The 144,179-nt window shown below is 44.0% G+C and overlaps 2 protein-coding genes across 5 annotated transcripts; both read right to left on the bottom strand.

Annotated features, from left to right (window-relative positions):
- Positions 1–47,639: 47,639 nt before the first annotated feature.
- Positions 47,640–57,618, bottom strand: Cavin4 (caveolae associated 4). Its single transcript, NM_026509.3, has 2 exons — positions 57,103–57,618; positions 47,640–49,167 (listed from the first exon to the last, which is right to left on the bottom strand). The coding sequence occupies exons 1-2, from the start codon at positions 57,508–57,510 to the stop codon at positions 48,487–48,489; spliced, it is 1,089 nt and encodes a 362-aa protein (NP_080785.2). The 5' UTR covers positions 57,511–57,618; the 3' UTR covers positions 47,640–48,486.
- A 381-nt stretch (positions 57,619–57,999) lies between these two features.
- Tmeff1 (transmembrane protein with EGF-like and two follistatin-like domains 1) lies at positions 58,000–136,061 on the bottom strand. Of its 4 annotated transcripts, none has more exons than XM_006537837.2 (10): positions 135,491–136,061; positions 116,442–116,551; positions 110,590–110,719; positions 106,149–106,175; positions 103,801–103,900; positions 84,144–84,292; positions 82,087–82,152; positions 70,714–70,831; positions 62,200–62,358; positions 58,000–59,131 (listed from the first exon to the last, which is right to left on the bottom strand). In XM_006537837.2, the coding sequence occupies exons 1-10, from the start codon at positions 135,660–135,662 to the stop codon at positions 59,047–59,049; spliced, it is 1,116 nt and encodes a 371-aa protein (XP_006537900.1). In that variant the 5' UTR covers positions 135,663–136,061; the 3' UTR covers positions 58,000–59,046. The 4 variants fall into 4 exon arrangements, with proteins under 4 accessions (XP_006537900.1, XP_006537901.1, NP_001343201.1 ...); XM_006537838.1 differs by having other exon boundaries at positions 58,001–59,131; positions 103,801–103,897; positions 135,491–136,018; NM_001356272.1 differs by having other exon boundaries at positions 58,001–59,131; positions 70,714–70,837; positions 135,491–135,958.
- Positions 136,062–144,179: the final 8,118 nt, after the last annotated feature.

Genomic DNA, 144,179 nt, shown 5'->3' with positions numbered 1-144,179 from the left:
CTCTCGACATCAGCACAAGAGATTTTCACTATCATTATCCACAACAAGTAGTTGTATTTAATTTCTTTGCTCACTTTTTATGTGTCTACTACTTAACAAAAAGTCCTTGGAAGTGGCTGTTATGAGATGGATACAGTGAATGACTAGAATGTTCTAGAAAGTCGTTTGTCACGATTGAATGAATAAAGCAAACAATTAATAAATCAATGGATGAAGTCGTAGACAGTAAGAAGACTGTTTCGCTCTGTTACCACATCTTCACTGTTTATACAGTCAAAAATGCAAACTGAATCACCTGTTAGCAAAACCTATCAGAAGAGGCTTGGGGAAGCCTACAACATATTGGGAGCTGCTTCTGTAATTCTCCCTTTTCACCTTGACTGGTCCAATAGTCAGGTAGAGTCCACCCGCACCAAGAAGCAATGCAGACTAATACCCAAAGAAGTGTATATTTAGAATACCAGAATAAAGATAAAAAGGACTTGGGAGTGGGGGGTCTCTCATTTTATAATGAAAATGAAACACCTACTAGATATTCTAATATATTAAAAAGGCATTAAATTATAGCATAGTTTCTGATAAGAGTCTAATTTACTGTGGAACCAATAATAAAATAATTACACTAGCATTTGTACAGCTAACATTGTGAAGAATTTGCTTGGCTCCAGAAACTCTGCTGAGCGTTTTACATAAGACATGTTATCATTACTCCTATTTTACAGATAATGTGAGTCTAAGAAACACAAGCATATATGGTTATATTATTACTGTTTGACAGCTTAGCATGTGTATATACTGAATTTGGGTCTTTTTCTCACATTACCCTTTAACCCCCTTCCCTCTCCACTGAAGCCTTTCTTCCTATCTACCTGTGTGTGTGTGTGTGTGTGTGTGTGTGTGTGACCCACCAAATTTAGCTATGGTTGCTAGCAGAGCATGAGTTGGGAGTTACTTACTGGAACATGGACAACTTATCCTGTGGCCACAGTACTGAAGAAGAACACCCCCCCCCCCTCAGGAGAGGTTGGGGAGCTCATAAGACCCTCCCCCATGCATGATGAAATGATGATTGTCTCAGTCTTCTGTAGGTCTTACGCAGGTGACCATAGCTGTTGTGGGGTCATGGGTACAATGCATGTCCAGAAGACACCGTTTCTTAGTATTCCTCCTTAGCTTCTGGCTCTTACATTCTCTCTGCCTCCTTTTCCTAATCCCTGAGCCTTGGAAGAGCTAAGCAGAGCAGCATTTAGTGACTGAACTCTGACCAGCTGTGAGTTTCTACATTAACCACTGTCCATCACAGAGGGAAGCTTCTCTGATGAAAGTTGACAACAGTAACAGTCCATGACTATAAACATAAACTTAGAAGACAGTTTTATACCACCTCCATTTAGCAAACCAAATGTCCAATACTTCTAGGAGGGTCTTCCCCGGGGCCTGTGAACTTCCCAGCACAGGCTTTGGCTAGGTTACAAAACCAGGTCGAAGTTACCTCCTGTAAAGCAGGCCACAGATCCTATCAGAAAACTATTGTCTGCCCCCAAAACTAGCTCCTGTGCCACTGTTACTTCAGTGAGCATGGCCAGGCAGGCCATTACTGTGACAGTGGTATCCACAGCTGGGTGTGACCAATAATGATTTTTCTATCCCAGCAGTGTGCAAAGCTATGAAAACTAGAACTGTGAAAGGAAGAAAACTTCGAACTGACGATCCAAATTTCTTTATGTCCCAAAGCTCAAATATATGGTGTCTTCAGCAATAGAGTCTAACAATCTACTTCTTAGGGGCAATCAAGAGCAATGTTAATATCTTATAATGTCGGGGCCTCCAGAGCCTCCTTGATGAACAATTCACAAAGAGGTACCACACATATGGTACGGGAATTTTCACTTAATAACCTTTGGCTTCTTAAGGTTGCATTATCTACCTATAAAGGGTGTTATCACTCAATTTTTCTTTAATTTTTTAATAGCTATACCAAATAGTAGTTTTCATGGTCATTTTCAAACACTTAGCTTTTGCCAACCCTTCCTTCCACATTCTCCCCTGCTCTCCAGTTCCTGCTTAAAGTTTTCTAACTCCAGCACTTCTCTTTTTAATAATGGTTTTATTTGTTCTTTGAGAATTCCATACAACATATTTTAATCCTATTCATACCCCTACCCAAATTCCTCTCTGATCCTCTCCTACCTCCATACCCACCCAACTTTCTCTATTAAATATACGCGCGCACGCACACACACACACACACACACATACACTACTCCTAGGCATGGGGCCCGCCTGGAGTGTAATCAACATGTCAGGTGTTACTCCACTGAATGAAGTGACTTTCCCTCATCCAGCAGCAATCAAATGCCAGTATCCCTTTGACTAAGGATGGGACTCTATGAACATCTAACCTCCTCTATGCTGGAACTGTGCCCAGCTTGAGCATCTCCAGGCCTTGTGCATGCTCTCAACAGTCTCTTTTGAGTTCATATAACCCCAGTATTTCCCATGTCTACATTCCTATCCCATATGTTGTATTATCACTTTGCCTCTTTAAGGCCTCTTTCTTTCGAGCCCTTTCTAGTTTCCTGCCCTCTACAAGTCACTTTGAATGAAACACATAAACATAAAAATTCAAAGCTAACATCCAACCATGAGTGCAATTACTAAACACAAGGTTATATGGTTATTAGATGGAAGTTGCAAAATACAAACATACTAATCAGATTTCTGAACTCATTTGTTCACCCTCCTCTGTGAATTGACACATTCAACATAACAATGCCATGTTTTCTACTAGGATACTTAAATAATTTATGGTTTTATCTGGGACTTTTGCTACCAAGATGAGTCTCTGCCTAAATACTTAGTCAAAGGGCTTGTTTTATTATGTCCTGTGGTGGTTTCTATATCAAATGCCCTTATTGGAGGAAATGGTTCACTTCAGGCGTGATCTGAGGCTATATAGACTGGCCGTACCACCTCATACTCTCCACTTCCTGCCTGAGGAGGCAGCTGGGTGAGGAGCTCCTTCCCACTTCATGTCACCATGGTTTCTCCACCATGATGGGCTGTACTCCTCTTAAACCATGAGCCAAAAGAAAACTTTCCTCCCTTAAGTTTCTTCTTGTCAGGCATTTGGTCACAGCAAAAAGAGAGATGACTAACAGATATGCTGAGTCCTTGGGCAAATTTGGAAACACATAGTTGAAGCTAGGGCTCTCTGTCCCTCTAAGGTAGGTGGTCTATAGCTGAGATTCCCAGTGTGGTTTCTCTGATGTGTTCCCTTCTCTGTAACAGAGAGCTGGCAACAAGATTATTATATTCCAAAGTTCTTTGGATAAGAAGAGTATATACCTGCTTGAGGCAAAAGGTTAAAATGATTCCCTCAATGGACAGTAACAAGAAAAAATCGCATTCTCTTTGGTACACTCACTTACCCTGTAATAATTACTCTATTCCCAATCTTTTATATGTTATTTCAGAATACTTTAGTGAGAACATATTTCTTAAATCGCATCTTTTAGATTCTAATAGCTTGCTCACAATGTGCAAAGCCCTGGTTTAGGACTCTAATACTTTTAGTGTGTGTGTGCACACATGTATGTAGCACCATAAATCTTTACTTTGAGACCAAGTTGCTGAGGCATCTAAAAGAACCTGGGAGAATTGGATAGGGAAAGTCACCGAGGTTAAGTCATAGTTACCAATTGTGTTTCCAAGCATATATCAGGTTTGTTTTTAACATCAAAGAAAAAAAGCGTGTGAGTAAGGAGTACAGCAAAAAGCTACAAACAATGCTTCTGACACCAACGCCACTGAAATCTTCACCAACAGCAGCAGCAGACTTCTGAATGAAGACGATGACTTTAAGAAAACAAAGATCCTGACATCGTAGAAACATAGCTAATCACAATTGTCAAAATAATTCATGGCTCATTGGCTTAGTGTGCAGTGCTTGTGTGCAAAAAGAAATATCAGGGCTCTGTGGTTCACAGCTTCTCACTGCTGTCAGAGACCAATTTCCTTATCAGTCCAGCAGGAAAGTGTAATTAAAGACAATAGCCTGAGCAGCTGTATTGGCAAAACAAGTCATTTGTCTCCCCTTCTCCCATGCCGTCTGCTCACAGAGCATCAGCTCCATCCTCAAGGCTCCAGCAAAAGGTAGCGCAAGAGGAAACACAGATCCACTACCCATTGTAGATTGCAAAGATCAAAGGAACGATGCGAGTGAGTTAAAGCTAGACAATCAGAAGTTCCTGAGACAGGGAAGTTTGAGGTGGTAGTAAAAAGAGTCCTGAGACAGTGAGGACAAAGCCCAGCTGAGAATATTTTCCAACTTGTGTAGTGTGTATCAACCATGGAGCTGATTCCTAGCTATGAATGTATCACTGAACACAGAATCTAGAAAGAGTTGGGAAGAGGCATAGCAGGATGCTATGGCATAGAATTTCTGCTACATGCATACAAGCCAGAATAATCTCAGGAGCGCAGGTAATAGCAAAGAATATTAAACCTGGAAGCTGTGGTTTTGAATATTTATTGCCTCTGTAATACAATGTAATTTATTAAAATTTTATATCATTTAATTTTCAGTAATAGCTAGGTTTAATTACCACTTTGCAGAATTCCTGAAAGCAACCATCTCTCATACTGGCTCCAGGCCACCACCGTCTGCGCTGCACGCTGGCTGCCACGTCACTACAAGTAACAAATGGTATCCTGGTCATTAACAATGAGAGGGAATGCACAGCAACATTCGTCTTCAGGAGCAGAACTTGTTCAATTCTTTAGTAACCCTCCTCAGAACTACCTTTGCAGCATGATGTCACTGAAGCCAGTAAAAGACTCATTTAGAAAACCCTCGTGTATTTCTACAAAAAACAATGAAAACCCAGTTTCTTTTCATAGTTAATGTTGAAAATATATTTTACAACCCTCTCTTCACATATGTGTAACCAGATGCTAATAGGGAATTTGGTCCAAAGCACTGAGACAATAAATTCAGAGTAGAGTAAAGGGGATACTGGGAATTTAAAAAAAAAAAATGTGATCTAAAAATAAACCATCACATATGCACATGCTGAAAACAACCATTATCCGGGCTCTGATTTCTAGAAGGATGGAGACGATGTCATGCTTATCTCTGTCATCCTTAAAACAACTGAGAATTCTGGCAACTATCTTGAAAGAAACTAAGCTGAAAAGTGTAGAGAGATAGAGAGAAGCTAGAGAATGGGAGCTGGCTGGGTGCTTTTTCACCCCATAGATCTCAGGCTGAGAAGTGAAGAAGCGGCTAACAGCCACAAACCCAATGAACAAGACAAACCATGCCCTGCTCCACTGTGCACTGTCTCAGAGGAAGGCCTGGTGATGGTGAGTCTGCCCAGCCTCTTAACTGCATGCATGTCAACATTCTAGTCACGCTCTGATCTAGCCTGTTGTTTGTCTATTCAGATTCGGTTCATAGTAGAGGTGTGTGTGTGTGTGTGTGTGTGTGTGTGTGTGTGTGTGTGTCTGTGTGTGTCTGTGTGTGTCTGTGTGTGTCTGTGTGTGTCTGTGTGTGTGTGTGCACGTGCACTCACACATGTATATAAAGATATACGTAGTTCAGAGTCTGATATTGGAATGTTTTCCTCAATTGTTTCTCTGTTGTATTATTTAAGACAGGAGGGTCCCTCACTGAACCTCAATGTCTTAGCTAGACTGGTTGACCAGTAAGACCCCAGCATGGCGATGACAGACACAAGCAGCCATGCTGTTTTTATGAACACTGAGGATCCAAACTCATGATCTTATGCTTATAAAGCAAATACTTCCCCCAATTGAGCCATGTAGTAGAAACTCTTCTTGACCTTTTAAAAATTAAAATAGTTTAACTGTCCCTTAAAAACACAAAAGTTGTACATTTTAATGGAGCAATGTTTTGGAATCTGTGGTGGGGATGGACATAAGATAAAAGCTACCAGCTCCTCTGAAGCATCCTCAGAACACTGAGGCCTGCTTGGCAGCACATGCTTTTTATAACAATGAAGCCTTCCGGGTCTAACAGCACACTGAGGTACTAGAAAAGGCTACCACATTGGTCTGGAGAACAGCTCTGCAAAATTTGTATTTCCTGGATTCAGAAGTTCACAGACTGACTGTGTGGAAAGTCTGAGAAGCTAGAGCCTGGGGTGCCCGCTCCTTAGTAGATCTTCTAAGATGCTGAGTGGACAGATGATAAGACAAACTCTGTGCCTAGTGGGGAGGTCACTGTCGAGAAGGATGAAGGCCAGGCCAGGGAGACAGGGTCCTATATGCTACAGTACTAAAGAAACTCCTGAGAAAATGTCCAGTTACAGTATCTCGGATGCAGGCTTCTGAGCTCGGGCAATCCTGGAGGCAGAAGACAGATGTCAGCAGAGTTAAGGAAAGTACAGGCTGGTAAGGGTGGGGTCTGTGTGGTCCCCTGATCACCCAACTGCTAGCAGGTCACCTCTTTCCAAATAAAACCCAGCACATAAACTCAGACTAGTTGGGATTGGCTAAACGTTCAGTCTGAGCTGAGTGTGCTGTGCAGCCTTGAAAAAAAAATCTCTAAAAATTGCTCTGCCTAGAACAATTGAGAGGAAAAAATGGACACATACCTTAATCATAATTTATGCTCTCCGATATTATAGAAATAGGCAAAATGTAATTATTAACCTGTCCAGTGGTTGCCTGAGGCTGATTAACCTCAGGAAAACACCAGACAAGGTCTTAATGAGGCCATGGCCAGGGGTTGACTTTGTGAAGGCTCTTTCCAGTGTTTCAAGCCTTTACCCTATCCCTCGGTGCAGTAAGGCAAGAAGACAAAGGGAGGGCAAGTCGCCCCAGAAAGGAGCAGCACCTCCTTCATATTAGGGCATTTTATAAGGACAGATTATTAGGGCAAGGCTGACGTTTCATAAGTAACTCAGCCACGTGCTGTCTGTTTCATCCTGTGTGATTTGCTGTACTTCTCCTTTGACTGGCACACTGAACAGATGTACACTTCCTGTTCGCATCTATGATGCTCCTGCAGGGTGAGGAATGAGCAGGTGCATCAGAGAACCACACAGACAGACCCCGCCCTTACCTGCTGGTTCTCCACTCACTCTGCTGACATCTGCCTCCTCTGCCCACAGGAGGTCAATTGTCCCAGGTCAGGAGACACCTGATTTTTTTTTCTATGTTCAAATACATCTTGTTTTATTTTCAGGTGTTTTGTTTGTTTGTTTGTTTTTTTAGCCTGATAAATACATGTATATTTTTTCTTTTACATCTAAATTTTTTTAATTAGGTATTTTCTTCATTTACATTTCCAACGCTATCCCAAAAGTCCCCTATACCCCCCCCCACTCCCAAACCCACCCACTCCCACTTCTTGGCTCTGGCGTTCCCCTGTACTGAGGCATATAAAGTTTGCAAGACCAAGGGGCCTCTCTTCCCAATGATGGCCGACTAGGCCATCTTCTGATACATATGCAGCTAGAGACACAAGCTCCGGGGGGTACTGGTTAGTTCATAATGTTGTTCCACCTATAGGATTCAGATCCCTTTAGCTCCTTGGATACTTTCTCTAGCTCCTCCATTGGGGGCATTGTGATCCATCCAATAGCTGAGCATCCACTTCTGTGTTTGCTAGGCCCCAGCATAGCCTCATAAGAGACAGCTATATCTGGGTCCTTTCAGCGAAATCTTGCTAGTGTATGCAATGTTGTCAGCGTTTGGAGGCTGATTTTGGGATGGATGCTCGGGTATGGCAGTCTCTAGATAGTCCATCCTTTCATCTCAGCTCCAAACTTTGTCTCTGTAACTCCTTCCATGGGTGTTTTGTTCCCAATTCTAAGAAGGGGCAAAGTGTCCACATTTTGGTCTTCGTTCTTCTTGAGTTTCATGTGTTTTGCAGATTGTATCTTATATCTTGGGTATACTAAGTTTTGGGCTAATATCCACTTATCAGTGAGTACATATTGTGCGAGTTCTTTTGTGATTGGGTTACCTCATTCAGGATGATGCCCTCCAGGTCCATCCATTTGCCTAGGAATTTCATAAATTCATTCTTTTTAATAGCTGAGTAGTACTTCATTATGTAAATGTACCACATTTTCTGCATCCATTCCTCTGTTGAGGGGCATCTGGGTTCTTTCCAGCTTCTGGCTATTATAAATAAGGCTGCTGTGACTGATTTTCTTTCCATCTCGGACCTTTTCCCAGGGAGCTCCTTCTGTGCTTCGGTGTAAGACTCTGTCTCCCTGGCCTCCACTCTTCCCTGTTATGGGGTCCCCAGAGAGGCGTGGTTATTTCTTACAAGATTTTCTGTTATCACTTGAGAAAATGAGCAAGGTGAACCGGCACCACACATGTCTGTTGCACACCAGAGCGGTATGGCTCCTCTGAGCTTGTCTAGGTGGACACAGATCCGGAGATGGAGAAGACAACACAATTCCACAAACACTTGGGCAGCCTTTAAGGAGGAGATGAAAGCGTGTGGAAGGGCTAGGCATAGGCACAGAGGTCAAACAGAAGCACAAGGAACTGCAAGACAGGAAGGTAAGGGTAGGATCTACGCGGTTTCCTGAGTGTCTCGTTCCTTGTCCCACTGAAGAACAATACCAATGGGAAGACAGATTGCAGCTTGCTGAGTTGAATGCAAATATCTCTTTGACGTGCTATTAAAGAGAAAGTCACATTGAATTACTAAGTGAGGTCACTCAGGTAAAACTCATCTAGAGGTGAAATATAGCTTGTGAAAGGTATGCTTACATAGTACTTTAAAATGCCCAAAGTACTCAGGCTATGCTATAAGCAAGAGGCATAGGAATACTCCCACAAAGGGTAAAACACAGAGACCCTCCTAAAAAGATTTCATAGGTGTTCTAGGTAGACATATTTGTGTCTCTTGACCCCCAAAAGACTGAACTTTTTGGCAAACCACACAATAAAGATATCAATACTGTGAGATCCTTCAAGACTATGAACTTACTGTTTGCTCAACTTGTTTGTATAACCTGCTATTAAGAAATCAGTGTAACCAACCTTACTCTGCCTTGAAGTTGTCATGAAATCAATTTTTACAACGAAGCTAATGCGTAGTGTTAATCCTATGTTACTTCACAGCTGATCTAGAGTACTGTGTGTGAATGTCTGTGTGTGCCTGTCTCTGTGTCTGTCCTTCAATCCCTTTCCTCTTCTTAAAACAAATTTTGTGAGGCAACAAACTAGCAATATGGCAAAGACAGGTAAAAGAGCTTGTCACCAAGCTTGATGACATGTGTTCAATTCCCGGTACCTACACGGTGGAAGAAAAACAACTCACTTCTGCAAGCTATCCTCTGACCTCTGCCTACTTGCAATACCATGAACATGCTGCACACACACACACACACACACACACACACACACACACACACATGCACACGCACACACACACACACACACACGCTCGCGCGCATACACACACACACACACACGCACGCGTGCACACACACACACACAGACACACACGCGCGCGCATACACACACACACACACACACACACACACACACGCGCGCGCGCATACACACACACACACACCAATCCATCAGTCAGTTAAAATAAATAAATTTGAAGAAAGTTCCCAAGGGATGGTTAATACTTGTTCATTATTAAATTGGACTTTGAAATATATTAAGAAGACTTGGGAGCCGGTGTGGTGGCGCACACCTTTAATCCCAGCACTCGGGAGGCAGAGGCAGGCAGATTTTTGAGTTCAAGGCCAGCCTGGTCTACAAAATGAGTTCCAGGACAGCCAGGGCTACACAGAGAAACCCGGTCTCAAAAAACCAAAAAAAAAGACTTCGTAGAAACATCTTATCTCCATAGCTATTCGTCTTTGTGTACCTCTGATCTTAAAGTCTGTAATGAGGGTGGCAATAGGAAATGGAGTTTGGGGAGATTATTAGGCCCTAAGAATGAAACCCTCATGAATAGAATTAGTGCCCTTGAGTATGAGAGAGATTATTTCATTACTACAATTGAAGGACACAGTGAACAGATACCTACCAATAGACCAGAACTCAGAGATAAAGGTCACCATTTTGAACTTCACAACTATAAGAAATAAGTAAGCTTGCACTAATTATAAATCACTCAGTTTGTGGCATTTTGCTATAGCAGCCCAAATGTTAATTATTATGTCTTATTACTAAGACATATAAGTAATATTTAACCACCTAAAATTTAAATTTTACTACCTAAAATTTACATTTCCCCTAGTGAGTAAATTGAAGACTTACTAATCTTACTCAAGAGAGCAAAAACTAGTGTTATGCATATAACATCCCCCTCCATCAAGCATTTCCCAGAGGAAAATAAGCATCCTTGAGTTTAGGAAGAACAATGTGGTCCAAGAATCAACCACGCAGTCTCAACTCTGTTGCCACTTTGAAAACCTGCTTCCTGGGTAACCAAAAATAACCAAAAGTAACTGACAATGCTAAGCCCAAACAAAACTGAAAGAACTCAGTGACATCCAATACCTTCTACTTCTGCAGAGCTGGAATTGACATTAAAATAGGTGTCATTTGTGTTGCAGCTCGTAATGCCACCAACTATTTATCACCTTCCCTGCAAAAGACTTGGTCCTCATGATTTTCCCATCTCCTTGCAGGCACAGCTTATCTGCCTGACCATTGTCAGGGTTGGCCTTGGACTTAACTTACCAATTCCTGACACACAAAACAGAAGCTTATTTACAAAGAGCGCTATGTTCTTGGTAGGATACGTCTCCATCTTGGATTCCAAAATGAAGATCTGTGGAAAATAGCCTAGTGGAACAGAGCCTCAAGCAACCTCAAGCAACCCAACAGCAACAGAAGAGGAGGCTGATCCTGTGCAAGGTCCGTGGGGCTGCTGTAGGCCACATAGCATTCTACGAATTTTTATGAAACGTGATGCCTGAAATAAGGTCTTGAGATGCATCCTGGAAGTAAAAACCCAGAGTCTGTGACACCGCCCCCCCAGAGCTGACGTCACACAGTTCTTTGCTAGATCCTTTCCCAAAGATAAAGTACACAGTATCACAGTACCACTTACCTGCGTTATCAGAGGAGACTGCATCGAGCCTGGGGTTTCCACAGGACTGAGACTTGTTAAAACCATTTCAAAGCTGATTGCCTTCCAGTTCTCCAGTGCCCAAAACTTATTTTACAAAATGAACCCATTTTTATTTCCTACCTTCTTCACCTTAACATTCTCTAGATATCAAGAATCTTGGAATTCTTCCATTTTTGCGGGCAATCTTCAATTAAAGCGTGATTTCTTTATATACTGTCATAAATGTGATGGAGATGCCTGTGAGCGCAGCAATATTAATTTGGATCTGATCATTTGTCTTTTCCAGGATCTTATCAATGTGAGGAGATATTATCAAAGGCCCCCAGGCCTTCAGAACCTAGCGTTATTAAAAATCAATACTGCCGCTATGAGTGGCACTTGGGAATGCTTCCGAGAAGAAAACCACATCTGTAGTTTCATAAATGGATTTCAAATAAAGAGCAAACTAATTTGTTCAGTGTAACAGGAAGCTTTTCAGGGCAGGACAGTAAAATGCAGACTCCCCTTACATCCTTTCTCACTTAAAAGAAAAACACTGGTCAAGTGTCTCCCACCCTCCAATAATGTTAGTGTTTTTTAACTATCTTAGATAACATTTCATCTAGATTGTTTTTGGAAAGAACAGGAAACCTATAAGCCTGCAAGTCATTTAAATTCTATATGAAGCAGGAGCAGAATTTATAAATGTGGTGATAGAATAAATAAATGAGTGCAGGTTGTTATTTTCTAAAGTACATCAAGAGTCAATGCTATGAGCAGTCACTGGGTGTGTGTGCCATTCCATCTGTATATGGAGCAGACACACATACTGGAAAATTTCCCAAGGTAGGTTTAGATAAGATGGTCAGATGGTCAATGTTTTATTATTGTTATAATAATACTTTGTTGTTCTTTTGTTTGCTTGTTTCTCTGAGACAGGGTTTCTCAGTATTGCCCTGGCTGTCTTGGAACTCACTCTGTAGACTAGGTTAGCCTCAAACTCAGAGGTCCTCCTGCCTCTGCCTCCAGAGTGCTGGTATTAAAAGCATGCACCTCCACTGTCCAGCAGAAAAATATCTTTAAACGATCAATAAATGTTGATATTAGTGTCTTCATTTATAAGTTAATTTTGATAGCATATTACTAACTTCAAAGACCTACAAAGCTAGAAATAAGTAATAAGACCATATCTAGGCAGAAAGAGAGCATGACAGATGTAATTCTAGAATTTATCATCCTGAGAACAACTTGATGACCCTGGGAAGTGAAGAGGACAAATGACAGGCCAAGAAAGTGAGCACCAAGGTCTCAGGGGCTTAAGGGATAAATATTTGAGTCCAAGACTGACCAAGGGTCCCTGGTAAATTCTCAATATTTTCAGCAAAATGCTACATGAAGAATATGGATGAGCTAAAAGCATACTGGCCTTCACAGGGGGTAAAGCCAGACTTGAATCATCTCAGTGTCTGAGAGGATTAAGCTAATCTGTCCAGGTGAGTTGTGTGGACACTAAAGGGAATCTTGCCCAGAGAAAGAAAGCAATGTCCAAATCCTCAGATTATCTTCAAAATTCTTCACGAACAACACCTGACACCCGATGAAGAAGAAAGAAGAGGGGGAGGAGGGGAAGGTAGAAGAGGAGAAATATCTGCCTGAAATCAACAGAAACAAATCTAAAAGAGATTTGAATACTGAGGTCTCAACGGCAGGTAAGGAAACTATTATTACCTCTCAGTCGGCTAAATAGAAGGTAGAGAAATGATTTGGAAATCGGGAGATAAGTTAAATAGAAAGTCTAAATCCAAAAGAAAACTGATGGCAAGGTGAAACATGAAAGATGAGTAATAAAAGGATTAGATGAGATATAACCTAACAACAGATCATTGCTGAAGGAAAACATCGGAAGAAAACATGGGGAGGGAAGAATACAGGGTCAGAAAAGGTGAAAGCACGCATATAGACCATGATAAAGTAGCTCAAGGAAATAAAAAGGAGAGGAGGATAAAGCAGGAACAATATGTGAAGAAATAATACCATAAGGTTTTCCCAAAAAAAAAAAGTACAACAAACTCTTAAAAGTACAAACAAAAGCAATCAATACTTAAGCATGTCACAGTCAAGCTACTGAGTAACGGTGACAAAGGAAATGATAAAAATCAGTCAGAAGATATTTCAGGGTTCCCTATTCAAATGTTTCAGGGTGCCCAGGTGTGACTACTCTGCTCTGACTAAGCACAAGATACATTGTAACAATACACTACATGTCGCTGACATTGTATTCGGCAGTATTAGGAACTCAAGATATGACTGATGCTTACGGGCAGATGTATAGAGGTTATATGCAGTTGCTACGGAAATAAAACATTGACTTGAACAACTGCAGGTCCTGGTATCTGTAGGGATCCTGGAACCAATCTCTCCACACACTACAAGGGACAGTTACATTAACTTTAGAAGAATGGCAATAAAACACCAGCTGACTTCTCAATGGGAGCAAAGCAGTAAATCAAAGAAATATCTTCAAAGGGCTAAGAGAAAGTAATTCCCGACAATGAATCCTGTGCCCAAGAACCTCCTTCAAATTTTAAGGTAAAATACTTTTAATATCAAAATAATAAGAGCATTTCTGATCAGCAGAAATAATGCTGGTGTAAGTACAGCTATAAAAGAGAATCCCTCAAGGAGGAAAATAATTTCAGAAAGAAACACTGAGACGCTGTGTAGACTGACTACAGAGGAGTGAGAAGGAGACAGCAGGATGTCAGACAGCCCAGGTCTGAGATCTCAGGTACTCTGGGGATGGAAGCAAAAGGGTCTTAAATTCAAGGTCACCTTGAACAACCTAGTGAGACTTTGGTCTTAAAATAAAGATGACTGGGGACTTAACTCGTTTAGTACACTGCTTGCCTACTACACACAGTACCACTTACCTGTGTTCACACAAAGCTCTGGGTTCGGTCCCCAGTACTACATAAGCAGGGCATGACAGTGTGTGACTAAAATTCCCACCATTTAGAGGTTGGTAGCAGGAGAACCAGCAATATAGTGAGTTTAAGTCTGAGTAGCAAGTGATCCTGAGATCCCGTCTCAAAATGGAAGGTGATTATAAAGACAGAAATATCCCAATCTCACAGAATATATATGTACTTTAAACAAATGAGGCAAAGGTAAATAGATGGGAAAATTAATATTTACCACATCAACGCTAACCAAGAAAAGATGATCAATCTTCACTATAAGACAATGCAATTGTTAAGTCTGGAAGTATTGCTAGAAACAAAGATAGAAATTGTATCAGACAGAAACAGAAATACTTGAAAAGAAAATGCAATGTAGAGTTTATGTCACTCTGAGGACACTATCTCAAAATATGTAAAGAGGAAAAATGCTGGAAATGAGAGAATAAATGAAGAAACCCGCATCATGGTTGGAAATTGTTGACATATCCTTCTGAATAACAGAGAATGCAAAGATAATATGCAGAAGGGTTTGAACAAGTTTGGTAAATGTCTTAATGAACATGTAGAGAACAGAGCACCCAAGTAACATTAAATATCCTCTCCCTTTTCTCCCCACTCTCCTCTCTGTCCTTTGTCTCCTTCCTTTTTCTCTCTCCTCTCTCTTCCCCTCCCCTTTACATCACTATAGATACTTCTTTAGTTGTGATATTAGCAAGAATAGGATTTGCATGTGCTTAACTGTGTAACCTTTAGCCAATCACACATCAGTCCAATATTTATGGTGCTTTAGAAACCAGAAACCTTGAACCAGACCAAGGACCAGTTGCAATGAATATATGCTTGGGAGAGAGAGAGAGAGAGAGAGAGAGAGAGAGAGAGAGAGAGAGAGAGAGAGAGGAGGGGGCAGTGCAGTTTCCAATGCCGCAGATATGTGATGGAGAGGTGGGAAAGGTAGAGGGATGAGCAGTGAATATACAGTGAGGAGAAAGGCTGTGGTGGGCCAGGGAACATGAGACCATGATGGTGTGCTGGGGCAGAGAGCCATGTTAATGTCCACAGTCTATACTGCCCCTGGAGACTATGGATATGTCTGTAGCACATGCTGATACCAGAGACCATGTGGAAATCCATGATTCATGTTCCTGCTAACTGTAAGGAGCAAGGATGCTACTTTTGTAGTGGTGTCAATGACTGCAGACTCACAGTTGAGAGAGACATAGAAGGCTTTAGTGACACCCCCTAAGCCCACCCTGCTTCAACCCCTAGCAAAAAAAAAAAAAAAAAAAAAGTAACAGCCTAGGCTGAAAGCTATTGAAGAGAACTCTTAAAATTTGTAAATAAAATTTGAAGTGTAGCTCTCCATCATTGAAGGCTTCTGGTGGGGGTGCAGGTGGGAAAGGACTGGGTTTTCTCTGAAGGGCTGGCCACTGGGAGTTTGACCATGCTCCAGTGAATAGATCAGCAACACAAATTGACTTGGACTTTTTCTCCTGTCGTCTCCTCCTCCTCCTCCTTCACCTTTCTTTTAGGGGGGGGGGGGGGGGAGTCAGAAGGATGGAGGTGGACCTTGGAAGACTGTGAAATAAGTTCAATAGAGATAATCAAAAAATATATATTATGTTGAAAAAAAACAACTGCACATCCCTTCTGTGCAACTTTTGAGTGTTGATTTTCTTTCTTTTTTGGGATCTATTCTTAGTATGTACCCTTGCCTGGCCTGGAACTCCATAGGTAGCAGTGGGCTAGCATCAAACTTAGAGATCTGCCCCTGCCTCTGCTGCGATTAGATCACGCTCAGCCTCGATTCTTGATCTGACAGATACTGCAACCGCTCAGTACGGTGCCTGCATTGAGCGAACGCTTCAAAGGGAGAGCAGTGAGTTCACTAAATGACAGCCTGGAAGCCAGCTTCCTAGCTTAAAACTGCCACAAGCAAATCCTTATCTCCCCACGCACATTTTCCTAACTTCTGCTCCATAAAATCCTGCAAGGAAAATTGGTCGATGGAAAGGGATCTGTGATTGACCATGCCGAAGTTTCCCTCGGAATAAGAGAATCCACTTCCGCTTCCGCAGGCAGCCTGAAACGGGGCGTTTTCCTAAACACTTCTCACATAGGCATCCTTCTTCGCTGCTTTTTTCCCAGTCAGGTTACAGATCAGTATACCTACCTCTGAGTTTGCTAATTCAGCACAAAATCTTGTCAGAGCCAGTGGCATCTGCACTTGTTCTTTCAAATTGCATTTGCATGTATTTTACCAAGCAGAAGACAGGGAGAATAGGATAGGTGATTAAGAAGCCCCAAGATAGGTACAGAGTTGTGTGTGTGTGTGTGTGTGTGTGTGTGTTTATGCAGAAATTAAAGGAAAAATGTGGGAGCAGGGAGAATATTAGTTGCAAAGAGCAAAAATGATATACATTTCCTTTGACAGTCTCTTGCAAGTTGAAATTATATTGCATCTATTATCAGGATTTTTTAATCAAATAATGTTTTGAATACCAGATTTGTGATTTGTGTTTAGCCATGATATCAAAAATGAGACAAATGCAAAGCCAGCCAGTGTACAGGTACCTGCTGTAGTTGGGTCTTTGGAGGTTTCAACTAAGAAACAAGTCAACTCCCCGGGGTCTCTTTTACTGGGACTAGAAATCGTTCAGTGCTTAAAATGCATGCGGCATTTCTTATGCTGTAGCCCTGACAAGATGCTGTCAATGATTCCAAAAGAGTGTCTCACTGAAATCACTTAAATTGAGGACAGCCGGTAGCTTTGGTCAAGCTAGGATCCTGTTAAGTGCCTATAGACAGGATGCGGTGGGGCAGAATCCAGGCTACAGGCGCTGATGGGGAGCCTTGAACAGAACAGGGGCCTCCAGAAGGAACATCGCCAGAGCCAGGCGTCATGACACACACCTTTAATCTCAGCACTCAGGAGGCAGAGGCAGGCAGACCTCTATGAATTTGAGGCCAGCCTAGTCTACATAGTGAGTTCCAGGCCAACAAGACTATATACAGAAACTCTGTCTCCAGAGAAGGAGGAGGAGGAGGGAAATAACCTTCAAAGATGGAGGCTATTTTTGCCAATCTGGTGGGGCAACCCTAATTATGCTTACTTGTGTTAAAAAATCAATAATCCTCTCTTGTGAATAAGCCTACAAACATGTCAAGAGGATAAAATTGTACTCAATTCAATGAGACAGGATAAAATCAAATACAAGAGCTTGAAAAAGCAGAGTAACAAAAGACAGGCAAATAACTCAGCTGCAAAATGGGTACAGAATTTAGTCTCTGTTTTAACGTAATGACCCTGCCTCTGCCAAGTGCAGCTGCTAGAATCCAGGCCCGAGCTGACTTCAGATGCCACAGGCATAGAGACAACTTGATAGCAGCGTTTCTCAAAATTATTTTGCAGAGAATCCCGATGATCTAGAACATGCATACTTAAGACTGGCCTGGGAAACATCACCTGAAATGAATTCTGTAGTATTCGTTGACGGGCATGCCACAGTTCTATATAAGATATTAACAAGAAGCTGGAGCGATGGGTCCAGGGTTCAGAGCATGTCCTGCTCTTACAGGAGACCTGTCAGTTCTCAGCACCCATGCACAGAGGCTTGGAATAACCTGTAACTTCAGCCACAGGAGAACCAAAGCCTCCGCAAGCAACAGTACTCATGTGGAAGTGTCCACCCACAGACACACACAAATGAACACAACCAAAAATTAAAACGAGTCTTTTGAAAAGACAGTAACAATTGTGTATGTCCTGTATACAGTACATATTTTTGTTATCACATCTACACACGTGATCTTCATTGTTCATGACTTCCACATTTGCAAATTCACCTAGGTGTGATGATCCAGGCCATGACTTTCTACAGTCATGCTCAAAACATGAGAGCAACAAAATGATCTCAGTTTGAGTTTTGTGTTTGAGACAGGATCCCACACTGTAGCCCAGGCTGGTCTAGAATCCACTATATAACCTACATAGGCGGGAAAACCTTCCTCAGTCTTCTAGGTGCTGCTGTTATAGGCAAGAGACACTACATCCAACTCCTCAGTGGCAAGAACTGTGAGCCCTTCCACATCCACAGTTCCTGCTTTTATGGCATCTGTCTTCTTGATTCAGGTGTGTGTGTGTGCGTCTTACACGCGTTCGCTACCGGCCAGGAAAGATGCAACAAACCGGAATCTTCTGCGGCAAAAGCTTTATTGCTTACATCTTCAGGAGCCAGAGCGCCAGAGCGCAAGAGCCAGAGCAAGAGTGCAAAAGGGCAAGAGCAAAAGCAAGAGAGAGCAAGAGAGAGAAAGAAAGCAAGAGAAAGAACAAGAACAAGAAAGCAAGAGAGAGAAAAAGAATGGCAAAACCCCGTCCCTTTTAAGGAGAATTATCCTCCGCCTAGGACGTATTACTCCCTGATTGGCTGCAGCCCATCGGCTCAGTTGTCATCACGAGAAAGGCAGAACACATGGCGGGAAAACTGCCCCTGCACGTGTGCAGATTATGTTTACCACTTAGAACACAGCTGTCAGCGCCATCTTATAATGGCAAATGTGAGGGCGGCTTCCCGTGTGTGTGTGTGTGTGTGTGTGTGTGTGTGTGTGTGTGTGTGTTCTGAATGAGCATACTTCCATAGGCTCATAGGTTTTAATAGTCTCCAGTTAGAAGAGCTATTTGGGAAGGACTGGGAGGTGGGCCCTTGATGGAGGAGGTATGTCACCAAAGGCAGGGTTTGGGGTGTCAAAAGACTCTCACCATTCCTAGTGTCTCTCACTCTCTGCTCTATGGTTGTCCTCAGCTACTGCTCCAGCACCATGCCTACCTGCCTGCCTGCTTCAATGCTCCACAGCAGATAGTCACGGACTCTAACCCTCTGAAACTATAAGCCTCAAATAAAATTCTTTTATCTATAAGTTGCCTTGGTCATGGCATCTTATCACAGAAAAATAGTAGCAAGTAAAACTGCGTATATCTGTGTTTATCTGTGTTTATCTGTGTGTATGCATGAGTATGCATGTGATTAGTCCCCATTAGGCTTAAGCTATAATGTTGCTGCCATGAGTTTGATCAATGTTAACAAATCATCAACAATATTAAATGTGTCTTGGAACAGAAGCACATAAAAATTAATAATATGGCCGGGCGTGGTGGCTCATGCCTTTAATCCCAGCATTTGGGAGGCAGAGGCAGGCAGATTTCTGAGTTCGAGGCCAGCCTGGTCTACAAAGTGAGTTCCAGGACAACCAGAGCTATACAGAGAAACCCTGTCTTGAAAAACCAAAAAAAAAAAAAAAAATTAGTAATATGACTTGCAAAAACTTAAAAAGAGTTACTAAAGGCCAGCAAGCCTAATCCTGTATTTCCTCTGAGAACAATGGCTCCATATTGACTAATTCAGTGTTTACATAACTATATAAACTACAGCTAGTAAAAAGAATAAGGTTAAAATATATATGCAAATGAGTCATAGATGTTTATGATATTTACTTTTTAAGCTATTAATTTTTATTTTATGTAGATGACTGTTTTGCCTGCATGTCCACATGTGAGCCATGTGGTGCCCATGGAGACCAGAAGAGGACATTAAATTTCGTGGAACTAGAGTTATAGTTATGAACTACCATTTAATATTGATTAAATATTTATTGAAATACATATGCTGGAACTGTGGCCCAGAGGCAATATATTTGCCTAGCATGTGCAAAGCCCTGAGTTTACTTAATAGTACCACACATAAAAACATCTGTATCTTGAGTTCTTACTGTGTGCTGGGTATAAGGTTGTGACTCAAAAAATAATATGACATATGGTACTGAATCTTGGGTGCCTTGAACTGAAACAAATCTAAGAATACACAGAGGCACAGCTTTTCTCTCACCTTCTCCTGCCCTCAGTCTCCTATCCCATAGAGCAAAGTAGTTATAGAAACCAGAACTCCCCTTCTGCCAAGGATCTTTGAAACTAAACCCCCTTTCCCATATCAAGCCATAAAGACTAAAGCTATTACTTTAACTATCCCCACTTGTGTGTCTTAGAACTGGCCATTAAAGAAATTCTCTATCCTATCTTTGTCTGACAGTAGAGATAAGACTCATTCTAGAAGGAGCCCTGCCTATACCTGGGAGAAAGGAATTCTCTGCAGTGAGGGTAAAAGAAATCTGAAGGCCTTGTTGAGTTCCCCATCTTGGTCTGCTACGTTAAGTCATGGCCCTTTTTTGTCCAATCATATTTCTGCATGACTGTTCATTCCTCATCACATAAGCATAAAAATCTCCAATCTTTCCTAAGTCCTTGGTCCTTCAACCTAACAATTGCAATGTCATATAGGACTGCTTGTTTGTTTGTTTGTTTGTTTGTTTGTTTGTTTTTGAGGCAGGGTACATAAAGCCAAGGCTGGTCTTGAATTCTGTTCCTTTCTTTCGACATCGCCTCTCTGAGTTCTGGGATCACAGTGATCTGCCACCATGGACAACAGGCATACAATTTAACCTGTTGTGGGGTGCTCACACACACACACCCTTATTAATCTCTCTCTTGTTATGGGCATTCAGACAGAGATCCTCATAAGGCTGATCAGGAACAAGAAGAGATGTCATGGAGACCCCTACATAATATGCAACTACAGGCATTGCTCTGACTTCCCCACTGTACTGACTGATTTTGTGTGTGTATTTGTCATAAGCTAGAGACATTAGAGAGAAAGGAACTTCAGTTGATGAAATGCCTCCATAAGATTCAGCTGTGAGGCGTTTTCTCAATTAGTCATCAATGGGGAAGAGCCCAGTCCATTGTGGTAGTACCGTCTGGGCTGGTAGTCCTGGGTTCTATAATAAGGCAAGTGAGGAGGCCAGGGGAAGCAAGCCAGTGAGCAGCAACCCTCCATGGCCTCTGCATCAGCTCCTGCCTCCAGGTTCCAGCCCTGCTTGAATTCCTCCAATGATGGATTATGATCTGGAAGCGTAAAGCTTGTTCTCCAACTTGATCTTTGGTCATGGTGGTTTTGTCTCAGTAATAGAAATGTTGACTAAGACACCAACCATGGCCTAGTCTGAAGGGCCCATGATTTGCCTATTCTACACTCTCTGGTTTGAGTGGGAAATACAATCTTCACCGATAACCACATGAATGAATGAATGAATGAATGATCAAAATCTGGATGAACAGCTGAAAGGAAAAGAACACGTTCACTAACAAAGATGCTCCCCAACTTAGATGAAGGCAGGCCACAGACTATTCAACCCAAAAGTAGGAACAATGGCGGAAGTTACATTCTGTGGAAACAGAGGCAGCACTATTGTAGCCAAAGCAACAGATAGAAAAAAACAAAATTGCCCCAAGCATCCAGAGAGCCAAGCAAGGAATAAATTACCCCTTTATATTTATAAGTCAAGCCAAGAAATGCTGGGCTAATCCTGACAACCACTGATGAATGGTGATTCGATGATATTGTCTGAAAAGAAGAATCTGGCTACATTTAGCTAGGGGGTGGTCAAGAGGTGTGCAGAGAGAGGAAACCGCCACAAAGTCTTGCAGTGTCTTCAGTATAATGTCAGGCCAACACCCTCACAGATGTGAACTGGAAATCTTGACCTTGATGATGAGATGATTAAGCTGGCCACAACAACGAGTTTTATGTCCCCCTTTCTAAAAGTTAAATACTATAGCCACGTTGTGTGCCTTTTCAGTCATATGCATTCTTAATCTTTTCCCATTGATTTCCCTTGTTCTTAAAGGCTGGAATTAAGTCTCCCTTTGAACTCATGATTCATCATTCTCCATTCCAGAGAATGGACTCCATCATTCTCTACATCACTTTTTGAAAGTATATTGCACACATTCATGATTTCAAGGACACCCTCTTCTGCAGACCCAAAAATAATTTCTAGGAAGGATAGATGTACTGAGAAACTTTTATAATTAAACAGAGGGATTGCAAATAATCTACACCATGCCAGCAAAATGTCTTAGGTAAAGGCACCTATGGATGGTCTGAGTTGGGTACCTAGGACCCACAGAGTGGACAGAAATGATTCCTGAAAGTTGTTTCTGACTATCTGCATGCCACAAAATATATGCACTCATTCACAGGCACACAAAACCAATGAGTAAATAAATAGTAATTCAGTAATAATATTTTTAAGAGATCCACCCAATTCAAGATCTGAGGCAGCTGCCTTGGGGCTGAGTATGCTCTCCTTTGATTGCCCATGGGTAGGCTCATAAATACATGGCAACTGTTGTGTTTCAAAGAAGAAGGTGAGAAGAAGAAGTTACAGCTGAAGAGACAGGGAAGGAAGGGAGTCCCTGTGTAATTCTGTGTGGACCCTAATATGGCCAGCAATTGTAAACAGACATTTTCCAAACAAGTGAAAAAAAATCTGTATATAATCTGAATAAGTAAACTGATACTGCAGCATTTTATTAGGTCAGAAATGTTTATGAAAGATATGCATGTGCATATATAAACATCATTAGAAATGTATGTCCAATTTACCCACAAACTGGTAATAATGTATATAATTTGATTGACAGGCAACTAATAGTTGTTGAAGCTGGGTGATGGGGCACAGGGATTCGTTATGGCTTTCTCTTGTTTTCTTGAGTGTGTGGATATGGAGGAGACAAGCTAAATCGGAGTGAGCGGAGGAAAGACAGAACAGCAGTTCTGCTATCTTGGTGGCTCCTGCACATTTTATGAACTGCATTGCCCTAGATCCCTGAAATCCTGGAGATGCAGACAAGGCTGATGGGCAACAACTAAGGTGGTCGGGTCAACTTGTCACAAGTCTTTTGAAGTCCCAAACACAACACAGGGACTTGCAAGTAAATATAAGTGTTCAGTGGAATGAGTGTTCTGACTCTTAAAGGAGAAGGTCATTCCTTGAGGCTGAATTACTAAGGAGCAAGGAAACGGGACATACTCACAAGAAATAGCTGCTGCAAAGCACTCTGGGTACTGTAAATTGCTCTCTACATTACATACGTTGATTTAACTCTCTAATCAAATAACAAGTAAATATTCTGATCCTAAATAAAAAACTAAGGAACAAAGAAATTTTGTCACTTGTACAATCAAGTTAAGGAGTTGAAATGCTAGAATTAAAACCAAATACCGAATTCCAAAGCCCATGTTTTTATCTTCTATTTGTTTATTCCCCACTTTCCTCTCTCTCTCTCTCTCTCTCTCTCTCTCTCTCTCTCTCTCTCCCTCCCCCCTCCGTCCCCCTCCTTCCATCCCTCCCCCTCCTGTCTCCCCCTCCCTCTCTCCCTCCTCTTCCCCTCCCCCTCCCTCTCTCTCTCTTGAGTTGAATATTGAGGCTGCCTCTTAAAACCCCTCAAATTCCTGAGACTTTTTTCCCCTCCATCCTTCTGGAAGTGTGCTCGGTTTAAGCTCAGTAAAGGGCACTGGCAGAAGCCGAAAGGACTTACAAAATGGAAAATGTGACCATTAGCATGGAAGCGTATCAGAAAACTCTAACGTGGTTAAAGAACACAGAATAGACAGATGAACCAACAGAATGTTGCAAACTACAAAGAACGCACTCGGCTGGCTCTAGGCATTGTCAGGAAAAACTGGTTTGGTCAGTTTAGCATCCGAGGGGATCAGGGCCAGACTGCTGCTTGGAGCTAGCCTTAGGGGATGGGCAAAACCACTGTGGCTGGTCCCTAGACAGATTTAGCCTGTTTTTTTTAAACTACACACCCATTACCTGATGTTCCTAAGTTAAATGTGGGTGTGTGTGTGTGTGTGTGTGTGTGTGTGTGTGTGTGCACGCGCGCGTACTCGTGTGCTGTTATCAATAACTGTATTCCACCCCAGGGCAGGGAAAAACTTTCTTTTCTCTTTTTTTTTTTTTTTTTTTTAAAGATTTATTTATTTATTATATGTAAGTACACTGTAGTTGTCTTCAGATACACCAGAAGAGGGCACCAGATCTCATTACGGGTGGTTGTGAGCCACCATGTGGTTGCTGGGATTTGAACTTCAGACCTTCGGAAGAGCAGTCGGGTGCCCTTACCCACTGAGCCATCTCACCAGCCCCTTCTCTTTTTTTCCATAATATTTTTGTGGCTTTATCAATTTCTCATTACTTACCCTATCACATCCACTGCTGGGTTATCCAATGTCAACTTCCTCCTTCCTGTGACCTCCCCCAAAACTAAGAAGGAGGAAGAGGGAAAAAAAAAAAAAAAAAAAAAAAAAACCCTCCCAGTGACCAGCCCTTAAAGACAACTGAGTCTTTCCCCGCCCCACACCATCAATTGTGGAGAGCTGGGCCTCAGCAACATTGCTACAATTTTTAAGAGTTCTCTTCCATAGTTTTCTAAGAGCTACTTTTGGTGGGGTGGGGTGGGGTGGGGTGGGGTGGGGTGGGGTGGGGTGGGGTGGGGTGGGGGGAGCAAAGTGAGTAGGGGATGTCACAGAAGCCTTCTATGTCCCTCTTTCTCAACTGTGAGTGTGCATTTATAGATACCTCTGCAAAAGTAGCTTCCTTGTCTTTATGGTGAGCAAAAACAAAGATCATGGACTTCTACATGGTTTCTGCCACAGCATGGGCCACAGAAGCTATAGTGACAGCACAGGCCACTCACATCAACATGGCCCCTGTATTAGTCAGGGTTCTCTAGAGTCACAGAACTTATGGATAGTCTCTATAAAATAAAGGAATTTATTGATGATTTACAGTCTGCAGCCCAAATCCCAACAATGGCTCAGTAGTAGCTGTGAATGGAAGTCCAAGGATCTAGCAGTTACTCAGTCTCACACAGCAAGCAGGCGAGGGAGCAAGAGCAAGACTCCCTTCTTCCAATGTCCTTATATTGTCTCCAGCAGAAGGTGTAGCCCAGATTAAAGGTGTGTTCCATCACACCTTTAATCCCAGATGAAAGGTGTAGCCCAGATTAAAGGTATGTCCCACCACACCTTTAATCCCGGATGACCTTGAACTCGGAGATTTAATCTTCTGGAATCCATAGCCACTATGCTTCAAGATCTCCATACCAAGATCCAGATCAGAAACTTCTATCTCCAAGCCTCCAGATAAGGGTCACTGGTGAGCCTTCCAATTCTGGATTGTAGTTCATTCCAAATATAGTCAAGTTGACAACCAGGAATAGCCACTACAGCCCCTGTAGGCAGCTCAGCCCATGGACACCAAGACGGCATCAGGTGGCAGCACAGACCCTAAACATCTACATGGCCCTTGGTGGTAACACAGGTCACAGACATCAATTTAACCCTCAGCTACAGTAGGCCCAGGAGCCCAGACATGGCCCTCAGGGGCAGCCCAGCCCAGGGACACTGCTTTCCTTTGAAAAGAATTCCATTTATTATCTCTTGCTAATACATAAAAATACAGGAGAAACCTTTCCCTTCAGTCTCAATCAGGTTTCATCATGATTAAAAATGATCTCAACTGTGTGTTTGTCCACCACTTTGACCAAAAATCTACATAAAATGAGAAAGGCTACTACCTTCCTGCGCTGGAGCGGTGTTCCTTCGGGGAAATCAGCAGTAAGCTAGGGGCAGCCCCCAGGATCACCTGACGGATGGGTTTCTGTGGTCACCACAGAAACAATGGGCTGGTTTTTTGATGGACAACATAGAGCTGGACAATACTTTGATATCATTTCACATGGCACTTAATATAAAATCATGGATTCTCTTGATAGTTCATATCATCCCAAGCTAAACAAGAAGACGAGAAGACCTCAAGAGAAAGGCAACCCCAGTTCAGCAGAACCTAGCACCACTCACTTTAGAAAACCCAGCTTCAAGGCTGCCTGGACCTTCTGCCCACCATGGTAGCTGGGAGAGTTATAGAAGCTGATCACAGCCCACCTCATCAAACAGGTACAAGAAAGCCATCCAAAACGGCACGCCTCTGGTTTTTGTGTTCCCCAGCACCGACCCAGGTAAACAGCATGTTCAGATGGCAAATTGGCTGCAGGAAGTGAAAATTTGAGAAGCCACTCATTATGCAGATAGCAGCAAGGCTCCTGGTGACAGCCAGTGGCCACCCAACTGGATCCCTTTCCTTTCTCATGGCCACTAAGATGTCCTTGCTTTCTAACTACAGCAGTGGACGATTCTCCCATGAGTAAACTGTAGCATCTGACCATACTTAAGGAAAGATCAACAAGGTTTCTCCAGTCAGCTTGCTCTCTGAGTTTGAATGATCACTACTTAAGGCTTTTTCCACTCTGTCCAAATTCCCAGGCTCCTTTAACTCCTTCATTTCAGCCAAATACTCTGGTCTCCTGCCACACAGAAATGGCAGGCTCAGACTGGAAGTCTAGAAAGATTCCACCTTGGTGGATTGGAAGTGGGGCTGTTGTTGTTGTTGTTTTTTGATGGATGTCAGTTTTTTTGAGACAAGGTCTCACCATGTAGCCCTGGCTGCCCATAATTCACTATGTAGACCAGGCTGGCCTTGAACTCATCTGATTTTTTGTTTTGTTTCTGTTTTCTTTTCTTTTAGTTTTGTATTTTAAATTTATACAGATAACTGTAACTAAGATTACAGATACACTAAAAAGACTTTGTAAAGCTACCTTTACATTTTAAAAACGTGTTATTATTGTGTGTGCATGTATGATGTGTGGGTTTGATGAGTACAGGTGTCAAGGTTGACATGAGGAGGTCTGTGCTGGTTTGAATAAGAATAAGCCTTATAAGGCTCATGTATTTGAATGCTTGGTCACCAGGGAATGGCACCATTAGAAAGGATTACAAGGATTACAAGGTATGGCCTGATTGGAGGTAGTGTGTCACTGGGAGTTTTGAGGTTTCAAAAGCCCAAGCCAAGCCCAGACCCCACCCCCACCCCCCACCCCACCCCCACCCCCACCTATGGTTCAGGATATAAAGCTCTCTCACCTAGTGCTTCAGTGTCTGCCTAGATGCTGCCATGCTTCCCTCCATGATGAAAATGAACTAAGCCTCTAGAACTGTAAGCTTGATGCTTTCTTTTATAAAAAGAGTTGTGATAATGATGCCTCTTCATAGTAATAGAACAGTGACTAGGGCAAGGTCATAGGACAACTTTGTGGAACTGGCTCTCTCCCTGCAGACATGGGCTCTGCAGATCAACCCTTCTGACTGCTTCCAGTCTTATGCAGAACTCACATCTCCAGGCTTGTGAGGCAAGAGCTTTTTTACCCACTGTGCTATCTTACTGCCTGTCTTTCGGGTTTTTTTTTTTTTTTTTTTTTTTTTTTAGAAATAGTCTTGGGGATTAGTCAAGGCTAGTCTCGAACTCATGCCCTTCTTGCCTTAGCCTCCTGAGTACTAGATTAGAAGCATAAGCCACCATACCAGGCTATAAAATAGTAGTTTTATTACACATTTAACTACAATAGTTTGAAGGACAATTTAAGAAGATACGGCCAAGAATATGTCTCTTGATACTGCCCCACGCTCTCTTCACTTCTTCATTAAACAGAAATGTGTTAGTCTAAAATTACTTTGAAATAAAATATGCATATCTGGAAGGCCAGCAAGTGTGTGTGTATACATGCACACACTAAGTATATACAATGAAGAATATGTCATATAATAACTTTCCTACAAAAAAATTAAGAGGAAAAGAGACCGCCTACTTGGGTTCTTTGGGATGTTTGTTTGTTTGTTTGTTTGTTTGTTTGTTTTAAACCAATACTCTGAGAGCTGAGAATTCTCTCCCTGGCACAGACCTTCCCACAAGTGTACAACCATCATTTACCTAAAGAAGAGAAATCTAACAGGCCCTAGATACAGTCTGTGTGAGCTCTAAAATTATTAACTTGTTTCTTGTTTTTCTGGTTTCATAAGTGCAAAAACAGTTAGGAAGCTAAGAAATGGCCACTCTCTTTACTCAAAAGGTTTGGCAGGAAGATGACCTGTGCGGACTGTATTTAATCACACAACCCTTGCGAAGCGAGTTAACACAGTCCTGACTGAGCTAAGCCTGAGCACCTCCTCGCTCATAATTAGACTGCACCAGCCATGCCAAGAGTATTCTTGAATGAAAGGTAAATAGCTACTGGGCCTTTGATTTCCATCTTGATAAATGAAGTAATTAGTCTAACGGCCCCAATCTGGGAAAGCGTGCTGAGAAAGTACAAGGAGTTCACATGTATCGCCTTTGTTCTTCCCTTAAAAACTGACAGGAAGCCAGTCTGCCACGCAGCTCACTCCTTTAATCCCAGGAGAGGCAGAAGACCCAGCTCTGAATTTGAGGTCAGAATGGTCTACACAGCGAGCTCCAGGACAACCAGGGCTACACAGAAAAACCCTGACCCTTAAAAGAAAAGGAAGGAAGAAAGGAGGGAGGGAGGCAGGGAGGGAAGGAGGGAGGGAGGGAGGCAGGGAGAGAGGGAGGGAGGGAGGGAGGGAAAGGAAAATATAGAAGGGGAGAGGGAAGGGAGGAGAGTGGAGAGGAGGAAGAAAACACTGAACGTGTACAGCACATAAAGTGCACAATTCCTGAAAATAATTCTGATTTAAATCTCTAGGAGCCCTCAGCAATCTATACTGCCCTCCCCAAGCAAGTATGCTCCTCAGAAAGAAGTCAGATCTTCCCCACAGCTAAGCCAGATATAAGGCTTCTAAGCAGTTTCCACGCATCTAGACCAGATAATCCCAAACATTGTAACACTAAGTAGTACTGGCTTTGAAGATCCTGTGATCTCTGTCCTGGCCCAGTTAAAATTTGTTTACCAAGACAGGCAGAAGCCGGATTTGGGCCTGGGACCCTTACTGCATTTCCTTCCAGAATCTACTCTGGGCAAAGCTAAGGAGCGGCCATGATACAGCCATGTATTCTGGATCCCCTGCAAACCAGAGCTCAAGAGTTCTCACATACTCCCTAACACTCATCTCTAAATAATGCAATGCCCGGTTCCCCAGGGAGTCTTCCCCTTTGTCTTGCTTGTTGGTATTCCTAACTGTTCCTCTGTCAGGGAAGAGGTGGAGGATGTAACCACCGTTTCCAGAGGAATTTCCAGAAATTCCAGAGGACTTTGGATTCATGTACTTCACAAGGGTCCTCTTCTGGCTCAATGTATTTAAACCTAAACCCCTAGGGGTTTTTATCTCTATAAGGAGACCAAGCGACATTGTGTCCTAGCCTGCCATCTTGTGGCAAACTGGAGCATGGGCAGGGAAATCACACGGGACCAGGACAGGAGGAGCAAGGATAGGCTTTGTCACAGGTGTTAGACCCTGCAAACCCCGCAGGGTCAAGAGAGCCACAGTCCCTGCCTTCAGTTTATAATTCATAAAAGCAGGGGTTGGGTATCAATCCAAAAGATTGTCTGAAAGTGAGTAAAGGCCAACCTTCGACCGTCAGAAGGTGGAAACCGACGGTTAAAATGAAGACAGCAGTGTGGTGCCGCACACTGGGAATCTCAGCACTTGGAAATCTGAGGCAGGAGGATTGCCATGAGTTAAAGCAGTTCTGGGCTGTATGATGAAATTCAAGCCATCCTGGCTACAGAATGAGATCTCATCTCAAAAATACATACATACATACATACATACATACACACACACACACACACACACACACACACACACACACACACACATACATACACACATACATACGGTGAAGGGAAAGGATTCCAGAGAGAATGGTGTCTGTAAAACTGCCAGGGAAGAGGAAGGAGAGAGACTGTGATGTGAAAGGAGAGGTCAGGAGACTAAAGGGGGCCAGATATTACAGGGGCTCACAAGGAAACGTCGGGGCTTCTCTTCACACTATGAGTGAGTATAGCAAAACCGTGAACTTGGCCCTAAGGAGGAAAGACAGGCAGGGGTGGGTATCAATCCATTGGATCGCATTTCTAACCAGGTCCCATTGTGCATCAGTTGGGATCTCAGGATCTAATCAAGAGTCTAACTAACACTGCAACAAGTTTATCTGGGAAAGTTTGGGATCCAGTAATTACAGGATTGGAGGATTGGAATAGTGAAGAGTCCAGCCACAACAATAAAGAAAAGCAAACAAAGAAAAAGAAAGATGTAGGCAGATACTCAGGCATCCACCAATCAAGGTGGAACCTCCCGCCCCCAGGCCCAAATCCTGTGCCGGTGGGGAAATCATGGTTTGACTCGCGGGATGGCAGAGAACCAACAGTAAAACATCCGGGGCACCAGGGAAGGCCGCTTAAAAGGAGGTAATGCTCTGGAAGCACTCCGCTATAAAACAGCCTACACGTGGTGCCACAGGGTGTTGTTGGCCACAGTACACAGCAGATGGCTCAGGAGCCCGGTGCCCAAGAATATACCCCAAGAAGGGCACTGCAGGAGCTGGCAAAGAGCCTTGCATCACAACTGGGAAGTCTTTTGTATCTGCTGTCTCTCTAGTGCCCTCTACTGACAGCATTTAGTATAGCAACAAAGGTTCAGAAAAATATTCAGAGGGCCCAGGAAAGTAGTGGCAGAGTAGATTTGAAGATGAGAGACGATAAGTGTATATTAAATACCCAATAAAGCCTTCTCCATTACAAACTAGGGACAGGTCAAATTTGGCATTTAAAATTTTAGCACTGATTTCTGATTGTATTTGTGTGTGTGTGTGTGTGTGTGTACATGCGCGCGCGCACGTGCACGCGGTAGTGTACAGATGTATGTGCATATGGGAACCAGAGACCACCTCAATCTTCATTCCTCAGCTGTCTGAATGGTGAGCAAGCCGCAGGCCTCTGCCTGCCTCTACCACCTCAGTGCTGGGATTGCGAGTATGAACAACCATGCCCAGCTTTTTGACACAAGTGCTGGGTATCAAACACAAGTCTGAGTGCTTGTACAGCCTCACTTTATCCCATGAGCTACCTACAAGCCCTGGACGGATTTTTAAAGTATAATTGTACAAATTAACAGTCTACTGTGGCACTGTCACCTGTGTATATTATGTAACCTGGAGTGTATTTGTTGTGTTTTATAAAAAAAGATAAGGGAGAGAAGGAATATGTTTGGTGGGGGTGTGGTAAGGTGTGGGGGAAGGGAATGCCTCTGCAGGCCCATGCCGAGGCATCCCTCCCTCCTGAGAGACCAGCTACACAATGGCATATAGTATAGAATAGAGTTTATCCAGGACATGGGGAGGGGAGTTGAGGGAGTGGAGACAGAGAAAGACAGAGAGAGGGTAGAGGAGGAGAGGCCGGCCATGAGGGCATGGAAAGAGAGGGGGAGCAGGAACCAGAGGACAGAGCAAGAGCAAGAAGGCAAGAGAGAGAGGAGGGGCGAGCAGCCCCTCTCATAATGAGGCACACCTGGCTGTTGCCAGGTAACTGTGGGGTGAAGCCTAGACTAGATGCTAACAGTATTCATTCCCATTATCCTTCATGTCTTCTTACTAATTCTTCCAGGTCCTCGTTTCCCTACACACACACACACACACACACACACACACACACACACACACACACCATTCATTTTTTTAAAATCTTTATTCTCCGCATGAAAGAATGTGATCTTTGTCTTTATTTTGCTCAGCATGATGACCTTCAGTTCCACCCATTTTCCGGAAACAACATGATTATGTTTTCCTTTACTACGACTGTAGCGTTGCTAAACTACATTTGCCTGATCTATGTGGCTGTGAGACCCTGACTGACTCACTAGCTTAGTACTGTGAACAGTGAGTACCAACCTAAACATATTCAATAATCCTGAATGTCTGCTGCTTTTGATTCCTATGGTGGTTGAAATAAGAATACCCCGCCCCCACACACACAGGTTCATATATTTGAATGCTTGGTCACCAGGGAGTGACATTATTTGAAAGGACTAGAAGGATTAGGAGATGGTGGCTTAATTGGAGGAAGTGTGTCCCTTGGGGTGAGCTTTGATATTCCAAAAGCCCATGGCAAAGCCAGAGTTTCTCCATTTGCAGATCAGGATACAGCTCTCCGCTACTTCTCCAGCACCATGCCTGCCTGCTACCATGCTCCCTACCATGATAACGGACTAAAGAACGTCTGAGGAAGCCCCCAGTTAAGTGTTTCTCTTATGATAGTTACTTTGGTAATAGTAATAGAACAGCGACTAAGGCAATTCCTTTAGGCACAGTCACAGAAGTGACTTATCTGGATAGTTCTCTTTTAACTCTTTGAGAAACCTCCACACTTACCTCCAGAGTAGCATTTACATTGCCATTGGCAGTGTGTGGGAATGTCTCCTGTGTCTGCCCTCCAAGTCCTTTCCAGCATTTGTCATCATCTTTCTTATTGGTGACAGTCATTCCCAGTAGGGGTGAAATGGAATCGCAATGTAGTTTGGATTTGCATTTCCCAGATGGCTAAAGATGCCAAATACTTTATTGAGAGACCATACATTTTTGACCAGCACGCCTTGACCTCTAGGTAGAGAGCTTTCTGGAGAAGGAGGAAGAACTACTGAGATAGACCAATTATGGGTGTTAAAGTAGGCCAGGAGAAGGCAAAGGGAATGATAAGAATCAACAAAAACAAAATTGATAAAACAGTCAACAAAAATGCCCATATACTCCAAGTCTCCGGTGGACTGACAGGACACCAAATAGCAAGGTTCGTGTGCTCATGTCCCTGGGCTCACTGGACTTACAGAGCAGAGCTTCCTCCTAGGAAGGCATGGGTAAACCAGCAAGCTGGGTCAGGTGTCACAACTCCTAAGACAAGTGACTGACAGCAACAGCGGTGCAGAGTCAATTCCTGGTCCAGGAGATGCACAGGAACAGAGCTGCCCTGGGAAGCTTAGCAGGCTTCGTAAGGACATCAGGTGCAGGAAAGCTGCAGCCAGTCCTCACAAACACTGCCCACAGCCCGTTTACAAGGAGGGGGCGGTGCTTACACCTCAAAACTTACTAACCTTAAAATAGCCTGTGACATTTTAATGTGCTTTTAAGTTTCTGGCGTTCTTAAAATCCAGCCTGGCTTTCTGCAGCATCATGGCTGCGGTTCCAAGATGATTTAGGAACAGGGTTCAGTGAGGAGAAAAGTGACACAGAACTGAAAGTATAACAAAGTAAAAGCAGAATTCTAGGCCTTTAGGCCCAGGCTTGGGATTGTGGCCTTTGTAAAGGTATGCTAATCATAAAACAGATAGCGACATTCCTCTACCCACCCGCTTCCTGGGTTCAAAGAGTGCTCATTCAAAGAAAGTCACCCTGACCATTACCAGAACCTGCAATGCAAATGTGCTATTGTTAGGGGCTCTTAAAAGCTGTCTTGAGAGTTAACAATTACCAGGTATTCCTTGTGACTCTTGTAACTTTGCACTTCCTTGTGACTCTTAACTGGTATCTTTGGTATCTTCCAACAACGCCCTCCCCACTTCCTTGAGTTGTGGTTTCTTCCTTTAAATACCCCCTTACCCAGCTACTCGGGGCGCCACGGTCCTCTACCCCTGCGTGGTAGAGGACTGTGTATGACCGTGGGCCCGAGAGCACTCTTGAATAAAAATCCTTTTGCAGTTTGCAACAAGACCGTTTCTTGTGGGTGATTTTGGGGTGTCGCCTCTCCTGAGTCAGAACGTGGGAGAGTCCTCACGTTGTGGGTCTTTCAGAACGTCCCCAGAAGGATCCACGTATCTGCTACCTACACAACTGTAGCATCATCAATGGTAGCACCTCAGGGTTGAAGTAGCTGTCCTGAAGTATACAACTCAGTGCTTAGATACAGAAAAGGACATTCCAGTGCTCTCTTGGGGCAGTAGAACTGTAGGTGGAAAGTAGAACCAGGCAGGTAGGTGACTGCTCTTTGTGTGTGTGTGTGTGTGTGTGTGTGTGTGTGTGTGTGTGTGTGTGTGCAATGCATATGCACATGTGTGTATGTCCATCCACTGTACACATGTAGAGAGATCAAAGAAGGGCACCTGTTCTCTAGCTCTATTTTAGGTCCTTGAGACAGGATCTGCCACTGTACTTAACCAGCAAGCACACAGCAATCCTATCTGAACCCTCTACAGTGTTGGGATTGCAGACACGCATGACCATGCACAGCTCTTCACACGGGCACTGAAAGAGTAGTAAACTCAGTGCTCCAAGGTATGCTAATCATAAAACAGATAGTGACATTCCTCCACCCACCCACTTCCTGAGTTTAAGGAGTATTCATTCAAAGAAAGTCACCCTGACCATTACCAGAACCTGCAATGCAAATGTGCTATTGTTAGGGGCTCTTAGAAACTGTCTTCAGAGTTAACAATTACCAGGTATTCTTTGTGACACCTGTGACTTTGTACTTCCTTGCGACTCTTATCTGGTATTTTTGGTATTTTCCAACAACTCCCTTCCCACCTCCTTGAGTTGTGGTTTTTTCCTTTAAATACCCCCTTACTCAGCTACTCAGGGCGCCACGGTCCTCTACCCCTGTGTGGTGTATGACCATGGGCCCGAGAGCGCTCTTGAATTAAAATCCTCTTGCAATTTGTAGCAAGACCGTTTCTCGTGGGTGATTTTGGGGTGTCGCCTCTCCTGAGTCAGAACGTGGGGGAGTCGTCACGTTGTGGGTCTTTCAGCACCAGGAAGATGAGCTTGGCACTCATGCTTGTACAGCAGGCATTCATACCCACTGAGCCATCCCCACACTCCCGGCTCCTGCCCTTTACATAAACCCTCTGCTTAGGTTTATTTAGGACATTTTTCTGTACAGTTAAGAAACTTCTGACAATGCCAGGCAGTAGTCGCACACCTTTAATCCCAGCACTTGAGAGGTAGAGGCAGATGGGTCTCTGAGTTCAAGGCCAGCCTAGTCTAAGAGTGAGTTATAGGACAGCCAAGGCTATACAGAGAAACCCCCGTCTTAAAAGAAAGAAAGAAAGAAAGAAAGAAAGAAAGAAAGAAAGAAAGAAAGAAAGAAAGAGAAAGAAAGGAAGAAAGAAAGAGAGAAAAGAAAGAAGAGAGAGAGAGAGAAAGAAAGAAAGAAAGAAAGAAAGAAAGAAAGAAAGAAAGAAAGAAAGAAAGAAAGAAAGAAAGAAAGAAAGAAAGAAAGGGAAAGGGAAGGGAAAGGGAAGGGAAAGGGAAAGGGAAAGGGAAAGAGAAGGGAAGGGAAGGGAAGGGAAGGGAAGGGAAGGGAAGGGAAGGGAAGGGAAGGGAAGAAAGAAAGAAAGAAAGAAAGAAAGAAAGAAAGAAAGAAAGAAAATAGCTGGGCAGTGGTGGCGCATGCCTTTGATCCCAGCACTTGGGAGGCAGAGGCAGGAGGATTTCTGAGTTCGAGGCCAGCCTGGTCTACAGAGTGAGTTCCAGGACAGCCAGGGCTATACAGAGAAACCCTGTCTCGAAAAAAAGAAAGAAAGAAAGAAAGAAAGAAAGAAAGAAAGAAAGAAAGAAAGAAAGAAAGAAAGAAAGAAAGAAAGAAAGGAAGGAAGAAAATACCCAGAAGCGTCTGAAAGACTGTGGAGTACATAAACAGTATGAGTAACCACTCCAATGTCTGGCTACGGAAAGGCTTTTACTGTAGATATGAGGGAGAAAACAGCAGAGGCATCTGGAAGTCTAGAACAGAGAAAGAAAGAAGTAGACTGACCAGCAGACTGGACCTGACCAGAGAGAAGCAGTAAAAGGGTGGGGGATGGGGGGAGGCGGAGATGAAGACAAAGAGAGGACCAAGAAAGCACATACACAAAATAGCAGGGTTATAAGGAGAGTGAGTGACTGGGGAGAGGGAAACCCATGAGCTGGAGATGTTTAGAGTGGGAGGTGGGGATAGCTGAGAAGAGCTAAGATGGTAGGAAGCAGGACACTGAGAAGAGCCAGGTTGCCAGCACCGGCTCTCGTGTAACCAGTACTCCTGTGACACTGAAGAGCTGGAGGCCAGCGTGTGCTTTGGTATGCTAATAGCACCACGGGTCTCCGAATGGCTCCTTTGGACTTTTTTGGAACTTTGTGACTTCCTCACAACTTTTTTGGAACTTTGTGACTTCCTCACAAGTTCCCGAGGAATGCTGGCTTTTGTCTGACTGTCAGAATGTGGGGAAATGGAGTTTCCTCTGGACCTGACCCAGAGAGAGACAGTAGACTGGATGTGACCAGAACTGTCTTCCAGAGAAGCAAGAGAGTGCAGAAGTGCTGATAGTGGAGATAGTGAGGTAGCAAGAGATGTGAGGAAGGGAGGACCCCGTGGGGAAAAAAAACAGCAAGTATCTGGGAGGAGATACGCCTAATGAGAAGGGGCGGGAGGCTAGCCTTGGGGCTTTTGAAATATATAACAAGTACTGGGAGCAAGAACTGAGGGGGCCTGAGGCCAGCATGGGCTTTCATGTGCAACCCCAGGTATAAGTCTATTTCTCTTCTGGTAAAGCTTAAGGAAATGGCTCTGTTTGGAGATGAAAAACCAGTTTCACAAGTTCCTGAGGCAAGCGGGGTAACCACCAGAAATCCTTCTATAGTCCAGCCCGAGCTCACTTATAGGCACACGTTTCCTGATGACTTCCTCGAGGTCAGGAGAAGCTTCCCAGTAAATAAAGGAAAGTTATTTTATGACTATAATGCTGAGCTGGCCTATTAATAATTCAAATAAGTTACCCTTCATTCTAAAAGTAGATGGAAGTTATTATATTATCTAGTGCCAAAGAAGTTATTATACAGGCTACGTCTAAAATAGTCAGTGGAGCAAGAAATCTTCCCCCTGCTGGCACCTTCATGAACTCAGATCTCTATATATGACAGTGTAAGACCAGATGAGCCCAATGTCTGGGATGTCCCACTCAAGAGCACAGGAACCATACTAAGCACCAGCAGCTGAGAATTAAGCTCTGCTTGTTTGCTGCCACCAGGTTAAAACAACGCTGATTATAAAGTAGTCCTAGCTTCTGAGCGAGTTGGACATACTCTTTCATCCCAGGAAGCTGCAGCAGCCTTCCTGCTTTTGGGAATGTGAAAAACGGGTAGAAATGAATAGTAACAGAGCAGCCTGGTGGGTTTGCAGATAAAGACTTTTTATTGTAGATAAGGGGTGGGGGTACAGTGAGACAGAGACAGACAGACAGACAGACAGACAGACAGACAGAGAACAGACAGAGGCATCTGGAAGAGTCCAGAGCCAAGAAAGAAAGTAGTAGACAGAACATGGCCAGCAGACTAGACTTGGCCAGGAGACACAGGGAGGTGGGAGCAGGGAGGGGACAGAGAGCAGAATGTTGGGAGCCGCGCCCACATTCGCCGTTACAAGATGGCGCTGACAGCTGTGTTCTAAGTGGTAAACAAATAATCTGCGCATATGCCGAGGGTGGTTCTCTACTCCATGTGCTCTGCCTTCCCCGTGACGTCAACTCGGCCGATGGGCTGCAGCCAATCAGGGAGTGACACGTCCTAGGCGAAATATAACTCTCCTAAAAAAAGGGACGGGGTTTCGTTTTCTCTCTCTCTTGCTTCTTGCACTCCTGCTCCTGAAGATGTAAGCAATAAAGCTTTGCCGCAGAAGATTCTGGTTTGTTGCGTCTTTCCTGGCCGGTCGTGAGAACGCGTTTAATAACAGCAGAAGACAAAGGGGGTGAGCTTAGCGGGAATCTCGGGGTCATAAGGAGAAAGAGTAGCTGGGGGAGTTTAGGGTAGTGGCAGAGGTGGGAAGAATTAAGATGCGACATGGACTTTGAAATGTGTAACAGGTCCTTGTGGTACTGAGGGAGCCTGGAGTACTTTGGTATGCTAATAGGCACCACCAAGGGTAGCCATTTGTCCCTTTGCTAGGGATAAGGAAATGGTTCCTTTTGGTAGATGTTGGGGAATGGTTCTAATTGCTTTGTCTTAATTCAGCTCCCAAAAACCATGCTTCCAGAGGTCAAGGGTCCCTGCACCCAGCTGGCTTTGATTCGTAATAAAGAACTGCCACACAGCCAACGGCTGTGCAGGGAGACAGAGTCGGGACTTTTGGATTGCATGGCAAGGGACAGAGTGGAAGAAGGAGAGAGAGAACCGCCATGTTCGCAGAGAGGTCAGAGTTAAAGGCCCGCCGAAATGTAAGAATCTGGGGAAGCGGTCCCAGGGGCCACTCCCTGGTGGGTGTCTGGGGAACCAAAGATAAAAAATAGATTTAGAAAATGTTAACTCAGGAATACTGGAGGCGAGTGTGTGCTAGCCGTAGGGAGGTTTCGAAGTGTCGGAACCATTGAGCTCGTTAGGCAATAAAGTGTGTGTGTGTGTGTGTCTTTCATTCTCAAATCCAGAAAGCTCTGGCGGTGGCTAAAGGCTCCATCACCTGCTGAGAGGGAGCTCAAAGCAGATGAACTATTCACCACTCCCGGGAGAGGTGAACAGGCTGGCTTCACACGTTCCCGAGTGATGCAGGCTTCTGTCTAGCTGCCAGAATATGGAGTCTCCTTTGGACTAACAGTTCTGAGCACACAATGATGTATCTTTGAATCTCCACCCCCATGAACCAGTTTATTCACTTGGCCTCAAGTTGATAGCATCCATATTCTTTTCTAGAGTTGTTATTTATGAGTAGTGACCAGGCTAAGTCAAAATTCTGTGGTTTCCTTCCCGCCATGTTAAGTTTAGGCACGAGTTCTGATGAGTGAGGTTTTCCTGGGCCAAGTGGGCTAGGGGTAGTATGCTGGAGTGGCAACCATTTGGAAAGGAACTTTTCTTAAGTGGCTGTCTTCCTGGCAGTGAGGCGACTTCATCAGAGGCACTGTGGCAGGGACAGAGCACAGGGACAGAGCAATGGGCCAAGCACAGCCCAACTCTCAAGGTGCTTATAACGGTTGAGCAGGGATTGCCCATATATAAACTTTAAAACAATGAATGTTCCCAAGTCATGTAACAGCAGACTTTCCTGGCCAGAGAGTTGGGAGGGAAGCCAGGAAAATGTCCCTGAATAAATATTGTTTGAACTGAAATCTGAAAGATAAACAGGATTTAAGAAGTACATGGACAGGTACTGGGTGAGACACAAAGGTCCTGAGAGTGGTGGGGTGAAGCCATGGATCTGTTAGGCCAGCAGGCCTGGAGTGCAGAAATAGAGTAATAAGAGACCAATCTGGGTCTGGAGAGATGGCTCAGGGGGTAAAAGCACTGACTGCTCTTCCAGAGGTCCTGAGTTCAATCCCCAGCAACCACATGGTGGTCTGTAATGGGATTCGATGCCCTCTTCTGGTGTGTCTGAAGACAGTGTACTCACATACATAAAATAAATAAATCAGTTGGAGATGCAAGCAGAGGCCAGACAGCTAAAGCCATTGAATGGTTATAGTACTTATGGACCATAACAATATATTGTAGCTAAGCAGACTTTACAATTACGTCCTATCAAAACAAAGAAAATGGATAGTATATCAATAAATATGTAAATTCCTTAAATTCTACTAATAACAAAAACAAAATTTTAACACAGATATTACAACAGGTGGCTCCTCTAGAGGCCACCTGTGTCTCCCCTAAACACTAATGTCCGGCTGTTCCAACTGAATAAGTACTAGTTTACCAAGCAATTTGCATAAATTACCTAACTTAATAAAATACTCTTACAAAATGGTTTCTAGAAAGGAAATATAAAAGATGCAACTTGTCCAAGTTTTCAGAGTTAGTAAATGGCTGAAATGTGAAACTGAGCGTCCAACTGCAAAGCAGATGTTAAAAAAGCAAAAATAACCAAGGAGCTGAAGGGAACTGCAACCCTATAGGTGGAACAACAATATGAACTAACCAGTACCCCAGAGCTCGTGTCTCTACCTGCATAAGTAGCAGAAGATGGCCTAGTCTGCCATCACAGGGAAGAGAGGCCCCTTGGTCTTGCAAACTTTATATGCCTCAGTACAGGGGAATGCCAGGGCCAAGAAGTGGGAGTGAGTGGGTAGGGGAGCGGGGGGGGGGGGGGGGGGGGGAGGGTATAGGGAACTTTTGAGATAGCATTTGAAATGTAAATGAAGAAAATATCTAATTTTTAAAAAGCAAAAAAAAAAAAAAATGCAGTCTCCTTCCTGATTAAGGGCTGGCATGCAACAGATAAACAGCTATCATAATGTCCACTAGGTGTCAGACGTGAGTTGCAATGATGTTTCCCAGGACAGGAAGCTCCAGCTCTCTCATTGGAAACATTTGAAGTCCGGGTGGTTTCCTTGAAAAAAAAAACAAAAACTAAGCCAAGTACAGCCGTTACCTTTCGGTATAAAGTGGTGATTTTTTTTTTTTAACAAGTAAAAAGGCAATTAACGGTGATTTTTTTTTTAACAAGTAAAAAGGCAATAAACTAACAAAACTATGCCACTGCTCTGTTCAGTGTGCTCCTATCTGTGTCCTTCAGTAAGAAACTTCAGTCCATAAGAAAGCCTAGCGCACTCTGCTCCAGGCTCTGCCCCTTGCTCCCCACAATCTAACTCTGAGAACTTGGACCAGCTATAGTCCTTATATTTCGCTTCTAAATCCATTTTGTAAGAGTACGTTATTAAGCCAGGTAATGTATGCAAATTGCTTGACATAACTAGTGCTTATAACGCAGGAACAGGTGGGCGTTAGTGTTTAGGGGAGACACAGACAGTCTCCAGAGGAGACACCTTCCTAATATCCTCGCTCACTTCAGCCTCCTGTCTCTGGAACAGACTTGAAACTCTTCGTAAATCCCTACGTGGTTGAAGCAGTCCTAAAACATTGTAGCCATTGTATCTGAGAAACCTTCCAGACACCAGAAAACAGCGGCAGCCGTAACTGCTCTTTGTTCCCTTATCCTGACTTAGGTCATCTGGGGTCAGGGAGACTTGCTGCACCTGCCTGGTGACCTGAGTTTGATCTCGGCCACCTACACACAAATCTGGGTGTGGTGGTGTCCATCAAGAACACTAGCACTCCTGTTGAAATGTGGGAGACGGAGATAGGAGAATTGCCCAATAGCCAACTAGTCTGCAGTGCACAATTGCAGCAGTAACAAAAACAGAGACCTGCCTCTGTAAGACTCTGGCGAGCCTTAGTTTACCTGGGACTCTTGAGTGAATGACTCGGAGTGGGGAATTGATGCAAAAAGCAATAGGAATTCATTGTTCCAACGTGTTGGGGTCGTCCTACACCAGAAGAAAAAGTGTCGACCACGTGCATCTCCTGCAGCGAGTATTTATACAGTTTTCAGAGGAGCAGCCATTAGGCACAATGTGATTGGCAGAACAGTGTGACTTTTAAACTGATTGGTCTTTAGGGAATGAGGTGGCAAGGACTTCCCTTGTTTCTAGGTGACCAACGTGCCCTGTGTCTATGTGCTCTGGGCCTCCCCCACCAGCAGGTGGCCAATGGTCAGTCCACCACCACCACCACCATGGTCTGAGGAATGTAATTAAGCCACTCCCTTCTGCGGGGGGGGGGGGGGGGGGGGTGCCTACGTGTTTCATGACCTTTTTTTTCCAGGAGGGGAGGGGTCTGGTAGAATTTTCCAAATGCCCTGAGCTGACCTCTTTCACCTCAACAAGGTAGAAGGGGAGAACCAATCCTTTGGCATTGTGGTCTGATCTCCACATGGATGTCATGGCACACATACACACATACACACACACACACACACACACACACACACACACACACACCTGCACTCGCTCATACACACACATGAAAAATCACTGGGGGTGGAAAGATGCCCAGCTTGCTGCTCCTGCAGAGGACCTGAGTTCAGTTTTTAGCACCCATGTGGTGTCGCATAACCACCTATCTGTCCAGTTCCAGGGAACCTAACGCCTTCTGGCATTCTTGGGTGCCAGGAACGCAGTTGTATACATGCATACATGCAGGGAAATATTTTAAAAGGTAATATTAATATTAAAATTAAATTATTAGTGTTAATAGTTATTAGTGTTATTTATTAATATTGCTAATAGTGTTGTGAATACTAAAAAGATAATATTTAAGTAGCAAAAAATCAAAATAAAGCCAAACACTAAATATAAATATATATATATAATATTACAATCTCAAAAACTAAAAAGAACACGCAATGAGAATCTTCTTAGGTTTCCCTTGCCCCTCTAGGCAGGGGGCTTGGAGGGACTGAAAACTGACTGGGTTCCAAAGGAGCCTGAGAGTCACTCCTGTCTCCATGGAAACCCACCCATAATGCATTCAATTCAGGAGGAGGGAATGATTTGGGGAGGGGGAGGCAAAGGTTCCCAGCTGCCCCTCAGGGGTCTTTCCAGGGAAGTTTTAAGAGTCAAACAGTTCTGCCTTTGGAGGCGGGGAAGGTATTCATACAGCTAAGGAAGACTCTTGCGCGCGCTGGACTGGCTAGCAGTAATGACGCTGCAACAGGATCCTTCTGCACACGTTTATTGGGAGAGCTTGATTGCAGAGGCGAAGAGACCCCGAGCCAAGAACTGGTGCTGCTTATATAGGCCTAGAAGAGGCATGTCTCACACCCGGATTGGTTATGCACTACGCCTCATTTGCATGATCCTCATCTGATTGGCTACTCTCTGTACCTCACAGAGCCTCATTATCATACCTCATTTGCATGTCTCACATCTGATTGGTTATACTCTCAAAGCCTCATTATCATGCCCGGGCCAGGCAGTGTCTTTGCAAAAAACTTTACTGCATATGTACACATTGGTTGTTTGTCCAAACTTATGCGTGGTGGCCAGCAGTAGTCAGTGCCACTCTGCAATGGCACATGTGGCTTCCCACAGAAGATACTCATTTCAATGGATTTTATTTTATCCTAAACTGAGGTATTTATTCAGCTATGGTTGTCAGTGGAAAGTATGCTCTGATGGAACATCTAACGAGATCTAATAAATGAAGACATTGGGCCCATGAGATTCTTAGAATCTTGGGTGTTTTACAATGTGACATAGCGGGCAAACCAGCAGGAGTGATACCTTCACGGACCCAGCAAACCCTACTCACTGTGCCCCTTGTGTGCATCAGGCACCTCTTGAAGTAAGTTAACTTTGGGAGAGGGAGCTTACGAAGCCATGACTGAGAAACTTCTGGCCCTTCCTAATTAATGCTGTCAGAGTCACCGGTAAAACTCAATTTGGGATTTTGTCAGTTATGAAAACCCCTCCTTTCAAACTGTCAAGACTGACTGATGAAAACCCACCACTTCACCTATCTACTTTGTCAGAAGTGCCTGAGGCTGGGTGTTTAGCTCAATTGGTAGAGTGCTTGCCTAACATGCAAGGCCCTAGATGGAAGCAGGAAGGTCAGAGGGTCAAGGTCATTCTTGGCTACTTACACAACAAACTTGAGGTAAGTCTGGGATATGAGATATACTACCCACCCCCACCCCCACCCCACCCCCCAAAACGTGTGAATCTCAGCCTCTCCTCTAAGCTGTGATCTATAGCTCTCCCCCATCAGCCCTCACTTAAGACTAGCACTTCAGTTCAGTATGTCCAAAACAGGCCTCAGTACGGGGTAACAACCAAGTTCATTGGGTCACATAAAAAAGACAGATGTATTTATTCTCGAGTGTTCAGTCTACATATATGCTTGTGTAACTGCGCATACTTTGTAGGGTCCGGAAGAGAATGTTGGATCTGGAGTTTGGGTCTGCTTTGAGCCACCTTGTGGGTGCGAACAAAATGCTGCAAAAGCAATTGAGCCATTTCTCCAGCCCGCGGGTGACATTTTGAACTCTGCACATTAGGACTTAAACTAGGCAGTGCCTTCAAACTGAACCCTGCTTTCATATGTAGCGGATTCCATGCTCCCATCCCAACCACCTCCCTCCTGACGCCTTGCCACCTCCTGGTAGGGATGAGGCTCTCTGCAAAGGGTAAGCTTTCATTTCAGCTTCTCCCAATGGCCATGAACTGATGAAATGGGATGCCCTGCTCTAAATCCTGCTTCCTCTCGAAGCAACCCACAACATGCAGTTCCCCAAGGGGACACAAAGGCCTGTCTCCGGTCATGGCTGCATGCTACCTTTACCATCGTAACTTGTCAGACAGGTGCCTTACATTTGGGGGAAATCCTGCATATGCAAAGCCTCTGGTAAAATCGGCACTTTGGTCTGCAATTTTGCTACTAAGCCTTGTATGGCGTTTCCATCAGCTAGAACTTGAAAGGGGAAGAATGTGCCCTACAAATGCATTTTAAATCCCTAACACATTCTGATGTTTTATGCTGTCATTCAGCTCCAAGGTGACAAACACCAAAGGATCACGGTAAAAATTGGTGTTCTTGCTGCAACCAAGGCCATTTTGTTGAGCAGCCACACGTACCCTGGCAACTGGCCTTGGCCAGTGTAGCGGGTGACAGAGGCTTTTATCACAGTCTAAATGGAATAGCGTGCTGCCTTAGTTGGAATTTCAGGTGCCAAACAATACACAAGAAGAAAGCCACCCGTGTTAAGGATCAGGAGCTGTCTTTCTTTGAAACACACAAGAAGCAGGCAGAGCTCTGGCCTTGAGCAATGAATAGATTGAAGAGCTCACAGTGGCCTTCAACCTACAAGGAGGCAGTTTTACTTCTCAAGGGCATGGGTGTGCTGAAGGGAGGGCAGACTAGCAAGAAAAGCAACCCGCGGGAGCGTGGGTTGGTGAGTCCTTCGAGACTCAAGTGAAGCAGCAGCTTTTCTTGATCGCCCAGCACTGCTAGATTCTGATCTGGGAGGGGGCAGCCGAAAATGCCAGGACATCGCCTGCTCAAAGGAGTCATAGGAGTGGCCCAAAAATGAGCAGCAAGCGCCTTCACTACAGACCAGGCACCAGGATGAAAACATGACTAGCCCTCTCCTTATTTGAAGATCAAACCTGAACTTTCAGAAAACCAGAAGCTATAGAAAACCTGCCCCAAAAGAAAAACGAAAGGAGTCCAGTGATTCCATGTCATCAAAACGCAGTTAACGTGGTTCGGAGGGACACTTTGTATAATGTGATCCAAGACCTGTAGCAGATAAGAATACAGTGAAGGGTTGAGAGATGGCTCAACCGTTAGGAGTATTTGCTCTGTAACCCTCAGGATGACAGTTCGAATCCCAGACCCACAAAAGCAGCTCACCTGTAAAAGGCAGGCAGAGGTAGGAGGATTGCTAGCTTCTAGCCTAGAAGAGAAAGTGGGAGAACTACCTTCAGGGAGAGATCCTGCCTCCAGAGAATAGGTGGCCTGCCAGAGGTCACCTGATGGCCTCTTCTGACCTTAACACACAAGTGTACACTCACACACACAGACATGCATAAAAAAGAACCACAAGCACCAGGCCTGTTCCAAACCAACATAATGTACAAAAGGCAAAGAAGACAAAATGGTTGGATTTTTTTACTTTGGCTTCTACTTTTTATTCATGAAAACTTGTTTTGGGGAATACACACAAATCCACTCTCGACAAGCCGAACGCCCGTGTTGACTCCGATACCTGGATCATCACATGCAGGAGACAGGCTTGCCTTTCCCTGTCTCCCCTGGCAGAGCCTCCACCCCAGCTCCTCACCTAGCAACTGCAGCAGCTGCCCTGCTCCATCTCACTCCCAGAAGGGGGTAAGTCCCTCGAAGGGTTTGACTTGAGTAAATTGTTTAAAGCCTGGTGTGTAACACTGCACTACTGATCAGTAAGTAACCGGGTGTTTTAAAATAATGAACACTGCCTAGAATGTCATTTACGTTAAGTGAGTGTGTGAATTTTGCAGCCCATCATCTCCACGCCATGAAAGAAGGTAGAAGATACAAGAATGTTCAAATAAGAGCACAAATCGGAAGTGTTTGAAGTTACCAGTTTTAGCACTTTGATTTTTTGTTTTGTTTTGTTTTGTTTTTTTGACAGGGTTTCTCTGTGTAGCCCTAGCTGTCCTGGAACTCACTCTGTAGACCAGGCTGGCCTCAAACTCAGAAATTCACCTTCCTCTGCCTCCCAAGTGCTGGGGTTAAAGGCATGCGCCACCACGCCCAGCTGAATAATTTAGTTCATGCTCTGAATTCACATAGGGGTTTCACCAGGGGTTGGGGGAACAACCTCAACCTTGGCATAGTGCCAAAATGTGGCCAATCAAGGCTTCGAGTAAGTCACGGTAGCGGCCATCATCGATGGTGCCTTCTTTGCGAAGTTACGGATGAACTTGGCCATGGTCTAAAGTGGAAGGTACATCTCCCCAAACCACCGGCTGAATGTCAGTCACCCCTGGAGGGACTGGTACAAGAGATCCTTAATGTAGAATTTAGGGATGTCCTAGACATGAAAAGATGCTGACACATGATCTTACAACATGGAGGGGGACTCCTGTTAGTGAACACAGAGCACAGGATTACAGTGAGCCGTCAGCAGCACAAAACATCCGGTGGTTCTGGTGCCAAATGCTAGCTATCAAGACAAGGAGCTGGCCAGGACATAGCTCCTTCCCAGTCAGACTCTAACATAGCTGCTGGTGCAACACTTTAAAAGCTGTTAAGGCTGGATATTAATGAGTCAGTAAACAAAAGCCCTAGATATTTGCAGAAAAATATTTTAGACCAAATGAAACAAACGGAAAACAACTACTGTAACTTCTCGATATTCTTCCTACCCTCGACTTACCACAGCTCTGACTTCCCTATATTCCCTCGGAGCCTTGATTTACCATCGGTTAACTCATCCTTCATTTGCATATTGTGGTTACCATTCGTCATTGGTTAAAAGATTTACAACCACAATACTGGCCTCACGTTTTGCAATAACATCATCTCACATTCAAATTTATTCTTGGACACCTAACCTCCTTCTCAGCTGTTATGAAAATGTGTTTGGAATTATTCTTTCAAAGTTTTACTCAATGCTTTAGTTTGCAGTATAAAGAGAACAAGATGCTGTGTAGTGGTGATGCATGCCTTTAACCCCAGCACTCAGGAGGCAGACGCAGGCAGGTGTCTGTGAGTTAGAGGCCAGCCTGGTCTACAGAGAAAGTTCCAGGACATCCAAGGCCACACAAAGAAACCCTGTCTCAAAAAAAACAAAAACAAACAAACAAACCAAAAGAGAGGAGGAGGAGGAGGAGGAAGGAGGAGGAGAAAGGAGGAGGAAGAAGAGGAAGAGTAGGAAGAGGAGAAGGAGGAGGAGGGAGGAGGAGGGAGGAGGAGGAGGAAGAGGAGGCAGCAAGAAGAACATGTATTCAGGCCATGCGAAAAGGAAACTATACTGATCTGTACATATAAAGAGAATCCAGGCTCACTCCATTTGTGACCTGTTTCAGCCTTCTCAGTGCTGGGGTAGCAGACATGCACCGTCATGCCTGCATTTATTTAAGTACTACATGAATATTCCAAATTAAACTAAATGTGAGTAAAATATATATATATAAAATCCTACCATCTTTTCCATATCAAGAAAATGACCTGAAGACTACAGTGTGCTGGAAGTGCGGAATCAGTATGGTTTTCCTTCAGTAGCAATTTCTACTTCTTGACCACCCAGATGTAAATCTAAGAGGTAACAGGAATTGGACGCCCTCCAAGGTGGCTGTGACAGCTTAGGGGTGCTGTTCTTAGCCCTAAAGGGCTCACTCTGGAAAACAGGCATGCCGGAAGTCATTCCCATGTCCAGCACATCAGGGCAGACCCCAGAAAAGCCACTTGACAACTGAGCCCCATACTTCTACCTTGTGCTGTGCAAACAACACCTGCACTCGCCCACACCATGTCCAAATCTAAAGACAATTAGAGGCAGATTTCCAAGGAGTATGTTAGGACGTGGCTAAAAGGCCAAGGTATGGTCTCAGTCTGTAACGAGAAGGCACCCATGCAAGCATTCTTTTTTCACTCTTTATTCCGTGAAGACTTGTGAACCACCCCAGTTTCCGCTCAGCTCTGGCCTTGGAGCCTGTGCCGAGGGCTTCCTCACAGATGTAACTGTTTCCATTCTGTGTTAGGGGAGCCAGTGCGATTTGTGGGCTTCTCCACTTGTCGTGTGTCTTGTTCTCACAAACTCTGTGACACCACCTCAGATCTCAAGTTCTCCAAGAAGTACAGGAAGAGCAAGCCCTTTTTTTCATTTTAGCATTGAGAATATGTGGCAACCAGCCAAGTATCTCACTAGAATAAAGTTATGTTGCCGCAGCTAAAATGTTCAAGTCCCAGACTTCCATTTCCTTTCCCTCACACAAGAACTTTGTAACCTTCATAAGGCTACTGACTCACTAATGAATCTCCAGATGTGAACATCTGGATAACACGATGTACTCATCAGCTACTCCCCTTCTTGACTGGATGTGTCAATCCTGACCCAGATCTAGAGTTTGCTGATGAACAACGGACACAGATCCGTTGTTCCTGTGTTATGAATGGCATATCATCTAACTGACCAGAGCCGTGCAACTATTTTCTCATTGGCCAAGAGCTGCCACGAAAAGGCATGACGTAAGGGGGTAGGCAGACAGGGGTGGGGTGCTGTCAGAGTCATATATTCTCAGGGGAATAGAATTCCCAAGGAAATTGTACAAAAATTGTATATAATATTTCCAGCATCTTTAGGATTTTAGAGGTAAGAAATGAAGCTTTTCTACCATCTGCCTTTCCACTGCGGATGAATATAAATGAATATGAATACCACACCATTCAAACTACAACCACATGATTCCAAGTGATGGATGCTCGTACTTAAATCCTCTATGAGGACTGCTTTAGCTCCAACAGGAGTGACTCGTCATCCTCTACCCTCACCTGGGGTTTAAAAGTCACCTTCAAAGGCTCAGGCGTTGGGGGGTCCCCTCCTTCTTGGGGACTGTACCCTCCTTTGGTCACCTCCTTTTCTGTTTCACTGAACTCATCAGAGTGGAACTCATGGATGGGCCCCAGAGCCAGGCTACCTGAGATGATGTCCACGCCCATCCCTCTGTCTACCTCCTGGCCCTCGGCCTTGGGATCCTTCGCTTTCCTAAGGCTCCGAATCTTAAAAGCTTCCTTTGAGGGAGCGGCACTGGAAATCGATTTCTTAAATCTTTCCCCCGACTGCCTCAGCCTCTCTCCTGACTGCCTCAGCCTCTCTCCCGACTGCCTCAGCCTCTCTCTCCTCTCAGGAGTGACTATCCTAGTTCTAATCCCACTCACTTTCTTGTCAAGAGTCTGCCGTGTCTTCTGCATGTTTTCTCTGGAAAAGGCTTTCTTGATGTGGTCAATGTGCTCTTTGCCTGACTTCCTAAGCCTGGCAGATCTGCTTTCTTCAACATAATACTCCTCATCCGAGGAGAGCTCTATTGGGGGATCGAAGACTTCTTCGGCCTCCTCCTGGTTCTCGGGCAGGCTTCTGTCTTTAACAACAGACAGGGATGCGGGGCAGGGAATGTCCTCCTGGAGGAGAGAAAAACAATGCATGTGAGTACTTCCTTTGGAGCAGGCACCAGCTTTTACCTCTGACCACACCTCACACCTTACCACCCGCCTCTCCCTGCTGTTTGTCCCCAGCCTACATCTTTCAGGGTTTCTCTCTTTCTCTCTCCTTGGCCTTTTTCTCACAATACTGTATCTTCACATCTCCACTCCAAAGCTCACAAACTTCTCCCTCTAACTATAGCACAGGCACCTCTCAGAAGGACAAGCCTCAAGGCCCGTCCATCATCCTCATCCGTTATATTGCCTTTCCTGCCTTTCTCAGCACCGGTGGCCATCTAGGCAACACACAAGGTAAAGATCTCAGGAACACCACCCCAAATACATCCTCACCCTCTTGTCCCACAGTCAACTGGCCATCAAGCTCCACCAATAACACTGCAGCATACTGAGCTCGCTTCTCACTCCTCTACCCATGCCTTAACTCAGCTCCTCATCGCCTCGGGTCTGAACTTGGGCCATCAGTCTCCCCCAGGCCCTCTCGTTCCAGATCATTCATTATCTGAGAGTTTCCTGAGAAATACTTTTACAAGCAGAGTTTGGTTAGAACCCACTGAAGACTTCTCAGAGCCCACCAGTGTTTAAGAATTGAACCTGAACCTTCCAGTATGCTTAGAAAGCTCTTGACCTGACCCCACCTTCCTGCTTCTCTAGTCACAATCCACTCTCAAGTTCCTCAAACACAAATGATTTTGAATCCTTCAGCAAGATGGGTCCACCCTAGAGCAGTCTGAGATGTAAATGCCAGGATAGCTATGGACGTGCCCCAACGTACTTGCAGAAGTTCATGTCACATCTCAGCGCCAAGTAGTTGGACACTAACATTCTACACCTTCGTATACATGGCTGCCTCTCTCTTCAATGCCCCCTTAACCTCTTTTTAACTTTACAAATGATAGCTTTCTTTAAGAATCTATTCAAATGCCCTAATTTTTCCCAGGCAGAGAAGGCCAGGTCAAGAAAGGCTCTAGGTCCAGTAGTGAGGACAGAAGTTACTATTCTGACAGGAAGACTTCTCAAGGTTTTGAGGACAGTAGGGACATGATTTGACCCATGCTGTGCGAGTGTCACTCTGCTAGAGACAGGGCATCTGGGTTAGGACACGCAAGGAGAATGTAGAGTGCAGTGGTGAGTTTAAGCACAGGGAAGACAGGGCATCTGCGGGCAGGGAAAGGGGTGAGAAGTCTTCTGACTGCAGCTCTGCTTGGGAAGTCAGAACCCATAGAACCCATAGAACCCATAGAACCCGTAGCTAGATCTACAGAGGGAGGAATCTGCCATTAACTGAGAAAGCACAGAAGCAAGAGACCCTGTCCTTCGATGCGCAGTGGGTATTCGTGCAGAGAGGCTGAGAAACCGGGATTCAGGAGGGAGGTAAGGGCTAGAAATATGCATTAAGAACTATTATGTAGAGACGACATTAAAGGGAATAGGACTAAAGCCCTAGGGGCCAGCAGAAAAAAATGGAAACAGGGCAACCTCAGGAGGTAGGAGGTGGGGGGGACCCTCTAGAATGTACCAGAGACCAGGGAGGTGAGAGACTCTCAAGACTCAAAGGGAGGGACCTTAGATGAAGTGCTCTACAGTGGGGAGAGGGAACTTGTAGACTCCACCTCCAGTGGAGGGACAGGCCATAAAGTGGAGGGATGTGGCATTCCACAGTCAAAAACTCTGACCCAGAATTGTTCCCGCCTGAAGGAACTGCAGGGACAAAAATGGAGAAGAGCATGAAAGAAAGGAGGTCCAGTGACAGGCCCAAATTGGGATCCATCTCAAGGGGAGGCCTGGGTCCCTGACACTGTTCCTGATGCTGTGGTGTGCTTGCAGACAGGAGTCTAGCATAGCTGCCCTCTGAGAGGCCCAACAAGCAGCTGAAAGAGTCAGATGCAGATACTTACACCTAACCAATGGACAGAAGCCGGGGACCCCGGTGGTTGAATTGAGGAAAAGCTGGAAGAAGCTGAGGAGGAGGGCAACCCCATGGGAAGACCAGCAGTCTTAACTGACTTGAACCCCGAGATCTCTCAGACACTGAACCACCAACCAGGCAGCATACACCAGCTTATATGAGGCCCCCAACACATATACAGCAGAGGACTGCCTGGTCTGGCCTCAGTGAAAGAAGATTCACCTAACCCTCGAGAGACTTGAGGCCCCAGGAAGTAGGGAGGTATGGTGGGGTGGGGGTGGTGAGGACATTGGAGGACATCCTCGTGGAGACAGTGGGGAGGAGGTATGGGGTTGGAAATGGTCATGGGGCAAACCGGGAGGGGGATGAAGTCTGGGCTGCAAAAAAGAATTAGAGAATATATATAAAATTTATTAAAATCATGAAACTCTTGCACAGGGAGACTGCTCAGCTGGTGAAGTGGCACAGCTATATCCACTAAAAATGGCGAGAAGCACAGCTGCTCGGCACAGTTCCAGCAAAGCCGAGTGGATTACTACCATTGCTGTCCTTCTGTCTCTAACTTTTGGAGTTTGAGCTCTGTGTGTTGCATTCTTGGGGACTTGCTACTTTATGAAAATCATAAAATTAACTTTATCTGGCCACTATTTGGAAGTCTTCCTTTTGCCCTGGAGATCATTGAGCACAGATAAGCACAGAGTTAAATGAGGTTATCACTCCAGAAATCTTCTTGGGGTATCTTCCCCTGAGCAAACTCAAACAGCATAATCGGTGCAGGGTAAACAGAGAGACAATTGGCAAACTCTGACTGACCAGGAGAACAGGTTATAGGTTCAAGGTCTCTTTTTATCATAGGCTTAGGTCTCTAAAAATGTAGCTTAAAGATAGGGGACACGCAGGGTACATCCTGGAGAAATGGAATTCAGTAAATAGGACAGATTAACTAAAACATTTCTACTTTACAGTGTAGATGATGAAACATGTAGTAAGAGAAGTTATTATATAATTTCTATTTGCTATTCATAAAAAGACCAGTTCAGATACTCTTGTTTGTCCGGAGTGCTTTCAGACAGCAAATACTGCCAACCTTCAAGCAGGCTGTCGTATAATAAACGTGCTTGCTCCGGAGGAGACTTCTTTGGACTCTTTAACCTGAACTTGTTACCCTGCACATACAAAGAAAGATCAAGCACACACTCTGTGCCACTTGGACAATCACTGGTCTGTCTTTGTTCTGTGAAAACTGTATAAATAAAGAAGCAGCTGATTACTAATCGGTCAGCTGAGAGATTCCCCTGGCCTGGCTCCCTCCCTCCCCTAGATGATCACTCCTCTACAGGCCACCCTGTCATCAAAGACCCTCCAACACTCCTCTCTGTGCCTGCGGAAGGCTCTCTGGGAAGGCCCCAGCAGGGAAGAGTTTGCCACCCAAGAGAACCTAAGTTCAGACCCCGGAACTCACGTTAAAAAGGAGAAGAGTTTGGACTCAGGAGGTAAAAAACACTTGCCAAGCAAACCTGATGGCCTGAATTCAGATCCCACGGCAGGAGGAAAACCAGTTCCCAGCAACTGAATGGTGTTTCATTCAAAACTCCTCAGAGGTAAAAGGTATCTCAAAATTCAGAGTGAAATTGACTTTGGGAAAATTCTATACCATCCCAGGATGGCTTCAGATCAAGCGAAGTCTCCTATCAAATGAGTCATCTTAAAAGCTTTATTTGGCTGCCACAGTGGTCCATGACCATAGCCCCAGTTCTTAGGAGGACTCGGGAGGAGGACCACAAGATCAACACCAGCCTGAATTACACAGTAGGGCGGGGGAGGGGTGAAGGGCAAAGCCACTTAAGAGAAGAACAGACTCTGCCAAGTGTGTCAGAAGAGAACCAGCTAGAGACAGGCCAGCACAGGGCACAGGTGAAAGAAACTGGTGTGCCATTTAGAGGTTATTTCTAAAACACAACAGGCAAAAACTTCAGGAATTACGATTTTTTTTTTTTTTGAGACAGGGTATCTCTGTGTAGCCCTGGCTATCCTGGAACTCACTTTGTAGACCAGGCTGGCCTAGAACTCATAAATCCACCTGCCTCTGCCTAGGATTAAAGGCGTGCAACCACTGCCCGGTGAATTATGACTTTTTTTTTCTTGTTTTTTTTTCTAGACATGGTTTCTCTGTGTAGCCCTGGCTATCCTGGAACTCACTCTGTAGACCAGGCTGGCCTCAAAGAATTATGACATTTTTAAAAACTGGACCATGAGTTAAATTTTCTAAATGAGACGTTTGAAATTCAGGTTGATTCCACTCAACAGATTGAATAAATACACAAGAAGGATGTTTGCACACACTCTAAGACATGACCAGCTTGATAGTCAAGAAGACATCCTTAGAATCTAATTCCTTCACTGAAATGGCCTTGTTGGCTACAGGATCAGAATGCTCATGAGCCCTGCCTCTCCTGGACAAAAGAGGCAGAGGTGGGCGTCTAATGACTCTCTGATGAATCAGTTAGAGGCAGGCAAGTTATTCCTCTCCCTTCCTGACACCTGTTGTGGGGAGCCGCCTCAGCAAAAGTGTGGGCTGGGCGAGCCTAAGAAGGTATAATTAGAAAAGGAAAGAGCCAAAGGGCATCAGGGTATTACTTGGTAGACAGAGATCCCCAGAAGCCTGCAGTGGAGGCGTAAGACACGGGGAAACTGGAGTATCACACATCCTTCTCTTCAAACACAGAGCCGACAGTACAAAATCAAGCAAACAGAGACAAAGGTAGGGAAAGACCTTGCCGGGGAATCTAACACAGCCCCCAGGAGCTGGGACCACTGTGAGTTAAGGGCAAGCACACAGTGCTAACGACAGAAGGTTGATGGGGTAAATTACAGTTGACTTCTGAATACAATCACATGTCTATATCAAAGTCCAGGTAAAACTAGCTTTTTATTGTTTTTGAGACAGGGTCTCACATAGCTCAGGCATGCCTCAAAAATCACAGGATATCTGAATTCCCAATCCTCCTGCCTCAGCCTGGCAACTGACAGGACTGTAGGTTTACACCACCACACCTGGTCTAAAGGACCATTGTTACAGCAGAATGAATGCTAAGGATCCGAGAAAAGTGGAAGCGAATCAGTATCAAAGGAACACAGCCAGCAACACTTTGGATACACAGAAGTGCAGAACTTATCATTAGAGGAGACTGAAAACTTTCTAGCCACAGACTTGTGCTTCCTTAGTAACTGCAATTGAGAAGCTACGCTGTGGCTCATGCCACCCACGCACAGGGAGAGGGATCACCAGTGTTCAAAGAGAAACAACCTGGGTAAGAATGTCAGGCAACCTTTAAATGCCAACATTCAGAATTTGGCCAAAAGCTTAGACGTATACAACTGTAGAAGATAAGACACCAATAAATATTATCAACAAAAGAGATGCCTGGGAAAACTTAAGGAATATCTCAGATAAAAATGAAGATATATGGGGGCTGGTGAGATGGCTCAGTGGGTAAGGGCACCCGACTGCTCTTCCGAAGGTCCGAAGTTCAAATCCCAGCAACCACATGGTGGCTCACAACCACCCGTAATGAGATCTGGTGCCCTCTTCCGGTGTATCTGAAGACAACTACAGTGTACTTACATATAATAAATAAATAAATCTTAAAAAAAAAAAAAAAAAAAAAATGAAGATATATTTAAGCGGCCTAGCTCAGTTTCAAATAAGTTTAGAAGGGACAGTCTTCGATGAGAATTAAGTAAGGTTAATCTTAACTGCTAAAAATAACCATGTAAATATATCTATATACATTCTAACCTATAACAAGTACAGAAATTTCAGTCTTAGGTCAACAATATGAAACTTCCTATTTTCCCTGTAGGCTTCTAAAAGGTAGCAATTTGTTTTGTTTTGACAAACTCCTGCATAATTTATACATCTTAGTTTCACATCATCTTCAAGGTAGTCTGTCTTAAAAGAAAAGAGCTTTATGATTAGCTAGTATCTCTCAGTTTCTTTATGGAACTATAGAATCCAAACACAGGAAGGAAATACCAGCAAGTTACAGAGAATAGAAACAAATAGAAAAACAGCTTTTCTGTAGGGGTCAGGGAGAGAATTTCACCGATAGATGGAGCCAGGTGAAATTTCTGTTTCCTTGCTGCAGCTTCTGTGAATCCTGAGGGAACTGCTTTGCTTATAGGTTCCCCTGATACGTGGGGCCCCCAGTGTTCTTCCTGACATAAGCATGCACATGAGGGTGAGCAGGCAGTGGCTGATGCCCCAGGAGGTGAATGGATCTATTCTTTGGTCCCATGCCCAGCTCATCACTATCTGCACCAGTACTGGAATGGACACCTGAAGTCAGGTGACATTTTTAAGCCTAGAGAAAGGCCTCTCGGAGCTTATAAGAAAAGGGTGATGGGAAAGAACTTTAAAGACACCAGTGTACTCTTCTATCTTCGAAATTCCCCATCTTTTCCCTAAATACCCTGTGAACTGATAAAAACAAATCCAAAAGTACCTCTCGCCCATTCCAGCGTAACTTGAGTCTGGGACACTGCCGAATGCACAGAGAACGTGAAGGTTACAGGCCTGACGTTTCTATCACTGTTTCTGTATTTCATGTTGTCTGCTCTTCTAGGGTTCTGTGCACACTGACTTCCACTTTTAAAAGTATATAGATGTGTGTATGCATGGATGGACATTCCCACACATTCCTGACTTTATGCTTACAACAAATCCTCTGACACACAGGAAATTCGGGGCCAGTAGGTTTGGAAAAATTTAAAGTTCATAATACATACTATCAAAAATGTCTCCCAAAATGTGCCAACTGATTCTCCCAAGAGCAGAACTGGAAAGACGGGCCTTCCCTAACCTTTGTACTTTGGATTTACAGTTCTGTACCAGCCAGTGTTTAAATAGGCAAGCAAAGATCCCTGGTGTCATCTGCTTTGTCTTTTCTTATCATCGTTCATTCTTAATGTGACTAAAGAGTCCAACTTGTCCATTTAATTTACAAGAGCTTAAGAAATATACTGTATTTTTATAATACAATATATGTATTTCCCATAGGGTCTTTTAAAAACATATATTGAGCATTTATAGGATCTTAGCGGGGGGGAAAAAGGCTTCCCAATTGAGTAAGGAATTATTTATGGACTTCTATATCTGTATTATTGTAAGAATAATATTAAGACATAAAACTTAATGGGGAGTTGGGACTCAGTGTCTATAGTACTAGCACTTGGACGGCTGTGGCAGGATCACCACCATAGTTTGAGGCCAGCCTGGATTATTAAATAGTGAGGGTTAGGTCACCATGAACTATGGGCTGGACTGTCTTACAAAACCAGTCAACATTTTTAACACAAATAATGGCCTGATTTGGAAACACTTAGCTTTTCTTATTGTGAATAATACAAAAAAAATTCCAATGGACAAACTATATTCAGAGTTTTTGATTTACTGGTTGAGTTCTTGGTAAGAATAAATCTATGACTGCCTGGGTGCTGGCTCCTAAACTGTTCTCTTTTAGGGGGCTGCTGTAAATCAAACACAAGCCTCGGCCACATGAACAAGTGTTCTACTCCCGAACTGCATCCTTGGAACCTCCCGGTTTCTTCTTTTATGTAGCAAAACCAGTCTTCAAACTTGAGATTTCTTAAGACCCTTTTGGCTCCAACATTCTAAAGTCTACTGGGTCACTGTGTTTACTAAGACTCAAATGCTGAAAGAACCTGACAGTATTGAGTTTCAAAGGCAAGAAATAGCCCGAGCCACAAGCCACAGTTCACATTCCATGACTAATAAGAAGCCTGACCCATGGGCGAGAGACAGCAGCATTGGTTAGGAATGGTTCTCTCTCCCAAGGTGACTATTTGGCGAGCTCAGTATATTCCCATATACCATGGCTGACATGTGACATTGGACACCCCTGTGACTCGGTGGCAAAGGATGAGAGGGAATATGGTCATCGAGCTGGCCCCAAATGCAAGCTTACCTGGAAGATTACCACTCGGAATTTGTTTTTCTTCATTATTTCTTCTTGCTTGGTTTCGACTTTGGTTACACGAACCTGTTGCTTCTCTACCCGGGCCTTGACATCCTTAATGTGAGCGCTGACTTTCCGGGTCTTCTCAAACAGCTTGTTGACAACGTAGCCCGTATTGCTGTGTGACTGTGAGAGCTTCAGCAGGTCTATTTGGACAGACTTTATCGCGTTACCCATTTCTCTGTGTCTCTCCTCAATTCTCTTCTGGCTTGCCTGCACACTGTCCACGACACTGGCCACTCTGTCCAGCACGGTCACAATGGTGAGGGCTGCGTCTTGGTCTTCATCTTCCGTCACACTTGACAACCGATTCTGGTGGATTTTACCAGCATTTGAAGCTGATCCGTTGTGTTCCATTTTACTTTTTTCTCAGCAGAAGGTGTCCTATGGCAATCCGGTTCCTACGCCTGGAGCCAAAAGTCGGCTAGGAAGCAGGCAACGGAGCTGCTTTAAAGGGTTGAAAACCGCACCCTGGAGAGTGGTCAAGTATTTATAACACAAGTGCCCATACGTGACTGCCCTGCAACATGAGCCCTTGCAAAGCACCGGGGCCGGTTCCAAACATGCTTGCCGACTGACTAAGGACCTCAAATAAGTCTGTGTGGGTGGGAGGGGGAAACTGTGAGAAGAAGTTCACTAAAGCCACTATGTTACTCATACTGAGCCTGCAAGCCAAGTTGCTTCAAACACTGAACTAAGTTTTTCTCTTTGGATCATTTCAGGGGGTGGTTTGTAAAAGGAAAGAGAATTCTGAACTGCAATCTTCTTGTCCTATGAATTGTTCCTATTATTAGTACTAACAGACCAATATCAAATAATACAATAAATGAGCACACAAAGCAGACCGTATAGTGAAAACATTATATTATAACATGCTTTTCCAAATCAAATTATTAAAATTAATATTTAAGTTTAAACATAGTCTTTAAACTCTACATGCATACTTTTGACTGGCTAAACTACATGTTAAACGCCTCGATACATTCTACTCACAGTTCAGACTTTGAAACACCAACGATCTATTAATAGAGCTACTACAGGACAGATTTGAATTAGAGGTCTTAGGTCATTTTTAAGCTCACTTTCAGAGCACCAATCATTAACAATTATTTCTGCATTGTATTCACAAACACTGATATAATTTGTACATTTATATTAAAACAAATACAATGTTTAAAAATGAATGTGTATTAAAGTAGTTTAGCTGATACTGTAGGTTTTATTGCAATCTGCTCATTAAACGCCCTATCTTGACAATATCTAAACCTATTTTCAGTGACCTGTTCCACCGTTAATTCCCAGGCCCCTTTTAAAATGATTAGGATTATTTCTTCAAGGAGAGAAATAGTCAACTGCAGTTTGTACAGCTTATAAATATGTGACATCTAACACATACACACAGCTTGGCAGCCCATGCAATAGGGGAAGTGTCTAAAAAAAATCAGATACTAAACCTCAAAAGCATTTAAATATCTATTTAAACACAGTGTCCTCTAGATTTTTTTTGTAAGAAAAGTAATCTGTAAACATCTTTACTTTAGTTCATGCTTTGTCATTTGCTGTGGTCACTGGGGAAGAAGTATGACTTTATGACCACCGTGAAGTGGGTCCATCCGTCTCTGCAAAAATATTACATTCCATGGATAAAGAACAAGTCTTAGTAGTATCACCATGTGTTACAAATTCGTGAAGCCAATTTCTGTATTTAAAAACATAAAACAGAGACTACTAAACAGTCAAAAACTGTTGTAGCTAAATATTCTAAATACGAGCCAACAGTACTACACTAAAAATGTCCAAAAATAAGGCCTCTGAAATAAATATTTCCATTCTTTAAAAAAAGACATAATAAATGTACATCACGTGGTCAGTGCGCATATAAAAGTCCGCGGCTCAGACCATTCTGGATGAAGTGTCTGAAGTAAAATGACCCAGGTTCTGCTTCTGCCTCCGCCCTCTATTGTTCTTGGGGCATTTCCTGTTGCATTGAAAATACAGATATTAAAAAACAAAATCAGTTAAGGATGTTTAAACTATGTCAAAGTAACGCACAGTTCACACACTGCACCCGTTAGAAAAGGAAGTAAGAGACTTAATTCAAGGCACAATGACTGGTTGTTCTTTGCTCTATAGCTGGAGTTGGGAGGGGTCACACACTGCTGATACACATTTCTGAGAGGGACGTCGGCCTCTCTGGCCCGGTAAGTCCTCAGTTCCCGAGACTGATCGCTGTGAAGGTGAAAAGATGCTGACCTCACTACTTTTCCTGAGCATTATCACAGCGCCAAGGCGACAAGGAAGCTTCTCTGACGGAGAGCAATAGCACAACACCGATGATCTCAGACAGGATGCGCGGAAGCCCTCTAAGTCAATCAGAGCTGGAGTACACCTAGTTGCGGCATGCCACAGAACCGCCCAGGAGACTGGGCCCCTCCCTACAGGTGAGGGATTCCTGGTCCCTGATCTTACATTTCAGTAAAGGTGGTCCTAATGTGGAACAAACCTCCAGACAGTGTTAACTATTCCTTTCTCTACCCACCAGACTGCATGATCAGCTCTTGCAAAGGAGTGTGTGAATGCAGAGTAAGGCACTTATGTGGATTCTGGCCACTTTGAGTTTGGATCCTACTGTTAGTATCGGTAGTAGCCATCTGTGCAAATTCGATGCTCCTGTGTGGAAACAGCCTCATTACAAGACCATTTCCACTGTATTTGCCCTAATATTCCATGTTTGCATTCAGTTTCAAAGAGGGCTGCTTTGCCTTAACTTAAAAGCCTTAACGACAATGTTTCTGATGGTTTCAGTGGATTTTCTTTCACTAATCCTTATAAATATAGTCTGATGCAGACAGGGCTGGGATCATATCCATTTCATAACGAGGGAGCTGGCTGACAGGCTAAGCAACTGGTTTCAACTGTCACTAACCCACCATGACCGGGAGGAATTCCAAGTTCCTGGGACCAGGCCTTTTTCTTCTATACAGTAGAGTTTGGCTAAGACATGTTCAAAGTCCCTGCCAATTTGCCATTCTAATAGTCTGAAAAAAAATAAAAGACTCCAAGCATAAAAGAAGAAAATATGACTCACAGATAAGTGGGGTGGTAGGAACATCCATTTAAAGAAAGATTCCTCACAAGAAACAGCCATCAAAGATGTACAGCTGTCCCCTAATGGACTACATGGGAGAGGCGTGCCTTAAAAATTCAATGGTGTGGTCCAAGAACATAGTCACAGGATTCCACATACAAGACAGCAAGCTATTCAGGGGCTGGGGTGGGAAAAGGCTGTGTTTCTTATATAGCAGTAAATGTGGCCATAATGGGGCACAAATGTCAGGATAGTACAACTACTCTTCCTACCACTCGGGGCTTTCCTCTACTAATGCCCTAAATGGTCTCCTCTTATCACACATCGGCCCCATTCCAATCAGTTCTGCACATGACCATTAATAGGGTTCAAACACACTAAACCTTGACAACATCAAGTTTGGTTGCTGTCCCCATGCAATGGTCACACCTGGCTGATCTAATCCTAACACAACTCAACATGGCCCCATCTCTCAATGGTTCAGTAGAAAGAGGAATAACTGAAGGATCAAACAGCACTGAGTCCAAACCCAGGCACTTCCCCTTGCGAGCTGAATGACCACAGGCAAGGTGGTTAGCCTCTGAGCCTGTGTGAAACGACCAAGGCCGTGAGGCTGTTAACTGTTTTTCCCATCTTCTTTTCCTGTTGTCATTGTTTGTTATAGCATTCTGTCCCAGCTTTGATCTACTGCCCAATTTTATGCTCAGTTGTCTTGCCGAAAGGCAGATCATCTGTTCTGTGGAATAAAGCATGCTGACTTTAGTGCCTAAACTTCATGGAGAGTATCAGCTACTCGGGGAACATTTTTCCATCATTTCTAGATTTACCATTTTGCCTCCAGGGTGCTGGGACTCTTGCAGGTCTTTTTCCAGGACTTGGATAGATGGCCTATCAACCCAATCAGCTTGTCAATATCTGCTTGCTATACTATGACTCTCTGCCCCAAGCCCTGGCCCTCAAAAGGCAAGAGAATACAAAAGATAATGTTCATGGAACATGAGAACCAAACCTTAAAGGAAGTAGGAAGAGATGAGGAAAAAACAAGGAGAGAAGGCAGGATATTCTGCTCTGACTTTTCCAGTTCAGTCTCACATGTTTCTACTCCATTTGAAATATCCACTTATTGTCAACTGTGCTGCAAACAAGTCTTTTAACATACAATAGATGCGTTTTTCAAACATTTATTTATTCAGAAGATGTGTGTGTGTACCTGTATACGTGTGTGTGTGTGTGTGTGTGTGTGTGTGTGAGTGTGTGTAGGTCAGAGGACAACTATGGGGAGTTGGTTCTCTCCTTCTATCATGTGGGTTCTCGGGATGAAACTGAGAACATCAGCCTTGGTAGAAGGAGCCTTTACCCACTAGCCATCTTACTGGGCCTGTGCTTTATTTTTAACACAGCATTTTAAAGCCTTCTACTTACCATTTTTCTAGAATAGAAAGCAATGTTAAGTCAATGATGCAGTCAGGAAAGGCCATCTTTTAAGTTGATGGTTGCTTCTTTCTTACTACACTTACTACAGGTAAGGTGCATGTTCAGAACATAAAACACATCGCAGTTGTGCAAGACCTAAAGCAGTGTTGACATTGTCATGCTCTTCTGTGAATGTACAGAAAATTCCAAAAACTCTGCGGCAACCACTTTCCCTGAAGTCAGCAGTCACAGTGCACAGCTCGAAGACCTCTAGCCTCCTTGACTGCATGGTCCGTTCTCACACCTCCTCTGCCTATAACTCAGCTACGTCTCTAACTCTGGAAATGAGTTCCTACACATATTCTAAAGAAGCGAGACAGGGAGGAGTCAGACCCACGTGGAAATTCTGTCTAGTAGACAGTAGAACTGTGCCAATGGACTGGCACCCATAAGGGCTCTAGCTCAGTAATAGCGCTTTAAGGGTTTTCTCTGATTTACAACTATCAATGTCTAGTTTAAAGAGCGAATCCTATGCCATCACCTACCTTGTTATGCACATGACGATTGCTACTATAATGGCGATCTGTACTGCTCCAATAATGGCTGCGATAAGAACATGGGTGAGCTTCTGCCTACTTGGTACTACATAGAGAATACTAAAGTCCGTCTTCTCACAGTGCTGTCCAGTGTAACCAGATTCACATCTGCAATGGGGGGGAGGGGAAGAAAGCAATCCCTGTAAGAATGACATTGTTCATATACTATTCTTATTCTTTGAGACTTCGATACATGCAGACAATGTATTTTGATCATGCTCACCCTCACCAGTTCTTCTCCCTAACTTCTAGATTTATCCCACCCCACCCCCTCCCAACCTCATGTCCTTTTTCCGTTTTTCTTAATAATCCATTTGGTTTAATTTGTGCTGCACACACACAAGTATGAGAGCATCCACTGGAACAGGGTCCACTTACCGGGTACCATATACCCCTAAAGGGAGAGATTCTCCCTCTCCTATAGCCATCAATGTCAACAGTGCTCAGTTAGGGGTGGTGGCTCCTGAGCCCCTCCCCTCTCTATGCTGGATCATTGACTGGACTGGTCTTGTGCATGTCTTTGTGCAGGGAGCCACAGCTGCTGTGAGTTCACAGAGCAGTGAACCTGCTATGTCCACAGGGCACTGTCCACTCCAGTGTTCAGCAACCTCTGGCTCGTACATCTTTCTACCCTCTCTTATACCATGCTCCTTGATCCCTGAGCAAGGGGAGTGATTCAGATGTCTCATTTATGGCTGGACGCATCACAGACACTTGAGTACATAAGGGGTTTTCTTTCTTTCTTTCTTTCTTTTTTTTCGTTTTTTCTTTTTCTTTTTTTTTCTTTTTTTTTTTTTTTTTTTTTTTTTTGGTTTTTCAAGACAGGGTTTCCTGTATAGCCCTGGCTGTCCTGGAACTCACTTTGTAGACCAGGCTGGCCTCGAACTCAGAAATCCACCTGCCTCTGCCTCCCAAGTGCTGGGATTAAAGGCGTGCACCACCACACCCGACTATGAGGGGTTTTCTTGTTTTTCATTTTTGTGTGTTTGTTTTTTGAGGCAAGGTCTCATTATGTACCCCAAGCTGGCCTAGAACCAGCGTCCAGGAGCTGAGATATTAGTATGCACTGCCACACCTGAAAGAAATTTTTTTTTTATTTTGTCAGGTTTTATGAGTTCACTGCCATGGGGGAAATGCATGTTTTTTCACGTCTGTTCTGAGTGGGAACAACCTCATTCATACTCATCAGACCACTTCTGAAGTTACCAGATTGTTTTTATCACCATTGTTTAAACTAGAATCACAGCCTTGTAAGAACTAGCTTATCCGGTCTGAGATGCATCTGTTGTCTCCAGATTTCACACTGAGAAAATGGATAGAGAAAGAACCCCATGAAAGTGCCCTTCTCCAGTTAGACCTATTCTTTAGGATAGATGCCTGGGAATAAGATCACTGAATAAAGAGGAGGAAACATGTACAATTCTATGGACACAGCACCAAACTATACTCAAGACACTCTCCAGTGTGAACAGCATAAACACTTAGTGTGCAGGGGAGATGAAAACAAGTTATTAAACAAACGGCGCAAAGCAGCCGAGTGGATGCTAACCTCACAGACTATCGAATAAAGGTAAATATAAAGACACTCTCATCAGCTGGGCTGATCATCTGATAGGGACACACTTAAGATATTTATCAGAAGAAAGACTCCTATTTTAGGCTGACAGGACTGAAAGCATTGACAGGTGAGGGCACCGTGTGTGCACTTACTGCTGTCCCACCCTTGGTTTGAAAGCTTTTAAATCAGCATTACGGTAAAATGCAAACAAGGGAAAACCTGGGTGCAGGGCAGCAGGGGAGGCCAGGGTGACGTGGGCTTGCACACTCTCTCTGGGGCTCATGGATGCCTGCCAGGAAGATCTGCACTGAGTTCTCGACCTCAGAAAATTCAAAAGAGGCACTACATTGGCCACAGAATTAAACAGAGAAGCCAGAGGTAAAGCATACACCTATGGTTGGTTAACCTGTTTGACAGAGGTGTTAGGGTGAGCCGGTGGAAAAGGAACAGTGTCTTCAAAAACGATCCTGAGAAACTGGGGTACACGTAATGAAGCTGAGCTTCTTCCTTGCAAACCCCAAAGTAACCAGAGGATGTGCTGGTTGGTTTCGTCATCTGGGTGGATGGGACCTCAACTGAGGAAGTGCCTCCATCAGACTGGCCTGTAGGCAAGTTGTGTGGCTTTTGTTTTTTAATGGTTGATCAATGTGGGAGCCTAGCCTACTGTGGGCAGTACCATTCCCCGGCACGTAGACATGCGAGGTACAAGAAAGGTTGCTGCACACAAACCTGAAAGCCAGCCAGTAAGCAAAGTTACCCCATGGCTTCTGCTTCCGTTCCTGCCTCTGGGTTCCTGCCTTGATTTCCCTCGGTGAAGGACTGTGACATTTGCAAGTCTAAGATGACATAAATCCTTCCCTTCCCAAGCTGCTTGTGATCAGGGTGCTTTTATCATAGCAATGGAACGCAAACTAAGACAACGGGTCACACACCCGAGTATAGGAGCTAAAGCTATAAAGAAGCTCTTAGAAACAAACCCGCATACAAAGTTTCACAAGCCCGGGACTGGGCAATAATTTCTTAGACAGGACACCAGAACAAAAAAACTAAAAAGATAAACTGGGATAAATCAAAATTAAGATCCTCGTGGTTACAGGCATTGGTCAAAGGGAAAAGGCAGCCCTAACCAAAGGAAAATGACAAACTGCAAATTACAGACTTGACACGAGACTTGTACTCATAACACATAAAGCACTAGTAAGTGGCTGGGGAGACAGAGCGTCGGCTACAGCTACATAAACCTGATGATCCAAGTTTGATCCCTGGGGGAAAAGGCAGACACAGTGGTTCACATCTGTAATCTGTCATACAAGGAGATGGGGAAAGGAAGGGATGGGGATGGGGGGAGGGGGATGGGAGGTGGAGACTGAACTGTCCAGAAGCTGGCCTGGAATACCCAGCGCAGGAACAGAAGAAACAAGAGAGCCTTACCTCACAAGGTGGAACGTGAGAACTGACTCCCTCCCACAGGTCTGCTGACCTCCACAGGCACACACACACACACACACACACACACGCACACGCACACGCACACGCACACGCACACTCTCTCTCTCACATACACACACACACACGATATTTTAAAAATAACTAAGTAAAACTTAATTTAAAACATGCATCCTAAAAAAAAAAAAAAATCACCCACTAATTAAGAAATGGGCAGAGGCTCTGAACTCCATTTTCCAGAGAAGATATACAAGTGGCCAAAAAGAGACATATATGGTGGCACATACCTGAAATCCCAGCACTCAGGATGCTGAGACAGGGGGATTTCAAGTTCAAAGACTACCTGTGAAACACGAGAACTTGCCCCAAAGCCAGACAAACAAACAAAAACAAGCGCACACACTAGACTAGCATCACATACCCAAAACTAAGCACACACAGTGGGCTAGCACCACACACCCACAGCCCTGCCTGAATCAGAAAGGAAGGTGTCTACAAATGCTAGTGAAGACCTTGAAGAGGACCAGAGATGGGAAGGATGCTTTGAAAGCAGACTGGCAGTCCTTGAAAAGTTAAACAGGGCTAGCGTTGGACCCAGTAATTACACTCCTAAGCATTTACCCAAGTAAATCAAAGCATGTGTCCGCACATAAACATAAGCGCTCAGGGCGGTTGCACTCAAAACTGTAAAAAACGTGTATATAAACCCAGTGTTCATCAGCTGTCAGCTGGAGGTAAACATGGGATCCAAGGCTCAGAGCAGAGCGTTCCTCAGCTCTAAGAAGAAACCAAGTGAAGACAGACAGCTATAATACTGATGACTTAGAAACAGCTTTCCAGGCAGGGAAGACCATACTACACCATTCCATTTATGTGAAATGTGCAGAGTAGGCCTGAACATGAGGCTAGGCTGTCAGAGCACTTGGCTAGCATCCATGAGGCTCTGGGTTTGATTCTCAGTATTATCTATACTAGGCATACCTGTCTTCCCAACACTCAGAAGGTCTCCGGAGGCAGGAAGACCAGGAGTTCAAAGCCATCCTCTGCTATATAGAGACTGTAAGATCAGCCTGGGCTACATAAAACCTTGTCTCAGGACAGAATAAGAAATGTCTAGAACAGATGACTTATAGAGACAGAAAATAAACTGCCTGAGGCTCAGGCCAATGGGAAGATTTGGCAACAATGAGTAAAGAACACAAGATTTCAGAAATGTGCTCAAACTGTTTGTGGTGGTACTGGATTAACACAACTGGATAGGGAAGGAGGGAAAGAGAGGAAGAGGAGGAGGAAGGAGGAGGGAGAGAAAGGAGAGGAGAAGGAGAGAGGGGAGAGGAAGACGAGGAGAGGGACACAGGAGAGGGAAGGAGAACTGACAGCAAAAGCAATCTCCATAAAATAAAATCAAACAAGTCATTTCAAAGGAGCACCTACTTCTGTTATTAAACTCTGGGGAACTTCCCTTCTCTGGTCCTCATTTAAAGAGGGCACCTTCTAATACAGAGACTGTCGTTCTCAACCACACAGAAGCAGTAAATCCAACACCATAATGAAGACCCCTGGGACTTTTAAAATAATGTCCTTCATGGTAGGCTAATGGCTCAAAGTCACAGCTCAGTAAAATCAAAACAGCCCCTCAGAGAGCTATAACAATACCCGAGATGCGTAGCTCCCAGACAGAGCGGCTTAATTCAAAGATTAAAATCAGAATATCAAAAAGGACCTTTAGACCACATATCATTCAAGTCACCCCCCCTGGATATTACTTTCCACAGCTGACTTTAATAGTCTTCAAGCATCTAAGTATAAAGTTCTAAGTTGCCGTTGCTTCTTGTGTTACTAAAGGCAGATCCAGGGGTTCAGCCCACTGGGAATCTCATTCACTCCCCGGGGCTTCACACGTGGAGTCACGCACTCATCCACTCAGTACATTGACTGAGAGCCTGCTGGGTTTCAGGGACAAATGCAGGAAGCATTTAGAGAAACAAGGCAACAAAAGAGTAGAATCCAGGCCATGGAGATGGGTCAAGGGGTAAAGTGCTCGCCACGCAAGCATGAGGACCTGAGTTCAGATCCCCAGTATGCCTGTAAAGCCAGATGCAGTGGCCTGTGTCACTCAGAGAGCCTGTGGAGATAGACAGACACAGGAAAGTCCCGGAAGCTACAGGCCAGCTATCTTGCACAAGCACGCAAGCACGCACTTATATATGCATGTATATGAGAGTATAGTGTCTGGACTGAGAATGGTTGTGAGTGAAATTTTGGTTAAGTTATATCCTGAAATAGAATAATTAAGACAACTTCTCAATTAACTAGGATAGGAGGAACAAGAGAAAGAGAGAGGGGTCAAAGGTGGAGGGTGTGCATGTGGTATTCTGTCTGAACAAGTAAAGAGTCAGAGTTTCAACCACTTTCAATAAGATGGAGAAAGTTGCAGGTAGACCTAGGCCTGTGGGACACAGGGGGGCAGATTCGGTTTAGTCCAGGTGAGACCGCACCAGATATCATTGGAAATGTAATGGAACCACAGACTAGAACTTCAGATTCAAGAGAAAGGACTGGGGTTTATGTAATTAGGAGCCCTCTACAAAAGACCCAGAGACTGGATCTAGTCACTTGGGAAGAGCACAAGATGGAATCGTGGAGTGCTATAACACGGTGAAGTGAGGGAGCAAAGAGGAAGCCAACCAGGAGTGCAATGTCCAGTGAGACCAGAGAAAAAAGAAGTTTCATCTCAGAAGCCAAGAGAAGAAAGAACACACAACACTGAGAAATGGTGCCAACCACTTGAATGTGAATTTAACAGTAAGAATGACCAGTGGCTTTAGCCCCAAAGAACCCACTCTCTAGGATGCTGGAGACAAAAAAGCTTACTGGAGTGGGCTCAAGACAGACCAGAAATGACAAAAGACAGACCAGACAATACAAGTTCTTCTACAAAATAAGTGTGATGGGTTTCTTCATGGAAGCAGTACAGTACTCATAAACATGTACAACACATTTATATCAAAATATATGATGTGGAGGAAGGAAGGCTGACTGGGTTACAGTGGCCGCCTGTGGAAGATCTTGTCGTACGGCTCCGGTTTGTTTGCCTGGAAACAAGTTCATCAGCTACGGGTGAGGAAGACAGGAAGTGCTGACAGTACTCTGAGAAGAGGAATGGCTACAGCCGTGTTAGCTAGGTAGTCCAGCGGGAAAGGAACGAACTAGACTGCAGTTGTGCCAATACAAAGAAGCGAGAGAGGAACAGAGGCGATGCAGGAGATCAATAAAGGAAATGATGGATGCAGGGGGCCTGGACGGATTACTACAGATGTTAGAGGGGATTATTCTCAAGCCTACTTCTCCAACTTGTATTTCCCCATGAGTTTTCAAACCGACTATCCTGAGCGGCTTAGCCCATAGGCACAGTATACCAACACATGAAACGGAATACAGCATTTCCCCAAAACCTCTTTCTCTGAGCTCTCCTGTTCGGTTTTACCACAGCCAGAAGCCTAGGAGACTCTGTACACTCTGGTTTGTTTTAAAGTCTCCAATTGCCTCATGCATTTGTGCAAATGGCAACATTGTTCATATTGTATTTTGGTTACTAAATATTTCCTGAAGACAAGGTCCCTAGATCCCTGATATATGTAAGTTTAACAACCCATTACCACAGAATTTGGCAGAAAGAATAACTAAGTCTATCAATGGTGACATAGCACTAGATTTTAGTCTAATAAAAGGATTGTGGCTGGTGATTATTCATCCCTGCCTAATACTATAGGCACATGATGTTTTAGCCTGATTCTTACAAATGCTGTAAATGCACAATAGAAAATTACAAGCTGCCATTATTCTTAGGAATAATAAATACATAGGAAAGAAATTCTTTACCATTTCCAAAATTCCTCCATTCAGGAAAAGATGGGAGAACTGATAATCACTGCATTACTAGACATTTATTTACTGCAGACTTACTGGGTTAGGTGCTAGAAAGAAAGTCATTTGCAAAATGGAGTCCTTGATAAAACAGGCTTATGTCTAGTACCAGTTGCTATTTATTACAATACTACAAAGCAAACGCAGTGAGTGAGCTATGCATGCTACAGACCCATCACTATTGCACCCATTCTGGATTGGGATTGCAGGATTTTGAGACAGCATCTCACTATATAGACCTGTCTGGTCGGGAGTCTGCTATGTAGCTCAGGTTGGTGTAGAACTCATGATCTTCCCGCCTCACCTTCCCAAGAGTGGACTTACAGACAGTGGCACCACAGCTTGAGGTGGGATGCCCCATCCCCAGCCATCAGGACCTGAACTTCTGTGAAGATTTCTATACCACTGTGTGACAAACTCGAAGAATCCATTGTGTGCTTTGCATTATGCAATCCATTCTCTTTTATATAGTTGTTGCTTTCAAATGTTTGGGGAGGGAGTGGGAAACAGAGATGATAGCTCCTTCAAAGACAAAGAGAACTGTCAATGGGGAAAAGCCAATGATTTTTACAAAGAGCTGTTCAGCCATTAACAGTGAAAGCATTTGCTCTGCTATTCATCTTTATGCAGGAGGAAAGGGAAGAGAGCTAAAGAAGAGGGATCCAGGAGGACCCAGGGCCAAAGCTGAGTCCCTACCCTGTGGGTAGATACAGAAAAAGAAAAATGTAACAACTTCCAACTTCCAAGGTTTTGATGTTTTGCATAAGAGAGGGAAGCAGGCTCCCGCCCAACTCTCAGCAGCAGGAGTGAATGGAAGGACAGCAATGGCCCACCCCCTTGTCTGCAGAAAGCCAGCCTGGCTAACCTGACACAAGACAGCATGCAATTCATGACAGCAACAGCAACACACACACAATCACACATGCGCACACACATACACTCTTGAACGCACAAACATATGCATGCACACACACACACACACACCTGCAAAATGCACTGAAATCCTCAGGTTGTGTGTCAGGGAATCTGAGGTCTACTTTCTTCTCAGCTCTATTTCCAACTTGCTGCTGACCTTGAACGAGTTATGCAATGTCTCTGGAGTACAGGAGCTGAAGACTGACACGATTCCCACTTCCCTCTCACAATTCACACCTGGCTCCTCATTCCCACTCCTTTATTTTTAGAAGTCTATTTTAGTGTATGTTTTATTTGAGTTATCCCTTCTCTATTCGTAATATATTCTTCAGTCGTTCAACCACCTTGTGACAGATTGTCGAAAGATCAAAATAGCGTTGGAATATGGCAAATTAATATTAAAATGCCATCGTAAAGATGGTAAGCTCACAGCCTTCAAACCCTTATGCAGCCTGTTTCTTATCTTTGCATATTTCTTGCCAGAGTTTGGGCGATGTATAGATGATCTGTTGGTTTATTTTAAAGACAACACAATTTATGTGGTACTATTTAGTCTATAAGACAGTAATGACCAATGGAAAAAGTCTCTCAGCCCTGCTCATGAGCCGCCAACTTACCTACAAGAGGCCTTCTGAGTAGAGTAGATGAATTCACATTTCCCATGGATGCAGTACCCATTGAGGTTTTCAGGGCAAGGCATGTGGCTTCCGATATAAACATCTTCCCTTTCATCACCTGCATCTTAAAAGAACACAAACCAGCTCACTGAATACTGAAAACAAAAATGGAAAATACAAACCCTTTCAAAGGCTCAGAAACAAATGAATTCGCTCTGCCATCACCCGCTGGGCAATTTAGAAGGGAGACTTATCAGAGAGGGTAAGCGAGATGTGAGGTCCCTGGCAAGCCACCATGCACAAACACGGCAAGCAGGCAGACAAGTGAGACAGAGAGCACACAAAAACAGCTGCAGAACACGGCCACTGTGAACTACGGCCACAGTAAAAACAATCTGAAAAAGAAAAACATCTTCGCTAAGCTATAAATGCCAGGTCCAGAAGGAAGTTGGCCCTGTGACAGAGATGGTGTACTTAAAACTGTCTTTGGAGGGGTGAAGCTGATCTCTTACCTGGAGCCTATGAGACGGTAGATCAATGGCACTGGCATAGAGCAAGTTAAGGGATTCTGAAACTTTGGGTAAAAGATTTGGTTTGGTGCTGGGCAGTGGTGGCCCACGCCTTTAATCCCAGCACTTGGGAGGCAGAGGCAGGCAGATTTCTGAGTTCGAGGCCAGCCTGATCTACAGAGTGAGTTCCAGGATAGCCAGGACTACACAGAGAAACCCTGTCTCAAAAAACCAAAAAAAAAAAAAAAAAAAATTGGGTTTTTTGTTTTTTTTGTTTTGTTTTGTTTTGAATGAAAACTATTAAGGGCGTGTCTTTTCGAATGGTAACAGCATCAGCCAGGTATGGAAGCACACACCCGCAATCTCAGCTCTCAAAAGAATGAACCAAAGCTTGACATCAGCCCAGGCTAAAAGTTAACACTTCATTGCTGCATTGTGTCTCAGAAGCAAGGTAGGAAAGGAGAGAGAAGGGGACAGGCAGGAAGGGGTCGGGGTGGCAGGATACCTATGCTAGGTTTTTTTCACATAGTATTTTTAAAGTAAATGTTTATTCAAAAATGTCTTACAGACTGCACATGTCAATTTCGTGACCTTTACCATTCTAACCTTAGAATTCATAACTGTAAAAGCAGGATAGCACAGCCTATACGTCATGCAGATCTGGAAGGATTGCATGACATAAATCCTGTACGGAGGCAATAAAATAACCCAGCTATCTATGACACCACATCAGTAAAGGGCTTGTCTCCCCCAAACTCAAAGTGTAATAAAATCTGAAAAATGTCTATAGAAACAGATTAGGGAGATAGAAAAAAACAATGTGGCTACAGAAGCCCTTGTTGTTCTAGTCTCTTTGGTGTGGGAAGGTACTCTGCAGGCTACCAAAGAAGAAACATGGACACCAACCCAGCCACAAAACCTCTGACTTACAATCTGTCCTGCCTGCAAAACATACTAGGGCAATGGTGGCACAGAACTTGTGGGAGTAGCCAGCCAATGTCTGATGTGACTTAAGGCCTAGTCCACAGCAGGAACCCATACCCAATACTGCATGAGTAACCAAGAAACAGACTAGATAGCCCAGAGAGCTATAATAAAACCAACAAAACTCTAAATCTAAAGAGAGAGAGAGAGAGACCGAGAGACTCAATAACATGGTTCCTAATGATATTCTGCTGTCGTCATAGGTCAGTGAGGCTGTCCAGTCTTCATCAGAGAGGCTTCCTCCACTAGCAGATGGGAGCAGATGCAGAGACCCACAGCCAGACATTATGTGGAGAGAGACATTCTAAACGGGAGATCTCTGTAAATTCCTCCCTTGAGCTCAGGGAACCCAGAGCTAGAGGAGGAGGAAAGACCGTAAGAGTGGATGGAGGACACCAGAGGAGGACGCCCTCCGGGTCAGCTCAGCAAGCAATGCATACAAGCTCAGAGACTGAAACAGCAGGCACAGGGCCTACCCGGTCTGCACCAGGTCCTCTGTGTGTGTATCATAGCTTTCAGCTTAGTGTTTTATGGGACTCCTGACTGTGAGAACGACAGGGTCTCTGACTCCTGTGCCTGCTCTTGGGACTCTCTTCCTCCTGTTGGGTTGCCGTGTCTAACTTCCATAGGATGGGTTTTGCTTTATTTTCTTATACTTTGTCATATGGTTTTCATCAACTCCCTCCTATGTATAGAAAACTTAACATGCTATTTCCCGGTACGCTGGATACCAGCTCATTCATTTATCCTGAAGCTTCTGGAATTACCCTTTCACGAAGAAAGCTTAACAGCTGTGATGGAAAAAAAAAAGACAAAGAAAAAGGGGAGTTATACATATATAAACACAGGAAGATGTGGGGAGGAGTGCGGGGGGGTGAGGGGGAAACTAAGCTCTCAGTACAGAGTATTTTGGGAAATTTACATCTACTAATGGGATTTGTGCTAGAAAGAGAACTGAGTTAGGATCCAGGCCACACATCCTCCATCATAAACTCATCTCTGCGGCTTCGTGGCCTCATTCACAACATTTATTCCCCAGTGGACACATAATTAGACAAGGATATAGTCTCCTACTTCCTATTAGCCATATTTTAAAATAAAAAGAAACATATATTTGTTTCCAAGACATCAATTCTGTCACAGGTGGCCAGTAGGTACCACACTGAAAAGCCTAGAATTAATGACTACATTTGTTGATCTTCCATAGGCCTAAGTCTTGAGGACACAAAAACAAGACATATCTGGACCTAGAAAGGGTTCCAGGCCCTCCTGCAGCTCCCAGATACTAGTCCTGGGTAGCAGAAGCAAGCAGCCTCCCTCAGAATGCTATATAGCCCAAGCACCCCTCCCTACTCTATACTCATCACTGTATAGTCTATATACAGTGGAACCGCTGTTTGGACATTAAACTCAGCCAAAAGGTGGAGTTCCTTAGGAATCTAGACACCTCCATGTCCCTGTATAATTTCCAATTCTGAGAAGCAGTCTGTACAGTATACCAGGACATCTCTAGACTTAGAATGTTTGAATCTGAACTCTGGTCTCAGCAACTCCCAAACTGTGTGACTTAAAGGCACAGCCTTCTACTCCCTAGTCTGAGAAATATATAATATAATATAATATAATATAATATAATATGTATAATAACTAAGTCCAGTTTTCACAGAATTGACTTGAAGCCTACACACGAGGTAAGATCTAGCATATTAGTAGTAGAAGGTAAATTGGTTCAGAACTTTACAATTTCTTTCAGAGTTATTTGTGAGAGTTTAGCTGGCATATATTCATTTGCATCATATGTGTGTTCTGGAGCTAGAGAAGAAGTGGGCACTGGATCCCTGGAGATGGAGTTACTTGGATGGTAAGCCATATGGACACTGGGTACAGACCCTAGCAACAAGCATTCTACAAGCATTCTTTTTTTTTTTTTCCCGAGACAGGGTTTCTCTGTGTATCTCTGGCTGTCCTGGAACTCACTTTATAGACCAGGCTGGCCTCGAATTCAGAAATCCGCCTGCCTCTGCCTCCCAAGTGCTGGGATTAAAGGTGTGTGCTACCACGCCCGGCTACAAGAATTCTTAACCATGGAGCCAACTCTCCAGGCCTTATACAGAACTTTAAAAACAGTCCTTTGCAAACAGTAAGTGCTTAATCAATAGTACCAGCTGTTACTCTATGCCTAAGAACATTGCAGGAATGAACCACAACTTTCATTTGTTGACGTCACGCTATAGTGTGAGCTTTCAGGCTGTGTGCCATGGGAGTGTACTTCAGGAAATGGTTTGAAGTACTGAGCTCAACCCCAGCAACAGAAAAGAAAAAGAAATAATAATAAGCTTACCAAAGGAAGGAAGGAAGGAAGGAAGGAAGGAAGGAAGGAAGGAAGGAAGGAAGGAAGGAAGGAAGGAAGGAAGGAAGGAAGGAAGGAAAAGAAAAGAAAGAAGGAAAGAAAGAAAACTACCCCAACAACAAACTAAAAGGCTTCTACTTTGAAATTCCCATTCAGAAAGAGGCTGCTTTTAGCAGTGCTGCCCTGGGTCTCACAACACAGGCTGGAACTTAATTAACAGATTGCTTGTTTACAAACACTTGTGATCACAGCAGAAGGCATGCCTCCAGCAATCGGCAATGATGGCAAGCAGCTGAACAGAGACCAGCTACACTAAAGCAAATGGAACTTTTCCTGCTTCAGTTTTTAGCTAAAAGTGGAGGTCAGCATTCCCACTCGAGTGGCAAGGAAGGCGGTCACTACCCCACATCACTGCGCTTCTCAGCGCACAGAACCTAATAGCGGGACACCATCCACGTGTGTATTTGTGAGACCACACTGAGATTGCGAACTCACCTACCATAGTAAAATATTGTAACACGTATAGGCTCTGTGGAGGTTAGGTAGTGTCATAATAGAGCATAAAAAGGGCCCTATACAGCTGGGCGGTGGTGGCGCATGCCTTTAATCCAGCACTTGGGAGGCAGAGGCAGGTGGATTTCTGAGTTCGAGGCCAGCCTGGTCTACAGAGTGAGTTCCAGGACAGCCAGGGCTACACAGAGAGACCCTGTCTCGAAAAACATAAATAAATAAATAAATAAATAAATAAATAAATACATAGGCCCTATACAGTGCAGGGAATTTCAGACATAATACAGAGATGAAGGATGTCAGAAAGTTCAACTGCATGAAAGCAGTAAGGAAAAGTAGGATACATTAAGAATGGCTTTTGACAAAGTATGATGCTAATGAGCAGTAACTGAGTGAACCCAGGAGAGAAAGTGGACCATGGCTAAACACAAAGAAAAGCCATAGGAAAGAAGGCATATCCAGGAAAGCTGAGGGTCTGGCTGGCAGAGTCCAGTCAATGCCCAAAGTATCCAATACACTCCACTTCCATGCTACTCTGTACATGGGCTCAGCTACCTGGATAGCATGGCAGGGAAGTAAACATGCCAGAGAAACTCATCATAGTGCAGTAAATTCGGACACTGCTGGATATGTTTCATGTTGAATGGAATCTCTAACTTGGTACACAGTCCCTAGGGTCTGCTCGCTCATTCACTCCTGCCTACCTGTGTTGGACTCTGAAGGTCAAACTTCACATTCCTATTTGAACAAGTCCAGGTTACACCTATCTTTAAGAGACGGCTCAGTGATGAAGAGCAGGTTCCATTCCCAGCACTCACATGGTGGCTCCTGCCTGTAACTCCAGTTCCAGGACACTCAATGCCCTCCTCTTCTGGCCTCCACAGACCCCAATGAGGTACACAACATAAACATCCATACTGTGAAATATGAATAAATATTTACAGAAGGAACGGTACCTATCACTAACCCAGCCCATTGAACAGAACAGAACCATCCTCTTTACTAAATATGCTCTTAACACAGCATCGTAAACATCTATAAATCTGAGCCTCATGATGGGAAGCTCAGGAGAGAGACCAGTCAGCCGAATTCAAACTCAGATCTACGGTCATTCCAAAAGAGCTTTTTAGAGATTTGCGGTGGCTTGCTGTGTTCTGAGCACCGTGGTACTTTCCTGGAGTTTGAGACAAAGGCAGAGTGAACAGAGAGTAAGGGCAAAGCCTCACTACACAACTGAGTGTGTGGAAAGAGCTCAGCAAGGTTCTCTGGGTAACAGACAGGAAGAGATTCAGGAGAGAAAGCAGCCAGATAGTGCAGGACTCTCACCAGCTGTGAGATACGGCCACGAGCAACAGGGTTTGGGACACAGGCTGCATGGTAAATGAGCAAACACTCAGTTTCAGCTTTATCACGCACAACAAGGTCAGCATGGCTGTTGTGCGGACTCCTGGATCACTCAAAGGCACAGGAGCACACAGGACCACTTAACTTAAAAACTGCTAAATGGCTACTGATGCCACTCGTGAGCCATAACAGGAATCCACATGAGAGGTGAGCTCAGCTATAGAGAGAATTTGAGAATAATCCAAACCAACTACTCTGCAATAATCGTATATCAAGAATAAAGTCAGGAACCTGGTGTTTGATTTTTCAGAGTGATCCTAGCTAAGAGGCATAACTGTCTCTCCTACGCCATTGTGACCACTGAGGCTCAGAGAAATCTAGCCTCATAGCCTTAAGTGTATGTAGCTCAAGTCTGACTCCACAGCACAAGCTCTTGACTACTAAACTATGACTTTGGCAGCTCCCTGGGAGATGTATAGAAAATGGGCAAAAGCGTCACGTTGAAGCGCCTGCTTCCTAGACTAAATAAGTGAGACTGCTCCAAAAAGGAAAGCTTTAAAGACCCAATAAAGCATGACTTCAGACACCAAAGCAGACACGCAGCCTTGGTACAGGAGAAGTGGGCACAGAAGAATCCTGTCTGAACAATGCCCTTAGGCGAGTGGTGACAGGCTCCAACAACAGCAGCATCCACGCTGGTGTCTGAACAATGCTTGAAGTGTGTACAGTATACACAGGACATCTGACCACTCGGGGACTCGTTCCATCCACAGAAGCCTGGTAAACAACTCTGCCACCAGCAGCCAGGTTTTCACACACAAAGGACAGTGCGTCCATTCTAGTGATGCCATAAAAGAAATGGTACCAAGTGGCCTATCTCCAGAGGACCATTCCACCAATCATCTGGCCTGTTCCACAGGAACTGACCTCAGCAACTGAGACGTGTACCTACAAGGTTAGTGGCTGTGGCTACAACACCATCCGAACTTCACTTTAGGGGTACCTGTCTCTACTGAGTTAATTTTTTTTTAAAATATCATGTATAGCCTTCCAAACTACACCACATCTATCCCAACCATTACACTTACATATCCCTCCCTCAGCAGACTTCCCTACCCAAGTCTCCTGAAATCTCAAATTGAGGAAGTACCTACCCAATCAATAATTTCCTATGTTCTCTCAGTTATAAATTCACTGCACTTTGTCCCAACCCTGACTCTCCCTAGCCCAATTAGGCCAGGGAAGCGACTCTTCTAAAGTATATAAGCTCACCTACCTCCTCAACAATCCCCTTAGGAAAAATCCATCCATCTTCGATCCTCTACCTTCCCCTGACATGCTCCTGACAGCTGCTTCCAGCAAGCCTTCCATTCTTACCCCAGAACGAACTGTCCGCTCTCGGGAGCTCTTGAGCAGCTCCAACAAGACTCTCCACTTGCTCACAACTTGAGCTCCTTTCAGGGAGTCTAGCACCTGTATCATTGACTCGGTGTTTTTAAAAGGGTGCATCAAAAGATGATAGACTGAAATACATGATCAGCCATCAGGCAAATGAGACTCATGGTAATGGCACCTCGGTATCTCCCTGGCCAGTACAATGCAAGAAGACTAATAAGTCTCAAGAACAAGTTCAAAGATGAGGGGAGGGTTGGAATGACAAGTGTGGGTGTCTTTCTAATTAAAGCACTGAAGTTCAATTTAGGCTGTGTGAAAGTACTTTGGGGTTGTAACATCTATATCACGAAGGAACTTTCTGGGTAGCTGGAAATACTGCCAAGCACAGTAGGGTGTGGTGTAGGTGAAGTATACTGATTTCAGGTTGGGAACTAAATCTGAAAAGCTGTAAAATTAGAAATTATGCTGATAATGTGCACTGAAGGTAAAGAGAATAAAATGCTAACAAAAACTGACCGCGGGGCTGGCGTGATGACTCGTGGGTACGAGCACGTGCTGCTCTTGCAGAAGACCCGACTTCAGCTGCCAGCACCCACTCTGGGTGACTCACAACTTAAGTTCAGAAATTCCACATCCCTCTGGCTTCTGTGGGCATTTGCATTCGAGTACACATAGATACACACACACATAGTGAAAGTTAAATCTTAAAAAAACAAAGAGACAAAAAATCCTAAAGGTGGGTACTGAATACATACAAATTTGTTAGATTGTTCTCTTGACATTCTTTGAAATTTTCTATAATAAAGATTATGTCCTTCACACACACACACACACACACACACACACACACCCCTTATACTCAATCATCACACCCTCATGATTTCAAGATCTTCTAATGCTACTGTAAACAACACAATTAAACTTACTGAGTTAGCTTCCTCAAAATCAACAAACAAACAAAACCAACTTTCCCACTGGACATCACCTCTGAGTTCTATATGCTCCTGCTGATAGAACGCTCCTGCTTTCTACGGCAGGCCCTGTGGAAGGACCTCCTACCCACACAGACTGGGCTATGGATGGGCAGACACAAGTATTCACCAAGGGCTCCTACGATGCTGTGAGAACAGAGAACAGAAGGTAACAGAGCTACCTTTTCACATATTCCCTGACTCTTCTGCAGCACTGTGGAGAGACACCACGACCAGTGCATGTACTAAACTCTCACAATCTGGCCTCCATCTCAACCCTACAGAAATTCTGCCCAAAGACATCACTGTTTACAATTCAAGATGGTGGACTCCTCATCCCAGAATGCCTTTCTGTGACATGTTAAAACTACTGGCCATCCTCTCCACTCACCAACTCTGGACCAGAGGTTTGTCTCTAGACTTTTGCTGAATAGTCTCCTGGATGAATTTCACATCACATCAAATTCCAAAATACAATTAGTCACCTTCACCAACTCCTCCTTCACCCCACTCCAAACACCTCTCCCACCCAGCATATCATTTCTGTAAAAAGAACTGATTGTCTAAGTCTTGGGTTTTAATTATTTTTAACTTTTACTATGCCACATCTAAGTAGACATCTGTCCCTTCTGAGCCTCCCTATTTCACCTCTCTGCCTTTGCCCATGTGCACAATAAGCACTGTGTTCCTGCAGGTATCGCTCACGCCAGTGATTAGCATCCGAGCTTTATATTTTTAATTTATAGTAATGAGTTCTGTCTTAGTTTTTGTTCTATCGCTGTGAAGAGACAGCACACTCATGGCAACTCTTACAAAAGAAAGCATTTCACTGGAGATGGCTTATATAGTTTCAAAGGATTTAGTCCATTATCATTGCTACAGAGAACATGGCAGCATGCAGGCAGACAAAATGCTGGAGAAGGAGAGTCCTACATCCAGACTCATCCACAGATAGCAGGAGGGTAGCATTGAGTCTGGCTTAGAGTTTTGAAACCTCAAAGCCCACCTACAGTGATGACACATGTACTCCATCAAGGCCACACCTCCCAATCCTTCTCAAGTGCTGCCACTCCCTGACACCTAAGCATGTAAATATATTAGCCTATGGAGGCCATTCTTACCCAAACTATCACATCTCTAAGGTTCAAAATAAAAGTCTCGATTGTCCAAGGGCAAGATCAGGTCCCAAGCTTTCTTTCCCACCTGCCTTCCTCTTCTTCCTCTGAACCCCAACCCCACCCTCCAACACACCGCCATTAACAACTGAGTCGGCAGTGCTTCTTACTATTTTTAGCCTCCCAAACATCCTGTGTCCCGTTCAAGCTCTTGTAGGTCAAAGCTTCATTCAAATTCCATCTTCTCCATGACTTTTCTCACATCTTCATGGTCCCTCACCAAAAGAGCCACCCATCTTTTCTTAAGACCATTTACACTTACTGTATTCTACTACGATCATGACAGTCTTTGATCTCTGTATTGTAGAAGGTAAAGCGCAGGTCTTGCTATAGGGAACACCCAAAAAATGAATACCATGTACTAAATTACCTTCCCTTCCACAAGCAATGTGGCTAAAAGGACTGGCATAAACGAAACCTATAATAAATAAAATCTTCTAATACAATTTCAAAGTTATATGACAATTCTTTTATGTGTGCAGAAATTTTCAGTGCCTCAAAAGTGGTGCAGATAAGATTATCAATATGTAGTCATATTATGATATAATTTTTATGAACATCACAGAAGTGTTTGGGGTATACGGAATTCCCAAATTGCCTTTAAAATGAGCTGCTAACTACTGAAAAATGGTCTTTGCAATGTAGTCCTATTTATCAGTGGAGAGAATTGAGCTAGAGCTGGCCTGCTAGGGCTCCAGTGGGAGAGAGGTGATTTCCTGTTTAAATACAGCACTTTGTATCAGCAGAGAAAAATGTTTTTCAGAGCCTTGTGGGCTATAAGAAATTCAGGCTTAATACAATTCAAGTAAAGGGAGCAACACATTATTCCATTACAGAAGTTACTATTTACTGAGCACTTAGGACCACATCAGACACTGTTCTAAGCATTGATGAATAATCTTATTTAGCTTTGATGAAATTCTATACAACAGGGACACTTTTTTAGAAAACAGACATATAATGAAGATCATATTATTTTTCCCGCTGTTCTGGTCTATGGATCCAGGCAGGGTCCAAGGTTGCCAGGTAAATGCTCTGTTGCTGAGCTATATCCTCAGCCCTCGGTGTTTTCAGACAAGGTCCCACTACATAGCTCAGGCTAGCCGTGAAATACACAGCCCAGGCTGGCCATAGGTGCACCCTTCCTTGTTCTCCCAGACGTCTTGGCTATCACACATTTTTTACATTCATTTTGTCAATATATTTTTTAAAACTTCATACCTGAGTGCTGTATTTAGTGTTTCTGCCCTTCCTTCTGTCCCCTCTAATTCCTCCCATGCTCTTTCCCCCCACCTAATCTCAATTCTTTCCTTTTTAATTACTTTCCCTTCTTTCATCACAGATTAGTTGAAGGTGTACTTGTCACGATGGATTATCATCACTGCGCCTCGCACTGGCCACCGGTTGAGACTGGTCTTACTGCGACTTACAAGATTCAAATAAAACCGTGCACGCGGAGCACAGATGGGATAGAGCGGTGAAGCGTAAGGTCAAGGCAACGTGGATGCTAGTCCCTGATTCGATCTTTACTCGACACGAGACTTTGTGCAAATAAATAATGCGGCTCCGTTCTCTGGATGGATATGGACTAGCTACCAATTCGCCAGACATCCTGCCAGGGTTAGCAACACAAAGGAAAGATGGCTTATTTTCAATCCACATAGAACACATGATCTGAGATACAGATGGAGAAGGGAATAATTGGAGTGCTAAGTGCTCAGACAGGGGAAGTTGTAGAAGCATCTACTCCACATTTGGGGGCCAAGGAATGATTCTCAAAGAACACAGTACCAGTACCCACACTGAGACTGGAGAGGATGAGCAGGAGTTAGTCAGACAAAGAAGTGGAGCCTGCCAGAGAGACTTGGTAACAGGGAGGAATGCTAACTGCAGGGTCTAGAGAACTTCACGGTGTAAGGAATCATGTTCATCAATTTAAAAAAAAAGCATATACATGAGCACTCTCTAAAAGGAAAGGAACCTTAGCAACGTCAATAAATGCTACTAATCAGTTACATCAAGAGTGTTATCACAGAGAGCCAAACTAAGGGGCTGGTGTAAGAGAGGCAGAAGCACTAGGGGACACCTCAGGGCCACAATGATTGGTCCAAATCTAGAAAACCTTAACTCAGTACCTTTCACATCTGGCCGATACTGCAGCCCGTCGTCCTTCTTTCCCAATAAACTCACATCATCTGTGTCTGGAAGAAAGGGCAGGTGAGGGTTAAACAATGCCTGACGCTGAAGTCACACCAAGGACTCACAATTATCCCAGAGGCTTTGGCTCCTTCCCAACCGTCTTCCTGTCCTGCTCATGGGTGAGTTTGATCGTTCTATTCACTTACCTGACAGACAGAACGACATTTATCATGTGCAAGAGTAACGTGTTGACACGTACATCACGATGGGAAAGTTCCCACCATTCTCATCATCCGCGGTCCCTTTTCAGTCCCAGCCCTCAAGTGACCCCAGGCACATCTACATCTCTGCATGGTAAACAGATTCCATTCGGACTTCAGCTCACAGGTCCGACTTTAAAAGGCTGACATATACCCCTGGAGAACCTCTCTCTCTGTCTCTCTCTGTCTCTCTCTCCAGGGAACCACTGAGCTCAAGAGTTACCTTTTCCTGCCAAGTTTATCTGGAAATATGAGATTGCCATAAATATGGAATCTCTGCTAAATTGTCAAACAACATTTAGATCCTTTCACAGGGACTGCATTGCCTGTGGAACACATGCACGTGCTGAGAAACACTGGCTTTCCACCTCCAACACTGTGAGAGTGTAAGGAGCTCGTGGCCCAGGAGGCAAGGCTGCCCTCGAGCACCGCATACTCCCTGACCCCAAGCCGTGGGCCCATGTAACCATGGAAACCAAGTGTGTGTGAGTGAATGTGATAAGGCAGGAGTAAGGAAGGTACTGTTGAAACACCTTAGTTATGATTGGCTGAAATTAGCTTAAATTAGCGCGCTGGCAGCTCGAGGTGGGCAGCTTTGCCTCCTGGGTCACGCGTTTCTTACAGAGAGCCAATAAGGAGCTACAGTTAGGTGTGCATAGAAAATTACTGAAAGAAAGAGAAGAAAACTTAAGGCTCCAACCCCTGCAAAGCCGCATAAACCTGAATTAAAACTCCCGGGCTTGCCCGTTGCTCTGAACTGGATACTCCAGAGAGGACCATTCAAACATCCCATCTAAGCTCTAAATACTACTGCATGAAGTAAACTAAACTGTATTCCAAGACCAAAGCCAAGAGCACTGTCCACTTATGGGACCACTCTGCCAGAATATGGCCTCCTCCATCATGCCCATGCCTGCCCTCGCTGGAAAGCCTCTAAGGGCCAGCTTGAATCCACTAGTTATGGGACGTGCATCATAAGCAATTCTTCACTACGACACAGGGATATACTCGTCTTCACCATGTTTTTGCCGTGGCTCAGGTAGAGCAAATGCCTCTAGTAAGTCTCCCAAAGAACAAAGGGAAGGGAGTGGAAAGACAAAGCAGGAAAGGTCAATCTATAATCCTAGTACGTGAGGAGGCCTGACCCCCACGTATTACTAGGACTGATCCACTATCCCAGCCCACAGGGGATTACTGAGGACAGAAGCCTGTGTCGGTGGCTGTTGACATTTCTCACAGAAGAAAACAAAGCTTAGTCTTACATAGTCTATGTTCCTTAAATCATAGTAAACAGGAAGAAGGGCAAATGGAATTTTCCTTTACACTGTGTAACTTTACACTAAAAACTGTAACTGCACATAACATGTTTTGGTGGAGGGAACTATGTTGAATAAAGAGAACTCTTGTGCTACGGGGAGGTGGGGGGGGGGTAAGAATACATACAGCAAATGTATAGTTTTGCTATAATTAAAATTATATGATTATATAATTAGTCTAGTTTCTAGCTATAACTGAATTGAAATAACCTTAGAACTATAAATAAACCGCCAACTGATTCAGACGCACTCACATCAGCAAGGATAAGCTTTGTAACCCAACAACCAAGACACAGTTTATGCCTGAAGAGGGTGAAAATAAACAAATGTCTAGATTAGTAGCAGATGAAGTTTTAAAGTACACAGTCATAAAAAGACCAAGCCTGAAGAATTGCTCACTTTATAAGACTGAGACACACACTACTAGGTGATAAGCGATATTCAAGACAGGTTCCTGGTGGCAAGAACGGCGTTTACCTGTGCAGTGGCCGAGATGCCTTATGTCGATCTGTTCTTGCTTTATACACGACGCTTCTCGGACGAAACAGGGATTGTTATAGGAACTCCCGTCGGAAGCGCACACAGGGTTAAAGCTGTACCCACTGCAGTCTATATTACATACACACCTGTTGAGAAAGACAACAGTCACCCCCATCAGACAACAAAAGGACTTAAAATGCAGCATCAGCAAACAGCAGCTCCTCACTGTGTCCCTGCCTTCTGCAGCACAAGACAGAATGATGCTACCCATCACAAACAGATCTTCAGTGAACTAAAGCTAAAACCGTCTCCCGGGTATGAATTTGGAGATATTCTAGACATCATGTTACTCCAGTCAGTGGTCTCGAAAAGTTTCATTTTTAGATCAAATCAGGAGAAATGGTTCAATGTCAACATGAATTTAAAAACAAGATGTCACCACGGGAAGAACACAGAACAGTGTTGGAAAACCAAAGGTCACGGTTTATATCCAGCTAAAGGCTTACTTTACCCACCTGTAACAGATAATAATATACCTAACAACAAAAAGTTGGGATAATTAAAAACCATGATAGATATGAACTGTGTAGAAAGTTCTTTCTAGGGACACATCTACTGGGCAACTGAGTATGTACTGTATCTGGAGCCCCACAGCACACAAGTCAGGAGTACCGGGCTATGGCACTGCTCTCCCAAGAACAATGAAGTCAACACCCACATCAGGTGGCTCTCAACTCTCCAAGGGACCTGATGCCTTCTTCCATACTTCACAGGCAACTGCACCCTCACAGACACACCATGTGCACATAATTAAAGACAGATACGTTAAGAAGTAATGATACAAAAATTGAGGAGAGAGAATAACGGTGAAGGAGATACACTTGGTGAGAGCAGAGTTAGTATCATATACAGAAGACTTTGGGACAAAAAGAATCACATACAGAAGTTAGCAGGTTCCCTTATGAGACTAAAACATTTTATTGTCAGGAAGACTGTCTAACATTCTAATATAGTCTCACAATCTTCAAAGCAAATATTGACAAGACTTCTGTGATGAATACTAAGTAACCCATACAGCAAATATAAAATGCCAGTGAAAATGAACTAGACCACACACACACACACACACACACACACACACACTGAATCTGAGAGCTGCTTAAAATGTTACCCCCAAAAAGTTAAGAAGAGAAGATAAAACAAACTTAGGCTTTTGAAGATGAGGGTTGGATATATGGGAAGGGGCCCACTTTAATAATTTTTTTCCTTTCCTGTGTGTTTGAAGATTCCTTTAATTCCTAATACTCTACAGACCAAATGTGAAAGATAAAACTGAACGCTAAAAGAGTCAGAAGATCAAAGGTAAGAAACTGATAAATCTGACTTTGAAATAAAAAAGAATAATTACAACCCCTATAACAAACAAGAAAATTAGAATCCAGAATACATAAATATAAACCCATTTCCTAAAGGATATAAAATTGATGGGGAACGAAGGGAGCAAAAATAGACCAAGAGTAGAAGAAGCTTGAACAGATGTGTGTAACTTAACAAGGTTTATCTTTTATAATCACGACATTGGAAGCTAAGACCACAAACACGGTACCGACGTCTCGAGGTTGATACGAATTAAAGCAAAGGGAACATCAAGCACAGGGTAGCGTGGGGAGCAGGTGCTGGCACGCGAGCCTATTGGAATGACCGTCCTGAGAATGCTCATTCCTGGGAACACCTAGATGTGCACTTGCCTCCCGAAGTCGCTCTTCTGCGGACTTGAAAGTCCCTTACCTTACCGGTGTGCGCCAGGAGACATGAAGTACACAGTGTTTGTTACGAGAAGACGGTAAATGACCCAAATGACTATCTGCAGCAGAATGGGGCCATCAAAACACGTAGCTCCATCGATCAAATTCCAACAGTGACTCCAGCCATGTACAGTGCCCTAAATGAATCTCAAGAACACTACTATTACACTGAAAAGATAATGCATGTGCTATCTTTTTTGTCAAGTTGATAAAAGTCTCTGGGTTATCTTGAAAAAAAGAACCTCAGTTAAAAAAATATTTCCATCAGACTGGCCTGGAGGCAAGTCTCTGGAGCATCTTTTTTTGTTTGTTTGTTTTATGAGTCAGGGTTTCTCTGTGTAGCCCTGGCTGTCCTGGAACTCACTCTGTAGACCAGGCTGGCCTCAAACTCAGAAATCCGCCTGCCTCTGCCTCCCAAGTGCTGATATTAAAGGCATGTGCCACCACTGCCCGGCTCTGGAGCATCTTCTTGATTCATGATTGACGTGAGAGGGTTCAGAGAAAGCCTAAGTAGGCAGCTGTGGGCAGTGCCACCCATGAGCAGGCCGGCCTGGGGTGTCTGAAAAAGCAGGCCGGGCAAACCCTGGGGAGTAAGCCAATGAGCACATTTCTTCATGGTCTCTGTTTCAGCTCACACCACAACTTCCCTGAATGACGGGCTGTGTTAAGGACATGTAAGCCAAATAAACTTTTTTTCCCCAAGGTGCTTTCGATTGTAGTGTTTATCACAGCCACAGAAGGCAAGCTAGGACAGTGCATACAGCATAGTTCAAATAAATAAAACCAAAGTTTAAAAAAAATAAATAAACCAAACGGTGGGAGAAGTGGCTCACTGGCAAAGAGCATTGTGTGATCTTCCACACAGTTCTGTTCCCAGCACAGGGTGGCTCACAACCATCTACAACTCCAGTCCCCAGGGGAATTTTCTGCCCCCTTCTGGCCTCTATTGGAACTGCATGTGCACGGTACACAGACACACATGCTGGCAAAACACCAACACATATAAAATAAAAATTCAAAGAGGAAAAAAGGGTAAATAAACCAACAGCAAAATAATATATGTTCAAAGATATACCACATAGAATAAAACAATAAAGAAAGCAAGGAAATACTTTACACAAACTGCAGAATGCAAGAGACAATCAAGGGGAGCCCTGAGTTCTAGTAAATGTTATGGCTTGAATATAAGTGACCTCCAAAAGACTTGTGTGTTGAACCTGATTCCTAATATAGTGGAATCCAGAGGTAAGACTTTGGGGAGGTACAGGAGCAGGGGGCTCTGTTTACATCAGTGATTTCGCCCATCCATAGATTCATAATTTGAGCATCACTAGATGACAGTGGAAAGCAGTCTAAATGAAGGAAGCAAGAGAGTCAGCCCTTCTCTCTCTGCATCTCATGCACTGTAAGGTGAGCTGCTCAACTCCATTAAGCTCTCTCTGCCCAGTACTCACGTTTCCATAGCAACGGGGCCCAGGGATCACAACCTTCAACCTCTGAAGCAGTGAGCAAAACTAATCTTTCTAAGGTTACTTCTCTCTGGTGTTTTATGAGCCGCGAGAGCACAACTGTAAAACTCTAGTCCTTGGTTGGGAGGAAGGATTCACAAAAGCTCGCCTTATTTTTTTTGTGCTACTCCAAGTACAAAAGTTGTCTTTAGAGCAAAAGAAAAAAATTACATTCATAAGAACAATATTCACTAACAAGTAAGATAATAACAATCTCATGTCATTGTTTGCTTTCTAGAATTCAGGAGTCAGGAGAATAACCAGGGAGTGTCCTAGAAGGCTAGCTGATCAGAAAAGGGTGAGCTCAGATGAGAATGCAGACAATTCCAGAGAACTGCCAACTATACATGATTATATTTGCACATTTAGTTCTCTTTCTCCTCCCACTCTCTTCTCCCTCTCCTCCCATTCATCCATCCCCTCTGTCTGTCTGTCTATCTATCAACCTATCTACCATCTATCTCAATGGGCATTCAATCTATATCTATCTATCTATCTATCTATCTATCATATACCTCAATGTGCACTGTAGAAAGCCAATGAGGCAAAGGATTTTCGGAAGCCATCTACGTCCAATCTTGCATTCAAGGCAGGGTTTCCCTGAGGAAGATCTGATACACTGTCACAAGCCTGCTAGTACACTTGCAGCGATGGTTAGCTTCATATCTCACCAGGCAATACATTTCATGGTTGACTAGTTTCTACCCTAGAATGGCCCCAAAACCTGCATCCCAGTGTCTTCCACCTATTGACTCATTGATATGGTTTAATCATGAAGTGTCCCCACAAGCTCCTATGTTATGGGCTTGACTCCCAGATGATGGCACTGTTTTGGATTTGGGGAGTTGGGAGGGGGTGGCCTTCATGGAAAAAGTAGGATTCTGGAAGCCTGCATATGATGACTATATATCTCTCTCCCCCACTCTTTCCCCCATCCCCTCTCTCCCCTGTCTCTCCCTGTCTCCACAGCCCCACCCCCACCCTTTCCTGAATGTGATGAAACGAACAAGTCCCTCCTCCACACCCTGCTGACATCATGATTTTCTACCCAAGAACAAGAGGCTAAGCAGCCATGGACTGAAATGTCTGGAACCATAAGCTATACAAACCTTCCTCCTTCAAACTGCTCTCTGGTGTTTAGATCACAGCTACACAAAAACAATGGATAAGATCTGAGTCTACACATGATTGCAAAAATATCTTCCAAGAACTCCTCCTAAATATTCAGAAACAATAATTTTATTACATGTATGTTCTCATTTCTGTAAACTGGATCTCAAGATTATGCTTTTAATTTGCAAAATTTTCATAACAAAGTTTAAATTGTTAAAGATTATTCAGGGATTACTCTTTACTGTAGTATTCATCATCTCATGCTCCCATCCAGCTTACATATCTTACATGAGGCCACAAGAAAAGCATGTGTACAGTATAGAAATGATTACATTAGTTATTCTAGATGCTGTAGATGACATGGGAAAGATTCTAAGAATGTTCCTTATAATTACATTTAACTTTGGCCCCTATCAAGGTTCTTAAAACATACCCATTTCTGCATGTATAGTTCTCAAAGCATTTAACTGTTATCTTTTGGAACCCAGGACTCCAAGGAACTTTAACAAATTTTAGGTTATCTCAGAATGCTAAAATAGTTTGGGCTCTAACCTTATCACTTAATATCTCTTCTAGATTGGCAGTCATAAATTAAACAAGTATATTACATATTTTTACTAAGCTATCAATAAAACACTGATAACGATGGAATCATATACCCTATAATTAGAAAATGACTTTCAGAACTTAAAAAAATTAATCTACCACTGATTACCTCTGAAGAAAAGCAGTGGGCTACAGGTGTGGGTCAGTTGCTTGAGTGCTTGCCTGGCATCCACGGAGCCCTGGGTTTGAGCCAAATTACTGCATCAACAAGAGTGATGGTACACACCTATAATCCCAGCACTGGGAAGACACACAAGAACTAAAGTTCACTGTCCTCCACAGCTATGTATGAAGTCAGAGGCCAGCCTGAGCTACATGAGACCCCATCCCAAAAGGAGAGGAATGGGGAGCTAGGACAACACCTACCACTTGCCTGCCTTTCTGACTCATGTGTACCTCAGGCTTGCTAACATTTTTAGATACTGCCATTGAGGCGCTCCTGATATAGGAAATGTTATTGTTCAGATAGACAGAGAGGAAGGGAGGGAAGGGGAGGGGGAAGGGAGGGGGGAAGGGGGAAGGGGGAAGGAGGAAGGGGGAGGAAAGGAAGGGAAGGGAAGCCTTAACATGACTTACACAGCTCACACAGTTACTAGAAACCTCACTGTGTGCACAGAAACAAAGTTTAAAGAAATCCAGTGCTGAAAGCCGCCCCAGCTCAGAGATCATGACTCGACCAGAACCATACTTTTACCATTAAACAAATGTCCAAAGACCTTTCCCACTACTCAGACAAAACCTCGGTATTAAATTCCTGGTGGAGCTATTTATCAAGCAAAGGGTCCTGCTCCCCTCCCCCGTTTTTCTTGTTTTCTTCTTCTCCTCCAAGCTTAGCATAAAGAAGAGGGTAGTGGGGAAACATCCAATAAAGAAGACGCCTCGCCATTCACACAAAAAGCAAAGCCTGTTCTGTTCCCGTTGCATCTACTGCTGCCCTTACTCCCTTCCATAGAAAACTGTTGGTTTTATATATGAAAATAAGGCAAGGCCAAAAACTCTTGTGTTTACTTTCAAGGCAAAGAGAATGCTTATTCTAGAGGCCATGGACAGTTGCTGCAAACTGACATGTAAAGGAGAGACCGACATTCAAGCCGCCAAGAGAATGGATACAACTAATTTCAAAAGGCAATCTGTCAAAGGTAACGGACTTTATGGTAAATTACTATTAGAAAAGGAAACTAATAGTTAAACTTAAAGATCATAAAAAGACTGACCCAAAAAGAGAACGCTTTCTCCCTCCATTCAGTCTGCTCTGCAGGAATGGATGACATTGATGGTAGAAATGAAGCAACTGAGGGAAGAGATGAAGCAAATGGCCCTACCAAGCCAACAGATCTCCTGCCTGAAGGACAAATCTATGGTGAATGTGGACAGAGGACAAGAATGTGAAGAGAAAGAAGAAATAATGAAAACCTAGGGTGAGGGGGAAGGATACACAAGTAAGCAGAAGCTAAGGCACTCTTCACTATCACCTCGGTCATGTACTAAGAATAGTCTTACAGTGTAACTCAGTAGAGTTTTGGCCTAGCATGCACAAGGTCCTGGCTTCACTCTCCAATACCACATAACATGTGCACACCTGTAATCCCAGCACTCAGGAAGTGGAGTCAAATGGTCAAAAGTTCAAGGTCATCCGCAGCTACATAGGGAGTTCAAGACTAGCCTTGGATATATGAATCTGTCCCCAAATATCTAGATGATGGATGGGTGAGAAGGTAGACAGAGAGACAGACAGACATTCTAATCATCAGAAGATTTAATGGATAGTTCAAGTCAAGGGACCTATAGCAGTAGGTCAATGCTGACAAGCTAATCAGCTGTTTCTATGTTGTGTCTGTGGTTTATGTGCCCATAGGGGCAAGAATGAGGTCTCCCCTGGAACTGGAGGTATAGGCAGCTGTGAGACACCAGGCATGGGTGCTGGGAACTAAACCCCGGTCCTCTGAAAGAGCAGCAATCGCTCCTAACCACTGAACCACCTCTCCGGCTCTGAAGAAGGGTTTGTATATTTCTATTTGTAAACGGGTGACCATAACAGAGCACATGCTGCCTGCAAAGCCTTGAAGACTTACCATCCAGCTCTCTGCAGAAAAGAAAACGACCACTCGTTTACAAGACAAAAATAAGGCAAACTTGAAATAGCAATTAAATAGAAATGGCAGCAAGTGGAGAGAGCTGAAGACCCATTCAGGGCCATGAAAAAGGTTGGCAGAAAAGACAAGATGCTGTGCCAATCTCGTCAGAAGCAACAACAACCACTCATCTGACAAGTGGCATTGTCTACGGTGGGCAATGGGATCGGCCAGGAACCGCCTTAACAAATGTCTGGCAGAGACAAGCGCTCCTCAGTGGGATGGAACCACTGCGTCTACTTCCAAGAACTACGAGCAAACCATTGGCCCTGCCTTCTACGGCTGCCGAAGAACTGAAATGAAATTAGCATCGTAAGTAAAGGCAGGCTCGGTGGAGCGGTGAGCAGCAGAGGAGAATATTAGATTGCGAAGGCCACAGACACGGCGGATTACAGCAACTACAGATGTTCCTAGACTGCCAGCGGCCGTGGAGGGCGTGACGCCCACAGACCGGAAGGTGAGGCATGAGAGAAGAGGCTCGTGAGTGAAAAACTCCAAAGTCAAAGCATTTGTCAACGCTAACTGCACTCACTGGGTGGGTATATCAGGCACGTCACTTAAGCCTGACAAATACCAATGTCAAAGGAAACGAGAAATAAGAAATTCTAAAGCCCAAGGAGGAGTGTGTGAGATGCCGTTACCTCTGCTCATCTGTGGCCTCGAGTGAATTTGAAGCATGGGCTTTGTTGCATGGTCACATTAAGAAAAGTCTTTCCACTAAGCTGCCTCCCGTTGCTCTGTGACACACCAGGGGCGCTCCTGCCTTGGGGCGCTCCCTCCTCCCACGGTTTTCCAGAGACATCCCTCTGATCTGTCGCCCACCTCTGTGTCTCTTCTTACGTCATAAAATAACGGATGAAAAGAAAAACCCTGTCATAAAAAATAACTTGGGAGAAGGGGGCTGGAGAGATAGCTCAGTGGTTAAGATGGCTCACTGGCTGCTCTTCCAGAGGACCTGGGTTCAATTCCCAGCACCCACACGGCAGCTCTCAACTGTGTGTAACTTCAGTTCCAGAAGATCTGATATCCTCTGAGGACACCAATGCACATAAAATTAAATAAATCATTAAAAAAAAAACAAAGGTTGGGACTAGAGAAATAGCTCAATGGGTAAGGATACTTGTTACCCAAGAATGAGGGCCTGAATTCAGATATCCAGGATCCATAGCCATGAACATCTGGGACCAACCACTGCCAGGAGTGGAATTACCAAGGCTTGCTGACCAACCAACCTGCCCCAAATAGGGGAAAGTCCATGTACAGTGAAAGACCCTAGACTCAAGAGAATAATGTAGAGAATTAAAAACAAAGTCACTCCAATGTCCTCCTCTGGCCTATATACACCCGCATGCATACACAAACACACACACACAAACACACACACACACACACACACACACACATACACACACGCGCGCGCGCGCACGCCCAAGGACACCCCAAGCCAAGGAGTGCACACAGCCAACCATGAGCAAGCCAGCTTCCAAAAGGTTTAAAGATACATTTATTATTATATGTAAGTACACTGTAGCTGCCTTCAGACACACCAGAAGAGGCCGTCAGATCTCATTACAGATGGTTGTGAGCCACCATGTGGTTGCTGGAATTGAACTCAGGACCTTTGGAAGAGCAGTCAGTGCTCTTAACTGCTGAGCCATCTCTCCAGCCCCGCAAACAGTTTAAAAACGAGGTCCTGAAGGCTCACACAGGGTTTCCCCTCTGAAGCTTTGCCAGAAGCTCAGTTAGGAAGCAGAGCAGGATTTGGAGGTCCCTGCCAACACAAGAATCCTCAAGCACGGCCCAGAGTCCAGTTGTGGCCAGTGTTGGGAAAACCTTGCATAGGCACCCTGCACTCAGGCAAGAAAGGAAGTGGCTGACCGGTGACACAGGGAGATCAAGAACGACCACTCCCAGGAGCCTGGCTTCTGAGACGGGACACTTCAAGTGTTGGGTCCTTCTTTGTGGTGGCCAGATACTTCTCGGAAGGGAATGTCACCAACTAAGGCCTCTTCGAAGAGAGCGTGTTTGCCTGTGAGCATCTCTCGAGACAGCTGCACACGAGCTCCTTCTGATTACAGGAAGATGGGCAGCTGAAAGGTCATCTGCCCAGAGGGTTGGCCAGACCACCGTCACTCAGACTGGGTAAGGTTAATTCTGACAGGTTTTGGCAGATATCTTTTGTATCTTTCTGACTTTTAGTATCCACACTCAGACTTTGTATATTCTTAATATTTGCCATGCTGAGAAGTAAGGTCATTTTACATGATCCTCCTGCATTGTAATCTCCTTTTGGTAGATTCTAAAGAGTATTATTAAACCTCCCTTTTAAATGTGAAGAAGAGAGAGAGAGAGAGAGAGAGAGAATATATTGAAGAAATAAAAGGCAAAGATAAATAAATTTAAAAAATAAATGAAATAAAATTTCTAAAAAGATCACTAAAGCCAAACATTGGTTCTTTTTTCAAGTCAGGGAAGCAGATGGAACAGAGAATGGCAATGGAAGAAAAGAAAGAAAGAAAGCAAGCCAGTCGGGGGCTGGAGAAAGGCTCAGCCTTGAAGGATGCTTGCTGTTCTTCCATAGGACAAGAGTTTGTTTCCCAGCACCACATCAGGCAGTTCACAACCAGCTCATAACCCCAGCTCTAGGAAGCAAACACCCTCGTGCCCTCTGCCAGGCAGACACACGGACACACATATATAAATAAAACACCTTTCTCTATCAATCAAAAAGAGTTAAGAGAGCTTGCTGTTCTTTCAGAAAACCCAGGCTTGCTCTTATTACCTACATGGTGGATCCCAACTATCTTGAACTCCAGTTCCATGAGGTCTAACATCCTTCCTGCCCTTCACCTGGCTGGTGGCACACAGACATGTATGTAGGCAAAACACCAATGCACATACAAAACTATAATAATATTTTCAAAAGGGCCTGCAGGGATGGCTGAGAGGTTAAAAGCATCTGCTGCAGAAGACCAGGGTTGGTTCTCGACACCAACGTGAAGCTCTAGCTCCAGGAAGCCCAAAGCCCTCTTCTGGTCTCTCCAAGCACCTGCACACACAGACACATAAATAAACACACATACATAAATGGAAAAAAATCTTAAATAATAATCAAAGGAAAACATAGTGAGGCTAAGAAGAATGATTCAATGGGATAAAGCACACAGTGACAACTCTGGGGACCCGAGTTCAATGCCCAGGACTCGCATCATGAAAAGAACCAACCAACTCCTGGAATTTGTCCTCTCACCTCCAAATATGCACAGCAGTGTGTGTGTGTGTGTGTGTGTGTGTGTGTGTGTGGCACACACATATATATGTTCTATGTACATATCCATTTATATGTATATATTTGTATGTATATATACATACACATATACACGTATGCTATTCAACTACCTCTTAGAACCCTGTCCGAGAGTCTAGAGAATGACTCCGTAGCTAAGTGCACTGGCTGCTCTTTAAGAGGATCTGGATTTGGGTCCCATCACCTGCATGGTGCCTCACACCTGTCTGTAATTCTAGTTCCAGGGAATCTGACACCCATTTCTGTCCTCCACTGGCATGAGGCGCACACATGGTACACATACACATATGCAGGCAAGCACTTATACACATAAAGCAAAATAAAATAAATCTTCTTAAACAGTGAATCCTGCCAGATGGCTCAGCTGAAGGGAGCTCCAACAATAACTCCAACTTCTTTAATGTCAGAGGAGGCGATGTCGTAACCTCGCCAACCCCCAGCTTCCATTCAGAGGCTGCAGGTGGTTCTTGTTCTACAAGCTTCGCTGGCAACACTACTGCCCTTTCATTCCCCGATGAGGCTGATACTACAACGCTGGCAAGGTTTTACTTTACAGCCAGGTACACAGTAGTTGCCTAAATTACACATGTGGGTTAAAACACTTCTGGGTATAATACAGATGTTACAATAAAAACGTTAAGTAACACGCAGCCTGTGCTGCGATGCCTTTATAAAAGAAAATGAATGTGTCTGTGTATCTGCTTGGACATGTACGGAACACCCCCGGAAGAGTAAACAAAACGAATCGTGATGATTGAAGGCAACTGAGTGACTGGGAACATGGGTGAGGAAGAGACCTTCCCCTGCAAAGCCTCTCTGTGCTTTTCAGTTCCTCACACTGTGAGTTTCAAAGGCATAAATGCATGCATACGTAAGTAAATAAATGACTAAATAAAATGACTCCTATGATTTAGGGCTATGATTTTGGTAAATTGCAGCTTCCAGTCTTTAAAATTGGAACAATACGTCCTAACACTGCTGACAGAATCAAAATAAGGTCTGGACGGAGGGAACCCTTTGAAATGTTTCAAATGGTGTGCATGCTTGAAAGGCATCATTGGACTATCATTCAAACAAAGCTAACCTTTGTCGTTCATTCCTCTAACTGCACGGAAAGTGCCATTTCATCTCAACAGTTTACTTAGCAGTTAGGAAAACACTGACTTAAACTAAAGCTGGTGCGTTTATTTAGATTTAACAAACGACTAATCAAGCCTGTCACAAGTTCAATACATTAAATCCTCACAAGTAGCTCTAAGTGAATAACAGATCCAAACCTCAGACTGCTATTAACCTAACAATGAAGGACCACAGGAAGCCCCCCAACTTGCGGTGGTTTGAATGAGAATGGCCACCGAAGGCGCCTACTTTTGAATGTTTTGTCCCCATTTGGTGGAACTGTTTGGGAAGAATTAGGAGGTGTGGTCTTGTTGGAGATGCACCACTGTGGTCAGGCTTTCAAAAGCCCCACACCATTCCTCATTCCCAATTCGTTCCCATGCTCCCTCCCTCCCTCCCTTCTCCTCCTCCTCCTCTACCTCCTTCTCTTCCTCTTCCTACTCCTTTTTCTTACTTCTCTCTCTCTCTCTCTCTCTCTCTCTCTCTCTCTCTCTCTCTCCCCCTCCCTCTCCCGTCCCCTCCCCTCCCCTCCCTCCTTCTCTCTCTGCCTCGTGATTGTGTCTCAAGATGTGGTGATCTCTCAGCTCCTGCTCTAGCACCATGCCTGCCTCCCACCATGCCACCTTCCACAATGGCCATGGACTAAACCACTAAAACGGTAAGTCCCAAATGAATGCTTTTATAAGTTGCCTTGATCATGATGTCTTATCACAGCAAAGTGCCTAGTCCTAGGGACCTTACAACCTGCCAGTGGCCGCATGATATACAAAACATAGTGTCACACAGATGTTGTTCTTCAAGACCAAAAAAGAACTCATAGAGACCATGGAAAATGCTTCCAAGAAGAGGTGGTGACCTTCTACCTAATTCACACTCCATTTCCATCTAGAAGGAATGGGTTAAAATAGATAAACAGGTATGGAACTCCAGACAAAGGGAGCACGGGGGAGGGAGTGCAAGGCAAGAAAAGACACTATAAGGACATTCAGAAGACTAGAGGTTGTGGAGAGATGAAGATCTGTACCTTAAAGACAAATCTATCGAGGGAAACCCTCAGAAGTTATTTCTAGAAAAGAACCTGTTTTTGCTAACATCCAGATTACACTTCACATAAAATAAATACCATTGAATAGTATTTATTTTCTATTACCAGGAGAGAGAAAACTTAAAATTATGTTTCTATAATAGTCTAAAGGACCACTGTAGAAATTCATTAAACTAATTGATTTTTATTTTTATTATCTGACAGACAATGTCATACATGTATACAATGAATTTTGATCCTATTCGTGCCCTTACCTCTCTTCCTCACCCTCTCATTCCCTCTGGAGCCCTTCTTTAAGGACGTCCCCCTCCCACTGTTTCTTGTGGTTTTGGATGTGAGCCTAGCCTTTAACAGCTGAGCATCTCTCCAGCCCCTTGTCTTCTTCTCAGAGACCCCAGCAAGGCAATTAGGGCTGCTTGCATGAGCAGGGGTGTGGGGTTATTACTGGATCATGGGCAACTTACCAAAAGCTACACCCTGAAGAAAATACATGCCCTCTACCTGTCCCTCAGTAGCCATTAATGGCCAATAGCTCCTCAGATAGCTGTGGGGCCTTGTGAATCCCCTCAATTATTTTTTAAGTCTATTATTCTGAATGTCCACAACCAGGCAATGCCAAATAGCAGCCATCAGTGGCATCTCTGTGTGGAAACAAAGCAGAAAGAAAAAATATGAGAAACACATAAAGCTTTCAGAAAGAAAAGCAAAGATTTCTCTGGCTTAGAAGGGAATCATCAGACAACCAGCAGCAGGCAGACCAAGATGTCCTCCAGGCGAGTTAGCCTGCTCTCAATGCTGTCTGCCTGCCACACCTGTACAGTTCTCTTAGCAGCTCTCAGTTATTTATATCATGCAGAGGTAAAAAGGAAAAGCAGCCCCAAAGAGCAGACTGCATCAAACACACAGAAGAGCAGAGACAACTTCCATAAAGCACAGCACACAAAGCTCAAAGAGAACCATTTGGAGGCTTTTGTATCTCACCTGTATTGGCGCCATGCCTGGAGGCTGTACCTCAGACTGTTCCTAGGCAGGGCCTGGGGTCGGGTGCACAAAGGCACCAGAGAGAAGGATCCTCTCATTAGTAGCCACACTGCTCAGAAAAATGGCCACTAGCTGACTTGTAGCAAGAACTGAAGCCTTGGACAAATTAGAAATGCCCTTGAGAAAAGGGAGATGGGCGGAAGGGTAACTCCAGGAATGCAGAGTTCAGAAATGTGCCTCAGTGTAAAGGGCGTGCTGATCACGCGGCTCAAGGCTGAAGAAGCCATCCAAAGAAGTCCCCGTCCTTCACAGCCCTCACACTGGAACCTCACTCACAAGGAAGGGAGCTGCTGGTTTGGGAACCTCAGCTACAAACCTCCAGATATAAACCCACAAGGTAAGTAATGAGAACGCAGCCACCAAACCCCATGCAAAGCTCGGGCGCCCCAGGAAAAGCACAGTCTGCCTCGGGAAGAGGGGAGAGTAGCTCAGAAGTCATTTGATTTCTAAGTTGTGCGTGCTTACGTGTGTGCCTGTATGTGGGTATGTGCATACCAGTGCAGATGCCACCCACCAAAGCGCTAGGAGTCCCATCTCCTTAAGCTAGGGCTACAGGTAGTGTGAACCCACCCAACCTGGGCGCTGGGAACTGAACCTGGGTCCAGAGCAAGCGCAGTAACTGTTCCTAATTGCTGAGGCTGAGCCATCTCTTGCCCCAGTGATTTAGATTGTGAATGACTAAAAAGAAGCCAGCAAGCAGGCGGGAAAGAAAGTAAGCAACAGAGACCGCAGTCATTTCTGAGTAGGAAAAGTATAGGCTCGTTTGACATTTCAGTTATTCCTAAACTAGACACTGTCCAGAGACTCTCTTGTTTTGTGTTTGAGGAGGCAGAAAGGCAAAGCTCAGTCAAGGTCACTGACAAGGCACACATGGCAACACCCATAAACAGCAGCTAGCAACCTGACAAGAGGGAAGAACGCTTTGTTTTGCTTTTGGGGTTGGGTGGGTGGGTGGCTGACTGTTTTCTAAGACAGTCTCATCTTACCCAAGCTGGCCTCATATTCACGGTGTACCAGAGAACGACCCTGAACTTCAGGACTCCATTTCTTGAGTGCTGGGATTACAGACACATCACACCAAGGTCTGTTTATAAAGTGCAGGAAATTGAACCCTGGGTTTAGGGCAAGTACTCTACCAACTGAGCTATTAGTCTTTGATGGCTAACCAGCTGGGCCAGGAACCTGTGTGTCTCTCCCTCTCCAGGGCTAGGGTTATACACTTGCACCATCCCACCCAGATTTTCACCTAAGGGTTGGGATCAAACCCAGGTCCACACAGGAGGACATCAAGTACCTCACCAACTGAGCTATCTTCCTATCCCAGAAAACTCATTTTACAAACAAACACAAAAGCCCAAAGTACAAGGCAGAGTGGGAAGTCAAGTCTAACAGAGAAAAACGCCACACCAGAACCCTCACACAGCACAAAGGATAAATAAAGTCTTTGTCAAAGGCCTACAAACAGCAAGCCTCTCCAGGCTTCTGAGCTCATACTCCCATGGAAAATCAGCACTGCACTTCTCTGCCCTCCTGACAACGGCCAGGAAAGCCAGTGGAAAAATTAGGTAAGAAACTTCAAGAATATGCTGAAATGTACATACTCTCCCCAAGAAAGCAAGGCAAGTCAGACAATGATGTCACATGCCAATAATCCTAGCACCCGAGAGGCTGAAGCTGGAGGGTAGGAGGTTCAAAGCTAGGTTCAGCTAAATTGGTAAGACCTTGTCTTAAAAGAGGAGAAAGGAGGCTGGGGGTGTGGGGCTCAGTGAGTACAGTGCTTACCAAGCAAGTGTGAGGACCTGAGTTCAAATCCCCAGAACCCTCAGAAAGCAAAGCATGGTAGACCAGGTCTGTAATCCCCGTGCTCCATGAGGAGATGAGCAGCAACGTCAGGAGACTGCGAGACCAGGCAGCCAGCACATACAGTAGCAGAAAAACAAACAAAGAAAAACAGAGAAACCTCTGTCTCAAGCAAGGTGGACAGTGAGGACTAACACCCAAAGCTATCCTCTCTCTGACCTCCACGTGGGTCATGGCATGCACTCATCTGACATGCAAACAGACTTTAAAAGGGGAAGGGACATGGCTGGAACAAAGATCTCTGTGGTTAAGAGTGCTTGCCACTCTGTCAGGAGGACCAGAGTCTAATTCTCAGCACCTACATTAGGCAGCTCACAACTCTCTGTACTTGCAGCCTGCAGCTCTAGGGGATCCAATACCCTCTTATGGCCTCAGAAGGTGCCTGTGTACACACACAAACACACACACACACACACACACGTGTACAAAAAAAAAAACAAAATTTTAAAGGAAGGAGCTATGAAAGGACAGAGGAATTTATACAGTATAATTAATTAAATTTTTATTAAACAGCTGAAGTTAGAAAAATATAGCCCTTTCTCTTAAAAAAATTAATTTCCATGGTACCATTACTCCTTCTTTCAACGTCCTGAATTTCCTTCAATGTATCGATTAACAGTAGAAGGAACCTTAAGTGTAAGACACTAGACAGATTATGCAGCATTTCTTCTGACAGCAAAGATATTACGAAATGAGAAAGATAAAACATTTTAATGGCTACCCATATCTAAAACTATGTGAGATCTATAGCTATGATAGTTATGTTTGAGAGCATTATCTTTCAAACCACAAGTCACATAAGCAGTGGATTATGAAGTCAATTTGTGGACCACTATGGTATTCCTTTGCTACTTTCCTGGCTATCGCGAAATGCCAGAGAAAAGCAATGTAGACCAGGAAGCTATGGTGGTTTGAATTAAAATGGCTCATATATTTGAATGTTTGGTTTCCAGTTGTTGAATTGTTTAGGAAGGATTAGGAGGTATTGGGCTAGGAGGCAGAGAGGGGGTGTCACTGGGGGTCCACCAGGCCCAGTCTCTCTCCCTTTCCCTCTCTCCTATAGCAACCTCCCCCACACCAGCATCTGCCTCCTGCCTGAGGACCAGGATGTAAGCTTCAACGACTGCTCCAGTGCCATGCCTGACTGCCTGATGCCACCCTCCCCGCCATGATGGTCGTGGAGCAACCCTCTGAAACTAAAGCAAAACCCCAACTGAATGCTCTAGTCTTTACATTGCCTTCATCACGGGGTCTCTTCACAGCAATCAAACAGTAACTAAGCAACTAATAAGAGGGCTTGCGTCACGGTTAATGGTGGGAAAGTCATAGCAGTGGTAACTTGAGGCAGCTGGCTGGTCACATGGCATCCTGTGTCAGGAAGTGGGGAGAGAGGACTGCTGGTGTTCAGGTTTACTCTATTTATCCAGGCAATAGAAAGGTGTCTCCACCTTAGGGTATGGCATCTCACCTCAGTTAACTCAGTCTAGAAACTCCTTCACAGATGTGCCCAGATGTTTGGCCCCTATACAATTCTAGACCTTATCATGTTAGCCTTCTACTGTTGTTCAATGTTTCCTTACTGTCTCATCATCAATCCTTGCCTGGCCTTGGCTATTCAGTGCAGTCCATGTTCTCCTCTGCCCAGAGGTAAGCCCTCCCCCATCGGTGCCCACTCTCTATGCTTAGAACTGGTTTCTACATAAACAGTGACAGCCAAGAAACATACAAAATAGGGCTGAATAGAGGTATTGTGAAAGGAATAAAAACCGACAAATACACTGAGCCAATCAATCATGGGCAGATATGCAGCCTATGAATTGTGGGAAGCCACATGTGCCATTGCAGAGTGGCACTGACTACTGCTGGCCACCACGCATAAGTTTGGACAAACAACCAATGTGTACATATGCAGTAAAGATTTTGCAAAGACACTGCCTGGCCCGGGCATGATAATGAGGCTTTGAGAGTATAACCAATCAGATGTGAGACATGCAAATGAGGTATGATAATGAGGCTCTGTGAGGTACAGAGAGAGAGAGAGTAGCCAATCAGATGAGGAACATGCAAATGAGGCTTAGTGCATAACCAATCCGGGTATGAGACACGCCTCTCCTAGGCCTATATAAGCAGCACCAGTTCTGGGCTCGGGGTCTCTTCGCCTCTGCAATCAAGCTCTTCCAATAAACGTGTGCAGAAGGATCCTGTTGCAGCGTTGTTACTGCTGGTCAGTCCGGCGCGCACAAGAATGAACACTATTATAAAACTGTCCTAAGGAAAAGTAATGAAAAGATTCTTTCTCTCTCTCTCTCTCTCTCTGTCTCTCTCTCTCTGTCTCTCTCTCTCTCTCTCTGTCTCTCTCTCTCTCTCTCTCTCTCTCGCATACACACACACACACACACACACACAGAGCTGTTCCACCATGCCTTATCATTCGTAACATTTGAGGAAGGACAGCACAGTATCTGTTCTGGAGATTGGTATCATTTCTCTCTGTCCTATGAACCACTGTCTTCTTTGGATTAAAAAAAAAAAAAAAACAGTTCTCCCACATCAAATCACAGGCCAGTCCTGTAAACAATGTGTAGAAACAACACACATTAAAATTTCTGAAGTCGCCAGGTGGTTGTGGCACGTGTCTTTATTTCCAGCTCTGAGGAGACAAAAGCAGGCTCTGTGAGTTCAAGGCCAGCCAGGTCTACAGAGTGAGTTCCAGGACAGCCAAGGCTACACAGTGAAAAACCTCTCTCAAAAAACAAAACAAAACAAAACAAACAAAAATTCTGAAGTCACTTTCCTATATTCATTTATACCAAGCATCTAATTTTACCAAATGCCCCTCAAACAGTTCATATTATGCCGCTAACATTGAAAATGGTATGGTCTTGATTTATAAACTCACTCTGGGCATTAATGCTAATTAATACACTATTTTGATGAAAGAGAATTAAGCACTGAATAAAACACAGGATCTAAAAGCACAAAAATAATATACAAAAGGAATAAAGTACAAATCTCTTTAAAATGAGTGTTTTTGACTATGCACTAGAGGAAACAGAAAATGAATAAGATTCATCTAGCTGTCAGGTCCTCAAGTCAGTATCAAAGCTTTGAAAATCAAATATGCACAAATTAAACACTGTAGGGAAAGGAAAAAAACAAGGTAGGGAGTACGCAAACATGGTTCTGATGAAAGGAGAACTCAGCCTGACGGCTGCCTGATGCCAGCTTGTCACTGTACTTCTTTCAGCGAATGTCTGTTGGCCATTAAACTCACCTTGGTGTAAGCGGGACACGGATAAGAGAAACCACATGAACTACTAAACTGAGATTTATAAGAATAAGTTTCGATTATATAAAACAGTTAATACAGCTACATTTTTGAAAATTTCTTAAATTTTTCTGAATGCACAAAAACACACTAAGTTTTTGCATAAAACTGCAAGAGAAGAAACAGAAGCTGGGCGTTATAGATGCTAGCAGAGGGGACTGGAACAACTCAACAGTTTTCATGAATAAATCATTATTAATATACACAATTTCTTAAAAAAACAGACCCAAAATGTTAAGATTTTATTTATAAAGCTTTTCCTTGTTGTACAGAAAGTAAAAACATTGTTACAATCGCAGTGTAACTGGCAACCAGGACAGTCAACTCACCAATCACAGCTGTCACGATACAGCAAGAGTCTTACACGAAAACCTAACAACGTTTACAATTTTGTTGGGGCGAAGTCCCCAGGCTTGGTGGTGGATTACCAAGGGGCTAACGGAGGAAGGCGGAAAGGCGGAATGTCGCGGGAACTATTCTTTGGCTCTTTGGGTGGGGGTGTCCTGGGGCTTGTATCACAGCTACCTTTTTAAAACAGCTATCAAAATTATTTTTAAAAGGACACAGATAGAACTCAAAAACTGTATACTGATTCTCATTCTAAACATTTAAACAGTTATTGTAGCAACATCAACTTAAAATGTGAGACGGTCAGACTAGCTAAGGGCTAACAGCAATAGTCAAAACGTAAGTACGCATGCGCAGAACCTCCAGGCCAGGGTAGCACGCTCTTCCCACAACGCGGGGGAAGTGGCCTAGAAAGCAATCCGCGCCTTTCCCCACAACTCACCCAACGTTCTCCGCATCCTCGTCACACTCGGCCTTGTACTTGCACGGTCCACACTTGGAATGTTTCCTGTGAGCCCCTGCTCCTGAGCCTTCCTCCTCTGCTGAAAGAGAAAAGTCCACCTTTCACGCAGAAGTTGCGATGGATCCTTTCCAGGCCTTTAGGAACCATCATCTTCTTTTGAAGGAAAAAGCGCCCAAGGTTCTGGAGAGAATCACTTCTAAAAAGCTCTCAGAGTTAGAAGCAAAAACCGCTGCGGCTACTGAACAACATATCCCCACGACACAGCGAGGTTAGCGAAATAACGTCTTAGGCTGTGTGTGCTGGGACAATACGGAAGGTTTAATAAATGAGTTTCTAAAGAATTGCCCTTTAATATTGAGTAGAAGAAAATAAAACATGCGCAAAAAACCAGTCTGTGACTCTCCTCGCCCAGAAGCGCCTGTGGAGGCTGACTGGCACAGACATGCTGGAACACAGCCTGCGAAAACCGTATTATCATCACCTCCCTTCACACTAGCTCCACACCCAACTTTCTAAACACACAAAAACTCACTTCACAGTCAAAAGAAATATTTGTCTCCGATTCAGCATGAGGAAAGGGATGCTCTTACAAGTCCCTCTTCTCTAGTTGATCCACTTAGCATAGACAAAAAAATATGCAGATGTAGAAATCTTCGAGTCTCCCATTTCCCAGCCACAGAAGGAGCACGTATCATTGTCAGCAAAGAACTCACAGTCCCTAGACAAGGGCAACCTGCACCTGTGGGCCTCAACTAGAGTGAGTCTTTGCAGCTCTCTCAAAGAAGGCCAGGAGGTCAGCTGTGAGGAAGGAGTCTGGCCTCGAGGGACGTGGTGTGTGATAGAATTCCGTATAGGGGAGCCAGTCAGTGAAGGACTTATCAAAAGGCGTGTCTACAGATAACGTAGACACCTAACCTCCCCAGTGTCTGCTATCTGCCTAGTCTGACTGGGAGCACTCAAACACAAATGAATACCCAAACAGATTGCAATAATCATGATAGCTAATAATTCTGAGACTTCAGAACCATCATGAAATCCGACATGACTGAGCTAACCACTGAACATTCCAGCCCGTGCTCCCCTGATGGCTGACAACAGCCTACATTCTCAGCTAAATAGCCAGGACTGTAGTATATTAACAAATCTTAGGAGCATCTGAGGCTCCTAATGGAACAGGGATCGCAGGGACCAGGTCATGTGATCTCTTAACATCCTTTCTTGCTCTCAGATCTAAAATTCATGAAGTTAGCGTTCACACGTGATTACAGAGCTCCAGCTTAAACACGTCCATTTAAATCAAATCCTATTGTTCAGTAGCTTTTATCATTTTCTTTCCGGCTGAAACTCCCATCCTTGCACTCCTCCCCATAAGTGTTCTGTTCTCTGCAGTCCTTCAAAGTCCCTTCCACCTCAGAAACTTTGGGAACCTATGAGGAAGGCGCAGCCTGACACAAGGTTTCATGTGGCTAGGATCATAATTACAGCTTATACTTGCGCTTGAATTTTTCCCAGTGAGTGGTCTTTTAACATATCCTCAGGGTACCTCAAATATTATTGTGCATAGAGTAGATAGTAAGATTTACAGCTTCATTAAACATGAGGCAGATTAGTCATCCTCATTCCGGCCCTGCAATGCTATTACCAACTATGACATCAGAAACCATTTTTCTCTGAAATAAAATTTAAAACAGAAAATTTTTAAACTTTTGATTTAACTCTTAATTCTACCAGAGCTGTTTTGTGGGCTTTCTCTTCTAGACACAACTTACTCTAGATTTAAAAAAAAAAAAAAAAAAAAGAATCCTTATGACTTACGATTTAAAAAAAAAAATAATAGAAGCAAATAAAAGAGATTTCAAAGTTCTGTTTCATGATAAAAATCACTTGTGTGGACAATCCTGAGCAGAAGTCAGCTTGTGTAACCTGAATTTAACAGGAGCTATGATGGGTTCCCTTTAGTCTGACAATATACCTTCAGTGAAAACACTGTGGAACAAAGACTGCCTGAGGTTACAAGGAGAGCCAAAGTAGCCTTGGTGGCCAGGGGACAGAGCTCCCTGTAAGGATGGTGGTGGTGGTGATGAGCCACGACGCTGCATATCATTAAAAGTCCTTGAGCTAGGAACTTCAAGTGAGGAAGCCCTTATGGTGTCAGAGTTTTATCTCAGCGTTGTTAAATATCAAAGGAGAACATCTGAACTGGACATGGAGGACCACGCCTGAAATCCCATCACTTGAGAGGCTAAGACATGAGAACAGAGGGGAGTTCCAAGCCAGCCTGAGCTACAAATGTACTCTCTCAAAATAGTCAAGTCATTGAAACTTACCTCCTTCTCCAGATCCAGAGCCGTTATCTGAGAAGAGAAACAACAAATGTAAATATTTCTCCTGGAAATTCTCTTTTCAGATAGTAACATTTCTTTTTTTTTTTTAATTAATTTATTTATTTATTATATGTAAGTACACTGTAGTTGTCTTCAGACACTCCAGAAGAGGGAGTCAGATCTCATTACGGATGGTTGTGAGCCACCATGTGGTTGCTGGGATTTGAACTCTGGACCTTCGGAAGAACAGTCGGGTGCTCTTACCCACTGAGCCATCTCACCAGCCCAAACATTTCTTATCATAAACAAAAAACAACAAAAAAAAAAAAAAAAAAACCCTATGGCATCCAGGATCATATATTTCTTTTCTCACATTTCTGGCAGCTAGGTTTATTTTCATATGTCTACTTTAGGCTGTACAGAGTAAGTAGCCTAGACACATAACCATCAGTCTTTCTAACATATTAGAATACATTTCTTACATCTCAGAAGGCAGCCGGCCAGGAAATACCCAGATCCCATGTACCAAGACTAAAAGATACTATGAACAGCTAAACAGAAATGATTTGCCCACCCATTTAAAAGGTAAAAGGAAATTTTAATTTTGTTAGGGCTGGAGAGGAGCTGAATAAACTGCTTCTAGTAGAAAGATAAAGGCTGAGCCTGGCTCCAAAAGTCTTCTTAATCAAATTTGTGGATACAGACCAGAGGCCAAAAGGCAAAAAAAAAAAAAAAAAAAGTCCCTAAGGTTTAGCAAGGAGAACCTCCCTCAGGGTTGAATGTGCATAGTAATGATAAAATTAGCTTCCTCTGGGAAATCTATCCAGGATAAATCTCAGAGAGAGCACAGTCTAAAATGTAACTAATGTACAATTTTTTAAAAAAATTATAGTACTGGGCCTTATACATACTAGGCAGTTTTATTTTGTAGGGCTGGACCTTGTACATACTAGACAATCACTCTACCACTGAGTCACACTCCTAACTCTAAAGTTTTATTGTATAGGACTGAAAATTCCAATATATAACACAGAATGAAAACAAGAGACTCTGTCATATCATCAGCATGGAGCTGTAAAAAAAATAAAAATAAAACAGAGATGGAAGATGAAGTTTTGACACTTTTCAGCACTCTATAGGGGAGATGATATCTTGGCCCCTGGGAATTGATTCTATTCTTCAAATCGTCTCTAGAACGGAAGATAATACTGAATACCAGTCCTTCCCTCCAACCTCCACCAGAAACACATCAACAGGGGGTTAGAAAGCACACATGCAGGCAGTGGCAAGTGTAGAAAGCACACATGCAGGCAGTGGCAAGGGAACAGGCTCTGTGTGCAAAGTTTTCAGTTGCATTCTGTTTTGATTTAGCCAATTGTGTGAGGCTGTCTCCTGAAAGGAACGAGGGGAAGAATGGAGGAATGGAAGATGAGGAGTTGAATTTGTAAAAACTTATGAAAGCCTAACCCTTAGTTTTCTTAGGAAAACTTTTGTTCCATGTATGTTGACTGGACACATATTAAGTTCCAAGGGCTGTGATAAATTACAGTGATAAGACTCATTCCAAGTACATGAGACACTCACCCTAAACCGTTTTTTCAAGCCATGTCCACTTTTAATGGATATTTAAAAACCTCACAGCTGCCTTGGTCATTAAAGATTTCTACACACAGGAGCTGGAGAGATGGCTTAGCAGTTAAGAGCACTGACTTCCAGAGGTCCTGAGTTCAATTCCCAGCCAGAAACCACATGGTGGGTAATGGGATCCAATGCCCTCTTCTGGTGTGTCTGAAGTGAACAACAGTAATACTCGAATATATAAAATAATAAATCTTTTTTTAAAATCCCTAAATAAATTAAAAACTGTAAGTACTCTGATAATACAGTAGTTTCCCTTGTTAGAATTGTATCAGTGGTATACACACACACACACACACACACACACGCACGCGCGCGCGCGCGTGCGTGCGTGTGTGTGTGTGTGTGTGTGTGAGTCCATCTCAGTTCTGAGAAGGTGTTTTGCTTCCCTAGACAGGACACACAGCCTCCTGGTTGAGAAAGCACCTAAGTGGCTGTAAGCAAGCAGATCAGGTAAGTGAAATGCAGCATGCTACATGCATAGATACACAGACGATAAAACAAACTTCCTAGAGAGGCCAGAGAAGAAGAACTCCAGAGTAAAGCCTAAGACGAGATTTTTCTGAGTAATTGAAAGAGAAACTATTTCAAACTCTCAGAATAGGACACCTCTAAAGACTAAAAACATGAAAACACTGGCCCAGTCAGCAAGCAACAAAATAAGGTACCTCACCACCTCGGTATTTCTGAGCTCACCAAGCCCAGAAGGCAGATATCCATGTAATGACCTAGAGAAACAGAGTTCACAGAGCCATAGCTGCCTGCACAAGGTTACATGGTAAATAAAAGCTGGGCCAATTTTAACGCTGAGGCCTTCTGCTCCTAGTTTCAGGGTTGTTTGCAACCTGCCAAGCTACCTCCTGTCACTGCCTATCAAAGCAACCTGGTGTCTTACACACGTGCTCCTAATAAATGATCAATATAGCATCAGAAAGAGTCCCCAAAATTTCTAGATGAAGCCTGTGAAACACAATGTACTTAGAGAAGTGTATGAGCACATCGCATGACAGCCCAAGAGCACAATAATCTTGTGTACAGTAAAAATCTATCCTTGTTCAGAGAGGTCTGATATTTAACCTAGGCTTCTGGGCAGTCATTTATAGTATACCTGATAGTAGTGTCTGTTGGGAGTGAGCTCTACAACAGAAATAGAGAGTAGGCCAGCCACACCTCACAGTATGAGGGCTTAGCCACCTTAGCAAGATCAAGACTGAGGCTGAGTTTGAGTCCCCGAGCGTACGTGTAAAAAGCCCGATGTGGCAGCATATTCCAGTAACACCAGTCCTGGGCAGACAGAGACAGATCCTGGGAGCTTCCTGGCCAACCAGTCTAACTATACCACAGATGCAGTGAGACCAAAACTCCAAGAAATAACGACTAGAAGCTGGAAGTTGACTCAGTGGTTAGCAGCATTTGCTGCCGTTACAGAGGACCTGGGTTTATCTCCCAGCACCCACAACTCTCGCTCCGAAACACTCTCCTCTGACATTCTAGGGCTCTGCACAGATTCTAGTTTCCAAGCAGGGGAAACACTCATCTACAAAAATAAAATAGTAATAAAAAAAGATAGCAGATGTCTCTCTCTAGTTTGCCATGCATCCACCCACACATAGAGGAGTTTACCTGAATACATGCATCATGCATGTTTATATCACACACTCAAGACACACAAATGGAAAAAACAAGATCAGTCATGTGACTTAAAATGGAAGCTTTGGGTCAAACTGTGTTAGAGGAGCTAGAGTCTAAGATCGGCGACATCCCACATAGGGGATGAAGGTGCGATAAACCCCAGCGCTGGAGCTCCGCTTGCCCGGTTGACAGTGCTCCCTGAGGAAGTAACACTGTCCGTGAGTCCTTGGAGAGGACAGAGCTGGACGTTCCATGTTTGGACCTCTCCCAGAATCTGTCCTACCCATCTCTGCTTTGGCCAATTTTGAGTATATCTTCTCCATGCAATAAATCATAACTCTAATAGCTTTTAGTGAGTTTTAAGAGCCCTTCTAGGAAATTGTACCTGAGGGCAGTTTGGGGAACTTCTTGCACTCTAACTGGTAACCTAAGTGACAGCAGTGTTGGGGACTCTGCCCACTAACTTAAAGTTGGCCCTACAACCTTCTAAGCACCCTAACATACTGTGAAAAGCAAGTGCATAGAGCCACCACCAGCCTCTACCTTTACCACTGGCCCCTGCACAGTAACCTCTAGTTACAGTACCTAACCTGCACATACACCTTCACACTCAAGCACACACAGGCAGCTCACACTACAGCCTCCCAGGAACCAGCTGCCACCAAGTCAAAGAGAAAGGAGAGAGCAGGTAGATGGCTTGAGGTGACCGATGGAAAAGAACAAAAAACTTGGAAAGAGATACAACCTTGGAGACATATGTTCATAGAGGCTTTCTAGAGACAATCATCTCAGGTAGATGGATGGATAGATAGATAGATAGATAGATAGACAGACAGACAGATAGACAGATATTAGATAGATGGATGGATAGATAGGTGGGTGGGTGGGTGGGTGGATGGATGGATGGATAGAGAGAGAGAGAGAGATACTTATTTTATGCCAGTTCCCAATTCCAAATTATATCAAACAAAGTAAATATGAAGTTCTCACATAAAATATAGTCAACAGGCATACGGTCAATACAAAAATCAACTCAAGTTAAGAAGCAGTAACATAATATATGAATAAAACCCTCTCAGCCACTACCAATCCCTGTAGCAACGTAAGCCTAACGCTTCTGGCTAAATTCTTTTTTTAGAATATATGGCAGAGTCATTTCTAACATCATACATACCAGAGTAGCAAGGTCCACGCGCCACCACGGTTATGTCTTTCTGGTGCTTGCAAGCAGCCCTCCTGAGAAAGCACTCATTCTGGTAGGTGTCCCCGTTTGACCCACAGACAGGGATGTAATTTGTATGGCACTGCAGAAAACAAAAATGCACTCTCAGAATGAGGCATGAATGTTAATGGCCTGGCTCACACTCATTAACACAAAAGCATAGTATTATGACATTCTTCCACTGCTAGAACAGGTTGTCCCTGTGTTTTACTTTAACAAAGACCTGACTCTTCCTCATGCCTTTTCTCACGTTCATAATGAAAATAACTACCCTTGAGTGGAACTGGACATCCCTGTGCAATCTACTTTATTTGTTAAGAAAAGCCATAGAAACATTAGGAGGACAGTCGTGACGATGTTTATAAAGAGCTACTTAGGTGATGTCACGTTGTCATTAAAATTCATTTACTCAATACCTCTAGTAGGAAAAGTCCCCGGGGGAGAAACAGAGGAGATACAAAGAAATCAACACAGCCTCTGTACTCAGAGATCTTATTTATAATCCTGTTAGAATAGGGGGAAAAATTTGCAAAGCTAAATCGTGTTCCAGATCAATCGATCAGACAGACAGTATGATGCCTGATCTCTAGTATTACAGCGAGGGTGCTTAAAGAAAACTTCATCAGAGAAAGTGGGATTCGAACCAAGCACTAACCAAGGACTAACAGGAACGAGGCAGATGAAGATAAGCAGTCACGAGATCTGAAAGATGGCACTGGCTCTGATGCTAAAAGAACTTTAGAAAATCTATACGTCAAAAATAGCACCAATGGGGGCTGGGGAGATGGCTCAGAGTCAGGAGCCTGTTCTGTTCTTGCAGAGGACCAGAGCTCAGCTCCCAGCCCCCACACTGAATGGCTCACAACTGCATGTAACTCCAGCCACTCATGTTTGGCAGCTCACGACTACCTGTAAATCCAAGCACTCCGACATCTTCTGGGATCCCACGGGCACCTGCACATACCCACACAGAGACACATATGCATGCGCGTAATTTTTAAATGTTCAAAATAAATCGTTTTTAAAAATAGGATAAATGAAGTTTCAGAAATCTTCATTACGTAAATAAGAATGGTGCAGACGTTCTTTTAAAATGGGCCAAAGTATTTACAGAAAAATTAGAAACAGACAACTAATATATAAAAGTAATTGACTTTCATTAGCAATCAGGGTTGTATACTGAAAATGAGAAAGAATGAGTGGGTAGGGGATTCACTTAGAGTCCAGGCTATCGAGGAACCTATCTGAATTCACCTGCCTCGTGCAGGGATTACAGGCATGGGAGACAGTGTACAGTCTGTCCCCTTTTATTTTTTTTTTCTTTGAGGCAGGGTTTCTCGGTATAACCCTGTCTGTCCTGGAACTCACTCTGTAGACCAGACTCGCCTCAAACTCAGATATCCACCTGTCTTTGCCTCCCAAGTGCTGGGATCAAAGGCGTGTACCACCACGCCCGGCTCAGTCTGCCCTTTTTTAAAAGTATTATTTATCCATGACACTGAATGCAAATTTTTAAGAAATAAATAAATAAAATATAGCAAGAAAATGTATTGCTTTCATAATCTAATTTAGAAAATATGCATACTCTAGAAGAAAATATTAATATTTTTTCATATTATCTCTAATTTTCTGTATATCTCAATTTTTCTGCAATCAACAAGATGTACTTTTACTGTTATCTTTTGTAAGTGGTTGGCCTTGGTGTCTGAAGTATAAATATGGGATATTAGCACAACTCAGCAACCGCTAACTAACAATATATTTTATAACCAAGGCGGTTTTACTCTAAATTCAATATCAGCAAAATCTTACACAAACTTTTATTAAAATTAAATTTTTATTTGGAGAGCTTTGTATATGAAACTGCTTATGATTATTTTTAATCCAACTTCATTATAAGTAGATGTAAACCCTGAGTACAACATTGTCTTCTAACACAGTCATTCCAAAGCATGTAACTTATGAAATATTTATATCATAAATGACCTTTATTTTTCTTTTATATTAAAATTATGAACCACAATTCATTTCTTTAATCCTGTGTTTTGTAGGCTACACTGTGAATTTCATTTAAAGGTAATCAAGAAATGGAACGTAAGTTACTGGTGATTGAAAGGGTTTTGAGTCTGATAGGACTGGAAATCTTAACATTTATAAAACAATATCCCAGTGAGCAATGGGCAGCAGCTTTAAATGTCCTATGGACTTAAATAGTCTAACAACCAATGAAGCCCAGGATAACGTCAGAGCCAGGGCTCTGGCCCATCACCTGTGTGAAACTAGCACACTTTCCCCCTCTGTCTAAAGCTAGGTGTCATTGTAATGTCATTACAAGAACTAAATCAGGTGTTTCTATTCAGCCACGGCAAGTTCTTAGCAACTCCGAGCTGTCACTGCTGTAGCTACTGTCATTTCTAAGTCTTGCGTTCTTGTGTAGGAGCACAGCTAATGAGTGCAAGAAGAGTCACAGTTGCTCCCAGTGATGTACTTTAGACACCATACACGCTATTCAGAGCCTGGCGATAAGTCACTTGGTGATAGCGAGCAAGGGTCCTTACATCCCTGCAACCGTCCAGGAGCCCACACTTCAGAGCGAACCTGAGATGAGGAAGTAGATCTGTTGTCTTCATCATTCTTTATTTCTAGGTCTCTCTTGGAAGCCTCCCAATATGCTTATGGACAAATGAAAAGCCCTGGGCAGTTTTACAACATTCAGTGTCATCCACTGGCCCTGCACATGCTCCCTAACCTCGGCCACCCTGGATGAGGGGTAGGAATCTCCATTACTTGTGATTGTGATGACAGTGCCAGCTGTCTGAATGATACAGCACTAACCAGCCCTGGAACCCTATCCATTCAAGCACTTCTTATATACCCACTATGTGCCAGGGACTGTTTGGATCACAACAAAATAATAAAATAAAGTTCCTGGGATAGTTCATCTTGATTGTCAACTTGACTGACTGACTGATTGATTGATTGATTGATTGATAGGTACCTAGCAGCATATGTATGTCTGGGCATGTCTCTAAGGATTAATTCAGGGAGAAAGGCCATCCCTGAATATTGGTAGAACCACCCAACAGACTGGGGGGCGTTAGAGGGTAGGACAGGAAGAAGCCCCACGAGCACTGGCTCTTCCTCTGTCTCCTGGACACCATGATGTGAATGAAAGGCTCTTATCCGTCACACCATGAAGAACGGAACGTCGGACAATGTACTGCAAAATAAAATACGCCTTTCCCCGGGTGTAGCTGCTTTGAGTGGGTGTTTTGTCACAGCAAGGAAAAGTAGGAGTAACACAGCAGGGATGGGTAATTTCATGTGGCAACTTGACTAGGCCTTTGGGTGTCCAGATTAAAAGTTATTTCCGGATGAATCCGTGAGGGCATTTCCAAATGAAATTAGCAGTGGAGTCAGTGAACCAAGTAAAGCAGGCTGCCCTCCCCAGGGTGATACACATTAGCCAATTTGTGGGGAACCAAATAGAACAAAATGGTGGAGGAAAAGCTTCCCTCTGACTGTACTGAGATACCAGTCCTCAGCCGTCAGCTTCCAACAGGGTCTTAACACCACTCTGTTTCCTGGGTCTTAAGCCCCTGACAGGTTGTGTGGCTTCTCACCCCCTTCACTCAAATAAGCTAATTCCTCATTAATCTCTTTCTCCATCACTCTCACACAGTCAAGTACCCTGTTGTATTTCTGTGGGAAACTCCAATACAAAGGTCTAGTAAGAGTGAGAGGCCGAGGGAGCTAGTAAGAACAGATACAAGCACAAGAAGACAGGCTACAGAACTCTAAATCCGACAAGGGAAAAAGAAAATTAGGGGAAAAGTCAGAGACACTAAGTTTTAAGGGGAAGATGTAGCATTAATAATTTTTCTGTGCATATCATTAGTGAGCGACTTTGTTTATATAACTAGAAAGATAATGGCTTTTATGAACCAACAAAACTTGCAGTTACCCACAATTCTACTTTCTGTGAACATGAACCTAAATCGCGCCCCCAGAAGCTTGCATTAGCACTGAGCGCATGCAGAATTATAAGCCATCTTTCAAGCAATTTGATTATCACTGTTAAGATTTACACAGCAGAGCGCTAGGCCTAATGCACATATCAAGTCATTGTTTTTAAGCTGCCAATAATTTAGGTTTTATGAACAGATCCGTAATCTCACAGGAAGGCAGCAGAGCAATCAAAGCGGAGACTCCTCCGGAGAGGGAACAAGCCCCGCTGTAAGCCTTTCGGCAGTTTGCCCTGCAAGGCAGGGAACCCTGCCTTTAACCAACTTTAGCATCCAGGCGAGGACATCACACACAGCAAACCTAGAAAAGCACCTTCTCGTCTCTCCTCCTCGCTTGTATTTCTCTTCCTGCTTTGCCACCGGTTAAGAACCAAACGATTTAAGACAGATCAAGGAAAGATATTTTTCTTTAGCTGTTGAAGGACATTGAAAAGGCTACCTTTTAAAAAATAATCTTTTTTTAAAAAAAGTCTCAAGGGCTTACAAAAAAAAAAAAAAAACCCATAGGAAAACAGAATATAAAATCAGCTCCATAGAAATGAAAGAGGCCCATGGAAAGGCAGGCACAGAAGGAACTGATATCCCCCAGCCAATGGGCAGCAAGGCTATGAAGCCAGCCAAAGAGGCTAACCAAGCTCCGAAGAAAGTGGCTATTGTGGAGCCTGTCTCACAGAAATACTGCTCTGTATAAATGAATGAAAAGTCTCTTTGACCCCAGAGCCTGACTGGGTGGTCAGTAACACTGCACCTAACTACCCGTCCCCAGGGGTTCAATAACAATGTACCACCCGATCCTTGGCTAGTCAGTAGGGATGTACCTAGCTAGCCATGCCTGCTACTTCAATTCAATTCTCTATTCCTTATAACAGAAATAAACATAATGATAGTTCATGGTATTCAAGGAAGTTTCAAACACAAGTGCTCTTACTGTCTGCGTTCTTATGACACCTTCCAAGTATGAAATGCACCTCTGTTCAGATGGGATACTGGTGAGGAAATAATTGTTAAGGACAGAGATTTGCCTGAGGTCACTGGGTTACTAGAAACGCTCACTCAGCTAGAAGCCATATGCCTGGTTTCTGAACCTCTTCCTCTCCTCATAATTCAAAATGGCAGCAAGACTGTAAGCGAAAACTAGACAAGCTCTTTCTATACTTCATGCCCAATTCTGAGAGGCCATCTACAGCTAGATTATAATTTGTTAAAAAACCAGGAACAATGGAGAGTAACAGTCTCCATCTCTCTTGCTTTTCACACAGTAGCAACACAACTAAAACCCAAATGGAAATGCTAAGGTGCCATACTCTTGGATTACAAATCTAAGTTTAAGGCATACTCTTGGGTTGTGACTCTAATTTCCAACCCATCTCTGACCCTGATTCTCCCTGAGGCTCTAACTCATCCTAGTTCTAAAGAGGTACAGTAGGGGAGGGAAAAAGCCATGTCAATAGAAAAAAAAGGGGGGGGGGAATCATGTCAACCTGTTAACTAAGAGGCTCTCCCTTGGCAGATCCTCTTTCCCTACGACCGACAAAGCTGACTCTTGGCTATTTAACATTTTCCCACGCATGTGCACACCTATCACGGTCAGTCTGTCCTCTTTAATTTCTGAAATGAACCACAGAAAACACAAATAACAGGACTTCACCTGCCAAGAAAGAATCAGTGGGCTGGGTGCTAAATTCCTTCGGGGCTCAAGGTACTACGTGCATTTTATTTGAGAAATGTCAGATTACAAAACGGGGGAGGGTAAAATTAAGTTAATTTTGGTTTTCTCACCTGAAACTGGCATGCGCATTTCAAACCATCTCCATCTTCTTTGCAGACACCTCCATATTTACAAGATGATTCATCACACACTCTGATGTCAGATTCTCTCAGATTTAATTCTGCAAGAGAAGAAAACATTGTTTCATGTGTATACACAGCCATACACATATACTACACACACTTATACATACACACACACACACATATACAAACACACACACACACACACACCACAACGTACACAGATTAATAAAAGCACAAATGTACTAGGCATCTCATTCACTGGTATAATAACAGACAATATAATAAAGTTATGGTGCCAGAGAGATGGCTCCAAAGTGAAGAGCACCTGTTATACAAACATGAGGACCAGAGTTCACATCCCAGCACCGACACAATAAGCCAGGCATCTGACTACACCTGTAATCCCAGACAGGAGGCTCTCTAAGGCTTGTTGGCTCCCAGCCTACTGAGAAAAATGTAAACCCTTGGTTTAGGGAAAGAACCCTCAAAGGGATAGTTGGAAAGTGACAGAAGTCACCAGTACAGACACGTGTGCATATATCCACACACACGTACACACAAATACATAAATCCTTAAAATAAATAAATAAAAACAGAAAAGCAAGTTCCTGTCAACATGTTCAGAATATCCCACAGAGAATCTTAAGCTATATCCCCAAAAGAACCTCAAAATGCTAGGTCTGAACACAATTTGAATTTTTGGAATTTTTCTATTTAGGGTTGCTAAACACAAGATTATGTTGTGAATGTCTTGATAGTTTCCACTCTTTGCCTGGTGAGTGACAAATAATAAAGTTTACATCATCGGTATTCATTCCAGGAAAACAATTTTAGTTACAAAGAATTATAAAAGTAACTTGCAGGGTATGGAACATTTATAAACACAAAATTAATGACATTGAAATTTTCTCTCCCATTAAAACTTCCAAATGACCAAACTGATTAAAGTTACCACCGGAAGCAACGTCAAGCACCAAATTCATTTCTGCCCCAAGACTGTCAGCCCTGCACTGGAAGCAGCACATTCAACTTCCTCAGAAACCGTACTGGCTAGTTTTGTGTCAACTTGACACAGGCCGGGGTTATCACAGAGAAAGGAGCTTCAGTTGAGGAAATGCCTCCATGAGATCCAGCTGTAAGGCATTTTCTCAATTAGTGATCAAGGGGGGAGGTCGTCCCCTTGTGGGTGGTGCCATCTCTGGGCTGGTAGTCTTGGTTCTATAAGAGAGCAGGCTGAGCAAGCCAGGGGAAACAAGCCAGTAAGCAACATCCCTCCATGGCCTCTGCATCAGCTCCTGCTTCCTGACCTGCTTGAGTTCCAGTCCTGATTTCCTTTGATGATGAACAGAAATGTGGAAGAGAAAACTGAATAAAGCCTTTCCTCCCCAACTAGCTTCTTGGTCATGAACGAGAGCCACAACAAACGCACATCTGCAAACAGTAAACAAATGTCTGTCTTAAAAACCATCTCAGCATACTCATGGTCATGTACACTGAGGAGCAAGGCCGAAGCTCATCTCTGGCTGGCTGCATTGCAGAAGAACTCTAGGAAAAGTACAAGATGTCTCTTGCACCCTACACCATGATGAGGTAGGTATCCACTTCCCCAGCAACCCACTATCCCTGGTTTTCAAAGCAGGGTTCCTGAACCAAGTCAAAAGACTACAATGTTTAGTGGCTGCTACCTAGCGGTATCTTCGGCCTTCCCAAGTCATCTGTTTGCACCCTCGGCAAGGGTGTCTACAGTGTGCCACTCCTAAGAGCTGGCAACTGGAGAACCGATTCAACAGTTCTTACATGAATCAACACTTTAAAGCACCAAGTCGTGGGTTAGGGTAAGAACAGCTTTTATATACCTGTGGGTTACAGTTTTTTTTTTCTTTGTCTTAACTGGTCTCAAGGTCACAGCAAAATTTTGCACTTAAAACAAGACAGCCGTCAGGCGTGGTGGCATACGCCTTTAGTCCCAGCACTTGAGAGACAGAGGCAGGTGGATTTCTGAGTTCGAGGCCAGCCTGGTCTACAGAGTGAGTTCCAGGACAGCCAGGGCTATACAGAGAAACCCTGTCTCAAAAAACCAAAAAAAAAAAAAAAAAAAAAAAAGACAGCCAATACAGTACTTTTACTGTTCTGTTCTACAAACCCACCTACAGAAGGTGGAGTCAAGTTCTAGCTGGGGCTGTAAAAGTCTTGGGTTCTTTGCTCTCCTCTTCCAATTTTTTTTTCTTTTTTTTAAATGAATGTGCATGGTAGGTTTTTTTTGTTTTTCTTTAAAGATTTATTTATTTATTATATGTAAGTACACTGTAGCTGTCTTCAGACACTCCAGAAGAGGGCGCCAGATCTCGTTACGGATGGTTGTAAGCCACCATGTGGTTGCTGGGATTTGAACTCCGGACCTTCAGAAGAGCAGTCAGGTGCTCTTACCCACTGAGCCATCTCACCAGCCCCCTCCTCTTCCAATTTTTGCTTGCCTTTTCTTCCCTACTTAAAAATACATTGAGCTTTCAAGAATCCTTGATATGGGCCTTTTTTTTTCTATATCTAGTCACTAAAAATTTATAGCAGGTCCAGTTCCAAATAACTCAAGTTCTAAGCTACAGACCCTAAGAAGAGCCTGTTGTGCATAGTTAGAGCTACCACCACCATACACACATAAGCCATCAGCTCAAGATGTCAGCACAAAGAACGTGTCAAGAATCGTGAGGCTACCACACCACATTGAGTCCACACCTTTCAATTACTGTTGTAAAAATAAGCAAATGACTGTATTTATTTCTAAATTCAAGCCCTCTTCATATAAGCCAGGTCACAGATGCAAACCATTAAATATTATCCCGATAACGAAGACAAACATCGTTAAGCAGAAGGCTTACATCTTTGTGCTTCCTCATACATTTCTGCATTTGTCAAAAGCATCACGATTTCTGGGTTCTCTACTTCCTAACTAGCATGCCAACCAAAGACTTAGCTCAAACTCAATACAGGACTCTGAGTGTCCTTGAGAAGAGGGCACTCCGCTCGCTACCTGTCAGCGATGAAGATGATTACACACCTGCCTTCCTTTGAGCCCAAAATGGAAGCTCAGCAAAATGGATGTGCCGTTACCAAGGCTCTCAAAAAATAACCTCTCCAAAGAAAAAATATTATACACACACACACACACACACACACACACACAAAAGCACTCGGAGAGTGGCTCAAAATAAAAACAGTTTGCCAATCTGCTCGTCATCCATTCTCATATACTGTAAAACCTGCCTCCGATTTCACTCACTTTTCAAGGCAAGACGATGCACAGGAGGGGCAGGAACCCTGCTTAGGAGGAACTAGCACTGCCAAGCACAGGTTGTTGGCACCACTTAAAGGTTCAGAGTACAGTTCAAACCAGAACTCAGTAGCCCTCCAGATGATACATACGGCTCTGTTACCACCTTTTCAGTACACAGAGAGAGTCCTGTTTGGCTAATACTCGTGGAGAACCAAAAGGGACTAAATTCCTTAATGTGACCAGAGAGCTTGGGGCTTCTCAATCTGGGCTAGATATTTGGGGGAGATTATTGATCATCACTGAGCCATCTTGAGCAGTGACAGTGTTGAGTGACATTTCTGGCCTCTATTCCCCTAGCTGTGACAAGCAAAATGCCTGCAGACTTTACCAAACGTCCCCTGGGGAGACAAGATCGCTCCCAATTGAAAACCGCTGTGAAAATGAAATCAATGGCTTTGCACTTTATTCTTCTCTAACAAGGGAGTCCAGCCCTTCAGCACCATGACATGATGTCATCTATAAACCATGCTGGGCCACATTCATGGCTATCCTGAGGACACGCGCATCCCTCAGGTCACAAGTAAGACACACCTGCAACACAATCGCTGTAAGCAGTAACCTCCAAGAGCCTAACATAGTACTAGAAATGTTTTCTATTTCAGAAGAGGGTCCTACGTACAAAGTTATAGCAGGCTAAGGTTCAGAGTACAGGTCCCACATATTGTACTACCTTAGTGTCCAGTGACAGAGGCTTCCTCAACCTCTCAGGTACCTGACTTCCTCTCCCTTCCTATAAGGGCGTTTTCCTTAAAGTCAACAAAATCTCATTTTAATGATATGACAGCCTTTTTTCTTTTAAGTCTGCCCCTTTTCTGGCATTTACTTATTTGGGGGACGAGCATACCACAGTACACAAGAGGTCAGGAGACAACCATCCTACATGGGTTCCTATGTCATAAAACTTGTCAGCAAGCACCTTTGCCCACTGCCCCATCTCACTGACCCTCCAACCCTTTCCTTGACCCTTCTATAGCAGATGACACCGTTTCCCTCCACTTCTAGAATAATCTTTATTATTCTCCAACTCCAACCATTTCTCACTTGATCACCCTTGCTCGCTCGCTCTGGCTCTCACTCTCTTTGTTGTTTGCTGTTGTCTATTTTGTTTTTTTGCTTTTGAGGCAGGGATTTCCTGTGTAGCCCTTGCTATCCTGGACTCGATTTGCAGACCAGGCTGGCCTTGAGAACTCACAGAGATCCTCCTGCCTCTGCCTCCTGAGTGCTGGTGTGAAAGGCAGGTGTCACCACTCCAGGCTCCTTTCTTCTTTCTATACTGTCAAGATCAGGGCAAGACATTCCTAACTACCCAGACTAATCAAGGTGTGTCATCCTCTGAAGTCTACAGACCAAGGTCCGTAGCACAAGGAACCCTCCAGGCTACTGTCACGATGCAGAATGCCAGGAAGGCTTCAGCTCCTGTCACAGGAGGAGCTGTGTTTCTGTGACAGTGTCACCCGACCTAGCTAAGCCCATATACACATTGCTGCAATTACGTCGATTCAACATTTCATAGAAGTGAAAAATCAATTGTTCCCAGGAAAGCTAAACTAGGAGAGTTGGAAGAGGAGAGCGACTTCAAAAGCAAATGGACTCACACTTGCAATTATGCATCTACAGGTCTTTAGGTTCCTTTTCAAAGGGATGAGAAATGGAATCTGTAATTAACGCATGATGAACATGCTTTATTCAAGGAGGAATAAACCATTCTCGGGGGAAATTCTATGCCTGCTTTCAAAGTATCATTTAATAAATATATATTTTTAAGTTAAGATGAACCATACCATGCACTTCTGCATTTATGGATCATTTTGTGATTCCTGACTCAGAGCAACTTTCTCAAATCTCAGAACCCTACTGATCCATACAAATACATTCTGTCTTAGGTGGTCCATCGAGCCCTCCTCTCTGGATCGTTCCCTGACAGCATTCTCTACCACACTGCCGCCCTGCCTTCACCCAGTCTGCAGGGCACTGCAGGGAAGACCCTCTCCTCAGGACGGCTTCCTGAGGCCTCCTCAACACAGAAAGCTGTCACTCATCGCAGGCCGACGCCCCAGCTGACTCCTCACAAGGCATATTCAAACATGTTACCTTGTCTTTAGAAACACAATTTCAACGGCTTTATAATCATCATCTACGTGTCACTTGTATTTTGGGAAAACATCCTTTTTCAGAAAAGCACAGCCACTCAAACAACAGGGCCCTGATAGGCGGCTTCATTCCCTCAAAGAATATTCTGGAATATGTGCCCAGCTGATCGGTAAGCAAACCCATAGATCCTATATATGCTAAAAACTAAAAATAAGGAAAGGTTAAATAGTTACAATATCCCCTGCCTGAAACATTGTAGTACAGCCAGGGAATATTACATACCGATTTAAAGATTCATTTTATATAATATACAAATATTTCATAAAGGCTATGTGAATGTTTAAATGAAAAATAACATAAAACTATACATACATGTAATTATATTTTTATATGCATACAGGAAAGACCAACTAGAAAAAATTAAAAAATGGTAACATCGACTGTTTTCTGCCAGTTCAACAATGAGTGACTTTTTCCTCTTCTCAGGTTTCTATATTGGTTATTATTTAATGGAGGGAGGGGCAGGTGATGGCTCAACGTGATTTCAAATCAAACCAGAGGCAGTTTGCTGCAACATCATGAGCAAAATTGTGATGGGGGGGGGGGGGTTAATGAGCACCAAGTTCCCATGCTTGGCCTTTTTAATTCAGTGGGATAGCCTGTTCAAAGCAACAATGCCTATAGTACACAGAGACAACAAAGATAGGCCCCTCCCTAGACATGACCTCAACCCCTAACCCCTCTGAGTGACGCCTCTAAGGACACAAAGGCTGAAAAGATAGGGTAAATCAAGAAATAGATGTAACTGTTAACTTCAAGCTCCAGCAAATCACAAGAATTAGAAATTAAATTTCCTTCAGTTTATTTGCTAAATTAACATTATCACAGTGCCTATCTGTCTCCTATGGGGCACGGAGACAGAGAAAATGAACTCAGTATTCCATAATGCAAATGCAGCCTACACTGTTATTAAAGTGCCTTAACAACAGACATGACAACTTCTCTAAGCTACATTTAAATGAAAGAAGCTGCTCAGGTGCCATTCGCATTCCGTCCTCCATTCTAGCCAAACTAGCTCTGCTAAATAACACTTTGATCCCATCAGTCCTCCACCTCCACACCTGCATCGTCCCATGCTGCCTGCTTCAGTACTAAGCGCCTGTGTCGGGATGCTCCAGGCAAGGTGACAGGGAGGACATGTTGTGGGTTCAGATGAGATAATAGACCAAGATCCCAAGCTGAGTGGCAAAAACACCAGCTTCTGGCCAAGGATGCAGGACAGCAGTGGTCCCTCCCACTTCCTATTCACAGGGAACTGACACTAGCTTCTAAGCCAGTGTGTTTTCCTCTCACAGATACATAAAGTGATCTATTATGGTGCTTGTTAAAAATAATGATGACAAATCTCCAAATTTCCTGACACAATACATTAGCCTTACTAGCTTCCATATGCACAAACACTGGAAAATGTAAGTTTCTACCACTACATACTCAATGGCAGTGAGGTTACCTAGCTAACACAAAGCCCCAGTTCAAATCTCCAATGCCACCAAAAGTACAATAACTAAGTTTTTCTAATCCAACCTTTTATAATGCCTACAAAAAAATCCCCCCCGACTCCCTCCCAAAAAGCTGGGCATGGTGGTGCATGCCTTTAATCCCAGCACTCGGGAGGCAGAGGCAGGTGGATTTCTGAGTTCAAGGCCAACCTGGTCTACAGAGTGAGTTCCAGGGCAGCCAGGGTTTCAAGAGAAACCCTGTCTTGAAAAAAAAAAAAAAAAAAGAATTCTCCAGGGCTGAAGAGATGGCTCATTATGTGATAGCACTTGCCATGCACGTGGAGACCTGAGTTGAAGCCCCCAGAACCAATAAAAACCAGATACACCGCTCAGTCTTTGTAATGTCAGCTTTTCTGGTGGAGATAAGAGATAGAGACAAGAGAACCCCAAGCTCACAGGCCAGCTAACCTGGAATGCACAGGGAAAAACCAGATAAGGGACTAGGTCTTGACAAAGGTGGAATGTGGAGAGGGACACCTAAGGTTGTCCCCTGACCTCCACGAAGGAACCGTACCCCACATGAACGGATGTATGCCCACGTAACAAAGCTTGAAAGAAAAACATGAATGACAATTCTTTCTTGGGGTTACTGGGACTGGTGGTTCATGACCACAGTGTGATTCAGGTTTCTTCCTAAAGTGATGGACATGTTCTTAGGAGGTGACAATGACATTGGGCAGGCATATAAAGCCCACTGAACTGCAGGTTTTAGATGGCAAAGATTTTACTCCTTCTGTAAATCAGATGAAACCATCATGCTACTTAATATGGGAATCTGAGACAGATAACGATTGTGCACTAGTCCGTGATGTTTAGGGCACAGCCTGTATACCATCTCCAGTAGTCCCCTGGCTTCCTTCCCACTTATCAGCGGGGCAATCACAGTAATTAACCACACTGTACAAGGGAGGCAGGACCTCTCTTAAGATGTTGGTAGAGGATTACAGATATGGAAGGACCTTCGAGCAGCATGCACCATGCAAATGTCTTACACTCCATTGCTATCAGCATCTGTGCCGGCAAAGGTAAGAAAGCTAAGCATGAAGCCAGCTAGGAGAACATTCCAGCAAACTCTCGTGGCCATATATATAAAATCTTGTCTTTATCCTTTTACCAAACAATTTCATGTCTAGAAAATTATGACAGAAAAAAAAAAAAAAACAAAATGTACAACATACGAGAAGCGCTTTTCCACATCTATCCTTCCTGTTGTTTCTGTTTTGACATTGTCTAGCTGTGTTGCCCAGGACTGCCCTGGAATTGAGGCTCGAGTGATGCTCCAGCAACAGCCTTCCCAGTGGCTGGTCCATTTGCACATGCCTCCACATCAAAGCATGTTCATCCTTTCAAACAACACCCCAAGTATCCATCTGCTAGGAATTAATCCAATAAACTGTGTATCCATCTGTTAGGAATTCATTAAATAAATTATTGATAAAACGTTACCCAGATACTAAAGTGTGTGAAAGAAGAGCCGTGGGCTGGAGAGATGACTCAGTGGTTAAGTAGACTCACGGCTCCTGCAGGGGACCAGAGTTCAGTTTCCAGCACCCGTGTCAGGCAGCTCCGAATCATCTGTAACTCCAACTCTAGAGGATCTGACACCCTCTGCTGGCCTCCTTGTAAACACACACACACACAAACACACACACACACACACACACACTCTCTCTCTCTCTCTCTCACACACACACACACACACACATACAGATTCATACACATATAAATAAAATGAATCATTGAAAAGAAGACAAAGAACCATCATAAAATTAAAAAAGAGAAAAGCAGAATATGAAATGACATAAAATATCACACAGTCAGACGCTCATTTTTACTTTGCATGTGCATTTGCTTACATACGTGTTCTAGACTTTTCCTACTGCACTTAATATACAGCCTACTTCGAGATAGCTCAGTGGTTAAGAGCACTGACTGCTCTTCCAGAGGTCCTGAGTTCAATTCCCAGCAACCATAGGGTGGCTCACAGTAATGTCATCGGATCCATCTGAAATGGGATCTGATGCCCTTTTCTGGTATGTCTGAAGACAGCTACAGTGTACTCATATACATTAAATAAATTAATTAATTAGAAAATTAATAATTAATAATGAATATACAAATGTTGGTATTGGTTCTACTTCTAACCTCTGCCCCTTAATGTCTGTAACAACACTAAGAAAAATAGAAGTAGCCAGAACCCAAGAACTCACCCACGGAGACAAAAATCTATGTAAAACAGCCTGAAAATTGGCACTAGAGAACTTGGTATTAACAGCTTTAAAAACAAACAAAACCTTTTGAGACAGGGTCGTACTATGTAGCCTCCACTAAAGTAGAACTTGCTATGTTGAACAGGCTATCCTCAAAGCGATAGAGATCCACCTGCCTCTGCCTCTTGAGTGCTGGGATTAACCATTTTAAAAAATAAATAGATCTGAACAAGAATGAAGCTTAACAATATATGAAGCCACCTAACCAATAAAAAAAATATAGACTGAAAAGAGCTTATGACTCAAACATGTAACTCTAAAATCCAAGAGAGCACCACGCCAAGTTCGTAAATCCCTTATCTCTCTCTGGAGAGAAGCTAATAACAGACTTAATGGTAATACATAAAAATAGTTCTGTTACAAGGCTTTGAACCCCATATTTTAAAAGGCCTCAATGGGTTGAAGTCACCACCTCACCAAACTTAAAACGAAATTTACATTTTTTAATTCATTAAGGAATCTACATATGTGGGAAAAATGAAAGCCAACAAATACCAAACTAAGTGAAGATGGCTGGTTGTAACAGAAAAATAAAAATACTGGTGAGGAAGTAGAAGATTCGGGGGATAGGGGTGTCACACAGGCATCACAGCCAGACTAACCTCTAACCCTTAGCTTTGGTTGTCTTTGCTATAAGACAGAAAAGTTCCTGTTGGCCCCTCCAAGCCCAGATCACTGAACCTCTGTGATGGTTCCCAGTGTCGCCAGGAGATTAATGTCTCTCTACTCACTCCTTACTGGGACGGAGCTTTTTTCCCTAAAACCCAGTAACACTAACAGATAGGAAGTTTCTTTGGGGGAGGGACAAAAATGATTACAATGTTGACAAAACCTGTGTTTATATTAAAAAAATCACTGCATTGTATAACTTAAGAAAAAAGAAAAAAGATAGCTTGGCATAGTGGTGCTACACTGTGATCCCAGTACCCGGGAAGTAAGGTCAGGCCAGCCTTGGCTGCAATGGAACACGCCTTATAAATGTTAAGCCAGTATCAGAGCACTGTGCCGACAGCGCCCCCACCCCCACCCCCACCCCGTCACTATCCCCAGGGCCACAAACACAAATGACGAGGAGCAGCGCACACATCATGACGATGACATCACCTGTGATTGGGATGAAGGCTGAATGTTCCCCACCCTATTGGCAAATAAATCCCAACTCTGAAAACTAAGAGAGCAATGCAGAAATGACTGGATATTACAACTTGAGAAAAGGCTTTAAAATGCCCTACAAAGGGGTATAAGGGTATAAACAAAGTCAGAAAGTACAAGAAATTATCAAAGTTTAATGTACATTTCCTAAACAAAATAACAGAAATTCCTGTTGAGAAACCTGTGCCATATTTGGAGGTTTCGATATTTTATTAGCAGATGGCAGAATAAAAATGAAATATACAGGACTGCTAGGGAGGGAGCTGGCTTAGTCAGTGACGTGTTGGAAACATGAAGACCTGGGTTCGGATCCCCGGCACCCTTGCAACAGCTGGTGTGGAAGTGGGCATCTGCATGTCCAGCACTGGAGAAGCTGAGGTGGGTGAACCCCTGGATCCATAGCCTAGCCAGGCTAGACATGTGAACACGGACACACCCATACTATACACCACAAACACACACACAAATATACAGACCTAATACAAAGAGTGAATTGGAAGCTGGAGAAGTGGCTCAGTGGTTAAGAACACACGCTGCTTTTCCAGAAGACCAGAATTCCGTTCCCAGCCCCCATGTGCAGAGGCTGACAACTGGCTCTCACTGCAGCTCCAGGGGAACCCCCACCCTCTTCGGGACCTGATGGGCATCTGCAAGCATGGGTACACACCCACACATTCACACAAATAAAACAGACCTTCAAAAAGGCAACGTGTGTCTTTCCCTGCGTGAGGAGCCAGTTTGGTAGAGCTAGGTTCATAAAGAAGAGACAAGGGGCAGATAAATGGAGAAAAGAACGGACGCACAGAGCGAGAGCAGCCGTGTGAAGACTTTGAGAGACCTCGGTTAGAGAACGTGGGTACACTCCTACAACTCCCTCTTCTGAAATTAAGAATTTTTAGAAGTTTAGTAAAATAAGGATTGCCATGGAAAGTGAGAGAAGGAATTCTTTTTCCTAGAGTGTAAATCTTTCATAAAATTTGTTCAAATCACAATGTCCATATCCACCTACTTTTAATATATTCAAACCTAGAAAATCTATACAGCACATTCTCAGACCATAACACAAAACCGCTAAGCAAACTAAGACACCTGAGTTCATGTACTTTATAATCATAAGTGGGATGTAACCATAAATGCCTCAGTATTTTTTTTAAAAAAATGAACATAACAAATTTAGAAAGAGAAACAGAAAAGGCAAAGTGTAAAAGGAGGAAGTGCCAAGACGAGAATCAAGAAAGCGCGGGGGAAATAAGTATGATGAAAATACCATGGGGAACTTAGGGAAAATGTTATAAGCAGATAGCAGAGTGAGTTCCAAAGACAAGAGGTGGATTCAAAGTAAGGATGAAGATCAGGAAAGGGGGAAGAATCCTGAGTGAAGCGGCTCTTCTTGCTTCCCTGAAACACCGCACTGGCCACTGACGATGCTAGCCTGGATGTGATGAGAGCAGAGCCTGGCCCACAGAAGGTCACAAACAGGCGTGTGTGTGTGTGTGTGTGTGTGTGTGTGTGTGTGTGTGTGTGTGTGTGTGTTCGAGGTCTCCCCCAGGCCCTTCATCCCACACTAAGTGTGTCACAACCCATAGATCTCTAGAACACGAGACCCAGGGGCTAAGGCAGAGGACACAGGAAGCAGCCCAGCTGCTGAGGACCAGATGAGTGAAGAGCCCACGCCTTACACGTCACTGGCTCACTGTAGCTGTGTGAAAGTGACGGCTCAAAGCTGTCAGTCTTCAAGTCTAGAAAGGGCTGAGACCCAGATTCTGAAGGGAAGCCTTGAGACTTCAACCCTCTAGCCTGAACAAGAGTCTCAGTCTCCATGGTGTCTTCTCACCTGACTGCCAAGTTCTCCATTTCTGCCTGGCCAGTTCTAGGTTTTGCATTCTAAAACCACAAGGCCATGTGAACTTTCTAATGAGACGCCCAGGTCCTTAGAACAACTGTCAACCTTCCAGATTGCCCCTGAATGCCTGTAGCTGACATGGCGGCAGCCTGTGCTATCTTCCCCTTCCCCTTCTCCAACCTTTCCCACCACAACCTAGCGCATGGCATTCGCTACTATCCTTGTGGCTATAACAAAATACCTAACAGAGCAACTTAAGGGAAGGATTGACTCTGGCTGACAGTTCAAGGGTTCGCCATCGTGCCCAGGCAGCAAGAACTTAAGAGACAGTAGTCACATGCATCCAATCAGGATGTGGGGAACCATGATGGCTGGTTCTCAGCTCCCTTTCTCCTCCAGGAAATGGTGTCTCCTCCTATAGGACAGGTCCTCCATCTCAATGATTCTAATCAAGATAACCCTCACAAAGGCCTGGGGGTTCCCTCACCTAGGTAACAACTCAGTTAGTCAGGTTTGTCTCCTAAATTGGCCCATCATTATTACACATCACAGGCAATAACCCTGAAATCCCACCTTCAGTTTCCCATCTCTGTGCCTTTTCTAAGCCTAGAACCACCTCTCCCAATTCTCTTCAGAGGCACTGTTCATTTGGTCATTACACCACCCCAGACAGAAATAAGTGTGATCTAAGTGAGCCATGGAGACAAAAGCACCTTTGATATGGAACTTATAAAGGAAAAAGAGCATGGGCCACAGGGTGAGAGAGGAGAGAGACTGCAGGTCCTGAAGGTAGCCATGCTGGAAAGCGGCATTATGGCAAATACTTGAAGGGGAGGAGCTACGTGACTGGGACAGAAGGTTCCAGGCAAAATATCAACAGCAAAGGCTCCAGGGAAAGGCAGCGTGTGTTCTTAACCACTGAGCCACTTCTCCAGCTGCCAATTCATTCTTTGTATTAGGTCTGTATATTTGTGTGTGTGTGTCTGTGTGACCTACTATGCCTCAAGATCTGGTCCAAGCACTTCTTACTCTAATTTCCACCAATCAGGACTATCATTCTTAGCTCTGTATGCATATCCTCTTACAAGCATTCTGTACGGGGGGAGAGGGGTTGTACCACCACCACCCCCTTTCTGATGCACACAAGACTGGTAGGAAGGAACTGGAAAAGTATAGGGAGAAAGGAAACTGTAATCAGAAATATATTGTATGAAAAAAATCTATCTTCAATAAAAGAAAGAAAACAAAGGCAGTAAAATTGTTTACAAATTATTTAGTATACAAACGTGCTTTCACTTCCCAGTCTCACTCAGACCTTTTTATTTTGTATAGGATTCTGGGTAAAACAGTTCCCCATTTTCTTAGATAAACCACACTAGCGGCCCAGTTGCCTGTGATATCTGTGTTCCTTTTAGGAAGGCAGAGGTCTGCCAAATGCTTGTAATGTTTCCTGGACAATCCAGAACTCATCGGGGTTGTCACACTTTCTCTGTCGTCTTGATCTGAAATCTAATCCACTCAAAGGCCATTCGTTCCGAGTCTTTCCTTTATCACGTCTCCCCTAAGCATTTCACAAAATAACTTTTCTTTTTTTTTTTTTTTTTTTTTTTTTTTTGGGTTTTTTGGTTTTTCGAGACAGGGTTTCTCTGTATAGCCCTGGCTGTCCTGGAGCTCACTTTGTAGACCAGGCTGGCCTCGAACTCAGAAATCCGCCTGCCTCTGCCTCCCGAGTGCTGGGATTAAAGGCGTGCGCCACCACGCCCGGCTGTCAAAATAACTTTTCATGTCCGTACTTCTCAATCTGAGCAACGCTTACTGCAAGTGCCATTGGCAGAAATCAGTTTGAAAGCCAACAGAACTGAATCTTGGTAGGCAGGGAAAGTGAGCAGCAACACAGGTAAAATGCAGCCAAAGGAGGAGTTTTATCACCTAAAATGTGTGTTGTGAGCCTTCCTGAGTAGAGATGGAGACTGGCCAACTTGAGATGTCAAAATCAAGGCCAGGAGAATATTTACAGAGACATTTCCATTCACCAAATAAGATTTACAAAGGACCAACAACTGCATGAAAAAGATGTTTAACCTCGCCATAGTCATTTGGGAAAAGGCAAATCGAGACCACGTTGACACAATTTCACATCCAATAAGATGGCTGTAATCAGAAAGACAGACACAAATTCTGGGGAGTACGTGGAGAAACTGGGACCCTCACACACTGCCACTGCCGGGGAGGATGTAAGAGTACAGAAACTCTGGAACAAAGTGTGGCAGTTCATCAAAGCATAAAAGATCTGAGCTCCCGTGTGATCCACTAACTCATTCAGTGTACACCCAAGAGACAAAAACAGCAGGATGCACAAGACGTCACCACATCCACACAGCAGGATATTCAACCCTAAAAGGGAATGTGGTTCTAATACATGCGTGAACGTTAAAAAATACCATATTAAATAAAAGAAGTGGGAAACAGTGGGCCTCAGAAGGTGTGGTCCCACTTCCTTGTACGTGCAGAATGCAAATCCACAGTGGACACAACGCCGAGCAGTAGCAGCCAGTGGATGACTGTCAACAGTAGAAGGTTTCTTTTCAGGGTGAAGAACTGTTATAGAATTAGTGGTGATATTCAATTGCGTTACTAGACTGTTCTTACTGCATTGTTTGTTTGTTTGTTTGTTTGTTAAGCCAATTAGTGTTAGTGGCCACTAAGTGCTTACTGGCAGGGGGCGAGGTAGATCCAGATGAACTAAGCAGGAATTTCCATTGCACATGTTTTGTAAGAGAATCATCACCCCTCCTCCAACTATAAGGTCTCTGAAGGCTGGGAGGGCCTCTTATAAATTTTCCTTAATATTTAGTATGTTAGATTATACTACACAGGCTCACTAAGTAAATCAACAATCATATTTTACATGTCCAAGATGTCAACCTGCCCTGACCACTGTTTCCCACACTAACTAGACAACTCATTGTTTGTTCCCTAGAACTCTGAGGTGCCTGCCACTAGCCAGGCTCTCCTGTCAGCCTGCCATTCATAAGATTCTTACCATCTAGAGGACCGGCTTCTTCCTTCTCTGACATGTTGGAACCCAGTTCAAATGTTCCTTCTTACCTGTGTCACTGACTCCCACGTCTGCTCTGTTTTCCTACCTCTTTAACCACAGTCCCTGAACCAGAAATATTTCATATATTTAGCCTCTCTGTTCTTCTCAAACACCCAAAAGCTCCCAAAGCCAAAAAGGACCACGGCTTCTATCAGGAGTGGGGAAAAATGTTATCTCAGGTTATCCAGCGTTGAGCTCTAGTTCATCTTCACAAAAGTCACGTAAACAGAAAGCCTCCTCACGAATCAGATTTCTAAAGAGTAACTATAAATAAAGAAATGTAAACAAAGATAAAAGAGCATCCGAGAATGAGTGGAGTACTGTGGAAAGAGACAAATAAAAAGAGCTTACATAAACGAGAGAAGAAAGGGGCTTCCCGCTTGGGGAAGATGCTGTGAAAGGACAGCACAGGCCCATTCAGCATCGCTGCCTTAAAGGCGCGTGCTCTCCAAACTCAGTCTAGGACCCTGACAAAAAGAACAACACCCACAGCAAGCAGCTTGCTCCCTGAACAGCGGCACACCCCGAAGCTGGCTCCAAAATACATTTCCTGGGCAAACCAATTGTACTCGGTGATGCTGAACAAACTTTCAGATCATACTTAGAAACTACTGCTAAATATTTACACTGTCTTGACGAGGAGCCAAGAGACCAGAAATTAAAGAACACACCCTCATGTTTAGAAAAAAAAAAAAAAAAAAAAAAAAAACACCAGAGGGCACATGCAGATCCAGAAGATCATCTATAGGTTAACGTGCAACCTAGCGGCTCAAGTTTTTGAAAACAGATAAATCTGTGCACACTAGCACTCGAGTGTGTGTGTGTGTGTGTGTGTGTGTGTAGAGAAAGAGAGAGAACAAGAGAGAAGGACTGAGTGTGTGTGCACACTTAGATTCCTTATAAAGGCATGCTCTAAACCGCATCTTCTTTTCCACTAGACTGGAGATGTGGCCTAACTAGATGCTCTGACCACATCTTTTAAGGGTAGTCTGGTGAAAAAGATGGAAAATATCGAACTCCAAAAGCTTGAAAACCTACTAAACTCAACTGAAAAGAATGCACCTCTTGAATGTCTGATTAACTGACGCATCCACAAACTTCCAATAAAACACTGAAGGACCCAACCCTTCTATAATCTAAATAATTTCTATTGATAAGGCCCATAAGCTCATCTTATTTACAAATGTCACAAAACTCTAAGTAACTCAGCACACACAGCCTGACAGAATCAGACTCCATTAAAGATCCCAGAAGTCTAAAATATCAAACTGAAGGATAACAAAAGGGAGTCAAGGACAGGGCTTAGATTTTAAAGCTCAATACTCCCTTTAGATAACTTTACAAGGGAACCTTGGACTTGCCATCTCAAGCTGCATTTAACACAAACGCATCGTGTGCACAAACTGGATTACTACAGTTCTCAAACTCATCAGCCAAAATGTGCATTCGCCTTCTTTGTCCCAGAGAGTTCTAACAAAAATCTGTCGTTATGCCCTGGAATGATGTCATTATGCCCTGGAATGATGTCTCAGCCATTAAGAACACTTGCTGCTCTCACAGAGGACCTGAGTTCAGTTCCCAGCACCCACATGATAGACAGTCCAGTTCTGAGGCATTTTCTTCTCCTGCCCTCTTCTGGCCTCTGTAGGCACTGCATGCATGTGAGATATATCTATTATATGTATAATATATATAATATTATATGTGTGTGTACAGGTAAAACACATAAAAATAAAATATAGTTAAAGTATACCTTAGTCCTTGAAAACATTGAACAATATAACTTATTTACATTCATTATTGGTGACAAATATTTCTAAAGGAAGGATGAGATATTAAATCTAAATCTGTTTTAATTGAAGAAACTAGTGAAAAAATTACTGACTTGCACCCAAATTTCAGCTCTGCAGCAAGGGCTATGGCCTCCAGATGAGCCCCCTTCTTTCCACACCGTGTGAGTGCCCAGTCCTTTCTGAACACTTGCCCCACGCACTAGGACAGAAGCAGAGAGGGTACACACACACACAAATACACACACACACAAATAACCGTAACACATCACCCAGTAAGATATTTTGACAGCGTGGTCACCTAAAAAAGGTAACCATCATTTGGTACCCCAAAAAAAACCCAAATCACTCTGATTTACAAAGAGCTTATCTTCTTAAAGAGTGACGGCTTACTAAAGCGTCATCCCATCCCAATTACGATTAGAAAAATAGAAGAGAGTTTATGGGTGGAAAGGCTTTTAATGGGCATGCCATTTTTATTAGTTCTCAAAACCTCTCATAAAACATACCATATGAAAATTACTAAAAAAGGTGTCCCCCACCACAAAAAAAAAAAAAAAAAAAAAAAAAAAAAAGGCCAGCATAAAGCCTCTTTCGCCTAAATCACTGTCCTATAAACATAGCCCCTTCACGAACTCCCAGGCTGTCTGTCAGGCCCCCACTAGCTGACTCTATCGACTCTCAGGTGCACCCCTCCTCCCCGCTTCAACCCTAGTTAAAAGGACAAGTGCTGGTCTGAGAAGTGATAAAAGCCCAAGTGAGCAAGGGCTGGCTTATGACCACTAGGTCTGCTGGGCCAGCTGCAAGCAGACCTACCCTCCCCCAAGAGAACCCGGAAGCCTCTGCTCGCCCGAGGGCCTGAATCCCCTGGCTCCCCTGGGACTCTTTCCAAAAGGACGGGGGAACTTTACTGGCCGGCCCCCTCCTCCCCTGTGTCATCCATTAAAACCCCAGCACGCTCTTTGTTTCCAACAGCTGTGGGAGGGCAGGCGGCCTTGGAGAGAGGGGAGAGGTCACTTACTCCCTGGCTCCCCTGGCTGCCAATCTTCCAGGTCCTCCTGCAAAACACACACACCACCATTGCCTCTCTTTCTACACCACTTTAATTAACCCGGGGTTACTCTAGCTACACAGGGGCACTCTCTGAGACCTAATTACCTTTCATACCCAAATCCCACACAAGATGACTCCCTAGCTCCCTCCCTCTGTCAAACTGGGTTCACTACTGGGCTCTCATCTCTTCACCCTATATACGTACTCCAGCGTGGTTACCTGAGCCTCAGGCTTTGTCCAGACACAACCAACAAAACACTTCCTGGGCCCTCCTGGGACTCCCTGCTGCCCTGATGCACAGAACCGTGGACAGATTTGGTCCCCACTGCACCCCTGAACCCAAAGGACAAACATAACCACTCCTTCTTTTTACCGGCATTACCCCTCTTAAAACCCAGGAACTCTTAAGAACCTCCCCACCAACACATGGTCAGTTCTCAGGCCCTTATCCTCAGTCCGCCAGTTCCTCACCATCACACTCACACACAAACACACACACACGCACACACTCCCCTTGAAGCCTAGCCGTCCTCCCTCCCTTGGGGCTTCACAACACTTTACACGCGCTTCCACGAGCAAACCCAGGATCACTGCTCCGTCTCGCGGAACCTCACCAGCTCACCACGCCGCAGGGCCGCCCTAGTCCCGGCCACTCGACACCTACGGACCCACAAACGACCACTCCCCATCCCCAACCCAGGTCCCCAAAGCCCGCACCGCGAACTCTCGTCCTGCCCTCCGCCCGGCCCCCGGGACTCCTCAGCACCCTGGTCCACACCGGGTCCTCCCGCGGCCCAGAACGGCGGAAGGGAGGAGCCCCAGAGGCGGGCGCCGGCGGCTCCTACCTGAGCAGTTGCTCTTGCCTCTGCCTCCCGGACAGTCCCCGCCGCCGCCCGCGGGCTGGTTGGACGCGCGGCTCCCGGGCAGGCAGAAGGCGAAGAGCAGAAGCACCGACGTGTAGCCGCAGACGGCGAGCGGGGGCGCGGCCGGCAGCCGGAGCGGCGCCTGGGCGCCCATGCTGTCGCGGCCGCACGGCGGGGAGCTCAGGGAGCGGCAGGCCGGGCACACCGGCCCCGCGCCGCCTCCTAGCAGCCGTGCAGCCGCCCGGGGCAGCCCCGCAGCATCCCCGCCAGGCCCCGGCCCTCCGCGCTCGGGACAGCCTCGTTGGGAGACCCCGGCGCGGGCGAGGGGCGCGGGCGCGCGAGGGCAGGGAGCGCGCCGCGTGGGGAACACGGAGCTGGGGCGCGCGCGGGGGGCGCGGGGCGGGGACGGACGCAGCTTCTAGCTCGCAGGCTCGCCTTCCCTTTGTGTCCGCGCGGCTGTCGCCGCCGCGTCACAAAGACCCCGGCCCGCCCGGTGAGGGGCGCGTGACGGAGCCGCGGGCGGGGAGGGAGCGGCGACCCCGCCCCGCGCACACCCCCGGCGCCGAGCTCCGCCCCTCCCGGGGAGCCATTGTTCCTGAGGCGGGCGGGGGCGCGGGCCGGGGTCGCCGATCCCTCCGGCTGGCCGGACGGCGCCGAGGATACTGGAGAGAGCTTCGGGACGGTGTCTCAGAAGCCCTTTGTGAGCCTTTCCCACGCGCCTTCTAACCCTGCACGAGCTCGGGTGGTCTTTCGTGTGTTTTCCAGGTGGAGTTAAAGGCAAAAGGTGACTTGTCCAAGGTCAGTCACATCCCAAGAAATGGGCAGGATCGGGATTGGTACCTAGTGCTCACTCCCGCTGTGCACTTCTCCGGGGAAAAGGCTTAATCCCCAAGACTCGCCCCACCGGGTTCCTGGATAACTACATCTCTCGGCTGAATCTTTAAAGTGCGTTGCCCTTTCCGCGCATAATAGCAAAGATTTAGAGCGGATTTGCTATATCCAAGGCCTAGAGGAAGCTCTTAGCCTGTATCCTCTCCAGTTCTATTTCACAGCCCTACAAAGGAGTTCCCATACTGGTTTTCTGCCTTCCCCAAATCAGGAAGTTGGGACCAAGAGTCTTCCAGCTGTCTGGAGCCCAGTACAGTCCTCTGCAGCCCTCACCTTGCTAGATGATAACTTTACACAGGCAATAAGACCATAGGCCAAATTTTTGGAAATTTTCCGCTTTGTTCGAAGTCTGTTATTGTTGCCCACTTCAGAAGGAATTCTAGAATTTCATTGTAAAATTAAGAAAATTGCAAAAAGGACACTTGAAGAAAGCTACAATCTAAATACAAAACAAACACTGAACATAGAAGTAAAGACAAGGAGGCTTTGAGAAGTCCAGGCAAGGGAGAAAGCTTTGGAGACCAGCAAGAGATAGCCGGCAGCTGAGAGCCCAGGCTGCTTTTGCAGAGGCCCCAGCTTGGATTCCCACAGCATCACAACCATCTGTAAACACTGTACCAAGAACTCTCTTCTGGCCTCAAAGGGCAGTGTAGGCATGTGGTATAGATATGCATCAAACAAAACACCCATATACATTACAAATAAACTTATTTTCAAAAAAAATTTAAAGCCACTAGCAACAAAGGGAAAGATATTTAAACCAAAAAGTTACCCCTCTGGATGATTATTAAAAAGTTAGAAAGACTGACAAACTTAGCACTATTCATGCATACATTTTGGAGGGCGCGGCAACCTAAATATGAAGAAAAAAACTAAATTTGTTTTCCTAACAATACCAATATTGGAATTTTTGCTTTAGAGATGGTTGAACAAGACACAACAATGAATAAAGGAAGATTTTCATGACAGCTTTTGTGTAACAGTAAAATATGACCCCGGTGGTCATCTTTGTGTATAGATTTTGATAATGATTAGGTTAATGATGAATGGTATAGAAACAGGGATACTGGAGACTGGAGAGATGGTTCAGTGATGGAGTCCTTCCTAGGTTTGGTTCTCAGCGGCCACATCAGGTGATGCCCAACTGCCTGTGACTCCAGTTCCCGGCAGTCTGAAGCACATAAACCCATATAGGCACACATCAATAAATAAATGCTCTTTAAAGAAAAGAAAACCTTTCTTTTCTAAACTATACATATGTACCAACCCAAAGAAAGAGCAAGACTGCTTTACCCCATTACATTACCACTGACTCTGGAAAAGAGGATTGTGGGTGATAGGTACTTGCCGCTCATATTTTTCTGTTGAGTTTTTTTTCAATGAAAAGGTTTTGTCATCATAATTTTAAAAACTATTTGCTGTTAAGTTGCACATCTGCCATGCTTTTTATCTAAATAGATCTGCATCTCCAACACCGTCTATAGTTTGCCTCCAGCCTCTGAGCTGTTAGCCTAGCACACTTCCTGATGCACTGAACCAAGAGTGATCCCAGCCCCTGCCTGCTCAGCCACAGCAGAGGCCTCCTCCTGTGGCCCAGCTCCCAGCAGCCTCTCTGTTAAAGCTTAATGTCACAGATGTCTCCTCCATGAACAGTGTCTTCACGCTCCCAGCCCCAGGATGCTGCCTTATGCAAATATTTCCATTTGCCTGCTAATCCTAGCCCAGGCAAAAATACTAAGAGGACACAACCTTAGTTTAAATTGAAAGCAAATAACCCTAGGTCTTGAATCACAATTCGCATCTGGATCCTTTTCCAGATCAGCTAAGGAAAAAGTCAAAATGGAGTTCTCCACATTTTTCACATTGGAAAAGATTCTGCGAGGGGACTTTACTCCAGGGAGAAAGGATCTCTCTGACTTTAGTACTACTGTGTCAGAAAGGAGTTCTCATTTTATTGTTTGGTCAAAGAAGAAAAAATATTTTAGAGGTTACATAGAAGCCCTATCATACTTCTTAGTATTTGTGATTGCCAAATAACAGATAACTAAAGGATGTGGAACTCCTATGTAAAATCCACCCAGAGAGTTTAAAAGGAATGTAGATTTCTGAAAACTGCTCCAGACAGTCTAGAGGAAGTTTTAGTATCTATTTCTTTTAAAGTTCTCTAAATAATTCAGATGCACTGCCAAGGTGAGGAACCCCATGACCTAACCTTGATCAATCAACTATTGCTCCTTAACAAACAACCATAAAATGTGGGCACCAGCCGGGCGTGGTGGCGTATGCCTTTAATCCCAGCACTCAGGAGGCAGAGGCAGGCAGATTTCTGAGTTTGAGGCCAGCCTGGTCTACAAAGTGAGTTCCAGGACAGCCAGGGCTATACAGAGAAACCCTGTCTCGAAAAACCAAAAAAAAAAAAAAAAAAAAAATGGGCACCATGAGACAGTCTTTCTTCATAGGCCTTATGGGGTCTGTGCTAGGATTGGCTGATCTAGGGTAGCCCTGGCTGAATGGCTCTGCTTCAACGGAAGATCCAGCAGTTCCTGTGCACAGGCTGAACACTGGGTCACTCCACCAGAATTAATGCTGGCACTCTGGTTGCCAGAGCAGAGGCTTCTGGGAGAATTTGTCAGTGTTGAAGTTTATGCAGGCAGCTTCCTCCTGCTGCTTGTCCACATCTAATAACATCCCACCAGCTAAGGCGAGTTCCCCCAAACAGGACTCCCAAATCAAAAAGTAGAGAAGTCAAAAGTGCTTGTGGCATAAGCATGAGGGCCTGAGTTCACACACACACACACACACACACACACACACATTCCCACTGCCATCCACAAAATAATAATAATACATCATAATTTTTAAAATAATGTATAGTTAACCAATGGGAGAGATACTAGGAGTCAGCCTCTGACCTACACACACACACACACACACACACACAGAGAGAGAGAGAGAGAGAGAGAGAGAGAGAGTAAGAGAAAACCCAAAGTAACTCAAACAAAAAGATTGGGGAGAGGTGGCACTAAGGTTTTTTTTTTTTTTTTCCTTGTTATTGTTTAAGCCAGAAGCAGTTCCTTCTCTATACGTTGGTTTTTGTCCTCAGTAATAAAGCTTGACTCACGGAGAGCAATTATTTCTTTAGGAAACCTTTGTGAGCACTCCTTGCTTGCTAGGCACCACAGCAGCCTCTTGGGGCAAGAGATAATCCTACCCTGGCTGTGTGGGGGTGGGGAGACATCTGAAAATTAACAGTTACAACACAGTGTGATAAATACTAAATATAACCGTGGTTGGGGTAGGGGTGAAGAAAATGGCAAATCCTATCCCAGACTCCCAGCCCTGCCAAAATCCCTGCTTTTCAGGACCTCCTGCTGGCTGCCCTGGCTGTATAATGAAGTCCTGATAAACCTAATGAGACACCTTGGGGCTGACTAATTGGCCCTGGAAGGAGACAATCACAATGCTTGAGCCAGAAACAGGGAGAGGGGTTGATTTATGGAAGAGCGTGGGAACACTCCAAGATTGGCATATAATCCAATTTGAGAGTCTAGACCCCACTTCCTAGAGAAAGGATGGGGGGGGGGGTCTTTTTAAAAAGTCTAAAGTGAAGAAACCAAAACAAAACATTCTCTAATAAATCTGAAAGGTTCATACCAATCCAATGTCTCTGTCCTAAGGAAGTTGAGCGTCAAATATTGATAACATAGTTAACATAATATAAAAATAAGATTGCAGCATTACTAGCAAATGGTATGAAGAGGAGGCAGACAAGACTTCATAAGGAGAGTGGAAGAAGGAAGTTCCAGACAAGCAAAGAGCCTGTTAGAGATCTGAATGTCAGCCACTGTTGAAAATAACAGTTCATTGAGTCAGCCAGTATTCCTAAGAATCTACTATGGTTAAGGTTCTGCTCTGGGTGCAGAGAAGCAGCAATGGAGAAACAGAGCCACTGACTTTCATGGCCCTTGTAGTCGAGTAGGGAAAACCAGATCATAATAAAAATAGAACACACAATTGTTGGGTGGAGAAATGGAGATAAATACAGATCACGGGAGACACATTGCATCCTAGATGATGTCGGGCACCTTGTGTCTGTGGTCACTAGTTGTCACTAGTCCCCCTCCCACCGGGTTAGTGTGACTTCCATTTCATAAGGAAGCAAAGTACTAGAAAGGTTCAGAACCTGCGGCTACAACAGTAAGTGGAGTCGACTGGTTCCCTCTAGCCCTGAAGCCTCACCACACCTCAAACTCAGAGGAGGAAAGCATCATTTTCTGACACAAGATGGAGTAAAGATTGGCACCATCAGGATGGCAGCCAGACTCCTTGCAACAACTAAGAGATGTGGTCACCCTGGGTGCCATTCAGACGAATGGATCAAGAAAACATATATGTGCTCAATGGAGTGTTGTTCATCCTTAAAGACAGATGAGACCCTCTCACTTGCAACTAAGAGTTGGAGCTGGGGGACAAAATGCAGAGTGAAATAAGCGAGAGACAGAAAAGGTGCCTCGTGGGCTCTCCCATACCTGGATGCTTAAACACACGGACATTTAAGTAGAACTAGGGATTACTAGGGGTTGAGAAGGGAGCAAGGGTCAGAGGAGGGTCAAGCACGTGGTTGGCTATCACTAATACACCGTATGCCTGTGTGGAAATATTAAATGAAGCTCCTCTTGTATGTACGATTAATATACATTTTTAAAAATAAGACTGCAGCTGGGAGCTTGATGTGTAGCTCAGAGATAAAGCACATTCCTAGCATGATCCAGGCTCAGGGTTAGAGCCCCAGAGTCAATCTGTTTTTAACATTTTAAACTGTAGCCACCAAAGGATATTGCACAAGCCATCCTTGGCACAGTACAAGGACGGCAAAAGATTTTGCTAGGCTTCTTTGATGGCATGATGCGGGGGATCTTTTGAATACTCTGGTACAGATGCCAGTGGAAGGTGCTATTGTTGTTACCCATATGCCTCTAATGATCCTCAGTTATGTAGATGGAGAGTGGGAGCTGGAGCCGGCATTTGCAGACATCTGAAGAAAAGGTGCTGTAGGAATGCAGAGAGCTAGGCTAATTCCAATGGAGGGAGATCAGCCTCCCCACTGTAGCTCTGTCAGTCTGAAAGCCTTCTCACCCAAACACGCCTGTGAGTGGGTAGAGAGGGAGGAGACACCCCTAGGTTTTCCTACAGGCCTTCCTGTCACTCAGTTGTTCAGCATCTCTCTAAATACAGAGGTGAGCTTTTTCTATCTCTATCTTTCAGCAAAAGGAAAATGTCAGCTGCGATTCACAGATTTCCCCAATGGTTTTAGCTTACGAAGGATTGTTCCCCCCAAAATTGACTTCTCTAGAACAGACTATCAGACAGACATAAGTGGAAGGAGCACTTCCAATGTGCTAATTGAGAGTGTACGCTCTGGATCTAAGCCGTCTGAGTTTGCCCTTAGCTCTGCTAGCTCTATGACACCTGGGCAGGTTACTTGGCTGTTCTGTGTCCGTTCCATAACCTGCTCAGTTCCATTCCTATCTACTTCACAGAGATGCGCTAAGGACAAAATGAGCTGATGTGCACAGAGTACGTAGAACCATGCTTTGTGCATCACATATCCTCACCAAGTAATTGGCTAGAAGTAGAAATGGCATAGTAACTACATGATAGATGATAGTAACTACGCTGTGGTTATACCTTAAGCTAAGAGTTCTGCATATGGGGGCTGGCGAGATGGCTCAGTGGTTAAGAGCGCCAACTGCTCTTCCGGAGGTCCCAAGTTCAAATCCCAGCAACCACATGGTGGCTCACAACCATCCGTAACGAGATCTGATGCCCTCTTCTGGAGTATCTGAAGACAGCTACAGTGTACTTACATATAATAAATAAATAAATGAATAAATAAATCTTTTTTTAAAAGAGTTCTGCATATATTATCTTGTAAAGTACTGCATAAAACCCAGCAAGGCGCTGGGGTCATCTTTATTCTGAAGACAGGAAAACAGTCTTGGAGTTTGGCCAAGTCCACACAGCACAAAGCAGGGTGATGGCCTGGTCTGTCTTATTCCATAGTCTATAATCTGAGTCAAACCCCAAAGAGTTAACAGTCAAGAGAGCTCATCTGGGCCGGTTGCCTACTAGAGAAACATGTAAGAGGGCAGTCTGGTGACTAACAGAGGCAGCCAAGCTGTTAGGAAATAAAGCCGAGACAAATAACCAGGTGGGCCAGGGAGAAAGACAAGAGCTGAGCAGTATGGTACACACTTCTAATCCCAGTGCTTGAGAGGCCAAAGCTGGAGGAGAGAGAGAGTTCCAAGCCCGCCTAGGATACATAGTGAATTTAGGGTCAGCCCAGGATACATAGCAAGATGAGAGACAGAGAGAGAGGGGGGGGAGAGAGAAAGAAAGAAAGAAAGAAAGAAAGAAGGAGAGAGAGAGAGGGAGAGAGAGAGGGAGAGAGAGGAGAAGAGAGAAAGGGGTAGGGATATAAGGAGTGACAGAGTTTAATTTTTATCCAAAGCCTAGGAACAGCATTTGTTGAGCCCACCATCCTGAAAGAGACATCGAGGAACTAAGAATTAGAGTGAACCAAATGTAACTAAATAAGTGTTTTGCCACTGAATATGTTTAAGTATGTCAGCTTGCCTCTGTATGTATACATATGTATTGAGCATATGTCATTTGCCTGTATGCATACATATGTAAGGAGTATATCAGCTTGCTTCTGTACATATGCATAAGTGCCAAGCATATGCCATTTTACTCTGTATGTACATATGTAAGGAATGAGTATATATCAGATGGCCTGGAGAAAAGTGTGCATGCATGTGTGCATACTTGAGTGTTACAACTGAGCCCTGTGCTCATACATGTACATGTGCATTTACACATACATAAACATATAAACCTCACCATGTATTGCACTTGTGAGCATGAATTAAGTCAGGAGATTTAAATTTCTTCTTTGCTCCCAGTTGCTAATGACTGCCTAAAATCTAATGGCCGAGGGAGCCAGCAGCAAGGTCAGTACAGTTGGACTTGACAGCCTGGATTCCCAGTTATGAGAGATGCAAAGGTGAAACCACACGTCCTGGACTTTTCCTCTCAGCACACAAAAGCAGTGAGAGGATACAGAGGAACTTTGGCAGTGGTGACTTCAACAATGATGAGTGCAGGATGGGGACAAGAAGCATGGTGACTGTCGCTGCATTCATCATTAGCATTGGCCCACGATGTATCAGTCAGTCGTGGGAGGCAGGGAAAACTCAGAGGTGGACAAGACACATGCAGTCCCTGTCCTGAAGCCTAGCAGAGGAGTCAAACCTCAAACAGGCCCCTGAGGTACCAAGGAGTTGCAGGTGTGACAGAAACCTTCCCCCAGAGTGGCATTTAAACTGAGACTGAGAGGTTAATATAGAGTTAGAGGGAAGTGAAGAAGAGAGATTATTCTATGAAGAAATCCAACATGTGGAAATGAAGTCTAGACTATGACAAATTCAAGAGACAGAGGAAAATGACTGTACTGTCTCATGGCATATGTGAAGTCAAAAAATGTTGAGCTCATAGAGGTAGCAAGGAAGATGATCTTTATAGAGACTGGGATGAGTCACAAGTGGGGCATGTTGGTTAAAGGAGACAGAATTATAGTTAGAAAGGAAAAATAAACTCAAGAGGTCTGTCACACACTGGTGGTAATAATACCACCCCACTGTGTGTGTGTGTGTGTGTGTGTGTGTGTGTGTGTGTATTGTAGAGCTGGAGGTTGAACACTGGGTAGTGCCTAAGGTACATT

Source organism: Mus musculus, chromosome 4 (assembly GCF_000001635.26).
Source record: "Mus musculus strain C57BL/6J chromosome 4, GRCm38.p6 C57BL/6J".
NCBI lineage: Eukaryota > Metazoa > Chordata > Mammalia > Rodentia > Muridae > Mus > Mus musculus.
This window is presented reverse-complemented; position numbering and strand designations above follow the sequence as displayed.

What these genes read in the sequence shown, in the direction of transcription:
- Cavin4 (NM_026509.3), bottom strand. Translation starts at nt 57,510, where the DNA reads ATGGAACACAACGGATCAGCTTCAAATGCTGGTAAAATCCACCAGAAT. An exon ending in TCCGAGTGGTAATCTTCCAG is followed by an intron (nt 49,168 to 57,102) that starts GTAAGCTTGCAT and finishes TCTCTCCTCCAG; the next exon opens with GAGGACATTCCCTGCCCCGC.
- Tmeff1 (NM_001356272.1), bottom strand. Translation starts at nt 135,662, where the DNA reads ATGGGCGCCCAGGCGCCGCTCCGGCTGCCGGCCGCGCCCCCGCTCGCC. An exon ending in AATGCGCATGCCAGTTTCAG is followed by an intron (nt 110,720 to 116,441) that starts GTGAGAAAACCA and finishes TGTTTTCTGCAG; the next exon opens with TGCCATACAAATTACATCCC. An exon ending in ACTCAGAAGGCCTCTTGTAG is followed by an intron (nt 62,359 to 70,713) that starts GTAAGTTGGCGG and finishes CCCCCATTGCAG; the next exon opens with ATGTGAATCTGGTTACACTG.